Below are 121,896 nucleotides of genomic sequence, written 5' to 3'. Positions count from 1 at the left end.
GGGTATATAAAATAGGCAAACTCATGGAAGCAAAGCATAAAATTGTGGTTGCCAGAGACTAGGGGTGGGTGGGAAATGGGGAATTGCTAATCAACAGGTATAAAATTTCCATTTTGAAAGATGAATAAGAATAGAGAGCTGCTATATAATATTGTACTTATATTAATAGATAACAATATTTCATGGTACATTTAAATATCTGTCAAGAGGACATATGTTATGTCAAATGTTCTTACCACAATACATTTTTTAAAATTTATTTTAAAAAAAGTGTATGGACTTCTACACTAGGTGTGATAGAAAAAAGAGTTAAATTGTTTTTTCAGATTTTTTTTCATATGAAGTATTTTTTAAAGTCTTTATTGAATTTGTTGCAGTATTACTTCTGTTTTATGTTTTAGCTTTGTAGCCATGGGGAATGTGGAATTTTAGCTCCCAGACCAGGGATTGAACCTGCACGTCCTGCATTGCAAGGTGAAATCTTAACCACTGGACAGCCAAGGAAGTCCCAAGAGTTAAATTTTAACAAGGAGATTCTGTCATAGTAAATTGCATACTATAATTTTCTCCTGCTTAGGAATTTAGTGGGAATTAAATCCAGGGCTAATTGCTAAGCAATGTCTAAAGTTGTCATTGGCAAAGCAAGATCTTTTTCTGAAAGCAATATGTGGCAGTGATGATGAAGAGGAAAGCATGTATCCTAATAATAGAAGCAGTTACTTTATTAATCAGGATGGCTTCTGTGGCAAGTAAGAGCAAATCTAACTTGACAAATTTTATTGGTCATAAACAGAAGTCCCAAGAAAGTACACAATGACTCAAGCAGTTATTAATCTACCAATTTATGACAGCATTAAAAGACCAGGTTGTATTCTTTTCATCTTTCTGCTCCATCTTATTCAGTCTATCATATCCAAAAAGAACCAGGATACCTTTCTTAGAAATTCCCTAACATATCTCTAGACTTGTCCCATCAGCAAAAATGGTGCTGTGTTGTTTTTTTTTTTTAATATTCCTCGGTCCAAAGCCTACTTCAATGCAGTTACCTCAAAAAGAAGGATAAGAAGACAATAATAAAAAAAGAGTAAATGACTAAATGGAATTAGACCACTAAGAAAAACACATTTTTTGTTTTAGGAAACTCTGCATGTAAAACTCCTTAATAAATGTTTTTCAAGGGTGATGTCAGCATCATGACAATGTGAGATGTTCCCTTTGTCTCTTTCCTTCAATCTACAAACAGTAAAACATCCATAACTCAAAGGTGTCTTTGTCCAACACGCATGGGCAGCAGAGCATTCCACATAGCTGTCCTTCTAAAAGGTGGGTGGACTAGAAGACAGAGGAGGCGAGACCAGGAAAAGAGCAGATGCAGTGTCTGCCATCCTGGATCCCTCCATTTGAGCCCACAGCTCCTGAGAACCAGGTAGCATCAGGGGAGGCAGTCTATACAATGCTGGCCTCCTGGCTGCAGGAGATGTTTGTGGCCAAGGGAACCAGATAGCAATGGGACATGCAATCTCTGCCCTCCAACTGTGGATGCACCTGAAACTCTACCCCCTCTATCTGCAGTAATGGTACCCACACCTCCAAATCAATCAACCACTGGTAAGGAAATGAGATTATTGTGATGGATGTAGTGTGACAGAAATTTATTCAGGAGATGGAGTTAGGATTACCATTAATTTTTAAAAATTTTTATATTGGAATATAGTTGATGATTACAATGTTGTGTTAATTTTAGGTATACAGTATAAATGATTTAATTATACACACTCATGAATCTACAGAAGATGAGATGGTTGGATAGCATCAATGACTCAATTGACATGAGTTTGAGCAAGCTCTGGAAGATGGTAAAAGACAGGGAAACCTGGCGTGCTACAGTCCATTATGTCGCAAAGAGTTGGACATGACTGAGTGACTGAACAACAACATATATCTATTTCTTTTCAGATCCTTTTCCCATAGAGGTTATTACAGAGATTTTTTTTAATATGAAAAACTGAAAAAAAAAATTGAGTTCTGAAAGGGAAGAAAGTTTTAGTAGGCAATCTACCAACTCTGTTCCATCACTAGTCAGCTAAGCCGATGGTTACTGTTGGCAATGTGATTGCAGTGTTGACAAACCATTTGATTACTTTTAAAATGCTGGTATCTGGATGTTTATGCAAGATTTCCCAATTTTTAAATATTGGCAATACATTCAAAACATTTGAAAATACTTTTTTGGCCAAAATCACTCAGGCCAAATAAAATAAATCTGCAGTCCAAAAACACCCTGCAAGTCACCAATTTACAACCTCTGGTTTATGTTAGTAATTTCTGGTTTATGCTAGTAATTTATTTAATTAAAACTTTTCTACTTAGTAATGTTCACTTTATGCTTGCCAGTAACTGAATTATACAAATTTCTATAAAAATTAGTTAATAAAGCTTAATCAATTGTAGTGAACTTCCAATTACACAGCTAATAAGGACTGCAGAAGATAATGTAGGAAAAAGATATTATATAAACCAGAGAAGGTTTATATAATTTTTTTTTGTAGCTAAGGTGACAGTTTCATGGTTCAAACAGTTAAGATGTTGCTAGTTATATAATGATGAATGTGCAATTTTCTCCTAATTTCTTGTGATTTCTTATTTTTTATCTTCATTAGACGGTGAATTAATTCCTAGCAAGTGAGAAAATAAATGTGCACAAGTCCTTTAACAAATATTAGCCAGCATCATGGTAAAAAATGGGGTGTGAGAAAGATTAGGAAATTCACCTAATTAGAAAATCAGCTTCATAGCTCATTCTTTAGAATCATCATCTTTCCTATAAGTATGGAGAACAGAAAATTTTAATTCATTCAAAGATTATCAAGAATATGTCTCTCTTGAAATTTTGTGTCATTAGAGTGGAATCAAGAAATAGTAGCCTTGCTGGATATTGATGGCAAATAATAGTAAGGAAGTAAGTACATTTCTCTTCCATCCAGATTGTCTGGTCTTCCAAGTTGATCATTTACCCGGCAACAGTTGTTTAGGTGTTACTTCAGATTTTTGGATTGGAGTCCTAAGGAAAGACAAAACTCTTAAATAATGAATTTTTCCTAAAAATGTAGATATTCTATAATCTTAACTATTAAGAAGTTAAAATGAATTCTTTGTAGTCACACATCCTTTTCTATAGATTCCGTGATACTTCACAATGAAGGAGTGGAAACACAGGAGGGTAGAGAAAGAAAAAGAGAAAAACATCACACTGGGATCCAACTATCCATATGGGTACTTATAGGAAAGAAGGTGGGGATCAGAAGAACAGTGATATCATGCTGAGTGTTTTTCTGTGGGAAATTTTCTCCATCTCACTATCCCTGGGTAATATTTCTGAGAAAACAAAGAATATTGGGGTCATCACTTTCTAGTAAAGACCCTTACATCTTCTTTCTCTTGGTTATTGTCCAAACTAGAGGGCAAGCAGATACTAAAGCCTATTGCACAGTTATAGAGATACTGTCCTCAGTGAACATCTTCTTGGAAGACATGGTTAGAATTTGTGTCCTTGATTCTAGGAGTGCTACAAGATTGTAACAGTTTGACTATATATCACTAATCTTAGGTTTAGACACTGGATTATCCTTGAAAACAGTAAGTTCTGGAGATAAAATGTGCAGCGTGGTTACTATAGTGAACAATACTGTGTTGTATATTTGGAAGTTGCTAAGACAGTACATCTTGAAAGTTCTCATCACATGCATTTCTACTGTAACTATATATTATGATGGATGCTAATTAGATTTACTGTAGTGATCATTTAGCAATATATACACATATCAAGCCATTATGTTGTATACCTAAAACTAATACAATGTTACATGTCAATAATATCTCAATAAAAAATTTTAAGTATAAAAAAAAGAAAACAGTAGATGAAAGTCCTTTTATGTTTCTATGCTGTAATAGAAACAAAAATAATGGTCAGCATTAAAAATATTATTCAATTCTTGCCTTTACTGTACTCATTTCCTTATTTCAGTCGTTCCTTACCTCCTTGTCACTTACTTTTTTAAAAGATTTTTTTTGATGTGGACCATTTTTAGAGACTACTGAATTTGTTACAATATTGCTTCTTTTTTTTTTTTTTTTTTTTTTTATGTTTTGGTTCTTTGGTCACGAAGCATGTGGGATCCTAGGACCCCAATCAGGGACTGAACCTATATCCCCACATTGGAAGGTAAAGTCCCAACCACTAGACCACTAGGGAAGTCTCGGCCACTTAATTTCTACCTGACTCTCAGGGTCCAGTACAGATTCCCCACTTAGTCAGTGGATTTTCCTCTTACTGTACCATTTGTACCCTGTTCCTTATCCCTTCACCATATTTTTCTCTGTAGTATCATCTACTTTGGCACCCATCACATATGAGGCATTCCATGGGCTTCCCTAGTGGCTCAGACAGTAAAGAATCCACCTGAAATGTGGGAGACCTGGGTTCAGTCTCTGAGTCAGGAAGATACCCTGGAGGAGGGCATGGTAACCCAGCTCAGTATTCTTGCCTGGAGAATCCCCATGGACAGAGGGTCACAAAGAATCAGACATGACTGAGCAGCTAAGCACACACAGCACAGGTGCTCCATATGTATATGACTTGCTTTCCCAGAAAAAATGTAAAAATCATTGAAAAAATGACCTTAAATTTTAGTTCTTTCTCATTTACTCACAATAGAGTACCAAGCAGAAGGCAAGATTCTCAGGATCCAGTTGAGTGAATGACTCTACCTCTTCATGGATTTTGGCTTTTATTCTGGATTTCCCTTTATGGACTCTTTTTCATACACTTCCTCTTCTAGAAAACTGTGAGTAGTAGAGGCCTTATTCTATCTAGAATAAGGAAGTAAAATCTAATTTATAAGACAGTTTAATGTCCTCCAAACTATGCATCTAGAGACTATTCTTTGAAGGAGACAATTCATCTTCTACAGCAGAACCATATATCCCTTTTTAACAATTATATAACAGAACTATTTTTAACAGTCAAAAATAATAGCCATACTAATTTATAGATAGTGAGGAGGCCTTGCTTTCTCCAATATTCCTTTGGGCTACAATCTCTCAAGTTATCGTAGAGTATCCTAAAATGGAACCCAGAGTTTGGAAGACATCATTCACATTGGGCACAGAGTTCTTTCAAACATTGCCAGTGACCATCTGATACTTACAAGAAAAGAGGATGATACAGATGTAGAAATAAGTGGTGGAGGAAAACTTGGATTTGTAGGTAGCTAGCAAGAAGGTAAAAAAAAAATTAATTAAAAAATGGGGCCTTGAAAATAGGTGTGCTTAAAAGAAAGGCTTTATGTGGCTCAGCTGGTAAAGAATCCACCTGCAATGTGGGAGACCTTGGCTTGATCCCTGGGTTGGAAAGGTCACCTGGGGAAGGGAAAGGGTACCCACTCCAGTGTTCTGGCCTGGAGAATTCCATAGACTGTATAGTCCATGGAGTCACAAAGAGTCGGTCACAACTGAGTGACTTTCACGAAATCATTTTCAGATATAGAAAACTAGGAATAATCTAAACCTGAGTATTTACATACGGGCTTCCCGAGTCTTCTCAGGCGGTGCTAAGGGTAAAGAACCTGCCTGCCAATGAAGGAGATGCAAGAGATGCAGGTTCAGTCCCTCAGTTGGGAAGATCCCCTGGAAGAGGGCATGGCAACCCCTTCCAGTATTCTTGCCTGGAGAATCCCATGGACAGAGGAGCCCAACAGGCTATGGTCCATGAAGTCACAAAGAGTCAGACATGACAAAAGTGACTCAGCATGCATGCACATATGTTTACTGCTTTCATTTAGGTGTGTACATACAGTTCAGAAATAAACTCAATGCCAACAGACATAGAAAGCTATGTTCATCATATGTCCATAAAATAGTTATATTAAACTTTGAAAATTGTAAAGCACTATAGAATTTAAAGAATCTTTCATTTGATAAAAATATATAAATTTTAAAAAATGAAATAATAAGTTTCCTAATTTCAGCTTCCAAATAAGCACCTTTTCTGATAATGTGAGCTCAGAACTAAGATGGCACCAAGAAACTGGAGGGACAATCATAGTGACCCAGTCTCTGCACTCTGCTGGGTACAAAGCTATCAGAGATGGTTATGTTTCCATCAAAAACATTATTATCAATGTCATTATCATTAATCAATTGCTATCTAAATTTCTAAAGTTGCAGGACACAACTAGGGCATTAAAGATTATACATATTGCATGTATTGTCATACAAGTTATAGTCGCTAAGTCATGTCCAACTCTTTGAACTGTTGCCTGCCAGGGTCTTCTGTCCATGGGATTCTCCAGGCAAGAATACTGGAGTGGGTTGCCATGCCCTCTTGCAGGGGATCTTCCTGACCCAGGGATCGAAACCTTGTCTGGTGTCTCCTGCGTTGGCAGGCAGATTCTTTACCACTAGTACCACCCGGGAAGCCCATAAGTATACATATTATTGTCATTATCAGGATATTGCAAAAGGAATAAGGAATCGACCTAGAATCACACAGAGAGAGACAAAGGGAGGGAGAGGAAGCTGGCATCTACCTTTCTTTTTTTTCTTTATTCTTGTTGCCTTTTGTAAACCACAGCAAAACAGCCTCTACATTTTAGAGAGTCTTTTGCATTTAACAAAAGGCAAAGGTGAACTTTCTGAATGTGTAGTTACAAGCTTGCAGTCCTTGCTACATACTAGTATTGCATACTAGTGAGATAGATTTGTAAAACATTGCTGAGTAGAAATGACAACTAAAGAGAGAGAGAGGATCATAAGCTGGGGTCCACAGAAAACACACTACAGACGATGGTTCACCTCTTGGGGTTGAACAGCCTTTGCCATCTGTGGTTTCCTCTTCTGATTGTGTAGGCCGGCATCAGTGGTAGACAGTGGCCTGTACGTAAAAGCATAGCATTTACAGTGACTTAGCAGTGTCTTTACCACAAGAGGGAGATTTGAGAGAAGTCTGTTCGTTTACTTTGCCCTTTTGTGTCCTTCTTGCTAACTGATGGACTTTTCATCTGCTCCCTAGGACATCCTCTGGGTTTCCCTTTTCTGTAATTCATAATCATCACCACTGATTTTCTTTTTGATTCTCTACCGAACCATGATATCTAATAATGATGGTCTTGAATCCAACTTTTATCTAAATTATGTCTTTTAAATAAATAAAGATTTATTTTATTCATTCGATATTTATCAGAAGCCCATTCTAGTGAATAAGTCAGTCTTTTGAAAATGCTGGAAAGATACTGTAGTGTCAAGATTATGTTTGAAAGACTGACTGATGTAGATGCAAATCTAGATTTCATTACTTAGGTTGTAAGACTTTAAACATGCTTGCTTACCTCCCTGAGCTTCTGTTTCCACATCAGTAAAAATGTGAAGTCCCTAACCTTGCAGGATTGTTGTGAGGATAAATATATAATACCTTTTCATCTATAAAGTGGAAATACTAATATTTAAATCTTATTTCCTTGTGAAAATTAAATGTTCTTATGAAGATTAAATGATATAATATATGCAAAAGGGCTAAGCAAGGTACTTGCCATAAAGCTGTCATCAATACATTTTAAGGACTATATTTGTATAATGAGTGTTAAAATCTTTAATAATGAGAGTTCTTCTTCTTATGAATTATAAACAGTGATGAACAGAAGAAAAAAAGCAGGCCCCAATAAACAGAATACCAAGCATCTGCTCTAAGAAAAATGTATCTGTACTTATTTCTGAGTATTTGAAGCAAACTAAAATGAAATGAAATTTGATAATTTGGGTCCTTACATTTAGAGTGAATTAGCTGTCCCCAAAGCAGGGCCTACCTCTGGACTAACTTCTGCTTTTCTCTGGAGCTTCGGCATCGGATTACTATAGCAACCATCACAAATATGACAGCCACGGGGAGCAGCACCCCAACCACAATGGAAAAGTCTGCAACAAAGAGAACAAGGGCCTCAAGAAAATATGATCAGTTCACAAATACACATCACACTGGTCCTGATTTCTTTATCACAAACGTCATCGATCCTTTTTCCAAAGAACATGTGTTCCCTGGAAAATCTCTCATAGCCAGTAAAATGAAAATGTATCTTGATAATGATTCTCATAATGTTATTTACATAAAGGGGCTAAAGAGGATATCTATGCAGAACATTTTACATGAGATTGGTAAAGCATCAAAATAACTGAGAATTCTTAGGAGGAATAAATTGAAAACAAAAGGCTGGAAAATCAGAAAGTATATGAAGTAAGGGGGATGGCGGAAGAGGAAAGAAACATTTTTTAAAATTCAACCTTGGAATAAAGCAAGTAAAAATAACCTGAAGTCTTGAAATCCTATCCTCTCAGGAGCAAATAAGAAGCTGAGACATAAAAAAGAGAACAGATGGATAATTGATAACTGATAGATGGGACATAAGTGAGTGTTTTATTGACATTTGCTTTATATAAGAATTATATTTGGGGGTTATTAGATGTTTTCTATTTTTATCTACAGTCTAGTTAATGAATGCAACTTAAACCTTTTGTTATCTCATATATTAATTTCTCATGATAATCTGAAACCACAAAGACCCAGGGGTACAAGTTTGAAGAGCAATGCTAGCGGCTACTGACTGCTCTCTTATTACTGAGATCACTAAATCAATAATAAGAATACTTTTTTTTTGCATAAATGCAAGACAAGCTCACAAACGTGAACACACATGCATGCAGAAAGGTAGAGACCTCAGAAGTAGAATTCTAGGCAAGATAATAATTGTTCAAATACTGAATACTCTCTACCCTCCATAAAAATTTCTATTCAAAAAACCAAAGGAAATACAATTATAAGGTATTTGTGTTAGAAAGAGTATAGATATGTTCAGAACTTTTTTAATGAACTCAGCAGTACTTCACAGACACCCATAATTTGAAAGGTCGTGGTCTAGGGATAAAGCTGCGGCATGACGGATGGAGAGTATTATAACAGGAAGCAGCTTTATGGTTGAAGATGGCAGTGTCTGAACAGAAAACACAGCCTTTTCTATTTCTGGAAACGTAGGTCTAGGAAATTTGAACCAGCTCTCTCACTAAAAACAGCAAATTGAACTAAAAAAAAAAAAAAAGCTTCCTAAAAACACAGAAGTGCTAAAGAATAGGGGGAAATTACTCTGGAGTGAGAGAAAATTAGTTTAGAGTGAGAGAGCAGGAACCCAGAAAGACAGAAAGGAAAATGATTCTGGATGAAAGCCCAGAAATGCACAAAAGAATGAAGAGTAAATAAACCAAGACTGAACCTTAATGTAAACTGCAGACTTTGGGTGATAATCATGCCTCCATGTAGGTTCATTAACTGTAACAAACATTGCACTCTGGTGGGGGATGTTAGTGGTGGGGATGACTGTGCACGTGTGGGGCAGGATATATGGGAAACCTTTGTACTTGCTACTCAGTTTTCCTGTGGAGTTAAAAGCTGCTCTAAAAAGTAAAGTCTATATTAAAAGTAATAAAGTGGAAATTTTTATGATGGCCACTAAAGGAATACAAAATAAATGCATAATCTCCAAATTAATAAAAAGAAAACTGGAGTGATTAAAATCCTTATGATGCCCATAAGATAAGAAAGAAGAGAAAAAGGAAGAGACCAGATAGGAAGAATACACCCAAGTATATCAGTAATTATTTAATTTAAATGGATCAGGTTTTTAAAAAAGTATTATCAATCTAAAAAATTTAAATATATTCATATTTTTAAAATGAGAGGCAGATGTAAAACATGAGGTTTAAGAAAGGATGAAAATAAAAGTAAGAAAAAAGTTAAACCAAAACAATATAGACCAAAATAAATATGGTACAGCTATATTTTTCTCCATGATCTGTAGACTTTAAAAGGCAAGAAAACTAGAGATACACACAAGCATTTCATATTGACAAGAGTGTTAATTCACTGGGAAGACATACAATTCTAAGTCTTTTTTGTAGCAGATATCAAGGTCTCAAAATATATACGCATTAATAGACCCAGAATTTTCTTGGGCTGAAAAATCACTGCAGATGGTGACTGTAGCCATAAAATTAAAAGATGCTTTCTCTTTGGAAGAAAAGCTATGACAAACCTAGACAGCATACTAAAAAGCAGAGACATTATTTTACTGACAAAGGTCTGTCTAGTCAAAGTTATGATTGTTTCAGTAGTCATGTATGAATGTGAGAGTTGAACCATAAAGAAAGTGGAGTGTTGAAGAATTGATGCTTTTGAACTGTGGTGCTAGAGAAGACTCTTGAGAGTCCCTTGGACTGCAAGGAGATCCAACCAGTCAATCCTAAAGCAAATGAGTCCTGAATATTCATTGTAAGGACTGATGCTGAAGCTGAAGCTCCAATACTTTGGCTACCTGATGCAAAGAGCTGACTCATTGGAAAAGATTCTGAGGCTGGGAAAGATTGTGGGCAGGAGGAGAAGGAGATGACAGAGGGTGAGATGATTGGATGGCATCACCAGCTCGATGGACATGAGTTTGAGCAAGCTCTGGGAGTTGGTGATAAACAGAGAAGCCTTCAGTCCATTGGGTCGCAAAAATCGAACACAACTGAGTGACTGGACTGAACTGAACTGAACTGAACTGAATAGAACCAGAAGTGATAGCCGAGTTCACAATTATAGTGGGGATTTTAACACTTGTGGCTCTGTAATTGGTACAACAAACAAACAAGATATCAGTAATGATTAATATATTACACACAACTAATGAACATGGATTAAAAAACATGGAAAACACTGCACATAACTGCATAATACATATTTTTTTGTGCACAGACAGAACACCTACAATATGGGCATATTCTGAGTCATAGAAAGTGTCAATAAATTTCAACACATTCTCAACACTGTAGATTTTCTGATCCCTATGGAATTATGCTGCATATAACATTAACAATAGCTAGATAATCTGTATATGCATATACATTAAGAAATATAAAACTAAACATTTAAAGGGCCAAAGAAGAAAGCAAATGGAAAATTGAAAATAATTTGAATCAAATGATAATGAAAATATCAGTTACCATATGGGCTACAAACTGAAAAGTAATGAGGCAAAGATTTCTTTCAAGAATTTTAAGATGAAATAAACTTAAGGAAAGGGAATTGTATAAAGCAGAATTTGAAATAGCAAAAAAAAAAGTTTGAAAAAGAAAAACAAACCATAAAGAATAATTAAATTTTAAAAATTTTGTTAGGATAATAGAAAAAAAAAAGATAAAAAAAAAACATGCTACAAATCCTATAGATATTGAAAAGACAAGTAAGTATTATGAGGAATTTTAAACCAAAACATTGAAATTCAAGTGAACAAGGAAAATGTCTAGTAAAATATACTAAAACTTGTATAAGAAGATATAAAAAACCTGAAGAATCTTATAACTACTAAAGACATTGGATCTTTAATTAAAATATCGTTCAGAACTCTAGGCCCACTTGGCTTACTGACAAGTTCTAACCAGATGTTTAAGGAGAGTCTTCCATTTTTATACAAATTTTTCCAGGGAATTTAAATAAATGAGAACACTTCATTTTATTTAACATGACTAGCATAATCCTGTACTCAGATTTACAGACACTATGAGAAAATTATAGGCATAACCCATGAACATAAAGTAATAGCAAACATCATCCATCAGTATCTATTCAGTTCAGTTCAGTTCAGTCCCTCAGTCATGTTCGACTCTTTGCGACGCCATGAATTGCAGCACGCCAGGCCTCCCTGTCCATCACCATCTCCCAGAGTTCACTGAAACTCACGTCCATTGAGTCAGTGATGCCATCCAGCCATCTCATCCTTTGTTGTCCCCTTCTCCTCCTGCCCCAATCCCTCCCAGCATCAGAGTCTTTTCCAGTGAGTCAACTCTTTGCATGAGGTGGCCAAAGTACTGGAGTTTCAGCTTTAGCATCATTCCTTCCAAACACTCAGGACTGATCTCCTTTAGAATGAACTGGTTGGGTCTCCTTGCATTCCAAGGGACTCTCAGGAGTCTTTTCCAACACCACAGTTCTAAAGCATTAATTCTTCGGTGCTCAGCTTTCTTCACAGTCCAACTCTCACATCCATACATGACTACTGGAAAAATGATAGCCTTGACTAGACAGACCTTTGTTGGCAAAGTAATGTCTCTGCTTTTCAATACGCTATCTAGGTTGGTCATAACTTTCCTTTCAAGGAGTAAGCATCTTTTAACTTCATGGCTGCAATCAACATCTGCAGTGATTTTGGAGCCTAAAAAAATAAAGTCTGACACTGTTTCCACTATTTCCCCATCTATTTCCCATGAAGTGATGGGACCAGATGCCATGATCTTCGCTTTCTGAATGTTGAGCTTTAAGCCAACTTTTTCACTCTTCTCTTTCAATTTCATCAAGAGGCTCTTTAGTTTTTCTTCACTTTCTGCCATAAGGGTGGTGTCATCTGCATATCTGAGGTTATTGATATTTCTCCCGGCAATCTTGATTCCAGCTTGTGCTTCTTCCAGTCCAGCGTTTCTCATAATGTACTCTGCATATAAGTTAAATAAACAGGGTGACAATACACAGCCTTGATGTGCTCCTTTTCCTATTTGGAACCAGTCTGTTGTTCCATGTCCAGTTTTAACTGTTGCTTCCTGACCTGCATACAAATTTCTCAAGAGGCAGGTCAGGTGGTCTGGTATTCCCATCTCTTTCAGAATTTTCCACAGTTTATGGTGATCCACACAGTCAAAGGCTTTGGCATAGTCAATAAAGCAGAAATAGAGTTTTTCTGGAACTCTTTTGCTTTTTCGATGATCTAGCAGATGTTGGCAATTTGATCTGTGGTTCTTCTGCCTTTCCTAAATCCAGCTTGAACAACTGGAAGTTCATGGTTCACGTATTTATTGCTGAAGCCTGGCTTGGAGAATTTTGAGCATTACTTTACTAGCGTGCGAGATGAGTGCAATTGTGTGGTAGTTTCTTAAAAATCCAATTAATATATATTATATATAAAAATTCTATGGTGAAAATCATTGAATATTATTTGGCAAAATTAAAGAATGCTAAGTAAATGGATACTTATTTCATGTACTAGGTTTGGAATTCAATATTTTATATATGCTCATTCTTCCCCAAGTGAATCTATAGATACAGTTTAGACTAACTAAATTCCAACAGGAATTGTGTGTGTAACTTGAAAATCTGACTGTAAAAAATATGTGGAAGTACAAAAGCTAATAGCCAACACATTCTTGAAGAACAAAATTAAAGGACTGCCTCTAAGATAGCAAACTTATCTTAAATATACAATAATAAAAGAATATTACACTGACATGTGTGTGGTCAGTCATGTCAGACTCTTTGTGACCCCATGGACTGTAGCCTACCAGGCTCCTCTGTCCCTCAGATTCTCCAGGCAAGAATACTGGAGTGAGTTGTTATTTCCTCTTCCAGGAGGAGGAAATTTCCTCCCAATCCAGGGACTGAACCCGCATCTCCTGCAATGGCAGGAGGATTCTTTATCACTGAGTCACCTATGAAGGCCTTATACTGGCATATGAATAGTCAAATAGAACCCCCAGAAAAGTAGAAATATCCCAGAAAGACACAAATGCAGACACATGTGCTTTATTGGAAAATTGGTACTATAAAGCATTAAGGACGGATGATCTATTACATGGGCTTCCCAGGTGGTGCTAGTGGTAAAGAACCCACTTGCCAGTTCAGGAGACACAAGAGACAAGGAATTGATCCCTGGGTCAGGAAGATCCTCTGGAGAAGGGCATGGCAACCCACTCCAGTATTCTTGCCTGGAGAATCCCATGGACAGAGGAGCCTGGTGGGTTACAGTCCATGGGATCACAAAGAGATCACACTACTGAAATGATTTAGCGCAGCACAGATCTATTACATAAATGATGGTGTGACAATTGAGTATCTATCTGGGATAAAAGTGAAATTGAACACTTGTATCATAAACAAAATAATTCGAGATACACTATAGATTTAAATTTGAAAAAGCAATAAAATAATCCTTTTCAGAAGATCATATATACATTCATAACTTCAGGATAGAAAAAAATTCCTTAAAAAGGACACAAAAAGGAAAACTAATCATCAAGGAAATAATAAACAAATTGACTACATTACAATTAAAAGCTTCTTTAATCACATGACATCACAAAGAGTGAGAAAACACAGAATGAAGGGAGTTATTTGCAGCATGTATAACTGAAAAATAGCTTATATCTAGTATATTAAAATTAAACAAGTTAATAGGGGGTCGGGGAGATACCCAATAGAAAAATACACAAAATGGCATGAACAAATATTTCATAAAAGAAAAAAATACCAATGGCCAAAAAAAATTAGGAAAAGATTGTATCATTATTACTAGCTATAAAAAGAATTTAAATGAAAATTTCAATGTGTTATCACTACTGACCCACAAGAGTTGCTAAACTATAACAATTCTATTTATGCCAAATCGCTTAAAGGTTGTAAAGCCATAGGAAGGGGTCCTGAGGAAGAGCAGCTGTTTCTAAAAGTAAATGTAATGAAGAGCTCTGTCCTCAGGGCAGGGTATTCATCACCATGGCAACTGGGGGAGAGGTTCTCTACCCTGGCTGTTTCTACAATGAAGGTCTGAGGTCTATAGGAAGATCTGCCTACTGATAGAGCTCTCAGGCAGATCTCTGATCAGGAGAGGTAAGGTCCAACAAGCATGCACACATGCCAAGAAAACCCCTGTGAGCTAATTCAAGTCAAAAAAATTAAAAGACGCTTACTTCTTGGAAGGAAAGTTATGACCAACCTAGATAGCATATTCAAAAGCAGAGATATTACTTTGCCAACAAAGGTCCGTCTAGTCAAGGCTATGGTTTTTCCTGTGGTCATGTATTTGTGTGAGAGTTGGACTGTGAAGAAAGCTGAGTGCCGAAGAATTGATGCTTTTGAACTGTGGTGTTGGAGAAGACTCTTGAGAGTCCCTTGGACTGCAAGGAGGTGCAACCAGTCCATTCTGAAGGAGATCAGCCCTGGGTGTTCTTTAGAAGGAATAATGGTAAAGCTGAAACTCCAGTACTTTGGCCACCTCCAATGAGAGTTGACTCATTGGAAAAGACTCTGATGCTGGGAGGGATTGGGGGCAGGAGGAGAAGGGGACGACATAGGATGAGATGGCTGGATGGCATCACCGACTCGATGGACGTGAGTCTGAGTGAACTCTGGGAGATGGTGATGGACAGGGAGGCCTGGTGTGCTGCGATTCATGGGATCACAAAGAGTCGGACACTACTGAGTGACTGAACTGAACTGAAGTGAACTGAATCCCACATTCAATGAAGGATCATATATCCTGAAGAAAAATAGCACAGTGCAATATAAGAGAAGAGAGGGTGAAAAAAAAAATTCAACTCAAAAGAAATAGAGGTAATCTGGAGAAGAGACTGAACCTACGAAAATAATAAGTCATATTCTTAGAGAGTTTTATGAGGATATTAAACCTAGTATACATTCAGTCAAGGCTGTTAGGAAAACGGGACAATTGTAAAGCAAGAAAACTCAGAAAATGAGAATGAAATGACAAATATAAAATTTCAAGAATTTTTTTGGTAAAATATAAAAACATAAGAAGGTGGGAAATATGATTTAAAACTTGGATGAGAGACTTTGGAGATTAATATCATGGATTCATTACCTACAGAACAGGAATTACAAGAAGAAAGAGAAAAAGGCATGGAATCTAACATAATAGGAAATAAACGCTTGGAAGAGGTGAGCAATTTTCTCAAGTTAGACATGTAATGTTACGTACTGAAGACCGTGGAAGAATTAGAGCAGTCAGGAGGGGCCCATCCTTCTTTACACTGACACTGGAGCTCATGGTCACACACCTAGAGGAGCAATGGTTCTGTTAGTTTTCTCACTGAACTAATGCTCAACACAAGGGCTTATTCATCCATAATTAAGTACATTTCAAAAACAAAAAAGAATAACCCTGCAGTCTTTCAACTACCTACATATTTTAAGTATCAATAATAGGAATTTCATAATGCCATCTGCAGCAACATGGATGAACTTAGAGAAATGTCATCTTGAGTGAAGTAAGTCAGGCAGAGAAGGAGAAATATCATATGACATACTTATATGTGGAATCTAAAAGAATTGATAAAAATGAACTTACCAAAACAGAAAGAGACTCACAGACTTAGAGAATGAAATCATGGTCGTTGGAGGGGAAGGGATAGTTAGGGAGTTTGGGATGGGCTTGTATACACTGCTATATTTAAAATGGATAACCAACAAAGACCTACTTACAGCATAGGAAACTCTGCTCAGTGTTATGCGGCAGGCTGGATGGGAGGGGAGTTTGGGGGAGAATGGATGTGTGTGTGTGTGTGTGTGTGTGTGTGTGACCAAGTCCCTTTGATATTTGCCTGAAACTATCACAACATCATTTGTTTAATTGGCTATATGCCAATACAAAATAAAAAGTTTAAAAAAAAAACCCAGGAATTTCAGTATCAGGTTCTTTGAAGGAAGTTTTCATTGAATCAAAGTACTGAAGAGTTAGATAAACTTAATTGTTTTAATCATTCAACACTGAAACACTACATTAACATCACCCAAACTGTCTGACCTAAAAATGACATAAGATTCAGCAAGCTTTGGGAAACACTGTCAAGACTTACTTACAGCGTGTCCTTTGCACTTAGAGGAGCAATTTGCTGATTTGTAAGTTCTTTCCATATCCACACATTCTGCATTAATGCAAACCTGAAAGTGATGTGAAAACAAAAAACTGACATGAATGTCCAAAGATATCACTTATGCAAACTGTTGACTCCTCAGGAGTTAATCTTTTATTTTTAGCGGCTCAGACGGTAAAGCGTCTGTCTACAATGCGGGAGACTCGGGTTCGATCCCTTGATTGGGAAGATCCCTTGGAGAAGGAAATGGCAATCCACTCCAGGACTATTGCCTGGAAAATCCCATGGACAGAGGACCCTGGTAGGCTACAGTCCATGGGGTCACAAAGAGTCGGACATGACTGAGTGACTTCCCTTCACTTCACTTCAATGCTATCAAGAGCTTCCCACGTGGCTCAGTGGATAAAAATCTGCCTGCAATGCAGGGGATTCAGGAGACGTGGGTTCAGTCCCTCGATCTGGAAGATCCCCTAGAGGAGGAAATGGCAACCCACTCCAGTATTCTTGCCTGGGAAATCCCATGGACAGAGGAGCCTGGCAGGCTGCAGTCCACAGGGTCACAAAGAATCAGAAAAGACTGAAACAACTAAGTATGCACGCACTCATTGTTATCAAACTTGCTTTTTATTAGAGAAATCACAACACCCTTTTGAAAATAGGAAGATGGAATCTAGGTAATTTTTGTAATAAAATATTTAGGAAGTCCTCTCTAAAGAAAATTTCCTTACTTCAGTCCTCATGGATTATTCCCTTAATCCACCTCTTTAGTTCAACTCTATAGACTGATAGTTAGCACTGAGCTAAGTAAGCATTGCACATGATACAAGGTGCTCATTCCAAGCAAAAATACTATGGAAAACATGCTAATATCATATCATCTCTAAGATTAAAATAAAAATTTGTGTAAAAATAAGTAGTATTGTTATGATTATATTTATTATTATCAGTGGCTATCATTTGCTGAGAACCTACCAATTTAGGGGCAATAAAACTTGCCCAAATTTAACACCCTAGTGCTAAGCACCTAATAGGTACTTATTAAATAACACTGAAGGGAAGAACACAGTCATGTATACATGAATGGCATAAACATTACTTTGAAAATGGTGCTTCATGAAACATAGGGGGGCCCTGAAAAGAAAATAAACAAAACAAAAAACAAACAGAAAGAACATTCTGAGTAAAAGCTGCAATTTCAACTCACCTTCTTATCTCCACATTTGGTTCCATTGACTACCATGCCAATTTCTTCACTGCTGTCTTCAGGATCAAATAGTCTACATGTCAGGACTGTGACTATTCGTCCTTTCCAGGGCAGATAATCTGAGCCACCATTACAGAACAACTTCCCACACGTGGCATCTCTGAGGAAAAGCCAAAATTTGCTGCAGTTGAAACACCAGGATCCAAACTGGAGTTTTATACTAATATAAATCACTTCCTGGACTATCCATATTTAACTAATGGTATTTTTCCCTAAGGCAGAGACTCCTAGTTCTCCATTATACCAGTTTTCCCCTTATTGGTAAGTAACAGAACCACCATATTCAATGGTTTTCAAGGCCAGGTGTTGCTAAAAAAACAAACAAACAACAACAAAAAACCCTTGTCTCCCAGATTCCCTAATTTTGGCCAGTAACCTAAATTTTGGCCAGTGGGAAGGATACAGAACCTTAACTTCAGATTCTTGAATGTGGCCTTATGTGAGGGTATGTGTTGTTGCTGATGTTTAGTCACTAAGTTGTGTCTGCCTCTTCGGGACCCCATGGACTGCAGCACGCTAGGTTCCCCTCTCCTTCATTATCTCCCACGTTTGCTCAAATTCATGTCCACTGAGTTGGTGATTCTATTCAACCTTCTCACCCTCTGCTTCCCCTTTCCCTTTTGCCTTCCATCTTTCCCAGCATCAGGGTCTTTTCCAGTGAGTCAGTTCTTTGCATCAGGTGACCAAAGTATTGGAGCTTCAGCTTCAACATCAGTTCTTAACATCAAGGAGGGCACCTAGGAAGTCAGTTTCTGTCTTGTTTCAGCTAAGGTCATTTATTGCATGAATTGCAGCAGAATAATTCTCTTGACTATAGTAGTATCAGTATAAGGCTGAGCCTTAGATGACACTCTAAGGCATCATGTGGGTTCCTGAAAGAACCCCTGAAAATTCAGATGAAACTGCCAGGGGATCACTAAAGCCTTACATTCATTAGCAAGGGGAAGAAAGTCAATGCCAACAATATTGGAATCAATTGCTTTTATGCAAAATTTAGAGGAAAGTTGTGAAAAAAGTCTTATGAGAGTGTTAGAATCAGATTCTTCTGATTACTCTGGTGGCTTTTAGAAAAAATACCACTGAGGAGCAGAGAAAGGCATGCATTCTTTCCAGACTTGAGATGGTATTTTTCTTGAATCATTTAGGTAGGGCTTTAAGAAGAAGGCTCTAAAAAGGTGAAAGTTGCTTAGTCATATCTGACTCCATGACCCCATGGACTGTAGCTTGCCAATTTTCCCTATCCGTGGAATTCTCCAGGCAAGAATACTGGAGTGGGTTGCCATTTCCTTCTCCAGGGGATCTTCCCAACCCAGAGACTCAACCCAGGTCTCCTGCATCACAGGCAGACTTTTTATCCTCTGAGCCACCAAGGAAGCCCTAGGAAGGCTCTAGGACCCAGGGAATTTCAGGCTTATTTTTCACTACAAGCAAAAATTATTAAGAAGTGATCAGAAAGCCAGACTGTGGGAAGAACTGAAGTGCTTATGCCTTTGGTTGCAGAAATTATCCAGTATTCACACAAGCATTTATACAGGACAAGGGTGTGTGTACACTTTACAGAGGAAAGATGGAATTATCCTAGCCCTTTTTCCCTATCACAACTTCTCATACTAAATATTGCTACCCACTCACCCTACTCCCACACACATATAGCCTTTTATTAATATATTCTCCCCTGATTTCCTATAAAGGAGAGCCCACCAGGCATGACCATCTTTGAGGTTCAGACTCCCCAAGAGATGATCTTCTGTCCAAAATAGTTTGGTAATAACTATCTTTGAGAAAAATTAGTGTTATTTCAAAAGAAAAAAAACTTGGAGAAATGCTGATCTTTTTCATTCAGTGTCTTGTTACACATTAGTATGCACATGCAAAGTTTGGAACAGGTATTTCACCTATTATCATTTAATTTTTAAAAATCATCTTAGAACTGTAGAATCCAAGGGAAATATATAGAAAAATCTCAAGTTCATTGATTACAGAGTTTTATCTTTTCTTTTTTCAGACTATCAATTTTTTTATGGAAAACAAATTCTTTAGGTCAACTGTCAATCTTTTCCCTCACTGTATTTTTTCTTTATGGGATGCCATGGCAAGTTAAAAAAAAAGAAAAAGAAAAAAAAACAACTGTACAATCATTGTGTTGCTTATTCCTCTGAGAAGATATGTATTTCTACCATAGAATCATCATGAAATGCAGTAGATGGAAAAGCATCTGAAGCATACTGGAGAATAAGTGTATACATTTCCAACAAGGCCCATTTACTCTGGTATGTTCCTTCTTAAACATTCATTCTATTTAACAACAGCTATACTTGGTGTCCTTTGAAGCATGCATTATGAGAGACTGAAAAATGGGAATCATTCCCTATTTACCTTTTTAACTCAGTGCCTAGCCTAAAATAAAGCAAGTAATAGTCACTCAATGAATGTTTATCAAATAAATGATGTCCAAATTACTTTCTCTTTAAATGAGATAAATCAGCATGTGTGAAAATGAGCAGGAAGTTCAAATAGCAAAGCCACTTACTTTGCTTTACAGGGAATGTGTGTGTTGTTCACTTTTCGACAGTATCCATAAGTTGACCCATCTTCATTTCGTCTAAAACATGACTTATCTGCAACCTGGGCTTCTGGGATCAAACAAGGTCAGTAAGGTCATAGATGGAAAGAAGAGAGGTAAGTAGTTCTGTGCTACAAAGGATTCATGAAACAGAAAGCCAGCATGAAGAACATGATTTTAGCATCATACCTCTTCTTGGAAATATAGTTTGCTTTGATATGGTATCAAGAGAGATGTCTGGAGTTAAAAAAATCTTTTGGATGGCCTATTTTTGAATGATGGCTATCTAAATATTTGGAAACATCTGTAAGATTGAAGACTTAGCTAGAAGAGCCATAGTTATCCTAGCAGCAGTCCACAGGCAGATACTGGAATGCTGTCCTGTTGGAGGGTACACATATGACAGGTACACCCTATGCTTAGTCAGATTTCTACTCTGCCAGGAAGTAACGTGCATCACAAGTTTAATTTCTCATGCAGTCTTCATCAGATGGGCAATCAGTGGTTAAGAGCTATGTGATATGGTTAATTGCCTTAAACTTTCAATTTGCTCTGTGTGAAAATGATGACTCTATGATAGTATACCCTCATAATGTTATTATGAGGATTACTTTAAGTTTTTAGGATTATGTGTTTTTAAAAAACAAGCTTTATTTATTTAAATGTTTGACCACACCTGGAGTCATGTGGGATCTTAGTTCCCCTACCAAGGATTGAACCCACACCCTCTGCATTGGAAGACAGAGTCTTAACCATTGGACCACCAAGGAAGTCCACTATTAAGAAGATTAAATGAGTTAATCTATGTGAGCCACTGAGAAGAGTGCCTGGTCAGTAGAACATGGTGTATAAATATTACCCATTCTTATTAGCATTCTCATTTTGTTAATAAAGGTACAGAGGGTGGTATTGGTTAAAGCCACAAAGAGAGATGAAAAATCAGACTTCAAATCAAGTTCTATTGAGTCAAATGCCTCTATCCTTCTTTTTCTAATGCCTCTACTCCTTCTCTCTCCCCCATTTTGAAAATTAATAAGGAAGACCTGGAAAATATGAATCCAGCCTTTGAAAAAACAACAATGAAGTTAAAAATAATAAAAAGCCAATGGAGTCTAGAACTAGCAGATACAAATGATTATAGAATGGGTAAGAAATAAGGTCCCATCGTATAGCTCAGGGAACTACATTCAATATCCTGTAATAAACCATAATGGAAAGAAATACAAAAAACTGTCACTGTTTGCAGATGACATGATACTATATAGAAAATCTTAAAGATCCTACCAGAAAACTACTCATTAATGAATTTGAGCTCATCAATGAATTTGAAAACTACTAGAGCTCATCATGGAGAAGGCAATGGCACCCCACTCCAGTACTCTTGCCTGGAAAATCCCATGGACGGAGGAGCCTGGTAGGTTGCAGTCCATGGGGTCGCTAGGAGTCGGACACGACTGAGCGACTTCATTTTCACTTTTCACTTTCATGCATTGGAGAAGAAAATGGCAAGCCACTCCAGTGTTCTTGCCTGGAGAATCCCAGGGACAGGGGAGCCTGGTGAGTTGCCGTCTCTGGAATCACACAGAGTCGGACACGACTGAAGCAACTTAGCAGCAGAGCTCATCAATGAATTTGGTAAAGTTGCAGGATTCAAAATTAATACACAGAAATCTTGCATACTTATACACTCACAGCAAGAGATCAGAACAAAAGATTAATCAATGGAACAGAATAGAAAGTCCAGAGATAAACTCACATGCCTATGGTCACCTAATCTGTGATCAAAGAGGCAAGAATATACAGTGGAGAAAAGACAGTCTCTTCAGTAAGTAGTGCGGGGAAAACTGGACAGCTACATGTAAAAGAATGAAATTAGAATGCTTACTAACACCACACACAAAAATAAACTCAAAATGGATTAAAGACCTGAATGTAAGGCCAGATGCTATAAAACCCTTAAAGGAAAATACAGGAAGTTCACACTTTGACATAAATCACAAGATCTTTTTTGACCCACCTCCTGGGGTGATGAAAATAGAAACAAAATAGACAAATGAAACCTAATTAAACGTAAAAGCTTTTGCACAGCAAAGGAAACCATAACGGAAGGACGAATGGGACAGAATGCTGCTTCAGCCATGATGAAACGCTGTCACTTGGAATGAGATAGTTTTCCATGGAGAGAGGCAGACATGCCAGTGACAGCGGGCTTGTCCTCGTACCTGGTCCCCAGAGGTCAATGCACTGCTTCTCCAGGGTGGGGCACGTTCCCATCCGGCAGTAGCCCTTCCCATTCTGGCAAGGGAAGCCATTGATTTGGTATCGATCACTGGGGCAAAGAGTAGATTTGCCATCACACATTTCAGGCAGGTCACACTCATCTTTTGCTGGTCTGCACACCTCACCAGCCTTTTTTAACTGTAGGGAAATAAAAACGTAGACATGGACTTTTTCCACCTGACCTACCATAATATCTCAAATTGATGCAAATTATATTTTCCCTGTGGCCTTTAATTAGCAATGTGTACCTAGAGGCATTATTCTATTTTTAGTTTACATTTGTATTGTAAAAGCCAAAACCATCTCCTATAACGTCACTTCTACTGACTTTGGCCAAGCCCTGAGTTGTTAAAGCAATCAATACTTCTGAATTTGTAGAGCAACTGCTACAAAAATAACAATGAAAAAATACTTTAGAACACCCAGCAATATTATAGATGCAAAGAAGGAAGTTACCTCTCCCTTTGTTAAATGCATCTTTCACAAGATTTTCAAGGAGATTTAAATCTGCAGCTCCAGAAATTTACTGGTGAAGTGAATCTTTTGTAATAAGGAAGATAAGCTTCGAAGCCCAGATCAGCATGCTCTGAGATTTTCCCAGGCATCGAGTTTCCTAATCCTGAATTCCTTTTAGTGTAATTTTAGATATTTCTTTTTTCACTCACATCTTCCTACGGAATGATTTATTAGGAGAGAGAAACAAACCAAAAACATTCATTTGCTATGTTAATTCCATTAAAATCTATTACTGCAAATCTTGCTCTTATTTGCTCAGAGAAATGTTAATCAAAGAAATCCTGCCATTCAGGCAGATATAAAGAGGCCTGTGTGGATACTGGAATCACCTCCTTCCTTAGCTGAAGCAACTAGATGTGTTCTCTCTCCAGTGTACTTGCCTGAGAAATCACACGGACAGAGAGGTCTTGCGGGCTACAGTCCATGGGGTCGCAAAGAGTCAGATATGACTCAGTGACCAAACCACCACTACTTCACATCATCAAGAAACTTTTAATATCTTTACACTGGTGAGAGCATATAATCAAAATTTTCATCAGGGCCTATGAGACCCTGCAAAGCCCCTCTGCTCCAGTCAGACTAACTTTCTTATCAGATGTCACACAAACCATGTTTTACCTTCTGTTTATTCTTTCCTCATTTGGAATTTTTTTTCTTTCTGTTTATATAAAATCTGCTCTACTTCACAAACTATTTGAAACCCTAATTCTTCCATGAAAACTCCTCTGATCCCTTCAATGTGGATCACTGCTCCTCTTTTCCACATGTAGTAGGAAAACAGCCCAGAATTTGGATATGAAAGACACATACTTTGGATATGAAAGATACATACTTGGCTCTGCCAGTGGTTAGATGTATACCCTTAGCAAATGAGTTTAATCTTAACTTTATAAGCCATTAGGAAAATTAAGTGAAAAAATACGTGGAAAGTAATATGCCCAAAGGTTATATATCATTATAATATCTACCTGGCATTTAATCATGTATAGTATTTTCATCCATTTCAGGTATGTATGAATATATCCTCACCCTAAGGAAACAACAAATATTTTGAGGAAAAACACCACTTTTGTGTGTGTGTGTGTGTGTGTGTGCATGCAATGCAAGAGACACAGGAGTCACAGGTTTGATCCCTGGGTCAGGAAGATCCCCTGAAGGAGGAAAACGGCAACCCACTCCAGTATTTTTGCATGAAAAATTCTATGGACGTGTTAAGTAGTTAGAATAGGAAAAAGGAGTCCAAAATGGTGGTGTCTAAAAGACAAATAAAGGGAAAAGCCCACAAAAATGGATCAAAAGAAAACCCGTGGACTGGAGTGAGAACTTCAGGTGAAAAATACATACCCACTTCTTGGCTAGCTCAATTTTCATAGGGCAGGCTCAGTGGGGAGGAAACAAATGTATAAAAGGAGGAAGCCAAGATGGATTAAGGCTTCTCCTTTTGGGTCAGCCCACCCTCACGCCTTGAGAGTGTACTATCCTTTGCTTGCCAAATAAAACTGAGCTGTAACTGAACTGTAACACTGGTCGCCATTTCAAATCTTTGTTGCAGTGAGACAGAACCAAGAAAATTACACACTCCCCTGACATATCTGGTGCCGTGACCCGGACGTAGCCTGGCTGAAACAACCTCAGCTCATCCCCAGCGAGGCAGAGACCAAGCACAGCAGAAGACCAACTTGGCAAAAGCTCACATGCTGGAAGCTGAATGTGAAGGAAACCCAGCACAGTGGAAATGACAAGAAGCCCAGTGTGCTGGAAACTGGGACAGAAAAAACAAACTCGGACAAAAGCTCACGAGGTTCAGTCTCAAATTCCAGAAGACCTCCAGTTTAGGTAGGAGGTCCTCGCCCCTATGGCTGGATGGACATATGGCTAACAGAATCTTAATTCCGTTACAGTCTCTTGTTTCTTATTTCCTCAAACACCCTGTGAACAGATGAATGGCCATGGGTGCCACTGAGGGACTCTGGCAGGGACTACTCCCCAGTGTGTCCTGAAGGCTCCACTATCTGCTGTGCCCTAGGAGCTGTTGCCCAAGTGGGTGAGGGTTCTTCGGTCCTTAACCTCCTTTGTGCCTAGGATCAGGCCAATGAAAATTGTGGGCACAGGTCAGGCATTTAGCAGTTTTTCCAGCAAGTTATGAAAGGGGTTCCTTGGTATGTTTTTCCCACTGCTTTTTTCTCCCGTCCTTTAGCTCCTCTCTCCATCTATGCCTCTGTTTACAAAGTATTGGGCAGGTCATCATCTTTCCATTTCTGAAAGTTGTGTTTGAAACTGTTTACCTAAGATTGGGACTGAAACCCATGTGGCAGGACTTGAGCCCAGCCAAAACTCATGGTGCCTGGTTTCAGCACCTAATGAAGCTCAAGTACTTGATGTCTCATTGCAAAAAAGTTCAGTGAGAGACACAGCAATAAGTAAGAGGTAGGTTTGTTTGAATTCACAGAGAAGCACAGTCCACAGAGTGTGTGCCATCACACAGGGTATATATGGTGGCCATGAAATGTGGTGTGGTTAGTTTTTATGGGTTGGGTGATTTCATATGCTAATGAGTGGGAGGATCATTCCAACATTTGGGGAAACACTCCTTGGTCTTTTGATAATGCCTTAGAATAGTCATGGCACCTCCAGATGTGTCATTTAACTTGCAGATTGAAGGCTTTTAGTTGAATTTGACTTGTCTTCATCTTGACCCATTTGATTTTAATTGGTTTATGTTATGCCCTTGGGCTATATCAGTCTTTCAAAAGTTGCGCCCTGCCTGCTTCAGTCTTGTTTCATGCTCTTTTCATGAGCCCTGTCCAGGCCCACAATGTTGCCTCTGCAATCTTCTGGCAGGACAACCAGAAAATAGCTAGCCCTTGGGAGGGAAATACTGTATAATATCCAATCCCTCTAGAGATTCACACCTTCATCTTCCATGTTTCCCACAACAGATGCAACAACAGCACCTCTCAGTGAATCTGCTAGGGTGGGTGACAGGCCCACAATGCCTACTAGAAGTTAATCTGTTGCTGGCATCCCTTCAAGGGAAACTGGGCTTCCAGGGACAATGTTTGCCACTTTGGGAGTTAACCCTGCAGATTGTTTGGGCCCAAACCCTTACCACCCTTCTCCTAAAGCTACAAACATATCCCTGGATCAAATCTCCACTATACTTTTATGAACATCTGATCTGTTGCCTGTTATTGCCTCTTATCATTGCCTCTTATCATTTTGTCCTTAAGCCACTTACTAACTCCTACAACCTTAAACCTGTCCCTAGTGTAGGCAACATTGCTCCACCCAGCTTATTATTAAAATACTCTTAAAGCTCCTAACAGGACCAGATAACCTGCTCCTTTGTCATTAGATCAGATCAGTTGCTCAGTCATGTCGGACTGTTTGGGACTCCATGAATCACAGCACACCAGGCCTCCCTGTCCATCACCAACACCCAGAGTTCACTGAGACTCACGTCCATCGAGTCAGTGATGCCATCCAGCCATCTCATCCTCTGTCGTCCCCTTCTCCTCCTGCCCCCAATCCCTCCCAGCATCAGAGTCTTCTCCAATGAGTCAACTCTTCGCATGAGGTGGCCAAAGTGCTGGAGTTTCAGCTTTAGCATCATTCCTTCCAAAGAGATCCCAGGGCTGATCTCCTTCAGAATGGACTGGTTGGATCTCCTTGCAGTCCAAGGGACTCTCAAGAGTCTTCTCCAACACCACAGTTCAAAAGCATCAATTCTTTGGCGCTCAGCTTTCTTCATAGTCCAACTCTCACATCCATACATGACCACAGGAAAAACCATAGCCTTGACTAGACAGACCTTTGTTGGCAAAGTAATGTCTCTGCTTTTGAATATGCTATCTGGGTTGGTCATAACTTTCCTTCCAAGGAGTAAGCGTCGTTTAATTTCATGGCTGCAGTCACCATCTGCAGTGATTTTGGAGCCCAAAAAAATAAAGTCTGACACTGTTTCCACTGTTTCCCCATCTATTTCCCATGAAGTGATGGGACCGCATGCCATGATCTTCGTTTTCTGAATGTTGAGCTTTAAGCTAACTTTTTCACTCTCCACTTTCACTTTCATCAAGAGGCTTTTGAGTTCCTCTTCACTCTCTGCCATAAGGGTGGTGTCATCTGCATATCTGAGGTTATTGATATTTCTCCAAGCACTCTTGATTCCAGCTTGTGTTTCTTCCAGTCCAGCGTTTCTCATGATGTACTCTGCATATAAGTTAAATAAACAGGGTGACAATATACAGCCTTGATGAACTCCTTTTCCTATTTGGAACCAGTCTGTTGTTCCATGTCCAGTTTTAACTGTTGCTTCCTGACCTGCATACAAATTTCTCAAGAGGCAGGTCAGGTGTTGTGGTATTCCCATCTCTTGAAGAATTTTCCACAGTTGATTGTGATCCATACAGTCAAAGGCTTTAGAATAGTCAATAAAGCAGAAATAGATATTTTTATGGAACTCTCTTGCTTTTTCGATGATCCAGCAGATGTTGGAATTTGATCTCTGGTTCCTCTGCCTTTTCTAAAACCAGCTTGAACATCAGGAAGTTCACGGTTCACATATTGCTGAAGCCTGGCTCAGATAATTTTGAGCATTATTTTGCTGGCATGTGAGATGAGTGCAATTGTGCGGTAGTTTGAGCATTCTTTGGCATTGCCTTTCTTTGGGATTGGAATGAAAACTGACCTTTTCCCATCCTGTGGCCACTACTGAGTTTTCCAAATTTGCTGGCATACTGGATGCAGCACTTTCACAGCCCCATCTTTTAGGATTTGAAATAGCTCAACTGGAATTCCATCACCTCCACTAGCTTTGTTCGTAGTGATGCTTTCTAAGGCCCACCTGACTTCACATTCCAGGATGTCTGGTTCTAGGTGAGTGATCACACCATCGTGATTATCTGGGTCGTGAACATCTTTTTTGTACAGTTCGTCTGTGTATTCTTGCCATCTCTTCTTAATATCTTCTGCTTCTGTTAGGTCCATACCATTTCTGTCCTTTATCGAGCCCATCTTTGCATGAAATATTCCTTTGGTATCTCTGATTTTCTAGAAGAGATCCCTAGTCTTTCCCATTCTGTTGTTTTCCTCTATTTCTTTGCATTGATCGCTGAAGAAGTCGACATTCTAGGAATCAGCAAACTGAAATGGACTGGAATGGGTGAATTTAACTCAGATGACCATTATATCTAGTACTGCGGGCAGGAATCCCTCAGATGAAATGGAGTAGCCATCATGGTCAACAAAAGAGTCCAAAATGCAGTTCTTGGATGCAATCTCAAGAACGACAGAATGATCTCTGTTTGTTTCCAAGGCAAACCATTCAATATCACAGTAATCCAAGTCTATGCCCCAACCAGTAATGCTGAAGAAGCTGAAGTTGAACGGTTCTATGAAGACCTACAAGACCTTTTAGAACTAACACCCAAAAAAGATGTCCTTTTCATTATAGGGGACTGGAATGCAAAAGTAGGAAGTCAAGAAACACCTGGAGTAACAGGCAAATTTGGCCTTGGAATACGGAATGAAGCAGGGCAAAGACTAATAGAGTTTTGCCAAGAAAATGCACTGGTCATAACAAACACCCTCTTCCAACAACACAAGAGAAGACTCTATACATGGACATCACCAGATGGTCAACACCGAAATTAGATTGATTGTATTCTTTGCAGCCAAGATGGAGAAGCTCTATACAGTCAGCAAAAACAAGACCAGGAGCTGACTGTGGCTCAGACCATGAACTCCTTATTGCCAACTTCAGACTTAAATTGAAGAAAGTAGGGAAAACCATTAGACCATTCAGGTATGACCTAAATCAAATCCCTTATGATTATACAGTGGAAGTGAGAAATAGATTTAAGGGCCTAGATCTGATAGATAGAGTGCCTGATGAACTATGGAATGAGGTTCATGACATTGTACAGGAGACAGGGATCAACACCATTCCCATAGAAAAGAAATGCAAAAAAGCAAAATGGCTGTCTGGGGAGGCCTTACAAATAGCTGTGAAGAGAAGAGAAGCGAAAAGCAAAGGAGAAAAGGAAAGATATAAACATCTGAATGCAGAGTTCCAAAGAATAGCAAGAAAAGATAAGAAAGCCTTTGTCATTACCTCTGTTACTACCTAAAGCGGGTCTATGACAATGAAATGTTTACCATTGGAAATACCCTATACTGCTCTGGAAGGCTAAGGGAGGAAATCAGTGACTTACATTCCCTCAGAGAAATAAGAGGATAAGGTTTATGGCTATTTCCTTAGGTTCCCAGTCTCAGGGCACAGGCTTGGATTGCTTAACATCATGGTATCTATTCCCATCTGTGGTGGACAAACCAGCAATGAGTTAAGATTACAACCCCTTAATCCTACCCAGCACTAGTCACACTAGAGTCATTGGGAATGCCCAGCTCCAGCCTGGGTGTCCCAGGAGGTCGACCTGCCTCAACCTGCCTAGGAATCTGGTCCTTGGGAGGTTGTCATGCCTCAACCTGCTCGGGGATCCACCAGTCCAGGGGTCCCAGGAGATCTACATGCCTTGACCTGCCCAGGGACCCAATTATCAGGAGGTTGTCATGCCTCGACCTGCCCGGGGATTCAATCTCCAGGAGGTTGTCACATCTCAGCCTGCCTGGGGATCTGCACCCTGACCCAAGTATGCCTGGCTCTAGGTTACAACAGTACTGGGTAGGATAAGCTTCAGATAGACTCACCCCTAAGGAAGTCCACCCAAGGAAAATAGAAGGAAGCCTATTAGTTGTGGGACTTTACCCAGTCTCAGCAATAACTCAGGAGTCCAACAAGAACCCCACTGCCTTTCTGGAAAGTCTAAAAGAAGCCCTTCAAAAGTTTACCAACTTAGACTCTTATGAGGAACAGGTGATCTTAAAGGACAAATTCCTATCCCAGTGTACATCAGACATCAGGATACAGTTGCAAGAGCTACAGCAGCAGGACCCTGCTGTCTCTTTAGAAGAGATGGTCCAGACAGCCACCAATACCTTTTATAACAGAACAGGAGAAGGAGGCCAAAGCCCAGGAAAGGGAAAGAAGGAAAGAAATAAGGCATGTCCAGATGCTGGCTGTCTTCCAGGGAAGCCCTATGGCAACTCCGAGTCCTTGAAGGACAAGGCACAAGGCACATGCCTAATCTGTAGACAGGTGGTACATTGGGCCAAAGAGTGTCCAAACTGTGACAAGTCTGCTAAAATGGTTTGCTACAAATGCCATCAATTGGGACACTGGGTGGCACTCTGCCCTTGGGACCCAAGAGCCTCAAGGTCAAGCACCAAACCTTCCCTCTTGATAGTTCAACAGAACTGAAGTGGCCTGCTCCAGCCAGCCTACCTGTCACAGATAACCTTCATGGAGCCAGAGTCAAGGGTCCAACCGGATGTGGCAGGTAGGTCCAAGAATTTCTTGGTTGACACAGGGCTACCTACTCTGTCCTGACCTCCTACTCTGGAGCATTCTCCTCCCAAACCTGTGCCATTTTTGTTGCTACAGGAAAAACAATAACAAAAAGATTCACCTAAGCACTTCTTTGTTGCTCGGATGGACAAATATTTTCCCACCAGTTTCTGGTGGTGCCTGAGTGTCCTACTCCTTTATTGGGAAGAGATCTTTCCCTGCTTTCGAAATCTTGCAGCTATTGAAGTCCTGATAGAAGATGCTTTAAAACTCTCTTTTAGGGGCAACTTTAGCCACCTCATGCGAAGAGCTGACTCATTGGAAAAGACTCTGATGCTGGGAGGGATTGGGGGCAGGAGGAGAAGGGCACAACAGAGGATGAGATGGCTGGATGGCATCACCTACTCGATGGACGTGAGTCTGAGTGAACTCCGGGAGTTGGTGATGGACAGGGAGGCCTGGTGTGCTGCAATTCATGGGGTCGCAAAGAGTCAGACACGACTGAACAACTGAACTGAACTTTAGGGGCAAATCAGCTATTTTTACCAGCCACCAAATGAAACAACTCCTAAATGGGAGAGGCCATTTATGCATGTCTGATCAAAGGATCCTCAGATATCAAGTAGTGCTGATGGAAAATTCAGGCCTGACTGTATCCCCTTGTGAGGTTCTTAATCCAGCTATGTTCCTGCCTAGCCCCAAGGACTCTCTCCCCTTTTACTCTTGCCTAGAAACTTTGGACCACTGGACAAAACCCCAAGAGGGATTGTCAGAAGATCCTCTGACCAATCCTGAGGAAATCTGGTACACTGATGGAAGCAGCTTTGTCTTGGATGGAAAAAGAAGAGCTGGATATGCAGTAGATTCCAATTTTGAGATCATAGAGGCTAAACCTTTGCCACCAGGTCCTTCAGGCCAATTGGCTGAGCTAATAGCCCTGACTCAAGCTCTACAGCTGGGAAAAGGAAAAAGAGTAGCCATTTACACTGACTCCAATTATGCCTTTCTGGTGCTACATGTACATGCTGCTATTTTAGGAAGAAAGAGGCCACTAGACCACACAAGGGTCCCCAATCAAATATGGTGATCAAATCCTTAGGTTCTTGGAGGCAGTCCATCTTCCTGCTGAGGTTTCAGTCTCCCATTGTAAAGGACACGAAAAAGAGAGCAGCATGACAAAACAATTACCTAATAGGTGTTACCACCTTAGTTCCACAGACTAATTTGCCAGAAACTCCTTTATATTCTGAAAGTGAGACTCTTAAAGCTAAGACCAAGGGCTTTCAAGAAGATCTTATGGGGTGGTTCCAAAAGGAGGGACTCCTTTTCCTGCCTGGGTACTTCCAGTGGTAGTTGGTTAACTCCTTATATGCCAACACTCATTTAGGGGAGAAGGCCTCCAAAGATTACTAGAAAGGGCCTTCAGAGGAACAGGCCTCCAAACGACTATAAGGCAAGTGGTCTCGTGTTCCACTTTCCAGTTAAACAACTCCCAAGGAGCTTGAGGACCCCAGCTTGCCCAGCCTGTCCAATGACGTGGGACCTACCCAGGAGAGGACTGGCAGATCGACTTCCCCCAGATGCCAATTTCTCAATACCTACTAGTCATGATAGATACATTCACAGGATGGATTGAAGCCTTTCCCACCCACACTAAGAAGGCTGAGGAGGTGGTAAAAAAAAAAAAAAAAAAAACTGTTCCATGAAATCATTTCAAGATTTAGTCTGTCAAGCTCATTACAAAGTGACAATGGGACATCATTTACTTCTAAGGTCACCCAAGCGGTCTGTAAAGCATTGGGCATTACTTTTTACCTTCATTGTGCCTAGAGCCCTCAGTCTTCAGGAAAAGTAGAAAGAGCCAACCAATCCTTAAAATCAATGATAAAAAAGATAACCTAGGAGACCTCCCTGGGATGGAAGGAGGCTTTACCAATATCTCTCCTCTGCACCCATATTGCCCCTAAGGAACAGGTTGGTCTTAGTCCTTATGTGATGCTATATGGGAGACTTTTTGTTATGTCAATGACCTCTTCCTAGATCCAGAGGTTCAGACCCCCCAGTCTTAATCCATGGCCTTTGGGCAATTCCAACAAGATATACACTTGTGGGTTGTCAACCAGGACCCAAAAGATTCTAAAGACCTACCACAATATGCTCCAGGGACTCAAGTCCAAATTAAAGTCTGGAAAGATGGGTCCCCAAAGACTCAACTCTAGCCCAAATGGAAGAGCCCCCTATCCTGTAATGCTTTCTACCCCTACAACAGTCAAGGTACCAGGACACAACTCCTGGATTTACTACTAATGAGTCAAGCTGTGGAAGAAAACAGAAGAGGACACTCAATACACCTGTAAGCCCCTGGGAGATCTCAGATAACTATTCAGGACTACAGATGAGTGTCATTCTAATGAACACCCCCAAAATTAAGTTTCTGGGGATAAGATTTCTCAGGAAAGCTCTAAAGAGCCAACACAGCTTGGCAGGGGTTGTACTCCAAAATACAGAAAAATCCAGAAGATAGATTTCCTGATGCCTGAACAAGAAGGGACTTGAGCCATCTTGAATGAGATGTGTTGTTTCTAGGTAAAAACCTCCAGCTAAGTTAAAGTCTCACAGTCCTCAAGAAAAACATTCAAATCCTAAGGGATCTCAAAGAATGAGCTCAAAGAACAAGCTGGAGGGTTCTCAGGGTGGCTACAATCTCTCTTTGGGGGATCTTTCTCTTGGCAAGGGGGGATTTGGAGTTGGCTAATGCCCCTACTAATCCCTGTTATCACCATATTGATGCTGCTTATGATTGCTCCATGCGTTATCAATTGTTTAACCCATTTTGTCTCTGCCCAGGTCAACAAGCTACAAAATGCAGTGCTAGTTCAATAAGGATAGATGAAACTACATCCGACCATGGAAAATATCACTCACCCTTAGATGGACACCGCTATAAGGACTCTGAGGCTTGAGACTAGAAAGAGGGAGAGGTCCAATGCACCTCGCATCCCAGCTCAGCAGGAAGTAGCCAGAGAGACCCTGACGCCCCTATTCCCAAAGAATTGGGTCTCCCATCTCTTGAGGGGGAAATATTAGGTAGTTAGAATAGGAAAAAGGAGTCCAAAATGGCAGTGGCTAAAAAAGAAAGGGAAAAGCCTGCAAAAATGTAACAAAAGAAAACCTGTGGACTGGAGTGAGAACTTCCTGTGAAACAAACATACCCGCTTCTTGGCTAGCCCAATTTGCATAGGGCAGGCTCAGTGGAGAGAAAACAAATGAATAAAAGGAGTAAGCCAAGACCTCTCCTTTGGGGTCGGCCTGCCCTCATGACTTGAGGGTGTACTATCCTTTGCTTGCCAAATAAAACTGAGCTGTAACTGAACTGTAACACTGGTCCGCTGTTTCAAATCTTCGTTGCAGTGAGACAGAACCGAGGAAATTACACATTCCCCTGACAGACAAGAGGATCTTGACAGACTACAGTCCAAAGGATCACAAATAATCAGACACTACTGAGTGACTAAGCACAGTACACACAGCTTGTTAGAAACAAGCTACTTTTTTTTTTTTTTTATCACCCATAATCTCTAACAAATGGAACTTAAATACTTGCTGAATACTACTTACATTCTCCAATTTTCTTCCTTTTGGCTTTCTTTATTTCTTTCCTTTCCCTCCAACATCAAAACAAAACAAAAACAAACAAAAAACATCTATCCCAAACACTATCTATAACCCAGCATGCCATCTGCATATTCCTTTTTTACATGATTACCGTGCATTTAAAATATATGCAATTCTTTGTTAAGTGAGCATGAATCAGATCCTGGACCTTAACAATCAGTTTAATTAAGAAAACAGATAAATAATCACAATACAGAATTCTGTGCCATAGTAGAATGAAATATGCTAAACTCTTAACTGGAAGAGAAATTCAAAAAAGGCCCACAGAGAAACTGACAGAGCATCCTCATCCTAAGTCTTTTTTTTCTAAGAATTTCATCTGGAAGTGACTTCAAAGGATGAAGATAAAGGAACCCCTATATTATTCAAAATAAAATTTCCCACTAAGCCATTATTAAAATATGAAATAAATTCATATTTTATGGCAAGACAAGAAAAATTTAAACATAAAAAAGTATCTCTGCCCTATGGCCTCCTCTCTCCCCTGAACGTGCATTGTGTATCTGCATTAGGATGAACCAAACCTCCCCATGGGCAGAAATACCTGCTCAACCATAAACAGCAACATCCTCCCAGCACCAACAATAACTTTCCTTCTTGAGCTTGTAAGGGGCCATGATGGCACTTAGATCTGGATTGTGTAAATTATCGATAATATGTTAATTAATGTATTTGTCTTGAAAAACTTACACAGCTGTGCTTTGACTCCTAATGGGGCTCACTGGTTTCCAGAGCATTGTGAGATGGTCTTCCCGTTATGATCCTCAATTTGACTAGAATGAAATTTTCCATCTCTTTCTTAGATTAACTGATTCATTTTTTGTTGACAAAGGGTATATGCAAACAGTTACTGGACTTGGTCCAAGAAGATCCCATAGCATCAGAAGAAACAGTAGGTAGGAGTAACCAAACATTGGCTTTAGAACTGGTCATATTTGGAGTTTGCCATTTAGTGGCTATATTATTTTGTATATTTTCTGTTCTGAGACTCTGTCCCCTCAAAAACAAAATTAAATAATAATATCTACCTCAAAGGGCTGTCAGAGAATTAAAGAGCCCAAGGTTGCAAAGTGTTCAGTGAGGACTTGAGAGATGGTAGCTAACATTATTTTACAGACAGAAAAATATTACTTTGCCTATTTCATTTAACATAACCTCTAAGATAAGATTTTAATACAGAAAAAAAAACAAAGAGCAAACATAATTATTAAGGTATAAATAAATAATAATCTTACCTGGCATTTTTCACAGCATTCTCCTAATGCACATTGAACATTTTCTTTCACTTTACATGTTTTTGCATCACAGCAAATGTCAGTACATTCCTAAGAAATCCAGAAACAAATGTAAATGCCAGATTAGCTTTTGGTCTCATTTTTGCACTATTCATAATATAATTTATTCATCACACAGACATTCCTTTGAAACGGTCTGAAAATAATTTGGGAGAAAAAACACAAGCTTAACATTAGAAATATTGAGTTTATCTGAATTTGACTTTGTTTTTTTCTTTTTTAAATATCTTTTCTAGCTTCTACAATCTACCAGATTAATACTGAACATGGTATATTTTTGGTGAAATATGAAATAAAACAAAAAAAGGGATAGTTTTTGAAAATCAAATTCTTCTAACTAATGAACATAATTCAGCTCATCAGTTTTGTATCTATCCAGCAGTAAGTTTAAGCTCTAGAGCATGTACAGAAAATCTAAAAATATAGTTCTTTATTCAAGTTTGACATTTAACTCAATTCTCTGTAAGGCAATATACTTTGTCTTCTTCTCTCTTCCTTGTTTCTGGGAAATCAGACACCTACACGAGGCATGGGGGAAAATACTACTGGGGAACCTCCCCTTGTAGCTGTTTCAGTTCAGTCGCTCAGTCGTGTCCGACTCTGCGACCCCATGAATCGCAGCACGCCAGGCCTCCCTGTCCATCACCAACTCCCGGAGTTCACCCAGACTCACGTCCATCGAGTCAGTGATGCCATCCAGCCATCTCATCCTCTGTCGTCCCCTTCTCCTCCTGCCCCCAATCCCTCCCAGCTGTTTAGATTCAGCCAAAAGGTGTGATGTATTTAGAGTCACAAATTTTTAGTGTTGAAACTCTTGACCTTATTTCAAACAAACATCATCTGGGAAAGTTTCCTTTTTCCCACAGAAACGATAAATGTGTAATCCTATTTTGAAGTTAGGCTTCTCAGGTGGTGCAGTGGTAAAGAATCCATCTGCCAGTGCAGGAGACACAGGATACAGAGTTGGACCCCTGGGTTGGGAAGATCCCCTGGAGGAGGAAAGAGCAACCCATTCCAGTATCTTTGCCTGGAAAATCCCATGGACAGAGGAGCCTGGTGGGCTATAGCCCATGGGGTTGAAGAGTTGGACACTGAGCAAGCATGCACAGTTTTCAAGTTACTGAAAGGCTCACACCCTAAGGGCTTGGCCTGGTACTCACTTGAATGTTAATAAGATAAGGGCAAAGGTCCCATTCAGAGTCCTGGCTGCCCTGTCAAGAGGGTGGGACCAAGCCAGGCACTTTGAATGATAACAATTTCTGAGTCCCAAAGCAGTGAGAAATGACTGAATTGCAGGGCAGGGAGGCTCTAGGGTTGTTAAAAAAAAAAACACACCTAACACCTGAATCCAGATCTTGGCTCCTCCATTTACCAGCCCCATGACCCTAAGCAAGCTATTTCCACTCTCTGAGATCTATCATAGGGCTGGGTCTAAAGTAACTGCCCAGTAAGTCTTAGGCACATAAGAAATGTGAGGTGTTTCTCCCAAAAAAGGAGGGTTGAGGATATGAAGCCCAAGCTGGTGGGTGGAATTTATAAAACAGAAGATGGGGAAGGAAGCTTGAGAAGGAAACAAGGAAGATCTTAAGCAATTCAGGGTTTTTTTGTGAGAAAGGTTGATCTGACCACTGTCTACAAACACAAATCTACAAAATTACAGGAAACACAAGGTTCATTTGGGTTTCCCAGGTGGGGCCAGTGGTAAAGAACAGGCTGCCAATGCAGGAGATATAAGACACTCATGCTCAATCCCTGGATGGGGAAGATCCTCTGGAGGAGGGCATGGCAATCCACTCCAGTATTCTTGCCTGGAGAGTCCTATGGACAGAGACATCTGGCAGGCTACAGTCCATGGAATCCCAAAGAATTGGACATTATTGAAGTGACTTAGCACGCACACATATGTTCTTTTACAGTTCATCTCTTAAGCAATTGAAAAACAAACTAGATCATTTTAAAAAGATCTGGTGGTACCTCAGGGGTCCCACAATCACAGTCTTCTCCCATTTCTACCAGCTGGTTCCCACAGATCGGGGTGGATATGATATCTGTAGGCAACGGGACATTAAAGAGGCAATTGGATAATTTATCTTCAAAGAATTTTTCAAAGCTGGCCCGGCTGCAGGAACTGAAGTCTGTAGGTATATTTATGCTGTAAAGGTAAGGAAAGAGAAAACAATACAATCACACTGAGTAGATAGGGAGAAATATCAGATGCTGAGTGTGATATACTCAAAACATAACCCAAAAGAGCGAATGGAATCCACTCAGCAGCTGCTAAATCATGAGCTCATTTTTTTGTGCCTGAATTAGCTCACCTGGGCAAGTAGAAACACCTCCAGCTTAATGAGCAAGTATGGCCACATCTCAAAATAGAGCATCCAGGCTGCTGTTTAATAAATTGAAAATTCTTCTAATTTATCCTGATAATCTCATTCATTCAGCCTTAGGTCATTTTGGTTGAGAAACGCTAAAGGCACTAAAATTATGTTTACTTATATGTTTAAGAATTCACTTTCCTTCAGAGGAAGTTAAATTGATGGCCTCTTTTCATTCCATAAATAAGGATGAGGTTTAAAAAGGCAGTGGTGGGAAGAGAGGAGGGAAGGAATTGGGGTTTGGGATTAACAGAGGCAAATTCTCATATATAGAATGGATTAACAACAAGGTCTTACTGTACGGCACAGGAGACTATATTCAACATTCTGTGACAAACCATAATGGAAAAGAATATGAAAAATAATATATATATATATTCATGTGCATATACATACATATGTATATACATACATATATGAGTCATTTTGCTGTACAGAAGAATACAGCATTGTAAATCAACTGTATTTAAATAAAAAAAATTTTTTTTAATTTTAAAATAAAAATGCAGTGATATGTGGAAGAGATAGCATAAGATACGTAACTGGCCTGCAAGTCATATTCTATTTTGTGGAAGGGCATGGGAGACTTAACTTTAGCCAATGTGAACTGAGAGAAGGAAATACAAGAGAAAATGAACACATCAAAGAAATTGTGGGGTTTTTAAAGATAAAATTCCAGAGCAGTTTTGCCTCAGATGAGGCAGGAGTATGTAATCTCTTTTCAAAGACTTTCTCTTCATCTTCCTGTGAGAACATTCTTTTTAAAAAAATTTCTGTTGGAGTATGGTTGATGCATAATGTTGTGTTAGTTTCAGGTATACAGATACAAAGTAAACCAGTTATATATATATATATATATATATATATATATATATATATATATATGTATAAGTCCATTCTTTTTAAGATTCTATTCCCATATAGGCCATTACAAAGTACTGAGTAGAGTTCTCTGTGCTATACAGTAGGTCCTTATTAGTTATCTATTTTATGTATAGTAGAGTGTATATGTCAATCTCAATCTCCCAATATATTCCCCACCTAAATCCCTGGTCGGAGAAGGTGATGGCACCCCACTCCAGTACTCTTGCCTGGAAAATCCTATGGATGGAAGAGCCTGGTGGGCTGCAGTCCATGGGGTCGCGAAGAGTCGGAGACGACTAAGCGACTTCACTTTCACTTTTCACTTTCATGCATTGGAGAAGGAAATGGCAACCCACTCCAGTGTTCTTGCCTGGAGAATCCCAGGGACGGGGGAGCCTGGTGGGTTGCCGTCTATGGGGTCACACAGAGTTGGACATGACTGAAGTGACTTAGCAGCAGTAGCAGCAAACCCCTGGTAACATAAGTTTGTTTTCTACATCTGTAACTTTATTTCTGTTTTATAGATAAGTTCATTTATACCCTATTTTTAGATTCCACCTATGAGTGAGTGAGTGGGTGAGTGAAGTTGCTCAGTCATGTCTGACTCTTTGCGACCCCGTGGACTGTAGCCCCCCAGGCTCCTCCATCCATGGGATTCTCCAGGCAAGAATACTGGAGTGGGTTGCCATTTCCTTCTCCAGGGGCTCTTCCCGACCCAGGGATTGAACCCAGGGATTGAACCCAGGTCTCCCGCATTACAGGCAGATGCTTTACCATCTGAACTGAAGGGTTTAGAGGCCATCAAATGGACATGACCTAGAAAGGCAATTTTAATGGTTTTACATAGAAATGACCTCTAATGGAAGAGAACACAAATGGGAACTATTTGAGATACATTTCTATGTAAAATGTAGTTTGCACATAATTCAGCATTTTAAATGAGCACTCTGAAATCGAGACCAAATATCAATCATCTCTTGAGGTTTTTTATTCCACCTATAAGTGATATCATATATTTGTCTTTGTCTGACTTCACTCAATATGACAATCTCTAGATCCCTCTATGTTACTTCAAATGCCATTATTTCATTCTTTTTACGGTTAAGTAATATTTCATATGAACCACATCTTCTTTATCCATTCCTCTGTCAATGGACGTTTAAGTTGCTTCCATATCCTTGCTATTGTAAATTATGCTGCAATAAACATTAGGGTGCATGTGTCTTTGTGAATTATAATTCAGAATATATACCAATAAAAATATGGTATATATTTTCTCCATATATATACCCAAGAGACGAATTGCTGGATGGTATGATAGCTCTAATTTTATTGTTTTAAGGAACCTCCATACTGTTCTCCATAGTGACTGCACCGATTTATGTTACCACCAACAGTGTAGGAGGGTTCCCTTTCTCCACACTCTCTCTAGCATTTACTGTTTATAGTTATTTTTTTTAATAAATGTATTCTTTTTATAATTATTTTACTTATTTATTTTTGGTTGCGCTGTGTCTTCGTTGCTGGACGCAGCTTTTCTCTAGTTATGACATGTGGGGGCTACTCTTTATTGCTGTGGAGCACAGTCTCTAGGTGCACAGGCTTCAGTAGTTGTGGCTTGCAGACTCTAGAGGGGCTTAGTATTTGTGGCACACGGGCTTACTTGCTCCATAGTGTATGGGATCTTCCCGGACCAGTGACAGAACTGCTGTTGCCTGCATTGCAAAGCAGACTTCTAGCCACTGAACCACCAGGGAAGCCCTATTTGTAGATTTTTTTTTTACTTCCCTGGTGGCTCAGACAGTAAAGCGTCTGTCTACAATGCAGGAGACCTGGGTTTGAACCCTGGGTCAGGAAGATTCCCTGGAGAAGGAAATGGCAACCCACTCCAGTACTCTAGCCTAGAAAACCCCATGGATGGAGGAGCCTGGTGCAGGCTACTGTCCATGGGGTTGCAAAGATTTGGATACAACTGAGTGACTTCACTTTATTTTGAGCAGTGTAAGATGACGCATTGTAGTTTTGATTTGCCTTTCTCTGATAATGAGTGAGTCGAGCACCTTTCCATGTGCTTTTTAGCTGTCTGTATGTCTTCTTTGGAAAAATATATATTTAGATCTTCTGCCCATTTTTTGATTGGATTGTCTGTGTTTTTTGTTTTTTGTTTTTATATTGAGCTACATGAGCGGTTTGTATGTTTTTGAAGGTTAATCCCTTGTCAGCTGTTTCATTTGCAAATATTTTTTCCCATTCTAAGGGTTGTCTTTTCATTTTATGGTTTCCTTTGCTGTGCAAAAGCTTATAAGTTTAATTAGATCCCATTTGTTTATTTTTGTTTTTATTTTCAATCTTCTAGGAGGTAGATAGAAAAAGATCCTGCTGTGATTTATGTCAGGAATGTTCTTCCTATAGTTTCCTCTAAGAGTTTTATAGTGTTACACCTTACATATAGGTCTTTAGTCCAGTTTGAGTTTATTTTTGTGTATGGTGTTAGTAAGTGTTCTAATTTCCTTCTTCTTTAATTAGATTTTTCTTCTAAAACTTTTCCCTCATGAGCAACCAATCTGAATTCATTGAAACTGTGGTAAATGCTAATGATCTTCTGAACCCAGATCTTGTGCTGAGGATAGAGTGACATGTCACCCCAAGAGCAAAGAGACAATATGTTTAAACTATGTCTCAGTTAATGAAAAATATTACATGATATATATATATATATATATATATATATATATAGTACCGTGTGATGGTATGGGGCTTCCCTGATGGCTCAGATGGAAAAGAGTCTGCCTGCAATGCAGGAGACCTGGGTTCGATACCTGGGTCGGGAAGATCCTCTGGAGAAGGAAATGGCAATTCACTCCAGTATTCTTGCCTGGAGAATTCCAAGGACAGAGGAGCCTGGTGGGCTACAGTCCTTGGCATCACAAAGAGTGTGATGGTATAGGTAGACTGGTATAGACCCACATTCATGATCATGTCCTGATGCTGCTTATGTTTGAACAGGTTGATAAATATGACAGAAAAGAATAGCATAGCCCAGAGTGAACCCAAAACAAGAATAAGTATCATCTTCCCAGAAAGGCTCACCTTAATGACCCGTCCATCACACATTCTATAGAAGGGCACTTGCAATTGTAGTTGTCATGAAACATTCCGAAGTTATGGCCCATTTCATGGGCCATGGTTCCTGCAACCTGAAGTGCATTGTTACTGTGATCCTGAGGATAAGAATAGAGAGACAGATCCTCTGGTTTGCAAACTGAATTATCATTCAGGAAATAATTAAATATTTTTACTGTAGCCAAGTGGAATAGAGAGTCTGATTTTAGCTTCAGCCTCCTCACCTTGTCAACGTGGTCTACTGGAGAAGGAAACGACAAACCGCTTGAATATTCTTGTCTTGAGAACCCCATGAATAGTATGAAAAGGCAAAAGATATGATGCCAGAAGATGAGCCCCCCACCTCATCTTCTGTGGGTGTCCAATATGCTACTGGGGAAGAGCAGAGAAATAGGTCCAGAAGGAGTGAAGAGGCTGGGCCAAAGCAGAAATGTGTTGTGCATTTGTGCAGATGCAGTTGTGCATGCATCTGGTGGTGAAAATGAAGTCCAATGCTGTAAAGAACAAAATTGCATACGAGGTCCATGAATCAAGATAAACTGGAAGTGGTCAAACAGGAGATGGCAGAGTGAACATCAACATTTTAGGAATCAGTGAGCTAAATTGGATGGGAATAGGTGAATTTAATTCAGATGATCATTGTATCTACTACTGTGGGTGAGAATCCTTTAGAAGAATGCAGTAGCCTTCACAGTCAACGAAAGAGTCCAAAATGCAGTACTTGGGTGCAGTCTCAAAAAATGACAGAATGATCTCGGTTCATTTCCAAGTCAAACCATTCAACATCACAGTAATCCAAGTCTATGCCTCTAATGCCAAAGAAGCTGATGTTGAACAGTTCTATGAAGACCTACAAGACCTTTTAGAACTAACACCAAAAAAAGATGTCTTTTTCATCACAGGGGATTGGAATACAAAAGTAGGAAGTCAAGAGACACCTGGAGTAACAGGCAAGTTTGGCCTTGAACTACAAAATGAAGCAGTGTGTGTGTGTGTGTGTGTGTGTGTGTGTGTGTGTGTGTCTGTGTGTCTGTGTGTGTGTGAGTTACTCAGTCATGTCTGACTCTATGACCCCATGGACTGTGGCCTGCCAGGCTCCTCTGTCCAAGGGATTCTCCAGGCAAGAGTACTGGAATGGATTGCCATTTTCTTCTCCAAAATGAAGCAGAGCAAAGGCTAATAGAGTTTTGCCAAGAGAATGCACTGGTCATAGAATACCCTCTGTCAACAACACAAGAGATGACTCTACACATGGACTTCATCAGATGGTGGAATACGAAAATCAGATTGATTATATTCTTTGCAGACAAAGATGGAGAGGCTCAACACAGTCAACAAAAATGGGACCTGGAGCTGACTGTGACTCAGATCATGAGCTCCTTACTGAAAAATTCAGACTTAAGTTGAAGAAAGTAGGGAAAACCACTAAGCCATTCAGATATGACCTAAATCAAATTCCTTATGATTACACAGTGGATATGACAAATAGATTCAAGGGGTTAGATCTGATAGAGTGCCTGAAGAACTATGGACAGGGGTTCATAACATTGTACAGGAGGCGGTGATCAAAACCATCCCAAAGAAAAAGAAATGCAAGAAGCAAAATGGTTGCCTGAGGAGGCCTTACAAATAGCTGAAAAAAGATGAGAAGTGAAAGACAAAGGAGAAAGGGGAAGATATACCCAAATGAATGTAGAGTTCCAGAGAATAGCAAGGAGAGATAATAAAGTCTTCTTAAGTGAACAATACAAGGAAATAGAGGAAAAATAGAGGGAAGCCTGGTGTACTGCAGTCCTTGGGATTGCAAAGAGTCAAACACAACTGAGTGACTGAACAACAGCAACAACAAAGGTAAAACAGATAAGTAGAGATGTATAATAAATCCCATCAACCATTAAAAAGAAAAATCAATAAAAAATCTAATAATGGAGGTAAATGAAATTATTTTTTGAATACTCAATTCTAAAAAGGCAGAAAAAAATAGAAGAGATGGTATAGGAAACATCTAGCAAGATGACAGATTTTAGTTCAACAATATCAATAATATATTACATATAAATTACTTAAGCATACAATGTAAAATACAGATTGTCAGACTAGATTAAAAAAAAAAAAAAAACCCAGGTGTATACTGTCTAGCATAAATCTTCTTTAAATGGAAAGAAGTCCATATGTTAAAAATTAAAGGAAGGAAAACGTTGTATCAAGTAAACCGTCCACAAAGTATTATACTTATATTGGATAAAGTAGACTTTACAACAGGGATAATTCAGGAAAAAGAGGAACATTATATGATAAATGGATCAAATCTAAATTGACCTGAATATCTAAATCATACTTGAGTCCAAAAAGAAATCAAAATGAAGATTAGAAAAAATTTTAACTTAATAAAAATGAAAACACACATAGCCAAATATCTCAGATGCAGCTAAAACAGTGCATCAGTCAGTTCAGTTGCTCAGTCGTGAAACAGTGCATAGTAAGAAATTAATAGCATTAAATGATCATATTTGAAAAGAAGAAAAGTCTCAAGTTCATGATTTAAAATTCTTCCTTATTTAACTAAAAAAGAACAAATTAAATACAGAGAAAGCAAGAAAAGAATCAATAGTCAAGACAAGAACTGAAATCAATAAAATAGAAATCAGGAAAACCTTAGGAGCATCAGTAAAGCTAAAACTGTTTCTCTGAGATCAATAAAATTGATATACCCTAGCCAAACTGATTATGGAGAAACCCTCCGCCTCTCCACACACACACACAAATTACTAATATCATGAATGACAGAGGGGAAATCACTATAAATTCTACATATATTAAAAAGATAGTAAGGGAATATCATCAACAAATTTATGCCGAGTTAAATTAAATGGACAACTTTCCTTGAAACACAAACTACCATGGCTTACTTAAGAAGAGATAAATAACCTGAATAGCTCTATATCTATTGAAGAATTGATTGCATGCTTAAAAACCTTGCAACAAAAAATACCAGGCCCGTATGGTTTTACTGGTGAATTGTACTGAACATTTTACTATGTTATACTACTGATTTGGGGTTTCCCTGGTGGCTTAGTGGTAAAGAATCTGCCTGCCAATGCAGGAGACATAAGAGATGTAGGTTTGATCCTTAGGTCAGGAACATCACCTGGAGGAGGAAATGGCAACCCTCTCCATTATTCTTGCCTGGGAAATCCCATGGACAAAGAAGCCTGGTAGTCTATAGTCTATGGTGTGGCAAAAGAGTCAGATACGACTTAGCAACTAAACAACAACAATACTGATTTTACTCAAATATTCCAGAAAAAAAAACTGGTTTTATTCAAATATTCCAGCAAATTGAAAATTACACATCACTATATATGGTCGTTTATACTGATATTTGCCCTGAGAGTAAAACCTGAAAAATACATATTATAGGAAAAGACAACTACAGACTAATATCCCTTCTGAATATAGATGCAAAAATCCTCATGATATGTTAACATGTTGAATTTAGCAATATATACAAGATATAATACATTATGACCATGCCAGGTTTATGGTGAATGTGCAAGATTGAGTCAATATTTGAAATTAAATCAATGTTATTTCCCACATCAACAGATTAAAGGAAAAAAACAATATTTTCTCCATAGATTCAGCACAACAGCCCTTGACAGACTTGAACTGTAGAACCAGCAATTTTATCTTTAAACAAACCTTAATGATGCCAGCAGAAAAATCAGGAGAGCACATTGTAGATATGTAAGCAAGGCCCACAGTTGTTCCAGAAAATGCTACTGTCCTGTGAAAAAGAAAGAAATTGATACAACTTATGATTCTAATTGGGCTTCCCAGGTGGGGCTAGTGGTAAATAATTTGATTGCCAATACAGGATACATAAGAGACTCCGATTCCTGGGTGGGAAAGATCTCCTGGAGGAGGAAATGGCAACCAACTCCTGTATTCTTGCCTGGAGAATCCCATGAAATGGGCTATGGTCCACAGGGCTGCAAAGAGTCGGACACAAATGAAACAACTTAGCAGGTACTCATGATTTTAATAATAGACATTTTTTCTATAGACAATTCCTCTAGAATGCTGATTAGCAGAGAACCTCACGACCCTTTTTTATATGATGGTTGTCATACCATCTAAATCCAGGCATCTGGATGTAATCACTGTTAATATTTTTGCTTTATAAATATAAATTAAATTATAAATGTATATAAATATATATATTAAAGTGAAATATCTTTCATTTTAATTTATATTTTCCTCATATATTTTCATATATGTTTACTTTGATTTTCTTTTAGCACTGCTATAGCTGTAGCTGGATTTGGAATTTGGCCCCATTCTGAAAGCTTTTGTATTATTGAAGTACTTATGCAATTGAAATATCTGTCCTGTTTAAGAGATATTTTAACTACTTGCATTTGTTCACATAGATAATATATTTGGTCTTTAGTCATTTTAATTTCTTTTTAAAAAATTTATTCCATTTTGTTTTCCTTTCAATTTGTAATTATACCATGTGCTTCTTTGGTTATTAAATATAGTGCTATCTGTTCAAGATGGTCACTCTGGTCTGTCTCTAGAAATTTGCAAAGTATGCATTATTTTTCAAATTCCCTTAGTAGATGTATTTATATAAAAAGTTGAACCTATATTTTCCCATTTGTCAACATCAAAAATGGAGAGTATACATTTTGCCATAAAAAATGAGGAAATTAGAGAACTTCCTTCCACTTTCCATTCCTTATGGAGTCATCTCTTATTTTGAAATAATACTTTGTGTCATACATGATACTTTAAAGATTTATGGACTTTATATTCTCTTTTAAAATTATATTAGAAAATTTTTATATTCAAGTCTACATTTTTGTGGATTTAATTCTTGCTCCTAGCTCATTTATAAAAAATAAAATTCTCCCCCATTATGGAGTTCACTATTTTGCTTTCTATTTCCAGTGGAGCGAGTTCATTTGGAATCTTGGAGTTCATAATAGATTCCTACCTGATGATACACAGGTATAGGTGTATTTTGTTAATTTGTCAGAGAAATGGTAAGAGTCAATTTACACATGATAGCACAGTTATTTCCTCTACCATTATCTTTTTACTCCTTTTATCTTGTTTATTCTGGTCTATTCAGGAAATCTACTCTTTATTTTTTTCTTTTTTTAGGAAATCTACTCTTGATATTGGATTACCATGCCTTATCTGTACAATCTGTCATCCTGGCCATGATTTATATCTCTTTACCTTAATTATTTCACAACACTAGATTCTACTACAATTTGAGCTTGGTCCTGGAGCCAGTCTTCAGTTCAGTTCAGTTCAGTTCAGTTGCTCAGTTGTGTCCAACTCTTTGCGACCCCATGAATTGCAGCACGCCAGGCCTCCCTGTTCATCACCAACTCCCGGAGTCCACCCAAACTCATGTCCATCAAGTTGGTGATGCCATCCAGCCATCTCATCCTCTGTCGTCCCCTTCTCCTCCTGCCCCCAATCCCTCCCAGCTTTTCCAATGAGTCAACTCCTCACATGAGGTGGCCAAAGTATTGGAGTTTTAGCTTTAGCATCAGTCCTTCCAATGAACACCCAGGACTGATCTCCTTTAGGATGGACTGGTTGGATCTCTTTGCAGTCCAAGGGACTCTCAACAGTCTTCTCCAACACCACAGTTCAAAAGCATCAATTCTTCGGTGCTCAGCCTTCTTCACAGTCCAACTCTCACATCCATACATGACCACTGGAAAAACCATAGCCTTGACTAGACGGACCCTTGTTGGCAAAGTAACGTCTCTGCTTTTCAATATGCTATCTAGGTTGGTCATAGCTTTCCTTCCAAGGAGTAAGTGACTTTTAATTTCATGGCTGCAGTCACCATCTGCAGTGATTTTGGAGCCCAAAAAAATAAAGTCTGACACTGTTTCCACTGTTTCCCCATCTATTTCCCATGAAGTGGTGGGACCAGATGCCGTGATCTTAGTTTTCTGAACGTTGAGCTTTAAGCCAACTTTTTCACTCTCCTCTTTCACTTTCATCAAGAGGCTTTTTAGTTCCTCTTCACTTTATGCCGTAAGGGTGGTATCATCTGCATATCTGAGGTTACTAGCCAGTCTAGTAAAAGTTTAATTCCCATATTGTTATGTTCGTAGCTCAGTCATTAAGTTTAATTTAGATACTTCTGTTGTGTTAATAGTTCCAAAAAATGAGGTATGTCTTGTGCCGAGTCCTTGAGTCTGGAACTCATCTTTCCAAACTAAGAAACTGTGGTGGCTATCCTTCAAAGATAACCCCAATGAACCAGTTTGCAGTATTCATGTCCTGTGTAGCTGCTGCTGTTGTTGTTCAGTAGCTCAGTAGTATCCAACTTTTTGCAACCCAATGGACTATAGCCCACCAGGCTCCTCTATCCTTGGGATTTCTCAGGCAAGAATGCTGGAGTTGGTTGCCATTTCCTCCTCCAGGGGATCTTCCCAACCCAGGGATCAAAACTGTGTTTCCTGCATTGGCAGGAAGGTTATTTACTTCTGAGACTCCAGGGAAGCCCCCGTTATTTAAACCCTGTCTTTCTGTTCTGTTATAGGCCAAATAACAATAAAAAAAAGCTTCTGATGAATCATTGCTCCCATATAGCTTCTCTCTCTTTAAAAAAAAAAAAGAAAAGAAGACCATATGCAACGTAAGATACAAAAGAATATTTTTTAAACTTTTAGCATCCTATGTAAATCTATAATGTTTTGAGATACCATTTGCTTTGCCAAGACTTTCAAAGATGTCTATGCCAAATACCACAGAATGTAAAAAGGGGGAAAATCTATACATACGTGAGTAGTTGAGCAACATCATGGTGCTTTCTCTTCAGGAGGACACTTGTCCTCCATTTAGAAAAATTTTCTAAAGTGCGGCTTGCATTGGAAGATATATCTATCTTATCCTTGTCATTCCAGATCTCCATCCCAATTAAGGCCACGTAAGTATTGAGCTTTTTATAAAGCTGTTACAAAAGAAAAAAAATGGCAAAGCAACTATTCATAATGGTGTTATTATCTTTTAATATTTTCTATGTACTCCAGATTTTCAAACTTATTTACAACTACACTGTAAAAACCTTATTTCCAAACATACTTGTGTAATGGAAGTTACCATCTCTTTTGGCAGACGCTAGCATCCCCGTTTGTAGGCAAGACAGACACTCTTAGTTCAGGTCTATAAACTCCTTTTTTTGGTGACAAAGGGTCTATTGAAACAAAATTTTCCTGCTTGCAACCTCAAGAAATATTATAATATCCTTCTAGTAGTTCATGACTATGACTTCACTATATAAATATATTTCCTCAATTGCAATGTAACTTTCTCAGAGTCATAATGTTTCAGAATTAACAAGCTTGGCTATATTTAAAATGGATAACCGACAAGGACCTACTGTATAGCACAGAGAACTCTGTTCAGTATTATGTAGCAGTCTGAATGGGAAAGGAATTTGGAGGAGAATGGATACATATATATGTATGGCTGAGTCCTTTCACTGTCCACCTGAAACTATCACAATATACCAAATAAAAAGCTAAAAAAAATCTTGCTATGGAAAATAAATAAATTTTTAAAAAGAATTAGCAAACTTGACTCAGTGCTGATTTGAACATCAGAAAAGGGAAAGGCTACATGGAAAAGTCCTGCATATAAATGAGTTACAATAAAGTAAGGGACCTCTGTTATCAAACGGATTGAACCAAAGAATCTACAGCACATATAGGATACCTTTAGAAATAACCAGTTAAGCTTATGAGACAATACATTTACTTTACAGACAAAAACTTAATTGCTACTATAGTTTGTAAAACTGCACAGTGTTGGTCAGAGTACAAACTTCCAGTTATAAGATAAGTAAGTTCTGGGGATCTAATGTATGATATGGGGATTACAGTTAATGATATTGTATTCTGTGCTTCAAAATTGCAAAAGGGTAGATCTCTAAATGTTCTTATCATTAAAAAAAAAAACTGATGGAATCATGTGACATGATGGAGATGTTAGCTAACCTATCAGGTTAGCCAAACTAATCATTTTGCAATATATAAGTATACCAAATCAACATATTGAATGCCTTAAATCTGTCCAATATAATATTTCAAATATATCTCAATAAAGCTGGGGAAAACCGCAGTTAAGACTTTCTCTTGGGGAAACTCCCTGCTAAGAAATTTGAGAAGACATTTTTTAAAAAAGAAAACAAGAAAAGTGTTGAGGTATGCAGTTATCATCAAAAGGGAAGTAAAAATCTAACCAGATTAAAATATTGCTTTGATTGTTTTCCAACTTTCTTATTTCTCTCTTCTTTTTTTTCGCCCACCTGACAAAACTTCAGCCCTGGTTAAAACAAACTGTCCTTTCTGTTTCTCCTCCATCAAGCTCTGCTTTCAGACAGGGGAAAGCAAATGACGCTGACTGCTTTCACTCAGAAGACATGACTACTAACCTCAAGTGGTCTGAACCACCCTCCAGCAAACCTGCTGTATTTCCAAAGTCCATTCACTCTCACAGCCTTCTGACCATGTCTCTCTTTCTTAAACATTCTGGCACTTTCTTTCAAGTCCTGACTTTGAGCAGATTCATTGAAGATGCAACCAGAAGAGAATTTCCACAAGCTCCACCCGTCCACCCACACTGGTCTACACCTGTTCAAACAACCTGTACTTGCCCTTCTTCACTGCATAAATGATAGGTCAGTGAGCCCAAGGCCAGCTTCCTCACTTATGCACCAGACCTGCCATCTCACCCCATATCAGAGATTCCTCTAGCAATTTTTCCATCTTCTTTGCATTGTCAGTGTTTAGCCTTCTGTGCGATGATTCTCATCAGAATCAAAAGGATGCCTCATTGTGGCAGGGGAAATGTCTCTTTGTGATTTTTCCTCCTTTGAGTTATGCCCCATTTCTCTGCTCCCATTTATAGCAAAAACTTCCAGAAAAAAAATCTGTATTTGCTGTTTCTAAGTTCACTTCTCTCATTGTTTCTGGACTCCCTAAAATCATGATTTTTACAGTCTGTTGCTTCATCCAGGAGACCAACAATTTCTCCTTTGTTAAATCCAATGGCCAGTCCCTGTCCTCAGAATCATCTCACATCATTGATTATATCTTTCTTTGATAGATATTTGTTTCAAGTAGCTTCCACAACCACTTTTCCTTTTCTTTCCTGTCTACTCCTTGGTCTCACCTCCACTCTCACCTCCTCCCCTCTTACTCCTCCTCAAAGAAGTATTTCAAGGATATATTTTTGTGTCCTTTTCCTGCTTACCTACACCCATTTCCCTGGTGATTTTACAAATATTTTCTGTAAAGGTCCAGATAGAAAATATTTTAGGCTTTGAGACCACATGGTCTTGGCTGCAATTACTCACCACCTTTGGTATTATATCAGGAAAGCAACCATAGACAATGTAAACAAATGGGCATGGCTATGATTGAATAAAACTTTATTTTATAAAGAGGCAACAGGCCATAGTTGGTCCACATGCCACAGTTTGCTGACCCATCTTATGCCACCTATGTGTGCTATACATATAGCTAATTCACACTATTGTAGAAACTAACACAGCATTGTAAAGCAATTAGAATCCAATTTAAAAATGAATTAAAAATAAATAAATAATGACCAAGTTTAAAAAAAGGTATAGATTTATATCTTCACCCAGAACTTGCCCTGAACTCCAATCTTGTGTCTTCAGGATTTCCACCTAGAAGTCTTTGTGCAAAAAGATACCTCAAAGTTGATGTGTCCAAAATGGAAAGCCTAATCTCTTCTCTGAAAGGTTCCCGTTGTCCCCCCACCATTGCTTCACATTCTTGAAGTTGCTCAGGTCAAAACCCTTGATGTCACCTGACTTCTCTCTTTTTTTATGCTTCTTATATCCCATCCACCTTCTAAACTCAAGTCACTCTATCCAGAGATCAGACCTTCTCAATAGGTCACCCATCACTGGTTTCTCTCAAGCCACCACCATCTCTTAGCCTGAATTATGACACAGTCCCCCTACCTGGCCTCATTTCTGCTCTTGCACTCCTTCAGTTTTTCTTCAACAGAACAGCCAAAGTCACCTTTTAAGAACACAAATCTAAACATGTCACATCTCAGTTCAGGCTTTCTAATGTCTTCCTCACTCATTAAGAATAACAAAGTCCTAAATACCATCTATGATCACTTATCTGTGGAATCTAAAATATAACATAAATGAACATACTCATGAAACAGAAACTGACTCTCAGACATAGAGAACTGACTTGTAGTTGCCAATGGGGAGAGGGTGGCATGGGGGAATGGATTAGGAGTTTGATATTAGCTGATACAAGCTATTATTTATAGGATGGATAAGCAACAAGGTCCTACTTTATAGCACAGGAAACTGTACCCAGTATAAACCGAACATACTTTGAAATGGTTTATCTTGTGATAAACCATAATGAAAAAGAATATAAAAAGAATGTACATAAATGTATAACTGAATCACTTTGCTGTACAGCAGAAATTAATACAACATTGTAAATCAGCTATATTTTAATTTAAAAAAAAATAACAAAGTCCTTACAAAGGCTTCTAGGGCCTTCAAGTTTTGGCCATCACTACCTTTAGATTTCATCTCCCTCTCTTGGCTCTGGTCTTCCACTTACTCCTCAAGCAAGGCAATCTGTTCTGCACTCAGGTCATTTGCTCTTCCTGGGGTTACATCTGTTTCTTTCCTACAAGTCTCTGCTCAAATATTACCCTATTAGAGATGACTTCCCTATTTAACACAGCACCCAAGATATCTCGCCTCAGGACTTCACTGGTGGTTCTCTGGTAAAGAAACCATATTCCAATGCAGGGTGATTGGAGTTTGATCCCTGATCAGGGAACTAAGATCCCACATGCTGCAGGCAACTAAGCCCTCACACCATAACCGGAGGGCCCATGCGTTGCAACTAGAGTAGTGTGCATGCCACAATGAAGAACCTGAGTGCTGCAACAAAGAATTAACATAGCCAAAGAAGAAAAAAAAATAAAAACACCAAACCACAATGCATACATCTAAATCTTTCTCTTCCTTTCTCTTTTTCTCTCTTTTTAAAAACTGTTTTATTATTCTTTATAGCACATATCATCATCTTACACACTCTTTATTTGACTTGTTTGCCTCTTTGAACAAGAACGCTAACTTCCTGAAGTGAAGAATAATGCCTTGAAGAAAGAGATATTTGTCAGTTTTGTTCACCTTTTTATTTCCATAATCTAGATGAATACTTGTCACAAAGTAAGTGCTCAATAAACATGGCCACTTCTTGGGGTCTCCTAAGAGGAGTCAGCATACTCTTTGTGGTGAGAAAATTGAGATACGACCTTAGTTACTGAGTCCACCTTCATTTCATTTCTATTGTTACAGTATTTGCAGGACCACAGGTGACTCAGCCGTTTCAACAAAGTAGGCTAACCATATGTTCAACTAACAAGGTTTGAATACAAGGGATATAAAAATAATTTTAATGGAAATTAGATGATAAAATCATGTTTAAAGAACTGAATCAACAGTTGCACAATGAAAATAGGCTTGGAAATCTAACTAATCTAAGATTAAATCTTCTCTCTATTGTTTTCTAACTTTGTGACTTTAGGCAAGTTATTTTGTGTCTTAGAAGCTAATTCCTTAGCTATAAATTAGGTTTAATAATACATTAGGGTTGTTCAAGGTTTAAATGAGATAATGTATTGAAAGCTGCTATTGTACCAGAGTTTGGCTTATCTCATTGGTTGGTTAGTTGGTTTTTCCATTTGGTTTTCTATTGGGATTTGTATGTCAACATTTTCTTACTGGGCTTTAGAAAAACAAAGACCATGAAACAAAACCACCTTCTAAATCTTGATGGACCTGAGAATAATGTGGCAAGTAGGTGAGATACTTCTCTATCATGTAATATTAATATTCAATGAAGTAGCCAAAGTCATGGTCACCTTTCAAGAGATAGTCAGTCATATTCTTAGAAGTATTGGTTTTTCTTCCCTGTATCATGAAATGACCAATAACACCACCTAACAAATTGTTAAAACTACACTCAATAAAATATGCCATACCATGTTGATGTAATTGACCATCTCAAATACCGTCTTTCTTATTTCCTCTTGATCTTGATTGTGCCTTTTAAACTAAAAAACAGCACAGACAAAATATAGACATTGATAGAAATGAATGTAATTAGAAGATTAAAAATAGCAATTTCACTAATTTTATTATAATTTATGATCAATTATAAAAGTTGACACTTATTAAAAACAAAGCACTTCCTTATTTCTCTAGCTAAAAGAAAGCCCTTTAGAAGATGATGTTTCATCCTATAAAGTACGAGCTCAGTGTAAAGCTCTAAGGAACTATTCCTGAAGTATTTTCAGTTAAATACCATGGCTTCCTAAACTGTGTACAACTAATGCAAGGAAGAGTCTATTCATTTAAAGAAATATGAGCAATAAATGAATTTAGTATAATAAGAAAAGTCAAAACTTTATATAATAAGTTTATATTATTATAAAATAATATGTTTTATATTATTATAAAATAATATAATTTTTATATTATTTTAAAATAATATATATATGTTAATATATAATATATATATAACATTATATAATTAGAGGTCAAAACTTTCTAAAATAAGAGAGGTCAAAAATGAATTAACTTATTCATATTACCGTAAGTTTTCCTTTGTGATCACATTTATGGAATTCAGGTTTAAAATAATCAATATATTAAAATGCATTCAAAACTGTAACCAAAGTTCCATGTGTTATGTAACTAAATAAAAAGTTCTTTACAGAGTTTTCTATCAGAGTCCTTGTCTTCTTTTCTTTGTGATGAACATTTTTCCAAGTTAAGAATCTAGCTCTTTATCAGTCACACATGCTACAAATGATTTTTCTCAGTTTGTGGTCCTAATTCTTTTATAGGCTGGTTAGCCAAAGGAATAGTTTTAACTTTCACTTTGGATTCTAGCTTTTAGGTCAGGCATCTGCAAACTAAGAACCTAATCTGGCCCATGACAAAGCTTTATTTCAAATTTTAAAAAAAAAACGATTAACAATGAATATTACCAAAATGCCTTTTTCAGAAAATTCTATTAGCTTTTTTAAAAATTTATCACTCCTTGATAAGCATAAACTTTAATTTACCAATGATTTAACTACTTAACATAAAAAATGTGACTAAAGAATTTAATTAGAAAATAAGTTTGGAGCTCTTGAGACAATAAGAAAGGAGCATTTTAGTGCAAAATGATCAGTTTATGCATATTATGTTAGGTATTCATTTCTTAAAAGGTAAAATATCAGCCTAAATGCATGTCAAATTTCTAAATTTATAAAAAAGAATAGTTCATATTCATTATTTTAAGAACATATTCACTATTTAATATCTTGCATAATAAACTTATGCAGCATAGCATTTTAAAAGACTCATTTATCTGATATAATTACCTCACCATGGTCCAGGACCAAATAATATTCTACATATTTCTTTTTTTCCCAAGCCTTCTGGCCTTTGGATGTCTGTAAAAACCATAAAAAGGAAAATTACGAAGGCAATGTCTCTCTCTGCAAGAATCATTCTTAAATATGAAATGTGTAATCTAATAAGAGTTGGTTGGTATCTGGGAAGGAAGGAAAACAATACTACCATTTTGACTCTAACTAACCACCAGAATCATCTTACAGACTAGACTTAGAATGTCAGAGGTAGAAGAGACATTGGTGATATTCTAGTCTGTCCCCTTCATTTTTACCAGAGTGTAAAAGATTGCATAAATAACTAATCAGTTCAGTTCAGTCACTCAGCCGTGTCCGACTCTGCGACCCCATGGACTGCAGCATGCCAGGCTTCCCTGTTCATCGCCAACTCCCAGAGCTTGCTCAGACTCATGTCCATCAAGCCAGTGATGCCATCCAACCATCTCATCCTCTGTCATTCCCTTCTCCTCCTGCCTTAAAACTTTCCCAGCATCAGGGTCTTTGCAAATGAGTCAGTTTTTCCCATCAGATGGCCAAAGTATTGGAGCTTCAACTACAGCATCAGTCTTTTCAATGAATATTCAGGATTGATTTCCTTGAGGATGGACTGGTTGGATCTCTGCAGTCCAAGGGACTCTCAAGAGTCTTCTCCAACATCACAGTTCAAAAGCATCAATTCTTCGGCACTCAGCTTTCTTTATAGTCCAACTCTCACATCTATACATGACTCTTGGAAAGACCATAGCTTTGACTAGATGGACTTTTGTTGGTAAGTAATGTCTCTGCTTTTTAATATGCTGTCTAGGTTGGTTATAGCTTTTATTCCAAGGAGCAAAAGTCTTTTAATTTCATGGCTGCAATCACCACCTGCAGTGATTTTGCAGCCCAAGAAAATAAAGTCTGTCACTGTTTCCAATGTTTCACCATCTATTTGCCATGAAGTGATGGGACCAGATGCCATGATCTTAGTTTTCCGAATGTTGAGTTTTAAGCCAACTTTTTCACTCTCCTCTTTCACTTTCATCAAGAGGCTTTTCTTTGCTTTCTGCCTTAAGGGTGGTGTCATCTTCATATCCGAGGGTATTGATATTTCTCCCAACAATCTTGATTCCAGCTTCTGCTTCTTCCAGCCCAGCATTTCCCATGATGTACATATAAGTTAAATAAGCATATAAGTTAAATAAGCAGGGTGACAACATACAGACTTGACGTACTCCTTTTCCTATTTGGAACCAGTTTGTTGTTCCATGTTAAGTTCTAATTGTTGCTTCCTGAACTGCATACAGATTTCTAAAGAGGCAGGTCAGGTGGTCTGGTATTCCCATCTCTTTAAGAATTTTCCACAGTTTATTGTGATCCACACAGTCAAAGTCTTTGGCATAGTCAATAAAGCAGAAGTAGATGTTTTTCTGGAACTCTCTTGCTTTTTTGATGATCCAGCGGATGTTGGCAATTTGATCTCTGGTTTCTCTGCCTTTTCTAAAACCAGAAGTTCATGGTTCACATATTGCTGAAGCCTGGCTTGGAGAATTTTGAGCATTACTTGACTAGCACGTGAGATAAGTGTAATTGTGCCATAGTATGAGCATTCTTTGGCATTGCCTTTCTTTGGGATTGGAATGAAAACTGACCTTTTCCAGTCCTGTGGCCACTGCTGAGTTTTTCAAGTTTGCTGGCATATTGAGTGTAGCACTTTCACAGCATCATCTTTTAGGATTTGAAATAGCTCAACTGGAATTCCATCACCTCCACTAGCTTTGTTCATAGCGATGCTTCCTAAGGCCCACTTGATTTCCCATTCCAGAATGTCTGGCTCTGGGTTGGTGATCACACTATCATGATTATCTGAGTCATGAAGATCTTTTTTGTATAGTTCTTCTGGTTTGTTTTTTTTGCCATCTCTTCTTAATATCTTCTGCTTCTGTTAGGTCCATACCATTTCTGTCCTTTATTGTGCCCATCTTTGCATGAAATGTTCTTGTTCCTCTGCTTTTTCTAAAACTAGGCTTCCCTTTTGGCTCATCTGGTAAAGAATCCACCTGCAATGCAGTAGGGGGTTCATCCCTGGGTTAGAAAGATCCCCCAGAAAAAGGAAAGGCTACCCAGTCCAGTATTTTGACCTGGAATATTCCATGGACTCTATAGTCCATGGGGTCACAAAAAGTCAGACACAACTGAGTGATTTTTCACTTATCACTTATATACACACACACAACTAATTAATAGGAATGCTAAAAATAAAACCAAAGTCTTCAGATTTTTTGAACAGTGGAGTTTCAAAAAAACAGTGGAGACTAGACTGCAATGAAATAGACACGTTAACTTCAGCATTCTCTTAGGGTCTGTTTTTTTGTTTATTTTTTTTGGTTTCCTTGTATTCCTATCCTAATAAGTAGCCCCTCCTCTACTAAGGGTTCAAAGCCAGGAGTCACCATAGCACCTAGTCTGTCCTTTGCTTCTCAAACAGAGCTGCATCTCCTTTGCACATTCCAAGCTTCCCTCATTTCAGTTTCTTTTTCTCCACAAAACAAAGCAAAAACCATGTTTCACAGTAGATTTGTTACTGACCCGAGTTCTTGAACTGTGTGTGTGTGTGTGTGTGGTATGCAGTAATCAGTATCTTAATTCTCTGACCAGGGGATGAACCCATGTCTTGGAAGCAAGAAGTCTTAACCACTGACCACCAGGGAAATCCTTGAACTCTTTAATCAGTAGTAATTGATAAGAGGCCAGATGAAAAATTCAGACAAGAGTTAGATGCATGAAGTAGGCAGTTAGTTGTAAAAGTCTGGCCTCTTAAGGCCAAAGCTGGAGATATGCATTTGATGGTAATTAGTGCAAAGTTCCTATTTAAATAAGACATAGCACTGGATGAGATTATCCAGGAAGGATATGTAGATAAAGCAAAGAATGTGATGCAGGATTGAGCTACATGCTGCTGCTGCTGCTAAGTCACTTCAGTCGTGTCCGACTCTGTGCGACCCCATAGACGGCAGCCCACCAGGCTCCCCATCCCTGGGATTCTCCAGGCAAGAACACTGGAGTGGGTTGCCATTTCCTTCTCCAATGCATGCAAGCGAAAAGTGAAAGTGAAGTTGCTCAGTTGTATCCGACTCCTGGCAACCCCATGGACTGCAGCCTCCCAGGCTCCTCCATCCATAGGATTTTCCAGGCAAGAGTACTGGAGTGGGGTGCCATTGCCTTCTCCTGAGCTACATGAGGCCTCAAATATTTAGTGGTCCAGCAGAGGTGGGCTAACAGTGAGAGGACCTGAGGAGGAGTACCAAAATGAAACAGTAAGATGTAATGAGAGTGAGGACATTTGCACATGATTACCAAGGAATTGAGGCAGAAAGACTAGGGACCTGTATCAAGCTTAACCAGGAGATCAACATTCATGGAAATTTATGGCTCAGAGTGATTCTTCTGGGCTCTTAGATATCATTGCACTGGTAGAACTTAGTGCTCAGTACCCAGTCTCTCAGAAGTGTCCTTTTAGTGACCTCATGGACTGCAGCCCGACAGGCTCTTCTGTCGATGGGGTTTTTCAAGCAAGAATACTGCAGTGGGTTGCCATTTTCTTCTCCAGGGGATCTTCCCAACCCAGGGATCAAACCCGTGTCTCTTGCAATGGCAGGTGGATTCTTTACTGCTGAACCACCTGGTAAGCCTGGTAGAATTTAAATCCACAGAAAATTGAATCCAACAGAGATTCTATTTTATTCAGACCTCTTCTGTCCAGGTATTATGGATTCTGAGAACATGTATAAGAGATGATTGGATGTGACATGCATCCTGAAGAAAATGAAGGTAAGGATGACAAAGTTTTTGTGTATCTTTTTTATAGTTTCCATGCCGGCTTCATGGTGACTCAGAAGGTAAAGAATTACCTTCCAACCTGGGTTCATTCCCTGGGTTGGACTCATCCTCTGGTACTGACTACCCACTCCAGTATTTTCACCTGGAGAATTCCATGGACAGAAGAGCATGGCAGGCAACAGTACATAAGGTCAAATAGAGTTGGACATAACTGAGTGACTAACACTAACACTTCCAACACAAGCCACGTTCATTTTCTTGTGTGACCAGAAGCTGAATTCCAGGTATAACAGAATATTCTAAGTTGAAGATCCCATATTTATTTTGCTCACTGCCATATCCCCAAGACTTACAGCAGTAGTTTAAGAAAGATTTGTTGAATAAATTCATTCATGGAGACAACAAGGTATTTTATCTCAAAACAATAGTAATACTTTATCCCCTTGTTGTATGATGTAGCATTGTGAAAGTTGTCTGCTTCTAGGAGACCAGCATTATATCTATGCATCTTTTTAACCCTTGAACACAACATATTGTTAATAATAGTCATTGTTGTTGTGGTTTATTTGCTAAGTCATGTCCAGTTCTTTGCAACCCTATGAACTGTAGCCCACAGGCTTTTCTGTCCACGGGATTTCCCAGGCAACAATACTGGAATGGGTTGTCATTTCCTTCTCCAGATCCATATGTACTTATTAAATAAATCATCAATGTACAATGAGGTTTTAATGTCTCTGTAACCTACTAGTTTCAACAATGATTGTAAAGTTTCATTCAATTGGATTTAATAGGACTGGAAGCCAGAGCAACCAGGATGAGATATATAAGAACACTGAAAATAAAAAATAAAAGTAGGCATACAGCCAGGCTGGTAGATGAGAGTGCCTTCAGATGAATTCCAGGTGCCCATATTGTGTCATTCATCCCACAGGAGCTCTTAGTCTTCTGTTCTTCAGGATCGTGCTTGAAGAGTGCGTGTTCTTGTTCATCCTGGTTTGTGAGGCTTAAAGGTTCGATGAAGTACTTTTGATCTCCCTGACTGAAGTAACCCCTGAAAAACAGAAGAGTCTAAGCTTCTTAAAAATATTCCCGTTTTGAGTGTTAAAGACTTGTAGACTCTAAAAAGTGACTACCACCAAAGGATTCCAAACTCAGGGCAGTAGAATATAGTATAACATTACAGCTGAAGACACCCTTAGAGATCACCTAAACTTCTTTTCTCTATGAGGAAACTAGACCTGTTGGGGAGAAGTGACTGCTGCAGTCAGACTGCTATGCTGGTGCTATAGGGAAATTTAATTCCCATGCATTGTCTGCTCTAGAGGCACGCTGACAATGAAAGAGACTTTGGAGTCTTATAGCAAGGGTTAACATTCTGGGTCTATGACTTAAAGTCACATAACCTCAGTTTCTCCATCTACAGAATGGCAACAATAATATCTACTGAACAGTATAGTTGCAAAGGCTGAAGGAGATAAGATGCAAAGCACACAATCAATGAATATTATCATTTTCTTCTCACTTCTCTCTGCTGAAATCCTGAGCTAGGATTCACTTAACCATTATTTAGGGAGCACCCATTATTCTCTAGACATTGGAGCAAGGGCAAAAGGTAAAAAGGAAAAAAGTCACGCTCTCTCATCTCATGGAGCTTATATTAAAATGAGGAAGATGGAAGTGAATCAAATGATCACATTGGATCTACAAATACACATAATTATACGATGTATATGTAATATATACAATTACAGCAGATAATTGCTAGGAAGGAAAAGTCCAAGAACATATAGTAGAAGGGAGACTGGACTAAGTGTACATGGAATTAGAAGAGTGGACATAGAGAGATGAGTTAGATGATTTCAATATTTATTTATTTTGTTGATTTGACTGTGCCAGGTCTTAGTTGTGGCATGTGAGATTCTTAGTTGTGGCATGTGGGATCTAGTTTACTGATCAAGGATCAAACCTGGGTGCCCTGCATTAGGAACAGGGACTCTGAGCCACCGCACCACCAGGGAAGTTCCACATAGGTGATTTATTGCAGTGGTCTGTATAAAGGTTCATGGCAGTTTGGACTAGGATGTGGCAGCAGAGAGAGACTATAGTGAAAAATCTCAGGGAATATTTAGAACATATAATCAACAGGGTTCATTAAATGAATTGAAAATGTGTATTTGAAAGGCAAGAAGTCATCAAAGAACCTAGGTTTCTGGATTAAGCAAGTGGTTGGTTGACTATAACATTCACTGAGATGGAAATCACTGGAAAAATACCACATTAGGGAGAAAATCATTTGTTGTATATTAAGATTGAGATTTCCTTGAAATCTCCAGATGTGGAGACATATAGAGTTATGGAAGAGGAAATGAGATAATCAAGTCTGGGCATCAGAAGAGATATCTTATTGTAGACAGATACATGGCGAGTCATAAACATCCAGAAGGAAATGGATGTCATAGGAATGGATAGGACACACTAGAAAGAGTTTAGAGTGAAGAGAGAAGGTTTCATTCCCTAAAGGTTCTGACTCTAAAACTAGGACTCGATAACCTATATTTTGAAAACAAGCAGACAAACAAAAACAACTCTGCAAGCAATTCAGGGATGTAATTTATAAACTACTATCAAGAAAAGCCATGTTTCCTGTGAATTTCAAAAATTTTGAGCCGTTAGAATTCAAACTCAACTATAGTACAATTAATTATATTTGAGATTCTTTAGATCATTCACACATATCATCACCATCATCATCACAGGAATATACAAACCATCATGAAGCCTTCCTTACCTTAGACCTCTACATGTGCTGATGCTAGCATCAGAAACCTTTTCATTAATGATGTGTCCTTGATAGTAACAGTTATCCTAGGAAAAAGGGAAAAGGGGGTTGACAAAGGGCAAGTGTGAATGTATTTTAGACTGGCAACTAAATTTGAGTTTGAAATCTTGAAATGGGATCAAAAATGTTTTCAAACCATTTTATGCTAAACAGCAATTAGAGCTGTAAAAAAAAAATTTTAAACCAGCCTTCTGTGGATAAAATTTTCGTCATTTAGTTGATGATCCCAAATGCCTAGGAGGCATTAACTATACCTTGTTGTAAATTTTATTGTTGCAGAAGAAGAATGCCAGGGATGAATAGAGTCTGGGAAAAAACCAACTCATAGATGTAAGTTTAAAACCTGAGTCCCTGAAATACCAGACAGTCATTCTTTCCCTGGATAATTGTTCATTAAATGTTCCTAACACCAACAAGCTCTTTCCAATGAATGGATTATTCAGATCATGTTGTTATTTCTTGATTTATCCAAAGAGTGCCACCAGGCTAACTGGATTAATATTAATATAACAACTCTGTCTCCACTCGAAGCAAAATGCTCGACCTTAATGCTTTTTCACATGGATGTTCTTCAGTCAAATTCACTTTTCTACTTTGGGACAGGCAGCATGTTGGCCAACGTAAACCTCTGCATTGCTATGGAAGAGAATTCTTGAAGACCTTTCTCAGAAAAGATGGCAAAGATAAAACACCCCTTGTACCTCTTCATCCTGTCTTCTCTGAATAAGAGTCCAAAGTGGAAATTATTTAGGGAATTCTACAATTCTACAATTCTAATGTTGAGGATATAGGGTTGAGTTTGAGAGACTACATGACACTGAGAGGCAATTGGCACTAAGTGAAAACACCAGATGCACGTAATTCTGTAGTTTTCTAATGAAAACAAGAAGCTCCTTCTGCCTACTCTCCTATAAGGAGTGCATGAAGGCCGGAAAGGGTTACCAAGGTGGTCAAGGAATGGGTCTGTTCTTGTCAAACTGTAAAAATGTTGGAGGATCTGTTAAGAATTACTACTGCTTCTGTTTTGTAAGTTCATTTGAATCATTTTTATTTAGATTTCACAAAGTGCTATCATATGATATGTATCTTTGTCTGCCTTACTTCACTTTGTATGATAATCCCTAGGTCCATCCATATCCTGCAATTAGCATAATTTCATTCTTTTAATGGTTGAGTAATATTCCATTATATATATGTAACACATCTTATACATACTGCTGCTGCTGCTGCTAAGTCGCTTCAGTCGTGTCCAACTCTGCGCGACCCCCGAGACGGCAGACCACCAGGCTCTCCCGTCCCTGGGATTCCCCAGGCAAGAACACTGGAGTGGGTTGCCATTTCCTTCTCCAATGCAGCAAAGTGAAAAGTGAAAGTGAAGTCACTCAGTCGTCCGTCTCTTCGTGACCCCATGGACTGCAGCCTACCAGGCTCCTCCGTCCATGGGATTTTCTAGGCAAGAGTACTGGAGTGGGGTGCCATCGCCTCCTCCGCTTATACATACTACTATATATATAATAATAATCAACTATAGCATAGGGAACTCTACTTAATAATCTGTAACCATCTATATTTGAAAAGAACCCGGAAAACAACAGATACATGTATATGTATGACTGAATTACTTCTGTTATACACCTGAAAGTTGCTGTACAACTTTACAGTGTTCTAAATCAACTCTACTCCAATAAAAAAAATTAAAACATAATGAATTATTACAGCTGAAAAAAACAACATTGCTATAACACCATTTCACTTTCACTAATTGTCTGGCAAAGACACTGCCTCTGGGTATGTGGGTCACACCCCCAGTTAACAGTGAATCTAGGATACTCTGTTTTACCATGATCTGTGGGCTCGTGGTGACTGCCTTTCCACTGGAATTATAATATGTTTCTGTGTAGCCTGGTGCAAGGAGATTCCTGGGGGAAAAAAAGAAATATCATGTTTATTCATGCTAACTGTGAAGTCTGGTGATTCAGCTGAGAGATTTTCCTGGATGTGGTGAGCTTTTCCTCCTAGTCCTCCAAAATGAATCCAACATGAAAGAGGTACTTAAACTGGAGGGAGTGAGAAAGGCAGGGAAATTCCTGAGTAGTGTGCAAAAATGTCTGTTTCTTCATCAAACTTTGCATGCTTGTCAGAAGAGCGATTAGAGGAAGAAAGAGAACTGAAATGGGCAAGGTTGATAAAAATGACTGAAAAGAGCAAGGCTCGCCCCACCCCCAGCTTCAAATGACTGCCTTTTCCACCCAGTCCTTGTCAGTTACCAGTAACTGTTAACAATTGCACCAGTGGAAAGTGTATTGAAAATTGACTTGCACTTGGCAGTTAGGGACCTTTCAGCATTTTCACTGAGCTTCTTAAAATTCTTTCAACTACTCACCAGCAAATAGGAGTCTGAATATTTTTTTTAAAGAGGCAGGGCAAGGAGAAAAGGGAGTAACTAATATGTATTAGATGCTGTCTCTATCCTGGCCTCTGGAATAGATATATTATGTGTAACATTTAATCATTTCAACAGTCGAACAAGATAAATATTATCTTCCTTATATCTCAGATGAGATTAAATAGTGACAAAGAATGTATCCAGGTCTGCTTGAATTCAAAGCCTGTACAATTTCCTTTGCATCAAACTATTTTCATACTCTAGTCAGTTGTGACTTTTTGTAAAAGGTAATAGTCTATTTGAGGAGGGGAAAGCATCTTGTTGTTCCTATATTGAACAGTTTAGGGATTAAAAAACCTTGAAGGAGTAGAACGAGGGAAAACTACTTTGGAAATAGTATAGACATAGGATGATCAAGAACTGGATGGGAGCTGAGGCAGTGAAGTTTGAAAAGCAATGTTGAATTTAGATGAACTGACTGAAGGAATCAGAGACAATGGAGTGTTTGAGAACACTCCATTCCATGGAAGGTTGGTGGATGTGGGTAGAAAGCAAATTGGTGTTGCAATTAGGGGACCCCAATTTTGATTTTACCACTGACTTGAATTTTGGCTCTAGAATTTAACACATATATGTCTTTTTTCTAATAAAAATAGTTGCAAAGTGTTTTGATAGCTAATCTTTCAGTGTTAAAATAATAAAATGCAATAATGCATGGGAAGATTTAAAACTCTATGCTATTTCATAGAAATTGCTAAAATATATGTCTGCTTGCATTGTGTTTTATGACTCCAACTATCAGAACACTAGTCAACTGTGGTTTTACTCAATGTGTCTCTACTACTTCAGTAGGAACAAATATTCAAGGAACCCATTGGGTCAATTAAGAGTAAAAGCTGAATATCCAAGATTTCCAAGAGCCCCTAAGTAGTAACAGACTCAATTAGCACAGTTTCCATATGCTAACTGGTTGTTGGTGAGGATAACATTAGAAGTAAAGGCACTTACTTGTTTTTTTTCAAGTAAAGCACTGCGATTTTTCCATTAACCGTCATTTCATACTTCAATTCAGTTTCAAAATTTTCCTGCAAAAATACACAAACATTTATTGTTAATTAAAAACATACAAACACATATTCATTTGGCTATGTTCATCACTGGAAACAGTGCCTGCTTTTTTTCTCCAGTAATTGCTGTAATCCCAAATGTCTACTTCTGTCACTTTTAACAAATCAAATGACTGCCAACTGAATAGACAAATTATCTGAGATCTTTATGCCAAGCCATCTATCCCTCCATCCAGTTGCTCATTCTACAAAGACTGAGTGCCGGTTACATGCCAGACACCGTTTAATTCTGGGAATGGGCTTCTAAGCAGGAAAAAATTGTACCTACTATCAGAAAACTTATAGCCTTGTGAAAAAGACACAATAAAAGTGAGTTGCCTGTGATAAGGGGCTTAAATATGGAAGCAGGGTAGGATGTCTGATACCTTAAGGGCAGGAAAGGCTTTCCTGAGGAAATAAGGAAAGCTAAGATATGAACTGAACAGGTGATGCAGCATGGGGAAGTGGTTTGAGAAGAAAAACTAGTATGCATACAGACCCAAAGACCTGCAAGCCCTCACTAACGTCTTTTCTTGATAGCGCTGTGTCTTTGTCACTGGGTACACTTTCTCTAGTTGTGGTGAGTGGGGGCTACTCTTCATTGCTGTGCACAAGATTCTCATCGGGGTGATTTCTCTTGTTGAGGAGCATGGGCTCCGTGGCACCCAGGCTTCAGTAGTTGCAGCCCAAGGGCTCTGGAGAATGGGGTCAGTACTTGTGGTGCACGTGGCGTGTGGAACCATCCCAACCAGGGATAGAACCCCTATCTCCTGCATTGGTAGGCAGATTCTTATTACCGTACCACCAAGAAAGTCCTCACTAATGTGGTCTATAGGTCTTCTCAAGGCTAAGTAGAGGGCAGAATATGGGAAAAATAAAACAAATTTGTACTTGAAGGCAGGAAGAGGTCATTGGGAAGAAAATACAGTCTCAGGTGTTCAGAAAGAGAAGACAATGTCACTTCTAGTACACTGTGTAGAAAAGAACTATTTTAAGTTTAGATTTATATATACAGGAGGAGACAGGTCTCTATTGAAGGATTTAAAGCAGGATTATAAGCCATGGTGGCACATAATATCTACCAATTCTCTGGGAAGTGCCGGGACATTGTTATTATTAAAGAGATCCAATATGGCAGACCAAATGCAATGGAGCACCACTTATGAGCTGAGTGCTGTTTCCACTGCTGTGTTGCATTTAAGGTCAAGCTTTCCTGTCTCCTCCCTGTCCTGAGAAAGAGAATAGGACCTGAGCTCATCCAAGGACAACAGAAAGTTAGAGCCATCTAGACGTCCCTGGTGGCGAAGTGGATAAGAATCCACCTGCCAATGCAGGGGACAGGGGTTCAATCCCTGCTCTGAGAAGATTCCATATGCCGCAGCTGCAACTATGCCCGTGAATCACAGCAACTGAGCCCATGATGTCACAACTACTGAAGCTCACAAGCCTTATGGCCCATGCTCTACAATAAGAGAAGCTACTGCAATGAGAAGCCTGTACACTGCAACAAAGACCATGCACAGCCAAAATAATAATAATAAATAAAATAAATAAAACTTTTTTTAAAAAAGAAAGAGCCATCCATTCAAAATATTGTACAGGGATTTGCCATCTCCAAGGTCAGTTATTTCAGCCCAAATTTCCTTTAAGTGATCAGCTTTTGAAGGCTCATCTGGTGTTAAAAATCCAGGACTATAAATATCCTACACTGTGGGTCTAAATGCAGGGAAGATGTTGTAATTGAGTTCATTTTCATGAATAACAGGAGCTGCAAAAAGCCTGAAGGTTGAAAACAAATGTCATGGGGAATTATTGTCATCACTTTTTGTTCAGGTTTAAGAAAGGCCAGATAGAATGAAAATATGAGGAAAATACTAGATTTGACCTTCCATACAGAAGAGCCTTCCCAATATCTATTTTCTGTCATGAAAGGTTTGTGGTGGATAGTGAGCTAAAATATTGGGTTGACCAAAATGTTTGTTTGGGTTTTTCTGATATAAACCCAAAAGAACTTTTTGGCCAACCCAATATTAGTTGGCGGTTATTTCAGAAAAGATAATTGTAGAATGGAAGTTTTAGCTGATATTAGCATAAAGGGTATGGATGAAAGGAAACAGCAAAGAAGAAAACCAGAGACTATGCGAAAGAGGGCTTCCCCGGTGGTTCAGTGGTAAAGAATCACCTGCCAATGCAGAAGACACAGTAGACAAGGGTTTGATCCCTGGGTCAGGAAGATCCCGTAGAGAAGGATGTGGCACCCATTCCATTTTCTTGCCTGGAAAATCCCATGGACAGAGGAGCCTGATGGGCTACCAACCATGGGGTCGCAAAGAGTCAGACATGACTGAGTGACTGAGCACTAGAGAGTGAGGACTGGGTAACGTTACAACTGCACTTCTCAAGTAGAAGTTCATGGTGAAGGACAATGCCTGCTAGTAAGAAGTGTGTCTTATTTCTCGTCTATCTAGGCTTTGAATTAGGGGTTGGGAGAGGAAATTGGCACCTTGATTTGGAGAGATTCTACTAGAAGGAAGTGACTTGGAGCCCACTGAGTAAGATTAGCTGGGCACAGGGATATATAAATAAAATTTCCCTCTAGGAAACACCATTGGTAAGGACTACTGGGTGGATTGGGAAGGTCATAGTTCTGGATGCTTCTGGGATGGAAGCAGAACTGGATAATGGCAAGCGATCACACCAAGGAAACCGCAGAAGTCCAGGGAGTTTCTTAATTCTAGTGGCACAACTGTGATCATAACATATGGTAATCTAAGCTCTAGAAACCCTGTTGGACCAAGGTAAGGTCTGAAATTGTTTGCACTATAGGGGAGGCACTGTGGTGCTGGGTTTCCCCGGGTGGCTCAGTTTGTAAAGAATCCACCTGCAATACGGGAGACCTGAGTTCAATCCCAGTAGGGAAGATCTGCTGGGGGAGGGCATGGCAACCCACTCCAGTACCCTTGCCTGAAGAATCCCCATGGACAGAGGAGCCTGGCAGGCTAAAGGCCATGGGGTCGCAAAGAGTCGGACACGACTGAGTGACTAAGCACAGCACACATTGTGGTGCCAGATATTCTACTTTGTGTCATAGGCTGACAGCAGGATGGTTTTGGCCTCTAAGGAAGTGTGTGATCTGAAGGCAGAATTCTAGGAAGAATAGTGATCGACTTCAGAATGTAAGGTTCAACATCAGGGACCTTGACTAAGTATTTGCTGAATATGCATCTATGCAGGTATATAGGAAATGTATTCCACTTATACTCATTCATTCATCTATTTGTTTACTTATTTATTTCCTCACTTATCCCACAAAAGCTTATTCACGCCTCTTTATGCCGTGTATGTAACATACAATCAAGAATACAATCATGAATAAAATCTTTAAAATTCTACCTTGGTTATTAGTGCCTCCTCCAGAAAAGTTATCAAAGGATTACTTCACTCCAGCTCAAATCTTAAGTGACTTGGACAAGTGTGATGAAGTCAGAGAGATGGGGCCATGTTCTTGGCACACCTGACAGGTAATGCTTGTGCCTTACTGCTCTGGTCCAGCAGGGGGCACAGTTGTATAAGTACAAGAGTCCTCTATCTTGCCTAAGTGAGCTCAGTTGATCTGACTCTTTGCAAAGCCACAGACAGTAGCCCATGAGGCCCCTCTATCTGTGATACTTTCCTGGCAAGAATACTGTAATTGGGTTGCCATCTCCTCCTCCAGGGGATTTTTTCGACACGGGGATTAAGCCCACATCTCCTGTGTCTCCTGCACTGCAGGCAGATTGCCTTGAAAAGTGATCAATTCAGACTGAGATCTATGTAGGTCCCCTAAGTCAGGCATTAGAAATTCTCAATGTTTCAAGTAATTGCTAATTAATTATTTGCACAAGAAAGACCAAAAGTTTCAATACAGAAATCACCAAGATCATTTCCAAGAACTTGGTTTCCACCTCAAAATACTCAGTAAGAAAGGTAGCTGGCATTTTTAAGATACTGCCAGAGAGCTTTTGAAGAAAGTAATATTGACACAGAAGCCAATACATATGGGTCCTATATAAATTTGGCAGAAACATTTTGTTCAGAGACTATTATTTTGGGAAAGAGAGTCTTCTCTGACTTTAGTTGTTATACATGTGTTTGCGTCAGAAAGAATAACCTGTGAGGAACTTTGTCCAGTTGGGGAATATGAACTTCCAGTGAGTTTCATCTTACAGAGAGTGAGTGAGTGAAGTCACTCAGTCGTGTCCAACTCTTTGCGACCCCATGGACTGTAGCCTACCAGGCTCCTCTGTCCATGGGATTTTCCAGGCAATAGTACTGGAGTGGATTGCCATTTCCTTCTCCAGGGGATCTTCCCGACCCAGGGATCGAACCCGGCTCTCCCGCATTGTAGACAGACGATTTATTGTCTGAGCCACCAAGGAAGTCTTCCAGTGAGTTTCATCTTACAGTAGGTAGATGTAAAAGTTATTTCCATCTCATATATTTGTATTTTCCTGGCTCTCAGCAAAAGAATTGCAGGTGTAGGTAATTAGAAAGTTGCTGTGGAGTGAATCATCATGTTTCACCTTCCGTCTTTTGACTGAGAATGTGTGTTTTGTCAAGTGGTAAGAATTCTACAAACTTTAATAACCACTTCTTTTGAAAAAAGCAGGGCAAATTTTGTGTTTAATTACAGTAATTAATCCTAATTTGCTACACATCTATGCATGCATTAACCCACAATATTTTATTTTTTTACTTCAATTTTAGTGTTCACAGTTTTGTTTGTATGTGGAGCCTGGCAGGGATCCATGGGGTCGCAAGAGTTGGACACAACTTACCGACTAAACCACCATCACCATATATCTAAAGATGATGATAGATAGATAGAGATAAAAAATACTGTATAAAATTCTTTAAAAGTAACAGAATGAATTATTAATTGCCATAAGTAATTAAAGTTTGCTCTCCGTGTGACCTTGGATAGTTTATTTCAACTGTCAGAATTTTAGCATCAAAATAAAGCTAATAATAGAATGTTGGGTTATCATGAAGATTAATAAAAATAATATTGGTCAAAAACATACACAAATGTGTATATGTCTATCTGCAAAAAATGCATATACTTATATATGAAATATATTTTTATATATATATATGAACGTGAAAGTGAAGTCATTCAGTCATGTCCGACTCTTTGTGACCCCATGGACTGTAGTCTACCAGGTTTCTGCGTCCATGGGATTTTCCAGGCAAGAGTACTGGAGTGGGTTGTCATTTCCTTCTAAAGGGGTTCTTCCTGACCCAGAGATTGAACCCGGGTATCCCGCATTGCAAGTAGATGCTTTACCCTCTGAGCAACCAGGGAAGTGTGTATATCTATATCTAACTGTTTGCAACCCCATGGACTAAAGCCCACCAAGCTCTTCTGTCCATGGAATTTCCCAGGCAAAAATACTAGAGTGGGGTGCCATTTCCTCCTCTGGGGATCTTCCCAACCCAGGGCTAGAACCAGAGTCTCCTGCATTGGCAGGTGGATTCTTTACCTCTGAAACACCAGGGAAGCCCATATATGTGTGTGATATGTGTGTGCACGTATATATTCAAAATTCCTTATTAAATCAAAAGTTGTACCTGTTGACCTGGATCCTTGACCTCTCTTTTATGTCGTGGATGAAGTCTTTTGGGATAAACCACTTCATAGTTTTGTACTCCTGGAAGCTCTTTTATAGAATTTACTGAGAAAAAAAAAGTTGGAGAAGATTCAGCTAAGTAGAACTAACATAGGCTACTAGGTAATGGCCTTCCTGATGGCATTGCTAATGAATGATGCCACAGGCAGGGGCTTTAACTGAGTTATATGAGAGAGTTATACAAGTGCCAACCTCAGAAACAACCAACGAAAGCAGAAACCCGCTCTTTCTCTCATATCTTTAACCTATATCTTCAGATATTTTTTCCACTGAAAGTTTACCAGAGTTTCTCAGCTTGGTGAATATATTTCTTTGGAATTTCCCCACTTCTCTTTGCCTCTAGGATCCCTAGAGGAATGAAGCAAACAGTACAGACAAAACCAGGATAGGAGAGAATGAATCAAACTAATCCTCCAGAAAGCTAATCAGTGTCAGAATGATCAAATTGAAGCACTCTGAAACTACACGGTGTTATAAAAATTAAATAATGAATGGATGCCATTTCAGATTCAAGTATATTTCTGTTGGGTTTTTCAACAGCAATAATTTTTACTAAGGAAGGAAACTAAATCAGTAGGAAAAGTCTCCAGTACCAGCTCCATAGATTGGGCTCACTTTTGCAGAACAGACAAAACTTCATGTTTTTGCATACAAATACCAAAAAAGCAGAGTAATATATTATTTATATCACGTTCAAAAAAGAGGCTCATAGAATGGGGTGATAGAAGTCAGATGAGTGTCACCTTGGGAGGGAATAAGTGACTGAGGGGGGCTTGAGGCAGGCTTCCAGGACAAGGTCAATCTCCCATCTTGGTTTGGGCAGTGAATATACATGCATGTTCACTTTGGAGAAATTAATGGGGCCTTTAATTTGTGTACTTTACTTCATACATGTCATACTTCAACAAAAAATTTACAGAGACAGCTACACTGAGATCAGCATATCTCAGTGTTTGTCAGCAATTCCAAAGTTGGGCAATGTCCTCGGTTGGTGAGGCTGTGAAGAAAGGTTCTCCAGGCATTGCTGGCGGGGATGCTACATGTCACGACCTCACGGAGTAGAATTTGATGCTCTTACAGCTTGAGTTGCATCCTCTCAGAATTCGTATGTTGAAGCCCTAGTCTCCAGTACCGCAGAACTTACTGTTTCAGAAATAGAACCTTTAAATGGGCGATTAAGCTAACGTGTGGCCATTAGAGTGCATCCTAATCTAACCCGAGTGGTGTCCTTGAAAGAAGAGGAAGTAGGACACACACATGTGGATACACGGAGGAGAGCCCATGAGGACACAACTGAAAGGCAGCCATCCGGAGGTTAAGGGGAGAGACCTCCGGATAGGCCGAACCTGTAGAAACTGTGATCCTGGACTTTCAGCCTCCAGACTGTGAGAAAATAAACTTCTATTGTTTAAACCAAAAAAAAAAAAAAGGAAATTGGAGAAGCAGACAATTAGAACACTAGCACTGCTCAGGAAGGAAGATTTTTGAGCCTGCAGTTATGTTGAAAGAGAATTGGAAAGCTTCAATTTCTATCTGCATCTTGAGATCTCATATCAATGTTGCTTCTAGAAGTTTTCTTTTTTTTTTTTTTTTAAGAGAAATTCAGATTTCCCAAAGCTAACACAAAATTTTCTATTTTCTTTTTTATTTGCCCACATGGTTCAGCACAGAATGTACGTACAGGGAAATCAAGGTGTACAACTTGGTTGGAAACTTCTGGCCAACCCAGAAGTTAGGTCCTAACTGTGACTGCGAAGGCTTTAAATGACTCGAGGGTATTCTTAGCTTAGTAAAATAGGTAAAGCTAGGGCCTTCCCTGGTGATCCAGTGGTTAAGAATCAGCCTGCCAATGCAGGAGACAAGGGAACTAAGATCACACGTGTTGGGAAAAAAACCCAAGGCAGCCAGAAATGTAAAAATTATAATAATAATAATAAATAAATAAATTAAAATAGACAAACCTAAATTCTATGATAATACAAATTTATGTGACTGTGGCTGATCTTTTAGCAAAAAAAACAGTATTTTTCATTAATCAACTTGCATGAGTGTACACCTATCCCAATGATGTTCCAGAGAAGAAAAGTGTTTATTTTTTCAAAGTTTCTTCAGAAACTAAAGTAGAAACTTTCCAAAATTGCTTAGTGATGTTGATTTTGTTTTATCATTTTAGGCTGTTTTTCATTCATCTGACCATTCTTAGAGCCATTTGCATTTAACTCTGAAGGATAGGAAAAATGATTAAATTGGCAAAGAGCTCATTGGGTTCAAAATGGAGTGCTTAAGTAATGAAATGGCTTTTCTTTCACCAACTCAAGATTTACCCTTAAAAACATTCCCAAAACACTTAAAGCCATGACATCAACACTTACCTTAACTTTGGATTTAGTTTGGGTTTTTTAATTGTTCAGAAAAAGTGGTCAAATTAAATGATCTCTAAGGACAGTTCAAGCAGTCTTGGCATCTTTTATTTTTATTTAGTTAATTTTTGGTAAAGGAAAATAATAGCATTAGTTTTAAAAGTTCATAACTGAAGTTCAAAATCTTAGAGGAATATTAAATCAGTCATTTTCTTTCCATCTGGTGAAAATTGTCACTGTTGTTGTTGTGCAGTCCTTCAGTTGCTAAGTTGTATCCAACTTTTTGTGACCCCATGGACTGCATAACACCAGGCTTACTTGCTCTTCATCATCTCCCAGAGCTTGCTCAAGTTCATATCCATTGAGTCAGTGATGCCATCCAACCATCTTGTCCTCTGTTGTCCCCTTCTCCTCCTGCCTTCAATCTTTCCCAGCATCAGGGTCATTTCTAATGAGTTGGCTCTTCACATCAGGTGGCCAAAGTACTGACAACTTCAGCATCAGTCCTTCCAATGAATATTCAGGACTTATTTCCTTTAGGATTGATCTCCTTGAAGGTTTGATTTCCTTGCAGTCCAAGGGACTCTCGAGAGTCTTCTCCAACACCACAGTTCAAAAGCATCAATTCTCTGGCACTCATCCTTCTTTGTGGTCCAGTTTTCACATCCATACATGACTACTGGAAAAACCATAGCTTTTACTATTATGGACCTTTATCAGCAAAGTAATGTCTCGCTTTTTAATATGCTTGTTCCTTGGAAGAAAATCTATGACAAATCTAGACAGCTTATTAAAAATCACAGACATTACTCTATCCAGAAATTACCTGATGGTAGCAACACAATTCAGAGAAGGCAATGGCACCCCACTCCAGTACTCTTGCCTGGAAAATCCCATGGATGGAGGAGCCTGGTGGGCTGCAGTTCATAGGGTCACTAAGAGTCGGACATGACTGAGCGACTTCACTTTCACTTTTCACTTTCCTACATTGGAGAAGGAAATGGCAACCCACTCCAGTGTTCTTGCCTGGAGAATCCCAGGGACGGCAGAGCCTGGTGGGCTGCCGTCTATGGGGTCGCACAGAGTCAGACACAACTGAAGCGACTTAGCAGCAGCAGCAACACAATTCCCTACAGCTTCCCATTACTCTGTGTATAAATACACCAAAGGCACCCATGTGCTGTCTGGTGATTGTGTCCAATCAACACAATTAGTCCCATTAATGTGGAGCTCATGAAGCCATATATTCCACCAATGCTGCAACCAGAGTAACTCTTCTAAAAATGCTGCATGAAAAATGGCTTTCATTCATAATACACATTATTCTGATGGGGAATATTAGTCCAAGCTGCCCTCAGGTCATAAAAAAATAACTATTCAACTAATTCTTTTTATAAAAGCAGAGGGTGATAACACTCACATGCTCCCCACCGGAGGTGGTGAGTGGAAACAGGCAAATCCACCCAGCACAAGTTTTCTCTGATGTCCACATTGATCTCCATGCACCCAGTTCGTAATCCAAATTCTAACATTTCATGAAATCAGAAATCATCAAATGACTCTTTAATGTGAAGTCTAAATGTGTAAATCTGTGGAGAAATGTCTTTCCAACTCTTTGTTTGATGGCCAAACACTTCCAATGGACAACCAAATTAAATCAATGAATAAACTAAACTACCAGAGTTTTTCAAAAGCTTCCAGCAACCTCTCATATTTTTTTCAGTTTGAAGTGAACAGATTTCCAGTTCTTAATGCTCTTACAACACAGGACATCTCTAAGGAAAACAGATAGAATTTCCCTTAATGGTCCTTCTTTTTCTGAAACCAAGAAGGCCCCTGAAAGAATGAGACTTGAGATATAACTAATTATGCAGCAGGAAAAAAGAGGCAATGGACCCAGATGTTATTTGGCTCATTCGTCCTTAAGTGTGATGGAGAGACTGCAGTCTCCTCCCAGCTGAAGAACATCAGGCTAATTACTCTGAAGCCTGTGGAATGATCACAACTAACTGCCATCCAGGAATTCCACAAATCTGAGATGAAACACAGTATGTTTCCATTAATTCATTTCAACACTTGCTTTTCTCTCTCCCACAGAACTCACAAACTAGATTAGTTCTAACTAGCAGAACTGGATCAAAAAAGAAAATTGTTATTTGGGGTTGGGTTAGATCATTATTTACACTGTTTAATAGTTTTAGAAAAGTTAAATCTTTTATTTTTGGACTGTTAAACCCTTTTTATTTGGAAATAAATTCAAATGTATATGAGACTTGCAAGAATAGGAATAGTTCAAACAACATCCTTTGCCCAGATTTACCTGATTCACAGATTCACCCTTTTCAAAACACGCTGATGAGTGAGAAATAAAGTATTCTTGTACGCCACCAATATTTTGAGGTTGTTCTTACTAAAGATTTTGCATATTCTCAGTCTCTCACATATATACATATGTTATACACATGTGTGTATATATACATATACATACAATTTTTTCTAACCATTTGAGGATGAGTAGTTACATTCGGAGAAGGTGATGGCACCCCACTCCAGTACTCTTGCTTGGAAAATCCCATGGACGGAGGAGCCTTGTAGACTGCAGTCTTGGGGTCGCTAAGAGTCGGACACCACTGAGTGACTTCACTTTCACTTTTCACTTTCCTGCCTTGGAGAAGGAAATGGCAACCCACTCCAGTGTTCTTGCCTGGAGAATCCCAGGGATCAGGGAGCCTGGTGGGCTGCCGTCTCTGGGGTCGCACAGAGTCGGACACGACTGAAGTGACTTAGCAGCAGCAGCAGCAGTTACATTAGATACACCATGATTCTTTATTCCTACAAACTTCAATATTTCCTAAGTATAAGAATATTCTCTTATACCACCATAGCCAAACAATCAAATTTTTAAAACTTAACACTGACCCAACACTTTATCATCTATATTTCAATTTTGTCAATTGACCCAGCAATATCCTTTTTGGTATTTTATTCATTCCATTGCAGGGTCCAGTCTAGGATCAGGTATTTTATTTAGTTTTCACGTCTCTCTACCTTTTTTAATCTAGAATTTTCCCTCCCTTCCTTCTTCCTTCCTGTTTCTGTCTCTCTTTCACTCCCTCTCTCTTTCTTTACTTGTGTGCGTGCTAAGTCACTTCAGTCATGTCTGACTCTTTTCCACACTATAGACTGTAGCCCGCCAGGCTCCTCTATCCATGGGATTCTCCAGCAAGAGTATTGAAATGGACTGCCACAGCTTCCTCCAGGGGATCTTCCCAACCCAGGGATCGAAGCCAATGTCTCCTACATTGGCAGGTTGGTTCTTTACCACTGGCACCACCTGGGAAGCTCTTTTCTGTCTACAGAAAAGTTAAATCTTGTTTACAAGATTAATAAAACAGACATTAATCTGGAAGGCTACTTTATTTTTTAATATGCATGGGGCATTTTGGAGTTTAGCCCTTTTGTATGTAATACTGATATTTTCTTTTTTTTTTTTTTCAAAGATACTGTTTAAAGAAGTATCTTTCCAAACTAAACACATGATGTTAAGCCCTGAATTAGGGTTTATGCAATGACATTGACTTAAGTTCTGGAATTCTCTGTAGCCCATCAAACTATCTGATGATTTTAAACTTTATGTAATAAAAAATGTACAGACACTAAGGGAAAAAACACATCCTAATTAGGTCTATCATTTTGGTTATTAAGATTAAATTACAGATATTCTTTTCGGTCTTCTAGTTACCTGATGAAAGCGATAAGAAATTGCTAATGTGAAGTAAAATTATTTCAAAAGGTACTGTATTCCCTGGGTTTTCTCCTGAAATAAAGACCTTTCTCCTTGGTCTCAATTCTTCACCCCCAAGCACCTTCCACATTCTTTAAATTTTTTCCCCCTTTCCACAAGGAAATCTTTTGTTATTTTTCTTGAGAGATTGTAAAGCTCAATACAAACAGTTGGCCTGATTTTACTTCATTTTTTAAATTTCACATATTTAAGAATGGGGCAAAAGTATGCTGGAAGTGGCTCTTGTTTATTCTCTGGGTGATGAGAAACAAACAAATGAACAAACAAGCAAAAGGAGATGGGAAAATGAAAATTGTTTTACTTCTTACATTTGGCTGGAAAAGAAATTAATATGGGAATGATATCAGGGTATTTCAGTGACCATAGAAACACTCTTGAAAATACACATTGGAAGGTAAGAAGAGAGGGAACTTTCTGTCCCAGATGGAAGATGGGGTCAGGGGAGCTTTCTGTAAGGACTCTCCTCCCCATCCTCACAAAAGCCACTTCAGAACCTTGGTCCCCCACCACCAAGCATTCAGAGATATCATACTTTTAGACACAACTTCTAAAAATATTGTGTCTCTTGGGGAAATTGTGAATGCAAAGACAGGGGAAGAGAATCAGTTGGGATGCCCAGTTTCATCAAAAAGGCTATAATGTGCGTGGCACCGAGTGTCAGCTATTCGGTTCATGGATCCAGCTTGATCTTTATGCTGTTGGATAAGGCCAGTACACAAACAATTCTCATGTTTCAACCAAGCAAAGGGCCCCAGAGGGTTTTTAGTGATTGTATTTTCAGAAAATGTGGGAAAAGAAGGTGTCTAGTAAGTTTTATCTTTAAAAAATAGGAATTTTAAGTCAATAATTTAAATATCTAGCACAATTTTTCAATTAATTTTTATTGGAGTATAGTTACTTTATAATGTGTTAGCTTCTGCTTCACAGCAAGGTGAATGAGCTATATGCATACATATATGCCTTCTTTTTAAAATTTCTTTCCTTTTTTTTTTTTTCTTGCCTAGCACTGTTCTATACTGAAAGATATAATGTAAAACCTTCCCAGGTCTAGAAAAGAAATCAGAAACCAGGGTAAAAGGAAAATAATTTTTAGTGACAAGTACTGAGTGGGGGCAAGGGGTAGGAGAGCCTTTCCCTTCCTAACTTCATCCTTCTTGTTGATAAGTTAGTCTCATTTCTAGGTCCCAACAAACATTCTAAAACCCAAGAAAACGTTTTCAGGGAAGGAGTCTCAGGCACTGAAGCTAATGTGCTGACTTCAATAAGCTCTAGAGCTAGAAATAATCAAAGGAAATGTGTTATCCAATCTAACATACAAGAGCTTCCCAGGTGGCTCTAGTGGTAACGAATCTGCCTGCCAATGCCAGGTATGTAAGAGACCTGGGCTCGACCCCTGGGTCGGGAAGACCCCCTGGAAGAGGGCACAACAACTCATTCCAGTTATTCTGCCTGGAGAATCTCATGGACTGAAGCAACTTAACATGCATGCACATATATCTATAAATATATTTATTTGGCTGTGCTAGGTCCTATTTGCAGCACTCAGAATTTGCAGCATCCCCAATTCTTACTTTTAGTATGTGGGATCCAGTTCCCTGACCAGGTCCCCTGCATTGAGAGCGCAGAGTCTTAGCCACTGCACCGCCAGGGAAGTCCCTATTTTTTAATTCTTAAACTAAAAATTGTTGCTTGCCATCTAGCACGACAAGAATGAAGTCACTAGCCATTGTAGTAACTGATCTTCAATACACAGCCTGAAACAAGAGTTCAGGGCAAAGATGAGAAATGAGACACTTGGCTCTGGGAGAAACTAGCAGAACCGACCTTCAGACAGTTAGATACTTTTAGGAGAAGATATTATAAGCCTAATTTCTTGCATTTTCCCATATCTAGAAAAACACTAAAATCATTGTTCATTGAAAAAAAAAAAGGCACAATATGAAATTTGTGAATGAAGCTTTATTTGTGCCTGTTTTTCAATCAACAAATGTTTGATCTAACCAGAAAAATGGAAGTGAATGATCAACTTAAGCTTAATGGCAGCATTGTTTTATCAAGTAATATCACAGTGCTTTATAAATATGAAATGTTTATTTCTAATGCATCATATTTATTTCTAATTCAATGTATTTATTATCACCAATAATCAGAGGACTAAATATAAAAAGGGGTAAGAAGGCAAGAGGAGAAGGGGCGACAGAGAATGAGATGAATGGATGCCATCACTGACTCAATGGACATGAGTTGGAGCAAATGCTGGGAGATGGTGAAGGACAGGAAAGCCTGACCTGATGCAGTCCATGTGGTCACAAAGAGTAGGGGACATGACTGAGCAACTGAACAACAAATACAAAAATGTGATCGAAATGAAAAGAGTCAAACTGGCCCCAACAATAATAACGGATACTTTCTGAAGCCTCCTGCACTGTAATAACCAGTCAAATCTGCCTCATCTTAACTACTCTAAAAATGACAAGGTTGATTTTGAGGCCTTCCATTCTTTAACTCAAAGATCATATTCATTGGTTAAATGATGGTGAATGAAATCTCCCCTCTGACTTCCCTATTCTCAGATTAGATGTGTAAATAGTGATCAAAAAGTCCCCTTGCTTCTCCTTTATACTATTTATATCAGTCAGAGCCCCCCAAAACAACAGATTAAGCCTGCCAAACTGGTTAGGAAAGCTGGTGGAAAAAAAAACTGTTGGGAGAAGATGAAAAGCAAGCAGGTATTTAACAGAATCTGTAAAGGAGTTAAACGCCTACCTGGAAATGGAGCAAGGAGTAAGGTGGCCGTCAGAAGAAGCCGTTGCCACATTCTGGGTGCTCCCAGGAGCCTCGTATCCACTCTTCTCACTCAAGCAGACTGCCCTCCTGGTCTGCCCCTTCCTCCTTTCAAGTGAGACAGACTGAAACCCCAGGGTTCATTCTTGTCTCTGGTTCAGGAAGTGTTTACTAAAGGTGTTGCACAACCTTGGAGCTGTGGTCCTGTGGCAATGGCACAGCAGGCGGAAGTTCTGGCTGCTGCCCGGCTCCAAGATCCCTTTATCCTTTGCTATTGTTTCTCTGTCCTTCCCCATGTTGCCCACTTACAAGTAGTCCCTGTCCAGTGAAATTCTATATTCCCAGAAGCCACCAGGAGAACAACTTCAATGTAGCTTGACAAATATGTGTATTTATTATCTGTATAAGAAATATACTTGTATGTACACTCTACTATATATAAAATAGATAACCAGCAAGGACTTACTCTACAGCCCAGAGAACTCTCCTCAATATTTTGTAGTAAACTATAAGGGAAAAGAGTATGAAAAAGAAGTAGGTCATGATATAGTAGAGTTTCCTTTCCATTTAGGGCACCATGGAACACCTACAGTGTGAATTTATGTAAAATTCTCTTTTCCATTATCTTGTATCCTTAGCCTCTTCTTCCACAATAGTGATCTCGGGGAACTTAAACTATCATGAAATAAGAATGTATGACTCTATAAGCTCAAGGCTTTTGAGCTCCCCAAGGGTATTCATATCATCAATAACAACCAGGAAAGAGGAGTTAGGGGAAGCCTTTAAGATTCAAAGAATGTAATTTCCAGAAAAATATTAGGAGTTGTCACAGGTGGTAGTGAGTCCAAGTTGGCATGTCCAGCTCTCACACTGTATAGCTAATTAAACAGCTAACATTTATTAGAGCCGCTTACTAAATTCCAGGTCCTTTATGTTTATTATCATATTGATTCTTATAATACTCCTGTTTAATAAATATCTTAGTTCTATTTTGTATAAGAAAAAAATTGGGTTTAAAAGTTTAAAAATTCAAGAGATTGAGACTCAGTTTTCCTTATATTACAGAATAAAAAGATTAAGTAGCGTGCCCAAAGTCACCTATCTAGTAAGTGGCAGAAATGGGATTTGAACTTGTGTTGTCTGATCACTTACTTACATGCTTTCTGACTTATACTGATGTATACACCCAGTTATATTTCTGTTGAGAAATAAATATACAATTCCTATTTTTTTAAAATACTGAAGTATTATTACAAAACCCATTTCTGGTCCACTAAAAATATACATCATTTTATGGATTCTGAAACACATGCTTATACCAGTGATTACAATGAGAGAAGACATGTCCAAATGATCATACACATATTGGCTAACAACCATAAGGGAATTTTCCTTTTTTAACTTACTTGGCTGTGCTGCATCTTAGTTGCAGCACGTGGACACTTCCTCGTGTCATGTGAGATCTTTCAGAGCCCTTGGGCTCAGGAGTTGCAGTCCCTAGGCTTGGTTGCTCTGTGGCATGTGGGATCCTAGTTCCCCGACCAGTGATTGAACCCATGTCCCCTGCATTGTACAGCGGGTTCTTAACCATCAGGCCACCAGGGAAGCCCCCCATAAGGGAATTTTTGAACCTATTTATTGACTATGTCAGCCATGAGAATTAGGAGTCTCTGTTCTCAACACCTTCAGTGCACGGGTGCTGTGCAGATGAGTCCTCCTGTGGGTCAGAAGATGCTTGCCCTGTGGAATTTCTAGGACAGGTAAGTGAGTCTTCTGAATCCTAAGGATAAGCACTGGCAAACATGCTTATTCCACAGCTATAAGTCATCTTTACCTTCAGGGCTTCCCTGGTGGCTCAGATAGTAAAGAATCTGCCTGCAGTGGAGGAGACATGGGTTCAATCCCTAGGTCAGGAAGATCCTGTGAAGAAGGGAAAGGCTACACAATCAAGTATTCTTGCCTGGAAAATTCCATGGACAGAGGAGCCTAGCAGTCTAGAGTTCATGTGGTCACAAGAGTCATATGACTAAGTGACTAACATTTTCTTTCACTTTACCTTATTCATTTTAATCAATTATAAAGAAGCTGTTTTAGTCAGTATCTGCTTTAGCTTTACCTTCTTTCTCAGATGGCTCAGAAGTCTCACTGGTCTATTTTAAATAGAATCCAGCCTACAGGGATGGATTCAGTAGGTAACATAATGATGAGAACTCAGGCACGGAAAAATATGAGGGAAGAACATTTTTGCAGAAGGAAGAGACAATGAAAAAGGATTCAAGCTGAAGCACAGCTGACATATCCAAGAAAAAATGAGCTGACGTAGCTGGAGGAACCGAAAGAGAGGAAAAGAGGAAATTGGGTATGTGGGCCTAGGGCCAGATAATGTTGGGCTTTTAAGTACCTTATTTCAAGTGCAACGGGAAGATCTTGGTGGTGCTTGAGCAGAGGGCAATATATGTTACTTCAAGTTTCTAAAAGATTATTCATACAGCAAAGAGAGTAATGGAATCAGAAAGAGATCTGGAAATGGAAGAAGAATGACTAAGACATGTTAGTCAAAGTGAAGTAGCTCAGTGGTGTCCAACTCCTTGTGACCTCATGGACTGTAGCTTGCCAGGCTCCTCCATCCATGGTATTTTCCAGGCAAGAATACTGGAATGGGTTGCCATTTCCTTCTCCAGGGGATCTTCCCTACCCAGGGATCAAACCCTGGTCTCCTGCATTGCAGGCAGATGCTTTACTGTCTGAGCCACCAGGGATGCTCAGAGGTAGAATATTCAGTTGTTAATTAGAAAAAATAGATTCAGATTTCAGACTAGAGATCTATTTCAGAAAATAATATATTACATATATTGAGCTTTCATATGTGAATCAACACTTTTTATCTTCACATTGTTCCTATGGACTAGGTAATAGTTTCATTATCATTTTAAAGAATAGTTGTGTGCTCCTCAGGAGCACAGTTCACTGGGAGATGATTGCCAGAAAAAGAAAATCCTTTAGGCATGCTGGCTGGGATCAGATTGATAGTGAAAGGATCTAGCACCACGTAGGAAACAATGAGGATCAATACACCAGGGAGCATCTGTCTTGAGCTCTGGCTTTTCATTGGTGCTTTGGGTGTGTATTTTGGAGCAGAGTATCTGTATCATAGTAGGATACCCTTTCTTCTTATTCTCCACCCTGCTGCACACCTCAAAAAAGAAACTCCTGGAATAGACACAGATAAATGGGTTGGAGAGGTGTTCAAGGTTTAAAACATCTTATCCTTACCTTTTAGGAGTAGATGGACCTAAAACTGGGAGTGGAATGATGGGGAAAATAAAGACCCAATTATGGGTAGGTTAGTAAGACTCTTAGATTGTATCTGATTAAATAATCACAATAGTTATGCTGTGTTCTCTGTATGCTTATGTCATTCAAGGCCTTCAAAATATCTTCAAAAATAATTATTTAGAACCATCAAGATTAGCCCACCAGGCTTCTCCTTCCATGGGATTCTCCAGGCAAGAACACTGGAATAGATTGCCATGCCCTCCTCCGAGGGATCTCCCCTACCCAAGGATGGAACCCACGTCTTCTGCATCTCCTGCATTGGCAGGTGGATTCTTTACCACTAGCGCCACCTAGGAAGCCCATCAAGATATGTGAACGAGAAATCATGTCCTGAACCCTGTCCCCTTGGGTAGAGTTGAGGTGGGTGTGTTGTCACTGAAGCTCTAGGAGGACCTTACCATCGCAGTTTCATCTCTCTGGGCCATTATAGCTCTGTTCCTATTCACTTGGGGGTGAAAGAGAAATAGTACACATGGAAGACTGTATTCTTCCTCAAAACAACTTCACAAAAATCCCTTCAGTCCAGAATTCTCACTATTCTTTCCGCTTTCCATACTGATTATTTCAAAGAACATCACATCAAAAGAAAAGCAAATGATGCTAGTATTGGAACTGGGAAAAAAGGATGATTCAGTTCACCACCAACTTGACCCCACTCAAGGAGATGCAAAGTCTTCTTAGTAAGAAGAGAGAAGGGAGCAAAAACTTTCTGGATGATTAGAAATGCACCAGTTGCTTTATATTAAATGTATCATCTTCACCACAACCTAGAGAAGGAAGTGTCATTAAAATATCAAAAACTTGACATTGATCTTTTCTAAACATGTGTGGCAGATCTTGGGACCACTGGGTATAAGATCTTCAGTGTGTTTTTACTTAATTAAAATATTCTTAAACTTCTACACTCTTACAGTTAGTTGCTTTTGGAACAGACAGAAAAGTACCATTTCTACAACCCAGAGACAGACTACAGGGTATTCAAACACTGAGGCACGTTTGTTTTCCCTGTGCCCAGAAATGAACTACCCAGATTTGGCACTGAGTAAATAAATAGCTTCCAGGGATGCTATTAAAGGTATGTTGTAGGGCATAGGGAACTCAAGTTTTAACATGGCTGAATACGTTCCTTTTGTCTGCTCTATAGATATACGGTACGTATGTGTGCTCAGTCACTCAGTCGTGTCCAACTCTTTGTCACCCTTTGGACTGTAGCCTGTCAGGCTCCTCTGTCCATGAGATTTTTCAGGCAAGTATACTGCATACATGTTGAAAATTTATCAGATCACATCTCTAGAAAAGAACAAACAAACATATAAGCTTAGAGGTTAAGACAGATTGGTCGTCAAATTCAAGATTTTAAAATATTTTCTATATTTTAAACAAATAATTTATTAGAATGAGAATCTAGAAAATTGTCTGAAATATAATTCACATATGCATCAAGATGCTAACTGCAGTATCTATAACGGATAAAACTAAAATGAAATATCCAAAAGTAAAAAGATAGGTATATAGTCAATGACATACTTAATTAATGAACTATTAAACCACTTAAAACAACATTTAATGTTATGGGACATCTTAACATAATATTGGAATAAAAATGAAGCCATAAATGTATATACAAAATGGTTACAGCTAAATAAAAACTTCAAAAACTTATTTGGAATTTTTAAAAAAAGAAGAAGCAAAAAAATCCCCAAATAATTAGAGAGGCATTTCTGTATGTGCTGGGAAAGTGAGTGTTTTCACTACTTTTCTTTTTCATATTTTTTAATTATTGCTATTTTTTACTATTATTCTTGTAATTTAAAAATTACATAAAATAAACACAAAAGTCAGATTATTTTCCAAAAACCATAGACAGACCTTTTCTCCTCTAAACTGAGCTTTCCTTTAGGATACACATTAGTCATCATTGCACTCCCAAAACCCCAACACAGTGGTTGGAAAGTAGAAGCTACTGATACCTAATTAGGGATTTGAAGGAGGATTATTCAGAAAACAAGCAGAGCCCCTGAACCACAAGTAAGGAGCAGCTGAGTCTTAGAAGAAAAGAGATAAAAGAGCTGTTAGTCTGTCAAAACTAGAACAAAGGTAAAGCCTTCAGTACAGTTCAGTTCAGTCGCTCAGTCGTGTCCAACTTTTTTCTACCCCATGAATCGCAGCACGCCAGGCCTCCCTGTCCATCACCAACTCCCGGAGTTTACCCAGACTCACGTCCATCGAGTCAGTGATGCCATCCAGCCATCTCATCCTCTGTCGTCCCCTTCTCCTCCTGCCCCCAATCCCTCCCAGCATCACAGTCTTTTCCAATGAGTCAACTCTTCACATGAGGTAGCCAAAGTACTGGAGTTTCAGCTTTAGCATCAGTCCTTCCAAAGAAATCCCAGGGCTGATCTCCTTCAGAATGGACTGGTTGGATCTCCTTGCACTCCAACGGACTCTCAAGAGTCTTCTCCAACACCACAGTTCAAAAGCATCAATTCTTCGGCGCTCAGCTTTCTTCACAGTCCAACCCTCACATCTATACATGACCATAGGAAAAACCATAGCCTTGACTAGACGGACCTTTGTTGGCAAAGTAATGTCTCTGCTTTTGAATATGCTATCTAGGTTGGTCATAAATTTCCTTGCAAGGAGTAAGCGTCTTTTAATTTCATGGCTGCAGTCACCATCTGCAGTGATTTTGGAGCCCCCCAAAATAAAGTCTGACACTGTTTCCACTGTTTCCCCATCTATTTCCTATGAGGTGATGGGACCGGATGCCATGATCTTCATTTTCTGAATGTTGAGCTTTAAGCCAACTTTTTCACTCTCCTCTTTCACTTTCATCAAGAGGCTTTTTAGTTTCTCTTCACTTTCTGCCATAAGGGTGGTGTCACCCTGCCTTAAAGGTGTGCTATTCTAACTTATCATGTTCCCACTTGTAGTGATGTAGAGTGTGACACAAAGGAAAGAAAGATATTTGCTTTTAAGCTCTGTAAATACATTTTTACATAAGAAAGTCAAAAGGTTTTGCTATCTCTTTTCAGGTACTATATTTACAGAGATTTTATTTTCTTGCTTAGGCCTTTACTATTATAATCAGCCTATATCCCTCTAACCTTGAATCAGTTCAGTTCAGTTGCTCAGTCGTATCTGACTCTGTGACTCCATGGACTGTAGCATGCCAGGCCTCCCTGTCCATCACTAACTCTCAGACTTTACCCAAACTCATGTCCATTGAGTTGGTGATGCCATCCAACCATCTCATCCTCTGTGGTTCCCTTTTTCTCCTGCCTTCAATCTTTCCCAGCATCAGGGTATTTTCAAATAAGTCAGTTCTTTGCATCAGGTGGCAAAGTATTGGAGTTTCAGCTTCAACATCAGTCCTTCCGATAAATATTCAGGAATGATTTCCTTTAGGATGGACTGGTTGAATCTCCTTGCAATCCAAGGGACTCTCAAGAGTCTTCTCCAACACCACAGTTCAAATGCTTCAATTCTTCAGCACTGGGTTTTCTTATAGTCCAACTCTCACATCCATACATGACCACTGGAAAAACCATAGTTTTGACTACATGGACCTTTGTTGGCAAAGTAATGCCTCTGCTTTTTAATATGCTGTCTAGGAAGGTCAAAGCTTTTCTTCCAAGGAGCAAGTGTCTTTTAACTTCATGGCTGCAATCACCATCTGCAGAGATTTTGCAGCCCCAAAAAAGAAAGTCTGTCTCTGTTTTCACTGTTTCCCCATCTACTTGCCATGAAGTGATGGGACTGGATGCCATGATCTTAGTTTTCTGAATGTTGAGTTTTAAGCCAATTTTTTCACTCTCCTCTTTCAGTTTCATCAAGAGGCTCTTTAGTTCTTCTTCACTTTCTGCCATAAGGGTGGTGTCATCTGCATATCTGAATTTATTGATATTTCTCCCGGCAATCTTGATTCCAGCTTGTGCTTCTTCCAACCCAGCATTTCTCATCATGCATTCTGCATATAAGTTAAATAAGCAGGGTTACAATGTACAGCCTTGACCTACTCCTTTCCCTATATGGAACCAGTCTGTTGTTCCATGTCCAGTCACCTTGAAGGATTCACTATTTTTAAGATATGGTATGTTTCATTTGTTGTTGTTGTTATTTGGTCGCTAAGTCATGTCTGACTATTTTGGGACTCCATGGACTATCCCATCAGACCCCTCTGTTCATGGGATTTCCCAGACAAGAATACTGGAGTGGTATATAACATGAAATGGCCATTCCTTTCATCATACAGTATATAAATTAAAAAACAGTAGCTAATCAAGCGGAGAAGGCAATGGCAACCCACTCTGGTGTTCTTGCCTGGAGAATCCCAGGGACGGGGGAGCCTGGTGGGCTGCTGTCTATGGGGTCGCACAGAGTCCTACACAACTGAAGTGACTTAGCAGCAGCAGCAGCTAATTAGTAGAGATTTATTGAGTCCAATCAAACTGATGCATCATTTGCATAATCTGATGTACTTAACAAGCAGACAGGGTTGTCAAAACACTCTATCTTCTAGGTGGAATAAAAACAGACATTGTCCATCTTTATATCTGTGATCCCTCTGCTCTTTCTATGCTCCATTGCTGACTTACACTCTCCCCTATCTCTCATCTAGCATAAAAATTAAAATTAAGATCCCATATTATGTGTCCTTTGACATCCTGCAAAACGCAAGAGGGTCTAGATTGATCCAACTACAAATTTCCCTTTCTATTCTAGTTTCATGGGTATGATCTCAGGTGGACTCGGCCTGGAATGGCTTGAAACAGGGCTTGGGTTCCCAGCCAGAGGTTGAGGCTGGGTCGCTGCAGTGAAAAGCTCCAGATCCTAGCCACTAAACCAGTGGTAAGTGACAAGTGTAATGGCCTTCAGCTTTGTAGAAAAGAATTTCCATAAAGACAGAAAGTAATGAAGCAAGCAAAATATTTATTAAAAGGAAAAAAGAACACTAGTGTGGATATGCACACGGGCAGACTCAGAGGGAGCGCCCCTGAGTTGCACCTGCACGGCAGTTTAAATCACCTATATGGGGCATTTCCTCCAGTTTTCCTTTAGCCAATCATTATAATTTGCCTTTTTCACAGTTCATGTTTGGATCCTCCAATGTGTGCACACACCTCTCTTAGCCAAGATGGATCCTACTGAAGAGGCATCTGGGTAGAGCATCCATTGACATCACTCCCCCTCAGGTCTCCCCCTCTGGTCTTCTGCACATATGTGGTTGGGGAGGTCTCCTGATTTCAGAAACAAGAAATATGTGATATGAGCAGGGCCCAGCCTCCTCCCTTAATTGTCCTGCTATTCTTGTCTTGGAGTTTTCTGTCAATAGAGAATGAATCTCCAATTGCTTTACCCTGGTTGGGGCGGTGGGGGGTGGGCGGTGGAGGTACAGATCTGACTCCTGCCTCAAGGAAATTATAGGATCCCACTTGCCGCAACTGAAAAGCCTGCATGCCACAACTAAGATCCTGCAACTAAGACCTCGTGCAGCCAAGTATACAAATAAAAGTATTTTTTTAAAGCACTAATGTTCTTAGTTCACTTTGACTTGGTTAGGTATTGTTCTCATGGCTTGTTCATGGCAGGGTGCCTAGATCTAAAGGAGGTAGCAGCTACATACTGCTTCAAACCTACTCTTCTCAATCAAACTGAAGCCCTTGTCTAAAGCCTAGTTGTCCAGCTTAAACTCCCTTTCTCACATGCTATTTAATTTAGAGGTCTCCGCCTTTGGTCATCATCAGTTCAGTTCAGTTCAGTCGCTCAGTCATTTCTGACTCTTTGAGATCCCATGGACTGCAGCACACCAGGCCTTTCTGTCCACCACCAACTCCCGGAGCTTGCTCAAACTCATGTCCATCAAGTTGATGATGCCACCCAACCATCTCATCCTCTGTCGTCCCCTTCTCCTCCTGCCTTCAATCTTTCCCAGCATCAGGGTCTTTTCCAATGAACCAGTTCTTCGCATCAGGTGGCCAAAGTATTGGAGCTTCAGCTTCTGCATCAGTCCTTCCAATGAATATTCAGGAATGATTTCCTTTGAAGGAGGAAACAGACAGAGCTGGACTCCATCTTAGGCCAGGCTGCGAACTTTAGGCTACATGCATGGTCACCCTCCCAATGAACTCTGAACTTTGTGCCTGGTGTCTATAGAAATGGCATACCAATGGAAAACCAGACCACTGGATAAAAGAGCCTCAGGACTTGTACTTGGACTCTCCGTTGCCTAAAAGAATATGCTAATATCTCTGTAAGAGAACAAAGTAGTATATTCCATTATGTTTATCGGGATATGACCACAGACCTATTGATAAATATCCACTGTTTATCTAGTCTTGTGACACATGAATCATGGGTTAACTTTGATCGTATCTCTCTTTTACCTTGTCCAGACTAATTTCAAGGAATTTGGGGAGGTGGGTTTGAGCAAGTACACTTAGGGTATATAAGATTTTCACAAAAACTGATCGGGGTCCTTGGCTAAGAGAAGACTCTGCCTTGGGCCCGCTGGTGTAATAAACTGCACTCCACTATCTGCATTGTCCTTCTGAGTGAGTTTGTTTCCCGGAACGCATGGCTACAACACCTTTAGGGTGGACTGGTTGGATCTCCATGCAGTCTAAGGGACTCTCAAGACTCTTCTCCAACACTACAATTCAAAAGCATCAATTCTTGAGTGCTAAGCTTTCTTCATGGTCCAACTCTCACCATGAAGTATTCCCTGAGTTCCCTAATCAAACCAGTCCATCCTAAAGGAAACCAATCCTGAATATTCACTGGAAAGACTGACGCTGAAGCTGAAGCTCCAATAACTCGGACACCTGATACAAAGAGCCAATTCACTGGTAAAGACCCTGATGCTAGTAAAGATTGAGGGCAGGAGGAGAAGGCTTTTTCATAAGCGTGCTGGCCATATGCTGAACATAGAGATTGGAATTTGACTCTTTCCTTCCAGAGAATCTAGGACTTTTAATTTAAATTATATTTATTTATTTCCTTCCAGAAAACCCAGGGCTTTAATCTCTCTACAGAGATGTATTTGTACATGTCAAGTGGGTATTGTAGGTTTTTAATTATTTTTTTTTTTTAAACAGAACTAGCTATACACTAATCCTCTAATCCCAGAAAAAATGTGTTCCTGCTAGCCCTCTATTTGCATATCAAAGAAGGTTCTCTAAGGGATCCTTTGCCAGACAAAGAAGATCAACCCAGGATTAGAAATCTTGAACTCCTTGTACAAAGAAGGGATACCCACATAAGTAATAATGCCCGAAACTGTGACAGGTTAATTAGAATGAACTTTAAAAACCAGAAGTGAAAGCTGATTGCAAGTTTTGGGTAAATGTCTTGTGAATTTGTTCTCAGACTTGTTTACTTTTTAACCTGGTATAAGCCAGAACCAAAAAACACCCCTGAGGCTGACGGTATTGACCTTACTTTCATATAAACTATATGGAAAAACATTGTTCCAGGAGAGTGTGTATGCTCAGTCGCTCAGTCGTGTCCGACTCTTGCAATCCCATGAACTATAGCCTGCCAGGCTCTGCTGTCCATGGGATTTTCCAGGCAAGAATACTAGAGTGGGTTGCTATTTCCTTCTCCAGGAGTAATATTCAACAAATTTATTTATAACTGAGTCATTCTACAAACTCTAGTTCTGTGTCACATGTTTCTGGGTTGATAAGAAGTGCTCTGTAAGCTCGATAGAATAAAAATATATGATTGAATGATCCTTTCTGATTTCTCTCTATACTTGACCAAGCAAAGCTGCTAACCCATGCTCTTATTAATGTGTGATCACTTAGGCACTATGTGTATAAATGAAAATCACCTAATTATTCACAGATTAAATTAATATTGTATTAAACAGATCTGCTTAATAGGTAAAGAATAAAACTATTTCTGAGAGTGGTTTAAGAAAAGATAAATGCAACTAAATGTTAAAGAAATGAGAAAAGAGAGCTTGAAGAAATTAAGATTTTTAAACTGTCAACTACAAATGACACTTGCCAAGAGCATTTGCCAGGGACAGAACAACAAAGGCATTTGTCATCTGCCCTTGCAGAGATTGAATGCTGTGCTATTGCAGCTTCAGACCTTCAACATCCCCTGAGTGGAATTCAGGGTCGACAGTGAGGCACTCTGTGCTCTAGGGAAAGTGGTGGAACAGGTCTTTAGATAGTTAGATATTTTCAGAAACCAGTTTTATGATCCCAGACCTTGCATCTCCTCATATCTAGAAAAGCACTAAATCCCTTCATGGTGACATCAGTTCCTCGTGACTAGCAGAAAACCTTTTGTAAAGTAAGTACTTGATTGCATTGAGCTCCCCCTTCACTGAAATCTTATATATTGACCTTCCCCCAGTGCGTTTTTGGAGCAATCTCTCAGAGCTATCTGAGGTGCTGTCTCCCGGACTGCAGTCCTCACTTAGCCCCAAATAAAACTTAACTTGCAACTCTCACATTGACCATCTTTTTAGTCAATATAACTTATGAATATATGATGATTAATATCATGTGGCAACCTGACTAAAGCCATGGTACCCTACCCAGATATTTGATCAAATATTATTCTGGATGTTTCTAGGATGGTTTTTGATGAGATTAACATTTAAATCATCAAACTCTTTTTAAAAACCATTTTGTTAAGGTGCAATTGACATGCAAAAGGCTGTACAAATTCACTGTATATAAGCTGATGAGTCTGGGAGTAGGAGCCATCACCACTGTCAAGGCCATAGATATATCTAAGTTCTCCTAAGGTTTCCTCCCACTTCTTTTTAAATTATTGTTTTACTTTCACTATCATTATTAGTTTGTGTGGTAAAACCACTTAACCTAAGACCTTCGCTCTTAGTAAATTTTAAGCTTATAATAGAGTATTATTAGCTCTAGGCACTGTTCTGTACAGTAGATTTCTAGAACTTATTTACCTTAAATAACTGAAACTTTGGGATTCCCAGGTGGCCCAGTGGCCAGAATTTCCCAGAATCCACCTGCCGACACAGGAGACATGGGTTTATTTAGGAGTTTATTTAGAAGTCATATGTTGCCCCCAACAAAATACATGTATTTTTAATTTCCATATAACAGATGAAGAAAGCCATGAAAAGGAAACACACTTAATGTGCAAAAAGAGCTACCTGTAATGAAAAAACAAACAAAAAATCATGTAGAAGAATGCCTATGTCAGATGGCCATGTGAGTTTAGGAATCTAATCTTTTTGCTCTAGGCACTACAAGTCCCCTGGAGATACACAGAACACAGTGAATCTTGCATGCCTTGCAGGACAGTTGCTGCACTGTTGTTGGTCACATTATTCACGATTATTTAAGAGCTATAGGGAGTTAAAGAGGTCTCCTGTTTAGACCAGGAGAGGCAATAAGGCTGAAACTGTATTGCTTCTTGCTCAAATTGGCTTGAATCACAACGTGATGATGTTGAGAATTCATCCACACAGCCATATTTTCAGGGCATGTGCATATTCATAGCAGTCTGAGCCAGCATGGGTTTCACTTGCCACTTCATGCAGACATAGAAAAAAAAAAAAAAAATATATATATATATACACACACACACACACACTGGAATTAGCTTATGTGTTAAGTGTCACTGTGTGGCTGAGAGTTTTCTTTAATTTTTAAATATTTATTTATTTATTTGACTGCATGGGATCTTAGCTTTGGCATGTGGGATCTTTGTTGCAGCATGTGGGGTCTTTCACTGCAGTGCACAGGCTCTTCTCTAGTTGTGGCACTCGGGCTTAGTTACCCTGAAGGATGTGGAATCTTAGTCCCTTGATCAGGGATTAAACTTGTGTCCCTCATTGGAAGGTAGACTCTTATCCACTAGACTACCAGGGAAGTCCCTGGCTAAGGGTTTGAAGAGGGAGAATTATAGATCAATAACTATCTAGCTAGGTGATAACTGCTTTCCTGGAAAATCCCATGGGTGGAAGAGCCTGGTAGGCTGCAGTCCATGGGGTCGTGAAGAGTCGGACACAACTGAGCGACTTCACTTTCACTTTCACTTTTCACTTTCATGCATTGGAGAAGGAAATGGCAACCCACTCCAGTGTTCTTGCCTGGAGAATCCCAGGGATGGGGGAGTCTGGTGGACTGCCGTCTATGGGGTCACACAGAGTTAGACACGACTGAAGCGACTTAGCAGCAGCAGCAGATGATAACTAGCTAGCTAGATAATGTGCATATTGTTGTTGTTGTTGTTCAGTTGCTCTTTGCAACTCTATGGACAACAGCACATCAGTCTTCTCTGCCTTTCATTACCTCGCAGAGTCTGCTCAAACTCATGTCCATTGAGTCACTAATGTCATCCAAACACCTCATCCTCTGTCGACATTCTCCTTCTGCCGTCAATCTTTCCCAGCATCAGGGTCTTTTCTAATGAGTCAGCTCTTCACATCAGGTGCATATGATAGACAAAAAATAGATAGATAGATAGATAGATGGTAGATAGATATAGAGATAGATAGATACAGAGATAGATATGTAACATACAAGTCACCAATATCATGGTGAGTTGTATATTTTTTTATTCTTAAAATCTCAAAATTTTCCTAAAGAGCACATGATTAATTTAATAAAATAAATTAGAAATCAAAAACCTTTTAATGTTTCAAGACCAGAAAATTTTAGAATCATAAACAGGTCGAGGATGAAGCTATTTCTGAGAATGACATAAGGAGAAGATAAATGCAACAGAATGCGAAGGAACTGAGAGATAAGTTGAGATATTTCTATCAGATCTTATGAGGGTTGTGTTCACTTGAGATGATGGCAGATACCAGGGTTTAAAAGAGGAAAACCTGTGAAATGTGTACTAACTTCTAGATGAAAACGGAGAAGTAGTTTGGAGGCTAAGCAAATATAGAACTTCATGGGAAAAGAGATGTCACACATGTAGAAGAGGAGAGATGCCAAGAGCAGTGAGAAACTTAGGAAAACAAAACACTACTTGCATTCTTAGGAGATAATTGAATGAAGACTGTCTAATATAAAGGCACAGATACACATTATCCTTGCTAGAGCTGAATGATATTAAAAGTGACACAGGTTTTGTAAACAATGACACAGTTATTCTGGAAGGCACGATGGAAAATCTGAAAGAGAGAGCATTGGTATGGTGACAAGGTGGCAAAGGAAGCACAGAGAAATTCTGAAATAAAACTATAGAAAAAAATTAATCAGAGTAGTTTTCATTTGGAAGATGTCCAAGGATGGCAGGACTTGAAAAACAAAAGTTACAGTTCTATAACTAACAAGGACCTACTGCATAGCACAGGGAACTCTACTCAGTATTCTCTAATAACCTATGTGAGAAAAGAATATGAAAAGGAGAGTATATATGTATATGTATAACTGAATCACTTTGCTGTATACCTGAAAGTAACACAACATTCTAAGTCAACTCAGCTCCATTAGAAAACAAAAACTAAATTTTTTTAAAAAGGTACAGTTCTAGGAGAAAATACTTGAAAGGATAAAAAGAATGCAGAAAGGGGAGATGAGACCTTCATGCACAAACAGTATCTTGAACTATCTTCATAGATCACAGAGATTTACAAAAACAATCTCCAATGTCTCCAGCATAACCGTCTAATGAATCACAGCCAGAGTTGCTTGACCTACCAGAGCTCTTGGGTACAGACCTTGCTGCTAAGTCACTTCAGTTGTGTCCGACTCTGTGCGACCCCATAGACGGCAGCCCACCAGGCTCCCCCGTTTCTGGGATTCTCCAGGCAAGAACACTGGAGTAGGTTGCCATTTCCTTCTCCAATGCATGAAAGTGAAAAGTGAAAGTGAAGTCGCTCAGTCGTGTCCGACTCTTAGTGACCCCATGGACTGCAGCCTACCAGGCTCCTCCATCCATGGGATTTTCCAGGCAAGAGTACTGGAGTGGGATGCCATTGCCTTCTCCTTAGCAGACCTTAGCAGGTGCCTTACTATACCTAGGAAAGGTATTTATCAGGAACAGTGATACCTTGTGAATGGGGTCAGGGGAGTAGGATGAATAGAATGAAATATGACCCACAGAATTCAAGTTGTTGTATGAAGTTTCTACATTGTTATTCCTTGTCCCTAGGAAAGAAACTGGGTGGCAAAGAGTAAGAAAATTTATAGTAGAGAAGCTGATTTGAAGTACTGATGGGCACATGAAACCTGTCTACGCGTGTAAACAAGTCATAGTGAAATCACTTACCTAGATACCTAGAGAAATATACCACCAGTTTACCTGTCAAAACTTTGTAAAGAGGGACTTGCCTGCTGGTCCAGTGGTTGGGAATCCATCTTCCAATTCAGGGGACAAGGATTCAATCCCTGATCAGGGAACTAAGATCCCACATACTACAAAGCAACTAAAACCTCGAGATACAACTAGAGAAAGCAGCCTGCTGCAAGGAAGATCCAGCATAACCAAAAAAAGTCAAAATAACAAAAACAAAACAAAGCACTTTGTAAAGGGCTCCCAAATAGTCCTATTCATGTTCTTGAGTTTCTTGATTAACATTTCTCTATTTTAGTAAACAAACTTTCATTAAATCGATGACAAGGAGGGGCAAATTTTCACCAGAGTTAAATCATGAAGCTACAATACTTAAAGGTCTTGTCCAGGCAGAGTAATAGACTGACTGTTAAATGAGATAAACTAGATAGTCCAGAAACAGACAGAAATATATCTATAAAATTTAGTATCAGTTCAGTTCAGCTCAGTCGCTCAGTCATGTCCGACTCTTCCCAACCCCATGAATCGCAGCACACCAGGCCTCCCTGTCCATCACCAACTCCCGGAGTTCACTCAGACTCACGTCCATCGAGTCAGTGATGCCATCCAGCCATCTCATCCTCTGTCGTCCCCTTCTCCTCCTGCCCCCAAACCCTTCCAGCATCAGAGACTTTTCCAATGAGTCAACTCTTCGCATGAGGTGGTCAAAGTACTGGAGTTTCAGCTTTAGCATCATTCCTTCCAAAGAAATCCCAGGGCTGATCTCCTTCAGAATGGACTGGTTAGATCTCCTTGCAGTTCAAGGGACTCTCAAGAGTCTTCTCCAACACCACAGTTCAAAAGCATCAGTTCTTTGGCGCTCAGCCTTCTTCACAGTCCAACTCTCACATCCATCCATGACCACAGGAAAAACCATAGCCTTGACTAGACGGACCTTTGTTGGCAAAGTAATGTCTCTGCTTTTGAATATGCTATCTAGGTTGGTCATAACTTTCCTTCCAAGGAGTAAGCGGCTTTTAATTTCATGGCTGCAGTCACCATCTGCAAGTGATTTTGGAGCCCAGAAAAATAAAGTCTGACACTGTTTCCACTGTTTCCCCATGTATTTCCCATGAAGTGATGGGACCAGATGCCATGATCTTCGTTTTCTGAATGTTGAGCTTTAAGCCAACTTTTTCACTCTCCACTTTCACTTTCATCAAGAGGCTTTTTAGTTCCTCTTCACTTTCTGCCATAAGGGTGGTGTCATCTGCATATCTGAGGTTATTGATATTTCTCCTGGCAATCTTGATTCCAGCTTGTGCTTCTTCCAGCCCAGCGTTTCTCATGATGTACTAGGCATCTAAGTTAAATAAGCAGGATGACAATATACAGCCTTGATGTATTCCTTTTCCTATTTGGAACCAGTCTGTTGTTCCATATAATAAGGTTAAATTTTTATACCAGCTTATGGTCCTCAATAAATGGCAATAATTGGTAGGTTTATGAAATAGTAAGTCTAATTAATTAACTACATCCTGTCTGATATATTAATTCCACATTGCTTAAAAATTAATATATAAAATATAAATATAAATAAACACCTCTTATCACCCATCAAATTGGCACAAAATTTTTAAATGATAATGCTTAATATTGCCAAAAATACCGCTGCTGAAGGGCAGGGAAATTAGTCCAATATTTTGAATATGTTGTATACATTGCTAATCATTTTCATGCATTATATCCCAAAGTATAAAAATTTTCCTATCCTGAGGGCATGATGATTCTTGGGCTTTAATATATATGGCCAAATAGCCATCCTGAAAGTGTTTCTCCTTATTATCATGTTATGCTGAGTATAGATAAGCAGAAAGTACCAAGAAGCGACAAAGGAAAAATACCTAGTTTTAAAGATTCTAACTTCCCCACAAGACAGACAAGTTCTCACTCCAGGGTATAATCATTTAGGAAATTTCCTACACGTCTGTATGTATGTTACTTTTTCCAAAATGAGATCATGATATTAAGATTTATAGCTTTTCTTTTCATTTAAAAATTTGCCATGAAAATCTTTTAAATTAATAGGTACAGTTTTGAAGCATTTGCATTGCTGCCCAGCACCCCACTGGATGGATATACAATTTAGCTAATGCACTTTTGTTGGGATTGTTTCCAACATTTCTTTGTCACAGAGTTATAGAAAATACCCATGCAGAAACATGTGAACACTCTCACAGTTTGCAGGTAGACATACAATTTTATTAGAACATCTTTTGGTATTTGAGCCATTTTTTTTTTTAATACTGGCAAATTGGAATGCAGGTTTGAATAACTGGGCTGTTTACTGGGAGAGTATATTGTTGTTTAGTCTCTCAGTTCTGTCTTACACTTTTGCAACCCTGTGGTATGTAGCCCATCAGGCTCCTCTCTCCATGGGATTTTCCAGGAAAGAATACTGGAGTGGATTGCCATTTCCCTCTCCAGGGGATTTTCCTGACCCAGGGATTGAATCCATGTCTCCTACACTGCAGGTGGATTCTTTACCACTGAGTCTGCTGCTGCTGCTAAGTCACTTCAGTCGTGTCCGACTCTGTGTGACCCCATAGACGGCAGCCCACCAGGCTCCCCTGTCCCTGAGATTCTCCAGGCAAGAATACTGGAGTGGGTTGCCATTTCCTTCTCCAATGCATGAAAGTGAAAAGTAAAGTGAAGTCCCTCAGTTGTGTCCGACTCTTAGCGACCCCATGGACTGCAGCCCACCAGGCTCCTCCGTCCATGGAATTTTCCAGGCAAGAGTACTGGAGTGGGGTGCCATTGCCTTCTCCAACCACTGAGTCACCCATATGTAAATACATAACAGTAAATTAATGATTTATTAATTAGTTCTACTTTTGCCAAAATGGGCAACGCCTTTCACTGGAAACAAAAATAAACCTGTTGTTGGCAAATCTCTCACTAATCAGTATAGTGTGCTCACAAAGTCTCTATCAACTGAGAATTAATAGTTATAGTCACTTGAAAATTTGAACAACTAATTGTTAGCACTGAGGCATCTTCCTGGAAGCATGTTTTGTTTTATTTACATTTAAAAACATTAAATACACCTTCTAAGAAGATGTGGAGTTTGGAAAATTCTGAAATAAATTGGGACTTCCCTGGTGGCTCAAACGGTAAACCGTGTGCCTACAATGCAGGAGATCCAGGTTCGATCTCTGGGTTGGGAAGATCTTCTGGAGAAGGAAATGGCAACCCACTCCAGTACTGGTAAGCTACAGTCCATGGGGTCACAAAGAGTCGGACATGAAAAATGGGAGCTACCAAAAAAAAACTCACTGAATTTTTGAAAACTTTGGCTCTTCCTTCTTAAGTATAATGCAATTAGTAAGTGAATATGTTTCTCTGTTATATTTATTAATAGAAACGACAACCCATTGATTTTCATATATTTTAACTACTTTCATTCATTCATTCCATAAGTGACTAATCATTATCTTCTTTATATATTCACATTCCCACTCACTCTCTCTCTGTCATAGACACATACAGACACACACAGCAGACAATAAAGAAACTACCTGCAAGAGGCTCACATAAGCTCCTAATGGGAGCATTTCTGAGAGGAAAAAAAAAAAAAAGTAGAGCAAAGGAAGGAAGCAATTCATTTACTGCATGATGACATGCTGAGATCATGAGATAGGTCCTAACGTGAATTTGCATATATCACACAGCAGTCCCTTGCCAAAGATCACACAGCATGAGAATTTTGTTCTCCCATGCCCTCTGTTCAAGTAGGGAACATTTTTCTTCTCTGAGAATTTATAATCAAGAACTGGAGACCTGAATATCATAAAATCAATGATTAAATAGCTCACAGCATATGGGAGAAGATGGCAGGGAAGAGGCAGAATTTTCATTCGTTCTGTTTTAGTTATTCTTTCTGTCCAGGCAGAACAACTTCTTGTAAGAATAAACTAGACTTCCCAGGTGGCTCAGTGTGTAAAGAATCCACCTGCAATGCAAGAGACAAAGGAGATGTGGGTTCGATCCCTGGGTTGGGGAAAAGATCCCCTAGAGGAGGAAATGGCAACCCACTCTAGTATTCTTGACTGCAGAATTCTATGGACAGAGAAGCCTGGCGGGCTACAGTCCATGGGGTCACAAAGAGGCAGACAGGACTGAGGTGACTGAGTATGCATGCATGCAGAGAGAAAGAAACTGGAACACATAAAGGGAACAATTGTAATGATTGTTAATGACTTGGGTGTCAGAGTGAAGACTGAGAGAGAGGAGTCTGGAAGGAAATGAGGAGAAGACATCTAGAATTTGAACTATTGGAAGATGTAAGGGACGGGAAGGCTGGGGATATTGTTTGAGGCATCCATTCATTATCAGTGAATGGATAATGTGTGTGGTGAGAAGATAATTTGAAGAAGAGGGAGAAGACAGAACCAGTCAAAGGAAAGACTGAGCTGTGGAAATCAACCCTGCTTGCACAACACACCATTGTTAACCCTAACACAAATGAAACTGAATGCATCAGGAATCTGAGCTACAGAAGATCTTGTTAGGTGGGCCTTCTACCCAAACCTACCTCTACTCAAACATTCCATTCCTAATAAGAAAGCTGGGATCAAGACTTCCCTGGTGGTCCAGTGGCTAAGACTCCATGTCCCAATGCAGAGGACTCGGGTTTGACCTCTGGTCAGGGAACCATATCCCACAAGCTGCAAATAAAAGACCCTATATGCTGCAACTAAGGGACGTGTTAGCACAGCAGAGAATGTGTTTTGTACCAGATGACAAAGTGAGTCATAATTACTTTCTCCTCTTTATCATGTCTCATTAATACTTGATCCCAGAGTAAATGGTGTAACACGTAAGTCTTCCCCCAAAGCCCTATGTGCGTATTAATCCTGGTTCTGTGCTCTTCACTATTGTGCTAGTTTTTCTCAGCCCGTTCATGTTTACTTCAGGAAAACTTCAGATGGAATTGAAGCAAAATGATCTTCTAGATCAGAATGAGACACTCAGGAGATAAAAGGTAGGTAATTTGAGCTCCTCTTTCATGGATCACAGCATTGCTGTGGTGAAGGGGCTTGAAACAACTCGACATTAAAAAAAAAACTAAAATTGTGGCATCCAGTCCCATCATTTTATGGCAAAGAAGGAAAAAAAGTGGAAGCAGTGACAGATTTTATCTTCTTGGGCTTCAAAAACTCACCATTGATGGTGACTGAAGCCATGAAATTAAGAGATGCTTGCTCCTTGGAAGGAAAGATATGACAAACATAGACAGTGTATTGAAAAGCAGAGAGACATCACTTTGCCGACAAAGGTCCTTATAGTTAAAGCTATGGTTTTTCCAAGAATCATGAATGGATGTGAGAGTCAACCCTAAAGAAGGCAGAGCACCGAAGAACTGATGCTTTCAAATTGTGGTGCTGGAGAAGACTCTTGCGAGTCCCTTGGACTGAAAGGAGATCAAACTAGTCAATCCTATAGGAAATCAACCCTGAATATTCACAGGAAAGAGTGATGCTGAAGGTGCAACATTTTGATAATGGGAAAGGTTAAAGGCAAGAGGAGAAGGGGACGACAGAGGATAGGATGGTTAAATAACATCTCAGACTCAATGGACATGAATTTGAGCAAACTCTCAGAGATAGTGGAGAACAGAGGAGCCTGGCATTCTACTATCCATGAGATCACAACAAGTCAGACACAACTTAGCAACTAAACAACAATAAAATTTGAGCTCAGGTTACCAAGGAACCTGAGTTTTATTCCATTCCAGCCTAATAAGCTGCTTTATCATCCCTGGGTTCTGTCTAGCCCATTTGTTTTTATATTGGAGTATAGTTGATTCGGTCCCATCACTTCATGGGAAATAGATGGGGAAACAGTGGAAACAGTGTCAGACTTTATTTTTTGGGGCTCCAAAATCACTGCAGATGGTGATTGCAGCCATGAAATTAAAAGACTCTTACTCCTTGGAAGGAAAGTTATGACCAACCTAGATAGCATATTCAAAAGCAGAGACATAACTTTGCCAACAAAGGTCCGTCTAGTCAAGGCTATGGCTTTTCCTGTGGTCATGTATGGATGTGAGAGTTGGACTGTGAAGAAGGCTGAGCACTGAAGAATTGATGCTTTTGAACTGTGGTGTTGGAGAAGACTCTTGAGAGTCTGTTGGAGTGCAAGGAGATCCAGCCAGTCCATTCTGAAGGAGATCAGCCCTGGGATTTCTTTGGAAGGAATGATGCTAAAGCTGAAACTCCAGTACTTTGGCCACCTCATGCAAAGAGTTGACTCATTGGAAAAGACTCTGATGCTGGGAGGGATTGGGGGCAGAAGGAGAAGGGGACGACAGAGGATGAGATGGCTGGATGGCATCACTGACTCGATGGACGTGAGTCTGAGTGAACTCCGGGAGTTGGTGATGGACAAGGAGGCCTGGCGTGCTGCAATTCATGGGGTCACAAAGAGTTGGACACAACTGAGCAACTGAACTGAAGTGAACTGAACTGATAGTTGATTCACACTGTTCTATTAGTTCAGGTGTATAGCAAAGAAGTGTCTATTCTTTTTCAGATTCTTTATCCATTTAGGCTATTACAGAGTATTGAGTAGAGTGCTTTGTGTTACACTGTAGGTCTTTATTAGTTATCTATTTTACATATAGTAATGTGCATATGTTAATCTCAACCTCCTAATTTATCCCTCTCTTCCACCTTTCCCTTTTGGTAATCATAAATTTGTTTTCTAAATCTCTGACTCTGTTTCAGTTTTCTAGACAAGTTCTCAACTATCATTTTCCTTTTTAGATTCCACATATAAGTGATATCATATGATATTTGTCTTTCTCTGTCTGACTTCCTTCACTTAGTATGATAATCTCTAGGCCCTTCCATGTTGCTGCAGATAACATTATTTCATTCTTTTTTATTGTCTAGCCCATTCTTGAAATGATGATCTTTACTGGCCAGGAAGGACACTGGATAGCTTGGAGGAAAAGGTTTTATTCAATTGCACAGAATTTATTTTAGGAAAATTAGAAAGACAGCAATGCTCCTAAAAGAAAAAATTTAGCTCTTAGTGAGACACTTCAGCAACAATTTAAAATATCTAGTAGAAATAGAGAGTTTTCTAGGTGGTTTTCAATACTGTCAATACAGTCTCTGATACATTGTGAATTTAAAAGCTATTTCTATCAGAAAAAGTGGGGATGCTGGGATTCCTGGTGGTTCAGTAGTAAAAAAATATGCCTGCCAATGCAAGTGACATGGATTTGATCCATGATCTGGGATGATCCCACAAGCCATGGAACAACTAAGCCTGTGAGCCAGAACTACAGAGCTTGTGGTTTAGAGCCTGGGAACAGTAGCTGCTGAGTTCAGGTGCCTCGAGGACCGAAGCCTGATTGCTCTAGAGCCAGTGTTCCACAACAGGAGAAGCCACTTCAATGAGAAGCACACATGCTGAAACCAGAGAGTAGCCGCTCCTCATCACAACCAGCGCAGCAAAGAAGACCCAGCATAGCCAAAAATAAAAATGGATAAATAAATAAATAAAGTTATGTAAAAAAAGAAGTGGGGTGGGGATGTTCATTGACTTCACGAGTTAGGCAATGACAAGCTATCCTTACTGTAAGACGTATCAGAAACTATACTATCCCTGATGACATGACGAGACACTGTAGAATTGCCAGAAGATATTTGATCACTGAAATATTTTTGGTGGAAGAATGATTACTATCTGTTCTAGTAACTTATTTGTTATTGTTGTTTCGTTGCTAAGTCATATCTGACTCTTTTGTGACCCCATGGACTGTAACTCGCCAGGGCTCTGTCCATGGGATTTCCCAGGCAAGATTAATGAAGTGGGTTGCTATTTCCCTCCTCTAGCGGATCCTTCCTACCCAGGGATCAAACATATGTCTCCTGCATCTCCTGCATTGGCAGACAAGTTTTTTTAACACTGAGCCACCTGGGGAGCCCAGTTGATGCATACCTTACCACCCCACACATTTTAGTACTTATAAAACATCCATAGATAAATCTTTTCAAACCATAGACAAATATTTCTATCTCTGGAATTTGCCTGGGCTAGGTTGTTCTTGAGATATCTGACAGTGGCTGCCTCTTGACACACCTGGAGGTACATTATTTCATGTGTCTGGAGGTGAGCACTGGCTGTTGCATGAGATCCAAACCAGACAGCAACTGACCAGTCATATGGTCTCTCCACATGGCCAGGCACTCCTCAGAGCAAGTCATCTCATTTCCAAAACAGAACAAAAACAAGTGTCCCAAGAGAGCCTCTGGAGGTGGAAGTTCAAAACTCTAGCCTTAAAAATCATAGAGAACCATTTCCACCAACTTCTAATCATTAGAAACAAGTCACCAAAGGGAGGAGAATTAGATTTCTCTTCATGGAAGGAGTGTCAGAGAATCATCAGAGGACAAGTTTTAAAACCATCACATTATTGCAAACAATGTTTCTTAGAATATGGTTTGGAAATTGTCTTTTAGATATTTTCTGAACTAATTTTAATGCATCCGAAGCTGGGAGCATTACCATACTGAGGACTTCACATATTAGATATACAAATTGTTAAAACAAAATGAGTCTGAAAAAGGAGAAAATAGCATGTACTTACAAGATTTTGGGGGCTTCTTTGATGGCTCAGTGGTAAAGAATCTGCCTGCAATGCAGAGGACCTGGGTTCAGTCGCTGGGTCGGGAAAATCCCCTGGAGAAGAGAACGGCAGCCTCCTCCAGTCTTCTTACCTGGAGAATCCCATGAACAGAGGAATCTGTCAGGCTTCAGTCCATGGGGTCGCAAAGAGTCGGACATGACTTAGTGATTAAACAACAACAACAGAAGATTTATTAGACCCTGTAATCTCATATCATTCAAAGAGTGAATGAATGCAAAGAGCTACTTCCCTGTAGGCTGTGTGGAAGTTTCCTTTGAGCTGATCAAATCTGAGAATTCACTTGGACTCCTTCTTTTGCCTGAGTTCCATACCCAAGGTGACCCTCTATCTCAGCTTGCCTGGGACAACCCTAGTTTACTCCTGTTGTCCCAGCCTAACTATTGCTCTTTCACTCTCAGATACGTCTTGATTTGGATGATAAATTCCATACTAACTTGCCTATAACCAAGCCCTCAATCTGGCACCTGCTAGACTTTCAATGCATCTGCAGTTTTTATATCATGTTTACCATCCCCTTCTCAGTTGCCATTACCACACCTGGACTCCTGTAATATTTGTTGTTGTTGTTCAGTCACTAAGTTGTGTCTGACTCCTTGAGAGTCTGCAAGGTTCCTCTGTCCATGGGATTTCCCAGGCAATACTGGAGTGGGTTGCCATTTCTTCTGTATCCCTTTTGTTAATGCAGAGCTTTGTAATGCCAGAAAAGAGTTCTGGATACAAGTTGTACAACTGATACAATTCCTTCTCCAGTCTGACCAAAATGTTGGCCTAGCCTATTATTCTGTGTCTTTGATCTAGGGCTGTGTCCATTCAAGTGTGTGAGTGTGCAAGTGTGTGTACGTGTGTGCACATGTGTGTTTGTAGAGAGAGATCCTGATGTGGCTCATCAGATCAGATCAGATTAGATCAGTCGCTCAGTCATGTCCGACTCTTTGCGACCCCATGAATCGCAGCACACCAGGCCTCCCTGTCCATCACCAGCTCCCCGAGTTCACTCAGACTCACATCCATCGAGTCAGTGATGCCATCCAGCCATCTCATCCTCTGTCGTCCCCTTCTCCTCCTGCCCCCAATCCCTCCCAGCATCAGAGTCTTTTCCAATGAGTCAACTCTTCGCATGAGGTGGCCAAAGTACTGGAGTTTCAGCTTTAGCATCATTCCTTCCAAAGAAATCCCAGGGCTGATCACCTTTAGAATGGACTGGTTGGATCTCCTTGCAGTCCAAGGGACTCTCAAGAGTCTTCTCCAACACCACAGTTCAAAAGCATCAATTCTTCAGTGCTCAGCTTTCTTCACAGTCCAACTCTCACATCCATACATGACCACAGGAAAAACCATAGCCTTGACTAGACAGACCTTTGTTGGCAAAGTAATGACTCTGCTTTTCAATATGCTATCTAGGTTGGTCATAACTTTCCTTCCAAGGAGTAAGCGTCTTTTAATTTCATGGCTGCAGTCACCATCTGCAAGTGATTTTGGAGCCCAGAAAAATAAAGTCTGACACTGTTTCCACTGTTTCCCCATCTATTTCCCATGATGTGGTGGGACCAGATGCCATGATCTTCATTTTCTGAATGTTGAGCTTTAAGCCAACTGTTTCACTCTCCTCTTTCACTTTCTTCAAGAGGCTTTTGAGTTCCTCTTCACTTTCTGCCATAAGGGTGGTGTCATCTGCATACCTGAGGTGATTGATATTTCTCCTGGCAATCTTGATTCCAGCTTGTGTTTCTTCCAGTCCAGCGTTTCTCATGATGTACTCTGCATACAAGTTAAATAAACAGGGTGACAATATACAGCCTTGACGAACTCCTTTTCCTATTTGGACCCAGTCTGTTGTTCCATTTCCAGTTTTAACTGTTGCTTCCTGACCTGCATACAAATTTCTCAAGAGGCAGATCAGGTGGTCTGGTATTCCCATCTCTTTCAGAATTTTCCACAGTTTATTGTGATCCACACACTCAAAGGCTTTGGCATAGTCAATAAAGCAGAAATAGATGCTTTTCTGGAACTCTCTTGCTTTTTTGATGATCCAGCGGATGTTGGCAATTTGATTTCTGGTTCCTCTGCCTTTTCTAAAACCAGCTTGAACATCAGGAAGTTCACGGTTCACATATTGCTGAAGCCTGGCTTGGAGAATTTTAAACATTACTTTACTAGCGTGTGAGATGAGTGCAATTGTGCGGTAGTTTGAGCATTCTTTGGCATTGCCTTTCTTTGGGATTGGAATTAAAACTGACCTTTTCCAGTCCTGTGGCCACTGCTGAGTTTTCCAAATTTGCTGGCATATTGAGTGCAGTACTTTCACAGCATCATTTTTCAGGATTTGGAATAGCTCAGCTGGAATTCCATCACCTCCACTAGCTTTGTTCATAGTGATGTTTTCTAAGGCCCACTTGACTTCACATTCCAGGATGTCTGGCTCTAGGTGAGTGATCACACCATTGTGATTATCTGGGTCGTGAAGATCTTTTCTGTACAGTTCTTCTGTGTATTCTTGCCATCTAACTTCTTAATGTCTTCTGCTTCTGTTAGGTCCATACCATTTCTGTCCTTTATCAAGCTCATCTTTGCATGAAATGTTCCTTTGGTATCTCTGATTTTCTTGAAGAGATCTCTAGTCTTTCCCATTCTGTTGTTTTCCTCTATTTCTTTGCATTGACCGCTGAAGAAGGCTTTCTTATCTCTTGTTGCTATTCTTTGGAACTCTGCATTCAGATGTTTATATCTTTCCTTTTCTCCTTTGCTTTTCACTTGTCTTCCTTTCACAGCTATTTGTAAGGCCTTCCCAGACAGCCATTTTGCTTTTTTGCATTTCTTTTCCATGGGGATGGTCTTGATCCCTGTCTCCTGTACAATGTCACAAATCTCATTCCATAGTTCATCAGGCATTCTATCAGATCCAGTCCCTTAAATCTATTTCTCACTTCCACTGTATAATCATAAGGGATTTGATTTAGGTCAAACCTGAATGGTCTAGTGGTTTCCCCTACTTTCTTTAATTTCAGTCTGAATTTGGCAATAAGGAGTTCATGATCTGAGCCACAGTCAGCTCCCAGTCTTGTTTTGCTGACTGTATAGAGCTTCTCCATCTTTGGCTGCAAAGAATATAATCAATCTGATTTCGGTGTTGACCATCTGGTGATGCCCGTGTATAGAGTCTTCTCTTGTGTTGTTGGAAGAGGGATAGTCCCACCTTAAGTTTTGAGCTCTACACTCAACCCAAGTCAGTGTGAAGAACCTCGTCATCCATGAAGATATTTCACAAATAGCAAGTACTTCCTGACCTTCTTGCTGAAATCTGAAAACTAATCTCTGCCTAAATTGCCTACTATTTTGTTCTGAATACCTGATTCACTGGTCACCTAAATTATTTTCCAAATCTTATACTGTCTCCTCCACCCATCTGCACCTGTAGGGTCACTCTTGCAGGTAAGTCACTTTCCTGAGCATCTTTTTTTTTTTTTCTTGCCATAAGTCCCCACAAAGAGAACATGTTCCATACTAAATCTGTAAAGATAACACTATTCAAATTCATCATAGAATAGAAAACCCTACATAACTTATCTTCTGGTAGGTGCTCAGCCTTACTTCCTATAATTCCCATAGCAAATCCTTTCTCTTCAGGCTAGTCCAGCAGTCCTTTCTTCATGTATAAATGGAATCTTTTAAAAACCAAGTCAAACTCAGAGTAATAGAGAATAGAATGAGAGAAACCAGAGAATGGAGGTGAAAGGGAAGAGGGGAGAAATTCATCAAATGGTACTGTCAGTTATAAAATGAATATATTCTGGAGATCTGAGGTAAAACATGGTAGTCAGAGTTAATATTGATGAATGCATGCCTGTATGCTAAGTCGTTTTAGTCATGTCCAACTCTTTGTGACCCTATGGACTGTAGCCCGAAAGGATTCTCTGCCGTGGGATTCTCCAGGCAAGAATACTGGAGTGAGTTGCCACTGCCTCCTCCAAGGGATCTTCCTGACCCAGGGATTGAACCTGCTCCTCTTATGTCTCCTGTATTTGCAGGCTGGTTCTTTATCACTAGCGCCACCTGGGAAGCCTGATGCATTGTATACTTTAAAAAAAAAAAAATCCTTTTTGAAATATAGTTGCTTTACAGTGTTGCATTAGTTTCTGCTGTACAGCAGAATGACTCAGCTGTACATATACAAATATCCCCTCTTTTTTGGATTTTCTTCCCATTTAGGTCACCACAGAGCATTGAGTAGAGTTCCCTGTGACATACAGAATGTTTTCATTAGTTGTCTGTTTTATACATAGGAGTGCATATATGTCAATCCCAATCTCCCAACCCATCCCACCCTCCTCTCCCACTCCTCTTTTGGTATGCATATGTTTGTCCTCTGCATCTGTGTCTCTGTTTTGGTATTGCAAATCTCCTCAAGAACATGGAGTTTTGTTCTTGAAATGATTAACAATACATCATTATTGTATACTTTAGATTTGCCAAGATAGCAGACCTCACACACAGAGAGAATAATAACTATGGGAGGTGATTGGATTATATTAATGAGTTTGATTTTGGTAATCATTTCACACACACACACAAAAAAACCTCCATGTCTTTAGAAGATTAAATTGATAAACACAGGAAAAGAATTATATCCCACCTAGAACCATTAAAGTTGGTCTGACAAAGAGGATGGCAAATAGCCAAGGAATGTTGAGGACATCCTCTCATTACCAAAGCAGGAAGTGGTTGGACACCCTTAAACCTCCAGCTTAACTAAACAGAAGAGAGTAGGTGAATGCTAACCTTATGGTTACAAACATCACAGTGGGGAGTAAAGAGTTTTGAATTTTTTTTCCTTGAAGACAGTCTTTGAAAGGGGAGGGGGAAAAAACCATAAGAACAGAGTACTGAAACAGCAGAGAATGACTGGAACAGAATATTGTTAATGAAGTCAAAATATTACAGAAAAAAGAGTCTGGAAATATGAAACATAAAAGCATCAACTTGGCAATTTTAGAGTGAGATTTAGTTTCTTTGACAATCTAGGTCAGTAACTTTTATATCTTCTTTGGTTCACAAAATCCTTAGATGATATGAGGAAATCTCTGGACTTTACCCTTGATTAAGTGCAAAAAAAATTAACAAAATTGGACATAGATTTTCAGGAGAGGCACTGAGCTTGTGAAGTCCATTAATAGATTCATTTTCAAAGTCAGTGTTCTAGAACATACACCAGTTCCTGATATCAAAGGTAAGCTGTAATAACGTTGGCAAGGAGGTTGTCCCAACTCTGTTATAAATGCCATCATCACCCACTCAAACTCATCAGCCAGGAAGAAGTGAGGTTTAGCCTCTAAGAAACCTCTTATATCTATTTCCTTTGTCAGGACAACACCCTCTAGGGAGCTGGCCCTGAAACATTTTACCCATTTCCTAGAACACCACATCTCTAAGCTGTATTTATTGGTCATTTTCAAAGCCTGAGAAATTCACTAAAGATGGTGAGGATGTGAAGAAAATGAATTTGACTTGGACCTGAAGATTTGCATTCTGGCTTTAGAACAACCAATTGTGTGACTTTAGGCAATTCACTTCACCTCCCCCTACCTCAGTTCTCTAGCCTGTAAAATAATACAGTCAAATAAGATGGCTTTTAATTTTCCTTTCTGCAGAGTGGGTGACTCCAGGAGAAGGTGAGACCTGGGATTGGAGGGTCTGTTAGAATTAATGAATAGACAAAAGTGAAAATGTTAATTGCTCAGTCATGTCTGACTTTTTGTGACCACATGGACACAGGTTCCTCTGCCCCCATCAGGCTCCTCTGTCCATGGGATTTCCCAGGCAAGAATACTAGAGGGGGTTGACATTCCCTTCTCCAGGGGATCTTCCCAACCTAGGTCTCCTGCATTGCAGGCAAATTCTTTACCATCTGAGCCAATTCTATGCTTTAAGTGAATCTTTACTAAGTCTCCAAAGTGTGTAAACAACCTGCTTTATAATTTTCTCTAAAGAAATGGACATATGAAGTTGACTTTATTGAATGAGTCTGGGTGTGTTATTTTGGAGTGGGAATGCCTTTCATTCACAATACTACGTAGGAACATCTACTGAAAACAGATGAGTCAACAAACTGTTTTCTTCGTCCTATTATCTTTGTAGGGCCATATTCTCAGATCAGGCTATCAACTCATAGACATTTCTGTTTTGTAGGAATATTTCTAGTGTGTCACATTGGAGAATTCTGGGCTCCTGCTTTCTCTTTCCTGAATTTAACTTTTTATGTTTCCATAAATCAATAGAAACATATACTTGTGACTCTGCATATATAGATCATATGTGCATATTATATTTTTCAATATTAATTAAATATTTTATAATATCAAAATGTTGATATATTTTATATACACATATAAAATCCTATATTAATACACTCACATGTATATCTTCATTTAAAATATACCACTTTTCTGAATAGATACAAAAATGAAGCAGAATTTCTTTCCTAGCATTAAGGACTTTACAATCTTTCATAAATTCAAATCTTTCCTAAACTGCTCCATATTGTCTAATATTACTTTAAATGCTCTGCAATATAATAATACCTTTCATTTATTTAGTTAATTATCATTTTACAAAGTGCTGTTTTTAACTTGTCTTCATTTAATTTGTCTTAAACTCATGGGACAAGTGCTTGGCAGTAAATTCTGAACTTTCTTTTGTCTGTATATGCTAAAAGAAAAAAAAAAGTCAAAGAAAAGGTTTTTGTGTGCCTTTTTTTCTTTCTGTTCCTTATTTCTTCCCTGGTAAATACTCCATACATCATGGGTTAGTCTAAGAAATCAAATACCAATCTAAAAACTTTCCAAGATTTAAATCATGTCTTCATATTAAGGTTTCTTTGAAAATATGTTTCTAATTTTACATACTTCTGGTATAAGCAGTAGCCCACATCAGCACATTCATTTACAGCAAATGACTCTTTCAAAAATAATTCCTATTGCCACAGAGAATGGAGACTATTCCTTTTACCCAGTAAATATTCAGTGAGGATACAAGTAACACATTGGCAACAAAAACAAAAAACTGAATTTTGTTGATGAGCCCACACTTTTAGGAATAATGCTAGAGCCAGCGCAGACACGTTAATGAAAAGGCAGGGTGAAACCAACCAAACTCAGAGAACAGCAGTGACTCGATTCTGAGACAGTTTAGTTCCAAAATAAAATGGAAAGTTCTGGTATTTTATAATTTTTTTTAAAAAGCAACTTTGAAACTTAAAGAGGAAATTTATGAAGTTGGAAGTTAGTTTCCCTAAGGTTTATGTTTCTGTAATTCTTGGCTCACACTCATTGACTCATCAAGTACCACGTCCAGTTGGATTTCAAGCACTGAATGGTTTTGAGATCTCTGTTGGTCTTGAATCAATGTTCTCTTTATTAACTAATTATTATTATTACTAGTAATAATCATATATAAAAATTTCTTAAGTTTCATACATGAACTAATCCTATAATATTTCTGGATGTATATCCAGAATGAACATTAATCTAAATATGTAGGGCTCCCCAATCACAAAGAAAATGAAGGGATTTAAAAAGCACAAAGTGTTTATATGGGTAGAAATGTATCCATTTTTTGTATTAATGTCCTTTGTTTCTTACTGAACAGGTCACAGTAATATCTGGGCCTAGGGAAAAATAAACAAATATGCAAAGATTGCTTTTTTGCAACCTTTCTACTCTATTGTCTGCAATTGCTCCACCAACCATCCCATATTTGGAACAGCTTTTTGCATTATATACCTCAAGAACTTCATGAATATCTTCGTAAATTTAGTAAATGTTTATCGATTGCCTACTATATGTGGGCAAATTCTAGGGACCACAGATAAAACAGAGATGATGGGATATACTCTCTGCTGTCACTTAACATTCCAAATGAGGATATAAAATGAGACAAATTTTAAAATACACCAAAGGCAGTGTGCATTTGTTATCGTAAAAGAGATTCATGTATTTGATTTGGTTTTATTATTATTGTTGGGCTTCCCTGGTGGCTCAGATGCTAAACAATCTGCCTGACCTGCCTCTTGAGAAATATGTATGCAGGTCAACAAGCAACAGTTAGAACCAGACACGGAACAACAGACTGGTTCAAAATTGGGAAAGGAGTACATCAAGGCTGTATATTGTCACCTCGCTTATTTAACTTCTGTGCAGAGTACATCACGCAAAATGCTGGGCTGGATGAAGCACAAGCTGGAATCAAGATTGCTGGGAGAAATATCAATAACCTCAGATATGCAGATGACACCACCCTTATGGCAGAAAGCAAAGAAGAACTAAAGAGCCTCTTGATGAAAGTGAAAGAGGAAAGTGAAAAAGCTGCCTTACAAGTCAACATTCAGAAAACTAAGATCATGGCATCCAGTCCCATCACTTCATGGTAAATACATAGGGAAACAATGGAAACAGCAAGAGACTTTCTTTTCTTGAGCTTCAAAATCACTGCAGATGGTGACTGCAGCCATGAAACTAAAAGATGCTTTCTCTTTGGAAGAAAAGCTGTGACAAAGCTAGACAGCCTATTAAAAAGCAGAGACATTACTTTACCAACAAAAGTCCATCTAGTCAAAGCTATGGTTTTCCAGTAGTCAAGTATGGATGTGAGAGCTGGACCATAAGGAAAGATGAGTGCCAAAGAATTGATGCTTTTGAACTGTGGTGTTGGAAAAGACTCTTGAGAGTCCCTTGGGCTGCAAGGAGATCCAACCAGCTCATCCTAAAGGAAATCAGTCCTGAATATTCATTGGAATGACTGATGTTGAAACTGAAACTCCAATACTTTGGCCATATGATGTGAAGAATTGACTCATTGGCGAAAACCCTGATGCTGGGAAAGATTGAAGGCAGGAGGAGAAGGGACGACAGAGGATGAAATGGTGAGAAGGGAACGTCAGAGGGTGAGATGGTTGGATTGTATCACCCACTCGATGAATATGAGTTTGAGCAAGCTCTGGGAGTTAGTGATGGACAGGGAAGCCTCGTGTGCTGCCATCCATGGGGTCGCAAAAGTCGGACACGACTAAGCACACTGAACTGAACTGAGGAAAGATTGCTCATTTAGGAGATTTGTTATCTAGGAAAAAGGAAGATATCTTGGTAATATAAGTAGATCTAGGATGAAGGAGAGTTTATACTGAGGTGGTAAGACCTCAACATGCCTGAAGGCAATAAGTCAATGACTAAGGAGTGAGGGAAGAGGCTGGGCAGAGAGATGACTTAACACCTAATAGGAGCAGGAGAAGATGGGCTTCAGTTAACCTGATCTTTAGAAGGAATTTTGGGCAGGATCAAAGAGGGACAGAAAATATGATAATCCAAGGAAATATCCAGATAAAATGCAAAAATGTTCAAGGGACTTCTGATGGGATGGACCCAACATGGCATCACAGACTCAATGGACATGAGTTTGAGCAAACTCCAGGAGACAGTGAAGGACAGGGAAGCCTGGTATATTACAGTCCATGGGATCTCAAAGAGTTGGACCTGACTTAGCGACTGAACAACTAATTATTCTTCATAATAGAGTCAAGAGCAGCAAGGAGGTACAGGCTTTATCATGGGCTTTATCAGCTACTCACAGGAGCTGAAATGAGACAGAAGAAGAGATATGAGGGAAATGAAAAAAGTTTGAAACAGCCATTTTAGATAATGCAACAGAGACAACACAATAATTGAATAAAAGAATTATTGGATAATAATTCTTGGTGTCTCCCTGGTGTCCAGTGGTTAAGTTTTCACTTTCCAGTGCAGGGGTTGTGGATTATGCCTCCCAGCCAAAAATATATATATATATATATAAAACAGAAAGAGTATTGTAACAACAGTAAAGACTGAAAACGGTCCACACACTGAGTGTATTCCAAAGGTGACTCAGTTACTTTAACAATAAATCTCAGGTAATCATAAAAGACCCGGGTAAAGCTATTTCAGATTTATTTAGTGGCTTAAAAAGAGAATGGGAGGGAGGTTCAAAAGGGAGGGGATATATGTATACCTATGGCTTATTTATGTTCACGTTTTACATAAAACAACAAAATTCTGTAAAGCAATTGTCCTTCAATTAAAAAATAAATTTAAAAAATTAAAAAAAAGAGAATGAAGAGAAACAAAACAATTGAGTCTTATAAACCATTTTCTAGTGTTCAAACCTAATCTATTTCACCTTGATTTCTGCTCTACATTTTTTTAAAATCACCCAAACCACAAAACAGAATATTGCCTCTGAAAAAAGCAGAATAAATAAGGAATAAGGAAGTGACCAAATGCCATTGGTGCCCACCTCTGCCCTCATTTTTGAACTCACACTGCAAACATGTGGTTAGGTAAAAATCATGGAGCTTGACATTGTCTTAACTATGCTCCAGTAAGCTCAGATTATACTTAAAAGATGCTTTTATCTTTTATGATCCTGTACTTTCCAAGACACATTCCCTGACCATACAGAACCCACGCTGATTTCTTGCTCCACTGAACACCTATTGTACTTACTGCCTCTAACACTCATGTGGCATTTAGTGCAATTTCTTTTTTTTAATATCAATAATTTTTCCATTGTGTGTCTTATTTCAGCTCCACCACATACAAGTTATGCTTATGGCACTGCTCTTTGCCTGTCTTAGATGTAATAATGTTACCTGTCTTACTAGGTTATTGTGAAAATTAAATGACTTAATATATGTCAAGCTCTCAAAATAGTGTCTGGCACATAGAGCTTGGCACAAGCTATCATAGCAGTGATAGTAGTCTCAGTATTTCAGACTGAATGCTCTTAAAGAGATTACATCAAGCCATAGAGATTATTACAGTGTGGATGTATGCATGTGTGCTCAGTCACCAACTTGTGTCTGACTCCTCTTGACCTGCCAGGCTTCTCTGGCCAGGGAATTTTTCAGGCAAGACTACTGGAGTTGGTTGCCATTTCCTTCTCCAGGGGATCCTCCCGACCCAGGGATCGAACCCATGTCTCCTGTGTCTCCTGCATTGTGGGCAGATTCTTTACCATTGAGCCACCTGGGAACCCACATTGTGGATAACTAATGCATATTTACCTATTTATACAGAAAAATAATCTTTCTTCATCACACAATACTTCTAACACCACACATGTGTGTGTTTTTTCCCTCTGACACTGACCAATTATCTGACACCAGCTGGGTGTCCTACAACTCAATCCTGACACTATCTACCTGGAGCTAGCTTCAAATCCCACAGATTAAGGGCTCAGTCTCACAAAACTACTCTAATTTCAGATCTCATCCACAGGTTCAGGCTTCCCATACTTTAGACCAATCAACTGTAAATAGAAACTGGTTCAACCACTCCTCAAGTTCAAAGAAATACTTGGAATGGTTCACAGAATGAAGTTTACTTATTATTACCTGTTTATTATAAATGATGAAACTCAGAATTTGTACTTTATTTTTTCCTTTTTTTCACCATGCTGCACAGGGAAGTTCCCTGGCCAGGGATTGAAACTGTGCCCTCTGCAGTGGAAGCATGGAATCTTAACCAGTGGACCACCAGGGAAGTTCCCAAAAGATATAACTCAGAACAGCCAAAAGGAAGAGATGACTAGGGCTAGGTATAGGGAAGGACCGCAGAGCTCCCATATCCTCTCTGAATGTGTCACCCCACCCTCCATGACATGGATGTGTTTATCAACCCAGAAACTTTCTGAATTCCTTTAGTTAGAGTTTTTATAAAGAGCTTCATTACATGGGCATGAATGATTACATCATTGGTCATGAAGGGTGTTTTCACCCAGCTTTATTGAGGTGTAATTGACAAAATTATAAGATATTTAAGGTATACAGCTTGATGAGTTGATACATGTATGTATACATTGTAAAAGGGTTGCCTTCATTGAGCTGATTAACCTGCCCATCATCCCACATATTTACCTCATTATTATTATAATTATTATCTTTGGTAAGAACATTTAAATTCTACTCTCTTAGCCAATAAAATAGAACTACATAATACAGTTATAAATTATAGTTATCAGGTTATACATTAGACCCTCAGACATTATTCATCTTATAACTTTGTACCCTTCTACTAATCTCTCCCTATTTCCCCCACCCTGGCAACTATTTTTCTATTCTCCATTGCATTGAGTTTGACTTTTGGGGGGTTTAGATTTCATATGTAAGTAACACAATGTAGTATTCGTCTTTCTCAGTCTGGCTTATTTCCTAAGCTTAACGTCCTCCAACCTGTTAGATGTTGTCACAAATGACAGGATTTTTTCCCTTTTTAAGGCTGAATAATATTTCATTGGGTATATATACATATGTATGTATACATTATAATAATATGTATGATTTTGCTTTTCCATTTCATTGATGATCACTTAGATTATATCCATAACTTGGTTATTATGGATAATTCAGCAATGAGCAGGGAAATACAGATATCTCTTCAAGATAATTATTTCATTTACTGTGGATATATTCCCAGAGTGGAATTGCTGGATAATATGGTAGTTTGTTTTTAATTTTTTGAGGAACTTACTTCCATGCTGTCTTCCATAGAGGCCACACTAATTTATATTCCTGTGAACAGTGTACAAAATTTCCATTTTTTCCATACCCTTGCTAATACTTGTTATTTCTTCTCTTTTCAACAATAATCATCTTAACAGGTGTGAGGTGATATCTCACAGTGGTTTTGATTTCCATTTCCTTGATGAACACTTTCATGCACTTACATATCTTCTCTTGAAAAAGGTCTATTCAGGTCATCTGCCTATTTTTTGATCTAGTGATTAAATCAACTTAAAGCCCTTCTCTCCTCCCCAGGTGTCAGGGAGTGGGACTAAAAGCTCCTGTCCTCTAAGCATGTGGTTGATTCTCCTGGCAACCAGCTCTGTATCCTGAGAGGCTTTATCAAGTTTACCTTATTAACATAATAAAGGTTGAAACGGGCCTATTATGAATTAAATAGCTGAAATTTCACATTTATAGCTCCAAAGCTATTTCAAGAACTAGGGGAAAAAAGGAAATGCAACTAAAGATGCTTCTTTTGCTCTTATTATTTAAGAAATTACAAGGGTTTGGGAAGGTCTGGCCAGGGGCCAAGGATACAGATCAAGATATATATTTCTTACTATTGTAATAAGGAAGAACAAATCTGATTCCATATTGGTTTTGTTTCTTTTACTTTAACTTTGTATTCCATACCTTTTGCTTTAAGTTATCACTAAAGGAATTGCCAACATCTGTTGGATCATCAAAAAAACAAGAGAGGGGATATATTCCAGAAAAACATCTACTTCTGCTTTATTGGCTATTCCAAAGCCTTTGACTGTGTGGAACACAACAAACTGTGGAAAATTATTAAAGAGATGGAATACCAGACCACCTTACCTGCCTCCTGAGAAATCTGTATGCAGGTCAAGAAGCAACAATTAGAACTGGACATGGAACAACAGACTGCTTCCAAGTAGGGAAAGGACAATATACATCAAGGCTGTATATTGTCACCCTGCTTATTTAACTTATATGCAGAGTACATCATGAGAAACGCTGGACTGTCTGAAGCACAAGCTGGAATCAAGATTTCTGGGAGAAATATCAATCACATCAGATATGCAGATGATACCACCCTTATGGCAGAAAGTGAAGATGAACTAAAGCACCTCTTGATGAAAGTGAAAGAGGAGAGTGAAAAACTTGGCTTAAAACTCAGCATTCAGCAAACTAAGATCATGGCATCTGATCCCATCACTTCATGGCAAATAGATGGGGAAACAATGGAAACAGTGAAAGACTTTATTTTGGGGGGCTCCAAAATCACTGAAGATGGTGACTATGGCCATGAAATTAAAAGATGCTTGCTCCTTGGAAGAAAAGCTATGGCCAACCTAGACAGCATATTAAAAAGCAGAGACATTACTTTGCCAACAAAAGTCCGTCTAGTCAAAGCTATGTTTTTTTCCAGTAGTAATGTTTGGATGTGAGAGTTGGACTACAAAGAAAGCTGAGTATCAAAGAATAGATGCTTTTGAACTGTGATTTTGGAGAAGACACTTGAGAGTCCCTTGGGCTGCAAGGAGATCAAACCCATCAGTCCTAAAAGAAATCATTCCTGAATATTCATTGGAAGAACTGATGTTGAAGCTGAAGCTCCAGTACTTTGGCCACCTGGTGCCAAGAACTGACTCACTGGAAAAGACCCTGCTACTGGGAAAGATTGAAGGTGGACGAAGGGAACAACAGAGGATGAGAATGTTGGATGGCATCACTGACTCGATGGACATGAATTTGAGTAACCTCTGGGAGTTGGTGATGGACAGGGAAGCCTGGTGTGCTGTAGTCCATGGGGTCACAAAGAGTCAGACACAACTGAATGACTGAACTTAACTGAAAGGAATGTTGCCTATAGCTTAAAGCAAACATAATGGTCCATCTATGGGAATTCTACTTTCCAGGCCTGAGCCTTAGGCTAAAATACCTGTCTTTAATGCCACAGAAAGTATCCTGACCAGGCCAAACTGTGGATGGCTTCAAGAAAGAAATTAACACATTCCCACCAAAGTCTGTCTGGAACAGTTGTAAGAAGGGAGACCCCTTCCAGAGCCCAGGTGTGGGCTCTTGTCTGACACTCACATATGAATGGTCTGAGGAGATACATGTACTGATAAAGTAAGAGACTTTATTGGGAAGGGGCACCCAGGTGGAGAGCAGGAGGTAAGGGAATCCAGGAGGACTACTCTGCCTTATGGGTCACAGTCTTGGGTTTTATGGTGATAGGGTTAGTTTCTGGATGTCTTTGGCCAATCATTCTGACTCAAGGTCCTTCCTGGTGACACACACTTGCTCAGCCAAGAAGGATGTCAGGGAGAAGGATTCTGGGAAGTGGTAGGATATGTGGCATCTCCTTTTGACTTTTCCTGAACTCTTCCCAATGGTTGTGGCTTGTTAGTTCTGTGTTTCTTACCAGGACCTCCTATCATAGAACAGCTCATGCAAATTGTTTCTATGGTGCCTGGCACAGGGGGGTGGGGATGGGGGGTGGAGGGTGGTTTCAATCAGTACGTTTCCCCTAGCAGAACCAGGAAATATTTGCAACACCTTATCGCCTGTTTTATTTTTTTTATTTTAACTTTACCTCCTTATCTCCCCCTCTTTGTTCTGTAAGAGAAACTATTTACAATAGCATCCAAACCCAGGCAAGATGGTTTTCTGGGATCCTAGTCCACTAAAAACTTCTTGGTCTCCAAATAAAGCAATTATTGCTTGCCCCGACAACTTGTAATATGATAACACAATACCATGGTAACATAGAGAGATAATGTTTGTTTTTCTCAAATCAGTTTGAATAGAATTTGAAAAGAATTTTCAAATTTCAATTTTCATTGTTAAGCCATAAACTGTCACCAGCCATCTAGTGCCTCAGCATAACATGCCTCTCCAGTTGTCTGCATCAAATCTACCCTCCCTCAAAGGTTATAATTTGATGAGAGTTCATTCTCTTACAAAAGCTAGCCAAGTCATTTCTTATTCTCTTTATTCACTTGTTTTAGATGCTACCATTCCTGGTGATTTCAATGCAAAGCGTCTCTTATTGATCCTTTCTATTAGAGCATCTCTTAACAATCCCCCCATCTCTCTTTCTCTTTCCTACTGCCTCCTAAGGTTGTGCAAGCATACACACCCACACACACAAAAACACGTACACTCAGACCCCCTTCCTCCAAAACATTAAAAACAAAACAAAACAAAAATTTGTAGCCAGTGAGAAATAGCCATTAATAGAGATTTTTTGCCCTACACCTGAAGTTAGAATTGGGCTTCCCAGGTGGCACTACTGGTAAAGACCTGGTTGTCAATGTGGGAGACATAAGAGACTCGGGTTTAATGTGTAGGTTGAGGAGATCCTTTGGAAGAACTTCCCTCCAGGGGGAGGAAGGGAGGATCCCTGTGCTATACAGCACAGGGAGCTCAGCTTGATGCTCTGTAGTGATCTAGAGGAATGGGATGGAGGGAAGAAAGAGGCTCAAGAGGGAGGGGATTTATGTGTACATATACAGTCAACAGAAACAACAAGACCAGGTGCTGACTGTGGCTCAGACCATGAACTCCTTATTGCCAAATTCAGACTTAAATTGAAGAAAGTAGGGAAAACCACTAGACCATTCAGGTATGACCTAAATCAAATCCCTTATGACTATACAGTGGAAGTGAGAAATCGATTTAAGGGCCTAGATCTGATAGATAGAGTGCCTGATGAACTATGGAATGAGGTTCGTGACATTGTACAGGAGACAGGGATCAAGACCATTCCCATGGAAAAGAAATGCAAAAAAAGCAAAATGGCTGTCTGGGGAGGCCTTACAAATAGCTGTGAAAAGAAGAGAAGTGAAAAGCAAAGGAGAAAAGGAAAGATATAAACATCTGAATGCAGAGTTCCAAAGAATAGCAACAAGAGATAAGAAAGCCTTCTTCAGTGATCAATGCAAAGAAATAGAGGAAAACAGCAGAATGGGAAAGACTAGAGATCTCTTCAAGAAAATCAGAGATACCAAGGGAACATTTCATGCAAAGATGGGCTTAATAAAGGACAGAAATGGTATGGACCTAACAGAAGCAGAAGATATTAAGAAGAGATGGCAAGAATACACAGAAGAACTGTACAAAAAAGATCTTCATGACCCAGATAATCACAGTGGTGTGATCACTGACCTAGAGCCAGACATCCTGGAATGAGAAGTCAAGTGGGTCTTAGAAAGCATTACTACGAACAAAGCTAGTGGAGGTGATGGAATTCCAGTTGAGCTGTTCCAGGTCCTGAAAGATGATGCTGTGAAAGTTCTGCACTCAATATGCCAGCAAATTTGGAAAACTCAGCAGTGGCCACAGGACTGGAAAAGGTCAGTTTTAATTCCAATCCCAAAGAAAGGCAATGCCAAAGAATGCTCAAACTACCGCAAATTGCACTCATTTCACATGCTAGTAGGTAATGTTTAAAATTCTCCAAGCCAGGCTTCAGCAGTATGTGAACCGTGAACTTCCTGATGTTCAAGCTGGTTTTAGAAAAGGCAGAGGGACCAGAGATCAAATTGCTAACATCCACTGGATCATGGAAAAAGCAAGAGAGTTCCAGAAAAACATCTATTTCTGCTTTATTGACTATGCCAAAGCCTTTGAGTGTGTGGATCACAATAAACTGTGGAAAATTCTGAA

At 39.2% G+C, this 121,896-nt stretch overlaps 1 protein-coding gene across 3 annotated transcripts; it reads right to left on the bottom strand.

Annotated features, from left to right (window-relative positions):
- Window positions 1–762: 762 nt before the first annotated feature.
- On the bottom strand, window positions 763–80,559 carry ADAM28 (ADAM metallopeptidase domain 28). 3 transcript variants are annotated; one of them, XM_044940171.2, is made up of 22 exons: window positions 80,369–80,558; window positions 71,379–71,482; window positions 65,671–65,747; window positions 64,117–64,195; window positions 62,226–62,302; window positions 60,299–60,488; window positions 55,589–55,660; window positions 54,197–54,268; window positions 48,919–49,088; window positions 45,800–45,884; window positions 42,065–42,195; window positions 37,707–37,884; window positions 35,673–35,762; window positions 22,781–22,976; window positions 20,526–20,628; window positions 17,936–18,095; window positions 16,718–16,798; window positions 15,837–15,915; window positions 7,860–7,968; window positions 6,853–6,931; window positions 5,208–5,270; window positions 763–3,061 (listed from the first exon to the last, which is right to left on the bottom strand). In XM_044940171.2, exons 1-22 carry the CDS (start codon window positions 80,418–80,420, stop codon window positions 3,041–3,043), a joined length of 2,268 nt encoding a protein of 755 aa, XP_044796106.2. In that variant the 5' UTR covers window positions 80,421–80,558; the 3' UTR covers window positions 763–3,040. The 3 variants fall into 3 exon arrangements, 2 of the variants coding, with proteins under 2 accessions (XP_044796106.2, XP_044796107.2); XM_044940172.2 differs by lacking the exon at window positions 5,208–5,270; XR_006550059.2 differs by lacking the exons at window positions 763–3,061; window positions 5,208–5,270; window positions 6,853–6,931; ... (1 more) ...; window positions 15,837–15,915; window positions 20,526–20,628 and having other exon boundaries at window positions 80,369–80,559.
- Window positions 80,560–121,896: the final 41,337 nt, after the last annotated feature.

This window comes from Bubalus bubalis, chromosome 3 (genome assembly GCF_019923935.1).
Source record: "Bubalus bubalis isolate 160015118507 breed Murrah chromosome 3, NDDB_SH_1, whole genome shotgun sequence".
NCBI classification, from domain to species: Eukaryota; Metazoa; Chordata; class Mammalia; order Artiodactyla; family Bovidae; genus Bubalus; species Bubalus bubalis.
Note: the sequence above shows the minus strand (reverse complement) of the source record. Positions and strands in the feature narration are given on the sequence as shown.

What these genes read in the sequence shown, in the direction of transcription:
- ADAM28 (XM_044940171.2), bottom strand. Translation starts at nt 80,420, where the DNA reads ATGTGGCAACGGCTTCTTCTGACGGCCACCTTACTCCTTGCTCCATTT. An exon ending in CTTTACTTGAAAAAAAACAA is followed by an intron (nt 64,196 to 65,670) that starts GTAAGTGCCTTT and finishes TTTTTCCCCCAG; the next exon opens with GAATCTCCTTGCACCAGGCT. An exon ending in TGGTCCTGGACCATGGTGAG is followed by an intron (nt 54,269 to 55,588) that starts GTAATTATATCA and finishes GCTGTTTTTTAG; the next exon opens with TTTAAAAGGCACAATCAAGA.